The sequence below is a fragment of the Neopsephotus bourkii genome, unplaced genomic scaffold, assembly GCF_033783945.1.
Source record: "Neopsephotus bourkii isolate Nb327-2 ecotype Australia unplaced genomic scaffold, CSIRO-AGI_Nbou_v1 NB_941, whole genome shotgun sequence".
Classification (NCBI taxonomy): Eukaryota; Metazoa; Chordata; class Aves; order Psittaciformes; family Psittacidae; genus Neopsephotus; species Neopsephotus bourkii.
This window is the reverse complement of record NW_026901435.1, coordinates 3,789,634-3,933,812: the sequence shown is the minus strand read 5'-3', so window position 1 is coordinate 3,933,812 and position 144,179 is coordinate 3,789,634. Positions and strand designations below refer to the sequence as shown.

Here is a 144,179-nt window from a genome sequence, read left to right as displayed (position 1 = left end):
CTGGAGTAAGTTTCATTTTACTTATATCTCTTCTTTGTTTTATCTGCCGTGGCTCTTTCAAATGCCAGATTCTTTACATTTGCATTAAATTTTATGGTAATGCTAAGCATTTGTATGCACATCCATGTACTGAGTATCTTACAGACAGTAACTAGGTTTATTTGCAGGAATTAATGTAATGTTGCTTCCAGTTAAATTCAAAGTATTTATCTTCTTCTCCTGTAACATATTACATATGTTGAGAAAACAAGTTCTATAGTAAAAATTGTAAGTCTTATTAAAACCCACTGGCTTCCTAAATGTAATGTAAAATGTTTGGGCTTCTTTTTCTTCCAGGCACATTAAGTTTTTATGACTTCATTTTTGAAAGATTGTCCTGTGCTCCATCATTCATATTTGTTTCTGCTCTGACACATTATCAATTTACCAATAAATTTACTATAAGATGGAATTTGGAATCCTTGTATTTTGTGGGGGTTTGTTGGGGTTTTTTAAATTCTTTTCTGAGTTCATCTAGAAACTCAATGTCTCAGTCAAATACAAGCAGTTGTCTGGAAGACAACCTAAATATAAATGGTCAAGTGTTAGCAGAGTGTTTAACATTCCTTTGGTGCTCAAGAGGAGTACAGTAACAGCAGAGCTGTATCAAGACATCCATTTTTCTTTTATTTTATTTCATTTCATTTTCAAAAAATAATATTATGACTTCAACAAAAAAATTACTGTTTTCATCAGCCATTGTTTTTAGTAACAGAAACTAGGTGCTATTCAAACCCACACAAAATATTTTTAGATTTACATAGTCACTATTTTATGCACAAAAACATTTGCAAATACTAAACAATAGTTTCCATCGTATGAAGAAAACACCTTTTAATTTCTCTATAAAATAGAAGGCATCCTGCTTTTTAAGAGTGGTTAAAGGCAACTTCTATTAGAAACATTGGAATTTACCGCCACAACACCACAGCTGTAACCCTCAGTATGCTTTGATACGGTTGACCATGTGGCTACAGTTAGCCTCCAGATTCTAGAGTTAAGGCTGCTCTCAGAACAAAGAGGGTCAGAAGGCTTTGTTCTTAAAGACTAAAAAACAGTCATTGTGTGAGCTGATTCTAAAGAGAGTCTTGTTCCTGCATCTGCCACCTGCTCTTACTGAGACTCTGGGCAAGTCATGTTCCTCTTTTTTTTTTTTTTTCTGGATAATAATCCCCTTTTGTCTGCCTGTTTCCAGTGCATCCACTTTATAGCAGAGGCCATATTTTCCATGGTATAAGAATTGCACCCACTGAATAAAACAGAGCTTGCTGATCTCCAGTCAGGTTTGAATTTGATAGAGTAAATAAAACTTGCTCTTTCTTTCAGACCCATGTCAAATACAAGGTCTAAATTGTAAAACGTAAAAAAACTGTATCAATGGGTAAATTTAAGCCATATCAAATTAGATATTTCCCAGCTCCTGACCCTGAACCTTTTCTTAAAACTTGAACTCTGCAAACCAAATTATTTTTAGCATCAAATCCCTTGTCTAATTTATTTGCGTTTCGCTTCAGTTTTGTATGCCTTTGTGCTTCTGGTTTCTGGCAACATCTATGAGTAGGAATGCCAAAGACCTCTATTCAAATTGTATGTTTTGCCAAATCAAAAGGGGAAAACACTCAAAATCATGCAAGGCAGTCTTTTCTCATGAGTCTTCTGTTCTCATGAACTTTGTAGGCCAAGCTTGGAAATACAAAAGTTCATAATTTAAGAGACACCAGATAAGGAACCACACTTCTGGGATTCACCCATTTGTCACTAATTCCTCTTCCTTCTGGCAACAAAGAAAGACTGAAGAGGGGAGGAAAAAAAACAAAGACGGATGAAAAGTCCAGAGACTTTAAAAGATGGAATAAGAGGATCCTTGAATAGACTCAAAAGAATGTCCTGGAGAAAAAATATTAAAATACAACAGTAGAATGTAGAGCTGCCTTTAGAAGGTGAATTATAGAGAGGTAAAAGGGAGTGAATGACCAAGATGGGCATCTAAACAGACAGACATCTGTGCTTTGCTTTAGAAACCTAAGCTACCTTAGACCAAACATCACAGTTCAGAGAAATAAAGCTGAGGTGAATGTTACCTAAAATATTTATTTTCCTATCACCTTCTTTATGTTTTTTTTTTTACATCAGTGACTGTTTTGTTCAGCCATAATGGTAGCATTTAAGGGTCCTAAAGTTTATACACAAGTACCTGATTAAATATTTACAATAGGATTCTATAATTGTGATGCATGCCCATCAAATCTCTCTAAAAGCCACTCGTTGATAAAAAATTTCTGTTGAGTACTGTACTTCAACATGTGGGAACTTAATATAATTGCATAAAAATCCTATGTATGAAAAAGGTAAAAAAAATATTCAGGTTAGTTTATTTCACTTGCATTCACACATCTGTACATCTATCTATCCATGCACTGCAGTGTTCTGTGAACTCCCACCATGCTCTCTGTACTTCCCTAGGTATTTAAAGTCTCTTAGTAGAGAGAGCCTTATAAATTTCCATTGTTTGGAACTTGGAATTACGTACACTTCAATCACATGGTTCTCATGTCATCTGATCAAATGATCTTAATCTTCTGAATTTTCACATGATTGAATGTCTTTTAGCCGCATGACTTTCATCACATTTGGTGGTATCAGGAGGCTAAAACTTCCCACATCACTTTGAAAATTTACACCTTTAAAGTTCTATTGTTAATCATGTTCATGGGTGCCTTCTGGGATTCTTTGCAATGCTTTCTTATGCTCACAGCTGGTTTTGATTTCTGTGAATGATGCAAAACCCTGTTCTTCTCACCTACCACACACTAACCTTACTTTCTTTGCTGAAGTCACAAGTCCGCAAAATCTGTTGGTTTTTTTCACTAAAGAAACCCTTTTTATGACTAACCTGTTATTTTAATTAGTTTTTGGCAGAAATCCATTTAATTTTTATTCCTCAGCTCTAAAAGTAGCAGAACAATATTGATTAATGGAAGAAACCACTTAGCAATCTAATAAATACACTAAATATGCATCTGTATGATATAGATGTCTGTATAAAGACACACTTGCAAATGCTGTATATGGAAATAAGTAGGCAGAGGTATGAAATATATATTACTAAAATCTGATGAAAATTAAGCCTAATGTTCTCTTAGATTTGACTCGAGGCAACCACATAAAATGTATCTGCCTGGTTTGCAGCATTGATTGTGATCTTTAACATTTACATCAATTACTACATGAATGGCTGAGGCAATCACAGAGCAAAGTGTCCCACAATTACTGGACAAAAAATAAATGGCACTGCCACCTCCTACATCACCCTGTCTAGAAGCAGTGACTTCCAGCTTGAAACTCTCTCTCTCCCCTTCTTTCTTAAAAGACTGACCTCTCTTCCTGTGGCACAGTGGCCCCAAAGTAGCTTTTAACGTGAGATAGCAAGTTCTTCTTTCAGTATTATTGTAGTTGCTGTTTAACAAAGAGTAACAGAAAGCATTTTTTCCAAGACTCATTTATGGTGTTCTATGATGCCAGTCCATCTTTTTTAACTTTAGGCAGGATCTATATAGGAAATTCAGCCTCCCCTACCTGCAGAGAGGAGCCCAGGAGTCCTGCCGTCACATATAGAGCTCCACATGTTCACCTCCTTTCTCGTTTCTTAGCAATGATTTCCAAATGAGGGAAGAGAACTTTGTAACCACCATTTAATACCCAAATGATTCCCCTCCATTGTAAACAGCCTTCTGTCTGCTGTAAAAGAGAATATAGCACTCTGCTAGAATTCACCAAAATGTCCCTTTATTAGAGATACCTGATTCATGTTGCAGAAACACAGAATGCTGAATGAAAACCAGTGTCCTGGATCCAGTAATCCTAACCCCTAGAGGTTTTATCTTGTTGCACCAATGCAGTACAATTCACAATAATTAAAACCCTATCACCGACCTCCTTCTTTTTCAGCCTGCCATAAACTTGTGCACTTTAGGGAAGGCATTTTAATTTCTGCCTTCTGGGAGACAGACTCACATGCTCAGATGCTAGGAATTTAACTAACGACACACAAGGTGCTGGGATGGTCAGAGGGAGTGACAAGCCTGCCCTGCTCTGGTCCTCCAGCCAACCTCTCATGATACTGGCGAGGCCTTTCTAGAGAGAAGTTTCCACTAAACATACACTTTTTCAGTGAAATGTAGTTAGGAAAAGCTATTCCTTCCCTTAATCACTTCAGCTTTATGCCTAATGCTCAGTGGGACATATCCAGGCCTTGCTGACTCCGAACGGCTCACAACCCAGCCACTACTTTGAGGTGCATCTGTCTGCACTTACAGGGAGGGTGCCAAAAATAGCAAAGGTTTAGACCTCTACAGCCAAGATTTCTGAAAACACAGACCAAAAAGCAGTAATTTTCAACATCAGAATGAGTCAACTCTTAACAGATGTGACAGATTAAAACAAGAGGTTAGAAAACAAAACTGCCCTTTGGCATGCAGGTCCTTTTCACCAGTCTTGTCTCAGGCCAACAGCTTTGTCCTGGCACCCTGGGTTGCAACAAACACTAGGCAGCCTGCGTGGGGTCCACTGGGAAGGTCTTCTTCCCATCACCTCCAAGACGTGCATTTGTTCCCTAAGCCTCTCAGAAAATTCCCAGTGTCCAAATGCTGCAGAGTCCTGCCTGCTGACTCCCTCATGCTCTCACACTGACTGCCCCATCTGCTCCAGATGTGTAAGCCTAGATAATCCAATGAAATCTCCTCCCAGGAGCTCCATCTGATCCAGAGAGCAGCATCCAGGTCAAGGCAGGAAGGGGTGTCCCGCTTCCCAGCCATCCTTTCTAGCAGAAAACAACATGCAGTATATCTACAGCAAGTAGTAAGCATACCACATGAATGTGTTACCTACCACTGCCACTATTGCTTTACCTTTATGAAAGGCCACATTTTTTCTCACAGCAGAGGAATGTAAAACTTATGTCACCTATCTGCACAAGGACAATAAATTCTGTATGAAAATATTAATTCTCTTACCTTTTTTCTGTGTTTCCTCCCTCAATGTCTTGTATTTATCTTCAAAGATTACAACTCTGCTATCTCTCTCTCCAAACTTCACTTTTAAGTAGGGAGTGTGTTCTGTTTACTTGCCTTTGTAATGTATGCTCACAGATACTCCTCTGACTTTTCTAAGCTCAGTTGAAAATCTTGGAGTCTTTTTTACCACAGCCATATATTTCTTCTACAATTAGTCACTTACATATAATGGTTCTTTTTGTTTTATTGTCTCTTGGCATACACGTATCCTGACATACATCTGTCGTGGGTTAAACAAAGTCAGCCATAAAACACGCAGTCGCTCACTCCCTCCCCCCCCCCCCCCCCAACTTTTTGCCTCCCCCTGCTCCTGGAGGGATGGGAAGGAGAATAGAAAAGAATGCAACTCCCACGGGTTGAGATAAGAACAGTTCAGTAACTAAGGTATAACACAAATCACTACTGCTACCACCAATAATAATGATGGTAAAGGAAATAACAAGGGAAGAGAATACAACACCTCAGCACCCACCAACCAATAACTCGCCCCCCCCCCCCAGCCCGACCAAGCACTGACCGATACCTCCTCCAACCCTGCAGTCCCAGCCCTTCCGGGCAAATCTCAGTTACATCCTGGGCATGACATGCTGTGGTATGGAATACCTCTTTGGTCAGTTTGGGTCAGGTGTCCTGTCTCTGCTTCCTCCCCGCTTCTCCTCCTCCTTGGCAGAGCATGAGGCTCAGAAAGTTCTTGGCCAGACTAAAACATCTGAGCGTCAACTAAAACATCGGTGTTATCAGCACCGTTTCCAGGCCTAAAGTCAAAAATAAAGCACTGCACCAGCTACTAAGAAGGAGAAAAAATGTTAATGTTAAACCCAGGACAACATCTTAGTTTTTATCTTTGCTATTTCTGTTAACCAGCTGTTGATTCCCATACAATTATCTGTTTCAATTTACTTTAAATTTCTCATAGGCTGTCTCTGGTCAAAAATCTAAGCTCAGTGTGTGCTCACAAGATTGACCTGTTCATATCTGGGAATTCATCAGATTATTTTATTTTAAATTTCAGGAACAATTATATTTCAAATAAATATGCATACAGAACTGGCCAATGTCTCTTCAGCCCTATTCTCACAATCCCTCCCCATATTCGACATCATACTTCAGTTATTAGTGGTCAGTATTGTCTTTCTGCATTCTGTTCCATGGTTCTTAATCTCTGAAACTCACTTCAGTATTTGATTTTGGTTTTATGGTTATTAAGTGCAAATACAAAATTTCCATTCAGCTCACCCCTATCATGGAAATGTAAATATTATTCCTTATGCAAATTAAACTAAATTTTTATTTGTTCCATAATTTTAATAATATTACATAACATTAATATTCTGTATGACAATTCTGTTCTTTTTGTTACATGTTTAAAATTAAAAGAAGCAGACCTCACTGTCTTGTAGGTTCCCTTTCTGGTGAGTGTGAAGTCTTTTTCTGTCCCCTGGCTTAGAGGGAGCTCCAACAACAAGTATAGACCCATCTAGATGTTGATTCAACTGTGCACATATTGGTGTCAAGTGTCTTTTGAATGCTCAGGAGTTCTCATAATGTAGATGTGCCACAAGGCCTATGGAGTACTGATGTTCTCCTTAAGCAGTATCCAGAAGACAGGAAAGATTGCCTCCCAGATTGCCTAAACCTAGATGTTGTCATTGTAAAATGAATTCCACTTCTTGGTTTTGTTCAATTGTAGAAGTTCTAGTGCCCATGGCTAATTCTGGCATTGTTTGGCCTCTGGCTACCACATCCACAGAATGCCTTACCTGTCATATTTGCGAGTCTTATGCTGCAAAGAAATAGGTGCCCAATGTTATTTGCATCACTCTAAGGTATTTAAAACTTCCACACAAGGCTGACACGTGTAGCCCAATTTCCCTGAGATGCCCCATTATCAAAAATTCACCATCTTCATAGCCATTTCTCCCAAACAGGATTTCTTTAAAATCTTTTGAAAGGAAAAGGGGTTTCCAGTGGAAGCACCAACAGAACAAAGGAAGCTAAAGTAAAAGCTAGTAAGCTTTCTTCTACTTCTCTACCAGGGCCTGCAGATTCATTCCCCCCAAAAAGGAGCAAGAATACTTTCACAGTTGAATTAATGAACTTTTTTCCTCATTTGTGATTATTCAGATTACTGATTCATCAACATAATACCTCTCTAGCCTCAGTGTTCCCCATTCCTCCTAAAAGTGACCCAATAATAAATTAAAACAAAGTAATAATTTAGTAACACAAGTAAGATATGTCATTACTGCAAGGCTACCACAGAGAGTTCCTCTTCTTAGACATAATCAACAGTTTTTCCCTCTGGTTGTCTAATCCCGGCCAAGAATTGAAAGGAATTATGTACAACAGCACTTGTGCTTTGCAGTGAAATAACTCCTCATTAGGTATGGCACTTTGTATGTATTGCTTGTTGCTATAATTAGTCGTAAGCATTAATGAGGGGGTTAGCAAGTGACAGCTTCACATACTCTTTCTCTCTCTTCCCTGGAGATTCTGCCTATCTATTTTTGTATCATGCTGTTCTCCTGGTCTGATTATTTCCTTCTTTGACACAGACATGAACCTTGCCCTGATCTTATTTGAGGACCCATGTCCTTTATTTCTTGTGCAAAAACCAGTGTTTCACTTCCCACTGCTGTCCTAGGCTCTTCGCTTCTGAAGAAGTTTCCCTATGACCAACTCTGATTATGGGAAAATAGTTTAAATTCCCTGTAAGCATCATGTAGACATGTGACATTATTACTTGCTTAATCATAAGCCACTCACAGCTGAGAATGAACAGGGCAAACCACTGTAAATAATACAATCAGTTGTGCAACAAGAGCAGTGTAGTGCATGACTCTTGTAGTTGAACTGAAAGTCTGTGCCTTCATGCATACTGGTGCTCTTTTGCTGCCTATTTGCTCATAACAGTTTAAAAGAGTTCTCTGGCATGTTGCATACAATCAAATAAACTTCCAGTGTCCCTGGCATGTCTTTCTTAAAAACACCTCTCCTCTTCCTACGCCTTGGCTCTGTGAATGGGAGCTGTGTGAGCCATGGCACTATGCACTGACAGGTTCGAGAGTTTTTCTGTAGCTCACTCTGAAAGCTGCACTGCAGCACAGTGTATCCGGACTTCACTGATTATACAATCTATTCTGAATTCTTTAGTCCCCTGGAGTGATGATCATTCCTGCTATTGCAAACTGTATAACTAATGTGTCAATGAAACTTAAACAGACTTCAGTTTAGACTGCAATAGCATCATTTATCTTCAGTGTCTCAGGGGTCATTAACCATTTGCAGAGAAGCTCGTTTTTCATCTTGGTGGGATTTAATCTTTGGAAGGTCTCTCTGACCTAGTGATCAGAAAGACATTGAGGTAGGTGCTGAAGGGTGTCTAAACAAGAGCAGCAAAGCTGGTGAAGGGTCTAGAGAACAAGTCTTATGAGGAGTGGCTGAGGGAACTGGGGTTGTTTAGCCTGGAGAAAAGGAGGACCAGAGGGGATCTTACCACTCTCTAAAACTACCTGAAAGGAGGATAGAGCAAGGTGAGTGTCAGTCTCTTCTCCCATGTAACAGCTGATAGGACAAGAAGAAACGGCACAAAAACAACTGCATGAGAACAAGGGAAAAATGGTGCCTCAAAGGCTTTCAAAAGACATTGCCACAGAGCTTAAGCAAGAAGTTACGAAGCTGCTAGGTAAAGGCAGGTCAGAGCCTTGCAAATTGAAGACCTTAAGCATTGCAAAAGCTAAGAGACCATGCAACACCACTTATCTTGCACACTGGAGTGATTGTGGTGCTCTACTACTTTTTGAAAAATGAAAGCTGAATCTAACTTTGAAAGCTGATTTTGTAAAACTGCTGTCTAACCAAGGGAATGATAGTGCATAATAGCACAGCCACTTCTCTACAAGACCTTAACTGTGTCCTTTGTTTTTCTGGTGTTGAAGACATGATTTATGTAAAATGTATCTGTAATTAAAGGGACGGTCCACTTTGACCAGTCTTTGGGAGCCCCTCAGTCTAAAGATGTCAAAAGCACATCTGATGTTCCTCTGGTTGCCCTGAATATCCTGTAAGTACCTGAGGCACATATTTGAGAAATGTTGGATTCAGCATCAGCTCTTCAGGAAACAGCTGGAAGTTTTGGTAGTTCCTAAACTGAAAGGGTCAACTATGCTCTGTTGTTGAAGAAAATAAACCAAGTCCATTCAGATGGAGAAACAGGAACCTTATCTGCAAAAGACATAAGGAATAAATCCTTTTCATATGCTTAGGATGACAAGAGTTTAGCTGAAATATTTTGTCCAGTTTAAGGTGTTGCACTTTGAGAAACCTGTGGATCAATTAAGGAGAGTCCAGATGAGAACACTGAGGAAGTCTAGAAAAGCATAACCTGCAGGGAAAACAAGTTGTGCAGTGCACGAGAGACCAGATAGAAATAAGGCCCTTTCTTCGGAACAATTTCTATTCATCTGCTCTGTCCTACCTATAAAAATCCTAAAGTTGCCCAGGGCAGGCTGCCTCTTTTAAAGTGTTTCCACAATGGACTGGGTTACCAAAGACCTTAGAACAAATTATAGGATGTAAGGATTCAGCTTATTTTCTTACTTTATGCTCTCCCTAGTAAAATCTAGTAATCCCTAGTTACATCTGACTTTAAAAATTACAATATCCTTCAGCTTCTGCTCTGGATTAAAGGATGGTGACCTCAAGAATTAATCTTCCACCAATGCTCTGTTTCTTTGTAAATAGAATAATCTGCTAACTCCTACATTTACACTTGTTGACAAGCGAAGAAGATGTCACTGCTCAAATATGTTGCTGCTTATTGCTTGGCTTTTGATGGCTTTATCAATAGCCAGTGAACATACTAGTTTTTTCCAGTTATATTGTTCTCATCAAAGCAGTAATAAATAGCCGTAGTGCCAGGATGCTGAGCTTTTGGAAGCTGTAATAATGTATTTTTTTTTTTTTTTTAATCCTGGAATCTTATTTAGGGAGGATTTTGGATACTTTTCCAAGGTTAGTAGGTTTGTGTAAATCCAGAGGGAAGAAAGAGGCATTTCTAAAGAGGTTGGTTTCCAAAAATGCCTCCAAGTTAGTAGGTGCTCCAAAATCTCCAGACTGTTGCAAATATCAAAACGTTTATTCTAGGCTTTAAATACATTGTCAACCTGATCCCACATAATATATGGGCACTAATTACATAGATTTCAAATCAGGGGATTCATTTGATCATAGGCATTTCTAGGTGAGATAAACATCTTGCACGACTGAGACTCCATGTCTCAGATTGTTTTACATTGATTTCTTACTGGAGCAGGCACTATGTGCATGAATCCCACCTCACTGCATCTTTGAGAGGCTGTTACCCTGATTAATGAAGTGTTTAACTACATCGCATGTTCTCATCTCTAACACTATTCCCATGTATGCTATACAGTCTTTCTTCCATTTCCTAAATAAGTTTCAATTCTACCTGTATAAGAACAGGAGCTATAGATTTAGTTTGTATGAATGGTTTCTATTAGGTCCAGAATAATTATAAAGAAAAATCCTTCTGAGCAGCTATTCAGAACATACAGCAAATCTGAATATAAACCTAAAGGTATGTGAAGTTCAATTTTTGACTGAAATGTCAATGACAATTTATGGGCATGGGAAAAGGAGGGAAAAGCTAAATGCTGCAAAGTATGACAAACTGACTACAATTAAAAAGAAAAAACCTCTAGGATATTTCACTTCTCTTGTCATCTAAGCTGATGATAGAGAAGTTTGTAAGGACAATATCTTTTAACAATTCAGTTGCTAGGAAAAGTACAGTATCTTACTTGTCTGTAAGCCAAAAATTCAGAGTAGGTTTTACCCTAACCAAGGTATTAATGCAGTTCTGTCTTTGTAGAATTTTTATTTATCAGTGGGATAGCGAATAGTAGTAATTTTGGCAGTGTAAGCAGCTATTTGGGAAATGGTAAAAATTATCCTGAAAGTTAACCACTGAAAAATTTTTCAATAGTCATTCTGGTCTGATTACCTTTTTTTTTTATCTCTGAAGTCTGTATTCAGCTTTTCTAGTCTGTTAATCACTCCACTAGTATTTCTTGCTTTACACTCAGCCAAGCACACCCAAAAAAGTCTCATGTTAAAAGGGGATCAAACAAATTCAAGGGTAACAGATCCACGAACATGTATTTTTGGACTACAAATTGTACTCAAGAATAGGAAGTAGCTCTTTCTTTGCTCTTCTGTATGGTATTCAGCATTTTGTAGCTGATTAAAACACATTCAAATACAATTTTCCTTTAATTGCACAGTTAAATAACTTGCAGGCCTCCCTATAATTATATGAGTTCACTTCTATCTTACCTCAAGTCCCAGTCTTTCACACACCAGGTCTTGACAAAGCTTAAGAAAGGAGAAGCATTGACTCAATATACAGATGGAAAGCCAAAGCCCAGAGATATTACATGACTTGCTCAAAGTTACTCAGGAAGCAGCAGAGGGGCTAAATTAGTGCTAAATCTCTTGGGTCTGGAACCACAGCCACGTCATGGCCTTCCCTCATCCCACCATTTCTATTTAAGCCAAAGCTGCCTATATTAATCTTCTACAGTTACATTCCTGGGGAAATCCAAGGGAATCTATCTTTTTTGGGCCTTCCTTCTGTGTGTAGGCATGTGGGCAGACGGGTGGGCAGGCTGCAGATGCCGTACATCTGACTGGGTAAGACTGTGCGGTAGCCAGAGAGCAAGGCTGCCAAGCAGCTCCCTACAGACAAGGGTCAGAGACTGCATGTATCTAGTGAATGTCCAAATGAGGATGTTAGCAAACAAACTTCTGTAGCAAAAGGAATGTTTTGGCTTTCTTACGCTACCACGATGACTCGTCATGGTAAACCAAACTTGGAACAGGACAGAAACACTGGACACAAGTAAAAATAGAGTTTTATCCAAAAGAGTGTTTTCCAGATTTCCTATGAGGTCAATGCAATGTTTTCTTGCTTTGAACAATAATGCTCCTAACAATACAGGCATTATTTGAACAACACAGATGCAGACTGAACAATTGCTCTTAACAATGCAAACAATTAAGCTTGTCAGCCAGAGAGGTTAGCAGAGTGAATGAAAGTGGAAAACTCTGCCATCTCTAACTATTTACTTTGAAGTGAAATGAGGTGCCAAAAGAAGTATTCCCAACAGCATAATTTTCAACCAGTAATCCCAGAACCCTTCTGTATAGGAAAGAAGGGGCTGAGTAACCTGAGATGCAATGAATAGGTCACTGGAGAAAAATATCTCTTACCTTTGTAGAGATGACCATTTGGGGAAAGCAGCTTCACAACGATCTCAGAACTTCAGGCCTTTGTGAAGGAACTGCACAAACTTCAGAGGGACCCTGAGTCCACACAGAGAAAGGGTTAATTAACCACCCTTGCAGAGGATACAGGGAGCCATCTTTTTCTCTGACACAGGGACTTGAACATTTTTCCCTGCTCACACAGTGCTTTCAAGTCCACTATTTTTCCATGCCAGGGCACATTCTGTGAGATCTATTAGCTATTAACTAACTGTATGTCATATATTCTTTGTGCCTAATCCTAGATCATATAGCTAATTGCAAGTCCAGATAATGTGTCATTAGGTGCAAAACTAATACTCATAGTAAATGTAATAACTCCAATGTACCTTATGGGTTTGCCAAGAAACCTGGAAAATCTGAGCCAGGACAGGAAGACCCATTTATCCCTTCTTCTCTCGTGACTGCCTATCTATTGTGCTTATGGATCTTCATCAGGTAATTCTCAGAATCAGATTACGTTTTCAAACCTACGTTTTCGCTTAGGTTTCAGTTGTGACAGCTTACACAGCCTTAGTTACAGCATTTTAATAGTTACCACACAGTTACTAGCATCACCTGGGTTTGTTTTTTTTTCATTTCCAACTGCTGGACCTTTTGTTTTCTTTTTTAAGCTGTTTTGGTTTTGGTTTTGTTGTTTCTTTGTGTTTGTTTTTTTTTTAAGTAAATGAAAATTATCTGTCCATGGATAAGTCTGGGGAAGTATTTCAACAAGTGATAGGACATGAACTGTTAGTTTCTGAATGATACTGTGATCTGCTTCTAAGTTTCAACCTACATAATTATGTAAAACAGCAGTGCTGAGTAGTGATAACATGGCAGTTTATGTAGATTTATGTTGCTTTTGAGGTGAACATTAGTTCAGAAACTCAGGGAGAAAAAAATACTTTTTAAAAGTAGAATGTAAAGTACCATGCAGATATGCAGATGGAGAACCATAGCTCAGGACAGACAAACCTTATCTTTCACTGCTTTTTGAAAACCACATCCTGTAATAATATTGAACAATAACAGTGCTTTTACAAGCATTCCTTAGCTCATCAGCTCAAGCTTTTGTTATCTGTTGTTAGTCATAAGAGGTTATTTCAGTGTACGTATATGCACATACAGATTTGTATAAAAAAATAGTGTGCATGTGAGTGTATGTATATTTCTGTGTAGAGATAGAACATGATAGCTTTTTTAAGACAAAATACTGTAACTTTAATTTAAAAGATGTCTATCTAATTCTACAAACCCCCAAACATTTCAAGGAGCCTGTTTTATACCTGTTTTCATTAAACAGAAACACATCTCACCTGCTAGATTTACACATCACTTTTATCTCATCTTTCCCAAAGAACTTTCATTCTATCTGCCACATCCTGCTTAAAACAGGTGTTAAATCCATGTTAAATTCATCTCCCTTTCCCACAGAGATGATCACTTTTCTGTCCTTCATGGGGCCCAGGATGGGTTGCACACCTCATGCCCTGGCACTGGAGAACTGTCTTGGGCTCACAGAATAGGCCCAACTGTCACTATTGAGCTCTGCTGATTATTTGCTTTGCAGTGGTGCTTCTTGTGTGTTAGTCATGGTCCAGGACTGCACAATCACAAAATGGGAAATTGATCCAATTTGCTTAGAAGAGACAATAGTTTTACACAGAGGAACATTGCTTAATCTGATTGATGGGCAACTCTCTCAACATATCACCAATTAGTGTTGAGTCTCTTGCATACTATCAAAAAGACGTATGCTAAAATTTATTGCATTTATTTTTATGTATGAGGAGGTTACTCTCATTAGAAGAGCAACTTGGGAAAATGCATGAAGATGGTTCTCAGAAATTTGTAATAGGAGGACTTTGGTAACTTTTACTGTATTTTTTAGAACTGACTGGCAATAAATGGAATGGATGATAGAATGATTGTCGTGGTTTAAGCGCAGTTGGCAACCCAGAACCACGCAGTCTCTTTCTAACTACCTCCCTTCCTTCCCCCCCCCCGGCTCCTGGAGGGAAGGGGAGGAGAATCTAAAGAATGTAACTCCCACGGGTTGAGATAAGAACAGTCCAGTAACTAAGGTATAACACAAACCACTGCTGCTACCACCAATGATAATAATGATAAAGGAAGAGAATACAACCAACCACTCACCACCCGCCAACTGATACCCAGCCCAACCCAAGCAGTGATCTAACCCTTCCAGGTAACTGCCCCCCCAGTTTACATCCTGGGCATGACATGCTGTGGTATGGAGTACCTCTTTGGCTGGTTTGGGTCAGGTGCCTTGTCTCTGCTTCCTCCCAGCTTCCCCTCCTCCCTGGCAGAGCATGAGATTCAGAAAGTCCTTGGTCAGAGTAAACATTACTGAGCAACAACTTAAAACATCGGTGTTAGCAGGCTGAAAATCAAAACCACAGCACTGCACCCGCTAGTAAGAAGGAGAAAAATGACTGCTATTGCTGAACCCAGAAAAACGATACAACTGCATCTTAGTGCAATTGGAGAGGAAAAGGTAAATAACACTTGAAGAAGCATTCCTAACAAAAACCCAGGGTATTTGGTATGCCATTTTTAGGTCAGGTGCTAAAATACTGTAGTGTGCTTATATGAAGGCAAGCTGAAATCATACAGGAAGAAATCTAACCCTTTACTCCATGAACTATCCTGGGTAATGGCTCTGTATGTCTTAAATTTCTGTTCAGAAAAAGGCTTAGTCAGTGGATCCCTTCTTCCAACTTTCATGACTTCCCAGCTACACATTCTCCCCCTAAGGGCTGATAGGCTTTGCCTATGGGCAGTTTAGAGATGAGAGGTAGCAGAAGCTGAGAAGGAGCTTCTGCTGCATCTTTCTACCCAGAAGGACACCAGGACATTGCTTAGCTGCACCTGAGGGAGCAATTCCTCAAAAATGTTTACTCCATCTGAAGAGCTGGAGGATGTCTGTAGCAGACTGGGCTGCCAAAAATACAGTGGGGAAAACAGGGGAGTGAATGGAGCCCAGGCTGAGGGCTGAACCCTGGCTCACCCCCTGCAGAGGAGCAGCCTTGTTGCAAGCAAAGGAGGAACCTATGATGAGGTCTTACAAACCAGTGCAACAAACTTCAAAGTAGCCCCATGGAAGTCACAGTCTGCAGCAGTCAGCAGAATTAACCAGTCTTTAAAAAGTGCTAACGTGCTACCCAGAGCAGAATTTTGAATACACAAAAGTAAGCCTCAGGGTCCTTACTCAGTGCTCTCAATTAAGGCTTTTATTAAAAAATGGGGAGTAAAAAACCCAGAACCCTTCAATATGCTTTGTCTTGACTCTTAAAATCTAAAAGTAGCCATAAGGTTGTGTTTGATATGACCCAGATTTGCCAAGAATAGCAGCCCTATCTCTTCATTTTTAGGTAGCAAAAAAAGAGGCACCACAGGAAACTATCAAATAATAAGCACCTGTTCTGTATGCATTAGTGTTCTGGCATGTACGATAAAATGATACTGAAACAGAGGTGTGCTAACCTTAGAATTGCTGGTTTTGGTACACACAACCTACAACTCATTATGGCTGTGTGGTCCTGACAGTGCTTCCAGTTACTGGCAGGAACAAAGGGCAGTGGAAATCCTTAAATTGCCTACATGACAGATTAGACAGTCTGGTTTTGCAGTAGCATTGACAAATGTTCTTTGCTTGAGATCACAAGGCTGAGCAAGCAAGCAGGATTTTGCTTGCAACATATCATCATTAAATATATACTGTGGTATTGACAAAAGACAGACATTCAAAGATTGCCTCCATTTCCTTCAGACAATCCACTCCAGATGCTGTCAAGTGACTTCTAGCAGTGCCCTGCTCGGAAAGAAGGATTAGCTGGACGATCCCTGCAAGGGCCCCAACTCATTCCAACATAAAAAATGTCACAAGGACAATATACAATAATTATTTCCTTTTTAAACATATTTTAGGGTACATGATTTCAGGAATTAAGAAATGTAGCTGGGAAAGCCCTGGCAGTGATGACATGATTTAATCAGAACAATAATATGTTGTATAGCAGGAAGGAATTACTGAAAATCCTGCCATGCATAAAAACTTTTGTTTCTACTGATTAATTGCATCTTTCTTGTTGGTATATCTCCAGAAAGCTTCCAAATTATTCTGTTAGGTTTAAAAAATGTACACTTTGAATTATACTTCTGTAACTAAAAGGTTTTGGAAGTAGTATATCTAGAATAGGAAACTCAAAATCTGCCTATTGTTTAATAATCCTGTTTAGGACAGATTTTTGCAAGGAATTTATAGTCCAGATTTACTTAAATGTAGATTTAGGAGCCAAATGCCCTTTATTTCAAAATGCCATTGTGATTTTAGGAAATTCCAATTGCAAAAAAATGAACAATTACATGCCTGGTCATATAAAAGAAAAGCCTCCCCAAGGCTTGGGGGTGGTTTAAACTAATGCTCCAGACCTCCTTGTCTTCATTCTGTTCTGGTACCCCCACAATTAGTAGCTATGGGGCATGAATATATTAAGGATTGGATAATGTTGCACATAATAAGAAAAGTGGTTTTTTCCCCAAATAGACATCTATTTGTCTGTGACTTCTGCCTATGAAGAAGTGGAGGGGCAGCTCATATGGCAAGAGGAGGTGCTGGTACCTACAGAGAAACCAAATGAAGTGAGATAACTAATGGTAGGAATAAGTCAGTGTGTGCCTCTTTTCTGTCCCCTACCCAATGCCTCATGCACCAGCTGCACTATTCTCCTTTCTCCCCACACTCAACTCTGGCTAAAACAAACCCTTCTTTCACAAAAGCTAGAAAACAGGAGTGCAGTGATGAGACAAATTAGGAACTTCCTTCAGTGTTTAAAGCTGTGTAGAAATCCAGATTAGATCCACACGGAAAAGGGGGAGAGGCAATAGCCCCAACAAGAAAATCTGTTGTGGGAATGGAATCAAGCCAGGAGGTGTACAAGAAAGGTAAAATAGGACAGCCTTATCATGAAGCAGGTTTTTTTCTGTAGATCCAGTGGCAGGGCACACAGAGCACAGGGACAGGAAAACCATAGGGGGGGATATCAACAAGTCAGATATTTTCTCCCAGGAATGCGAACATGTGCCAGGCCTAGCTCCACCATCTGCTTAAACACAGTCACATATACAAGACTGCATCCTTAGCATCCATGTTACAAGGCTCCTCTGTCTCTACAGGTTTGATACCTGCCCTGGACAGTGGAAACAAAGCCCACTTTAATCTGGTGATTCTGTACAAAGGGAGTCACTCTCCATCAATAAACTCTTCTCAATGAGAAGGTAAAGGAACCCTGCTGAGGGACTGTAGTATGAGTCTGAGGGAAGACCATGACGGGCTGCAGAATGGGTTGGGTTAGAACCTAGCTGACCTCTGCATGGTGGTTTTGGCCCATCCCGACTCCCAGGAAAAGCTCTAAGTTGCACATACTGCTCTAGTTAGTCAGTGTCCAATGGAGATCTTCTATCTCTTTGTATGACACATGGGAAGAAAATCCTGACCCCAGGGGATTGCTTTGACTAGAAGTCAAAGTCCAAGGCTGAGAACACAAGACTGGATTTGACTCCAAAATATTGAAAACTGTTCCTGTTATGCAGGAAGACTCAAACTACTCCCATTTTTCCAAACATTAATTTGTACAGACTCCATCTACCTGGACTGTGCAGTTGTGCCATCTGGGCTGGAGTATACAGGCACAACCTGATCATGGGCAAAAGCCTTTCTGATTAAGGGAGAAAAGCAGTTTTTCTACTTCTATTCTCACAGGATTTATGGTGTCCTAGAGTGACTCTGAAAAGGGCACAAACTCCTGTTTCCTGCTCTTTGTTCATACTAAAAAGGTCTCCTACAGCTCAACCCAGTGAAACTGGGCTTGTTTTGAACTATGGCTGATTTAAGATTTATGTGGTTAGTGTTTTATGTGGGAAAAAAAAGCTGTTTCTCACACCCACATTCATTCTATGCTCACATACATTCCAAATCATCCATAAAAGGTCTGCAATATAATCATTACACTGGTCAAATATGAAAGGCAGTCTTGCAGAATTTTACTCAGCCACGCTGCCTATGTGAGTCACCTTTTATTTTAACCAGTAAGTAAAGCACTGTTTGCCTGTTGTTGTCACTACTTATGGAGGAAGGTTTGAATAGATTTTCTGTGACAAGAAGGCATGTTCTCCTTCAGTGCTACTTTTCTGATGGCATTTTTGCAAGTCTGAAGTCAAAGTGTTTCATTCTGATCTTATTTCATAGGATTTTGTCAAAATCAGGGTGCTTGCTAGACATGAAGAACACCCAGAGCAAATATGAAGCCTCATAATTTATCTGCAAGTCTGCTTTTCAGGATTTAATGAGATAGCTGGCTACCTTTCTGGGGAATTTTTCATTACTTCCCCAAATAATGAATAATTATCAAGTGATATTAATGAATAATTATCAAAGATTTTGTGGTGTGTCCAACTGCTGATACATGATGTCTAGCACATTCCTCAGCAGCAATGGACACACTGGTAACAATCTGAGCATAAAACTCTTCTGTCATGACATGGAAAGTGAAGTAAAGCTGAAGATTGTTTCTGTATTCCTGAAGCTAAGATTGATAAACCAGGTCAGATTATAGGACTCCCATTGCAGAAAGTAATTGTTAATCATTTTCAGGGCATTTATAAGCAAGGCACAACAGGTTTTGCATCTTCTCACTCCTGTTCATTATAGACATTACACTTCTTGGCACTAAGTTACAGATGCTGAATGCAGTTTACACTGTGCCATTGATTATGCTCACCTGGAGTTGCAAAGGAGTCCTCAGGACTACTCATAGATAACTATTTTCAAGTATAGCAAACAGCTATCCTCTAGACCATTTCCCAAGAAAAGATCGACAAATTCTTAATTCTTTTGGTTGGTTTTGTTTTCAGTGATTTCTGCAGGCTTTTTCTTTTTGTGCATGTAAAGTTTCCCTGCAAATGTTTTACCAGTAGTCTAGTTTGCTCCAGTGACTGGAATTCTTCAGTTTGTGTTTTTGTTTGCTTGCTTGGTTGGTTTGGTTTTGGGTTGGTTTTGTTCTGGATTTTTTCTTAAGGGGAAGATAGGGTAAGTCAAGTTCAAAGCATTCATTATCTCTCAAATATTGTACATACTATCATCATAGAATCACAGCATCATAGAATAGTTAGGGTTGGAAATGACCTTAAGATCATCTAGTTTGATCCCATGCTAACCTTTTAGTGTAGTATGACATTATGTTGGGTTCAAACTAATTGTTTCAATAGCTCACACGGTGTACGTAGAAATCTATCCTGTGTGGTTTTGCTGTTACCTCAGTACCTGCATACTTTGCAGTCTTCACTATATTTATCATAGTATATATATTCATTAAGCCTAATCCTTACAGTGGCAGACACTGTACCATGTAATCCCTTCCTAAATCACTCTTTGGCTACCAGCTTTGCCAGGATCTGAATGCTCCCATCAGTTTTTCCCTACCTACACTTACCTATCTTCACCTCAAAAGTCAATGCTTCTTTGGGTTTATTTATATCAGAGATCTGGTTCGGGAAGCCACTATATCCTTAGTTTGCAGCCCAACTATATTTATGACCATTTTCAGAATGACTCTTTCCCTTTGCTGAGATTTACCAGTTCGTGCCTAATGTACTTCTAACCAGCGAAGTTTTTGTTACTTTTTAATAGCTGAGGAGTTGTATTACAGAGAAACCCAGCAGTCTGGAGGAATGCAGCAGGTTGGGTAATGGCATCTTTATTTTTGTCTGTGTGACTTGGATTTGGAAAAGCTGAAGCTTTGAACTCTGGCCTGTTCTCTGCATTTCCTGGTAACTACAACAGACATGGACCATTTGTGAACAGCTCAGACCTTTGGACGCCACTTACATACACAAGACTTGATCCAAAATCCAGTGCACTGAATGGAAAGGCTTCTGGTTGACTTCCATTCTCTCTGGACCACAAATACTTCATGGGTCTAGAACATACATGCTGTCTTTTACTGCCTTTTCTCCACGTAGTAGCACATACATACTGTCTCTGCAAATCTTTTCCAATTAATGGTCCAAAATAAAGACCCAAGAGCTTTAGCACAAAGTTTCCTTCTTCATAGCAAACTTCCAAAGAAGCGTAGACAGCCACTGTGAGTCACCACACCCCAAACTACAAATGAGTAAGCAGCAAATGTTCAGTAAATATAACACAGTATCTGTGATGTGCAGGAAAACAAACAGAAAATCTTTGAAGCATGATTCCCACTATGAAGGTATTTGCATAAATGCTGAGACTTTTACGAAACTGCAGCAATCACAATAGCCAGGGAAATAATCATGACAATTATGTGGGACTTAAACCCCCAGGTTTTTTGGTTTTATATATATATGTATAAAATTACTTATGCCAATCTGTAGTGGAAGTCATTGATTGTTTTCACTGACAAAAATTCTTGTTAAATTGCCAAAATCACAAAATAATCATGGGATGTTTCATTAAATGTAATAATTGAACTGAGCTGCTATAAGAATGGGAAAACTTGGCAGACTGCAAACTTTTGGCTCTTTGCACAGCCTGTGAGCAAAAAGAGATTTTCCCTCAGAGTTGTTAGGAAAGGATCTTAATGTGTTTGAGAGCAAAGTTAGCACAGAAACTTCTGTGCCTGGAGGAGCTCAACTAGCACCTTTCGGAGAGTGGCAGTCCTGGGGCCTCTTGGCCACACATGGGCTAATTTGTATTAGTACAGTGTTAGTGCTGTGAACACATCAGTAGCACAAGCTAAAATTAGGGGGTTTAATAGTAATAGAACAGCTTGTCCAGACACAATGTCCACATAGCACTCCAGGACACCAGGAGCACAGGACATGAAACCCCTTCCTTACATGCCTATCCATGCGGACACTTGGTAGCCCTGGGAACTAGGCGCTGGACAGGCAGCTGCTTGTACCATTTCACCCCATTATTGCCCCCTGCTGAGAAAGACCTGGCTGTCACTGCAGGAATAAGGCATGAGGCTCAGGCTATGCCAGCAGTTACTCAGCCAGGATGAGTCTGTCAGTCAGCCTAGGTAAGACAAACTGAGCAGATCCTACTGTGAAACAACCATCTCTGTGTGTGCATGCTAGTTCTTTAAGTTTGTGATGTGCTGTTCCCACCAGCCTGTCATTGCTTTGGTTATGCTTGACTTGGTCAAGCTCTGGCTAACCTTACCATGCTTCACAAGCAGCTCATATCCCACATTTATTTCCACAGTGTTAATGTGTATGTCTTTCAGCAGCACAGGTAACAACACAGATGTGATTTATTATAGTGCCTTTGTGCAAATAAGGCCAAGGCGTTCTTCAAGCAGGCTCAGAGACACAAATCCACCTCACCTAACCAGGTTAGGGAAAAGATACAGTGAGGAGTAACAGCTGAGCTGCAAATCAATATCCACAAGTGTCAAAATCCTCCCTTGATAAGAATGGTCTAAGTCCTCCTTCAGCCCAAGGCGGTGCCATGAAAAAAAATCTATTCACTGCATCCTTGCCCTTATGAGGCTGCAGCTGGGTCTGAAGGTAGGGCAATGTCTTTCAGTTCATGAATTTCCAAAACCTGTGATCTGAAGTAACACCACAAAATAACATTTTTTAAGCAATACAAATTTGTGATCAAAGCATTCATCATAAATCTGAACACATCCAAAACAAAATTTCTGAGCTCTTCAAGGATGCAAAAATAAGAACAAGATAGGAAAATGTAAGAATCAACCTGGTTTCCAAGTTGCAGTTACACCATTGAGCAATCCAGGCCACTGACCAATCCAGAGCAATACTGGATTAGTGCCAAGGAGTACTATGATATCACAACAGAAAGGTTATGACAAATAAAAGATCAAAAGAGAAGATGTCTATAGATATAAAAGATAATGATTGTTTTTCTTTCAGAAGTATTTCTTGGGAACCAAACACTGCAAGAACAGACTGTACTGGGCAAACAAAAGCAATGAGAAAACCCAGTAAGTTCACTTTCAATCACATCAACAAACTTGTCTCTAGGCATGACATCACAGCCCATAAAAGCCTTCAGTGGTAGGCTTTCATTCTGCTTTAAGAGCATCATGAGCATTAATTTTAGACTTGGCATGTTGAATAACCCCAAGGCGAAAAATGAAAACAAGTGATCAAGACTTTCCTCTATTCATCAAAGGTCTGAAGGCGGTGTTTCCCACCAGCTGACACAACATATTTCAGCCTTGTTCCTGAAGAGCAGCGTAGCTAGAAAGAGCTATGGGGCACGGATAGTCCTTCTGGCAGTGATGGGAACTGCTAGCTTATCTTCTAAACAATCAGATGCTTTTTTTATTGACAGCACATTGAATGCAGCAGAACCAAGGGGGTCCATCTAGATGAAGACATGTAATTCATCCCTCTCTGAAGCTTTGTGGCTGTGTTTCTGATAAATCCTGGCAAGAAACCAAGCCCTGATTGAAAGGCCTGAATCTACTTCTCCAAAAAGAACAATTCAGACCTAATGTCAAAATAGTATGTTGCATCTGAACAATAATTGCTACAGCAACAAAACACTGAAAGATAGCTGTCCATGATCTTCCCTGGATCATTGCCATTAGGAGGATACTACTCTAACACCTCTTCTAATGGCTAAGAAGGTTCCTCCTTAGGTCAGTCACTAGTGTTCCAGTTAGTACTGGGGTCCATGCCCAAGGCTTTCACTGGGTGGCAGCTAATGATTAATTTAAAGGCAGAGCATTTCAGCCACAGAGGTGGTTGATCCTCCGTTGCTTTTAGTCCCTTATAATGAGGGAGGAGAACACAATGGGACAGAAAGAGCTGAATTCGTTATTGCCTCACTTTTTTAATCTAAAAAAGGAAGTCTTGCAAAAATCTTGTTCCCCATGCTGACTACAGTTTCTTATTTTGCAAGGTGCCATGAAAAGGTTAAGAGCAGGAACTGAATGAGCATAGTCAAAATCAGATGCTTTATGACCTCCCCATTCCATTGCCCTTCAGCTGTTCTAGGATGGCTCTTTCCCTAAAAGCTTTTCAGTAGGATTAATTGTCTTAATTTTCAATTCTATACATGAACCAAATGACTGTTCTGGTCCAAATTCAGGGCTGCCTAAAAGCAGCTCAAAACCAGTTTCTCAAACCATGGCAGAAGCTGTCCCCTGAGACAAAGCACAGAGTTCTGCTGTGTGTGGGATCAGAGCTATGAAGTGGCATATGACCTGGGATGGAGAATTATGCTGGCCCTGGAACACCACAATGTCACAGAGGACCCAGCGGAGATGCTTGGAAGCCACCTCTGCACACATCAGGTTCCCATCCTCTTCCAAAACTGCAGTCACTACTTAGTGCTTTGTCATTTGTTTACATTAAAATGTTGACTTCTCTAACGGTTCATTTCTGAAAATAAGCCTCTGTTTTAAATGCTTTGACAGTGACTGCATGAATTTACATGACTCATGTCACGGTACTTGGAAACTTGCTATGTTAATGATGGATACTCAACATTTCTTTGAGATAAGTTTGCAGTGGGAGCTGCGGGGGAAGGCTAGACTGGGAAGACCTCAAAATCTGAGGAGATCATAAAACACTGTTAAGAACATGTGCATGCTTTGTCTCAACAAATATTTTTACAGCATGAGAAATTGTGCCAGAAATTCAAATTACATTCATTTTATTATACTTGCCCAAGTGTTTTGCATGCAGGTATGATCCACTTTGCATTGCAGGAATTAGGAGCCAGTTGCTGAATCGCTGAATCACAGTATCACAGAACTGTTGAGGCTGGAAGACGACATCTGGAGATTATCTTGTTCAATCTCCCTGTTCAGTCAGGGCCACTTAGAGCTGGTTGCCCAAGCTTATATCCAGATAGTTTTTGACTGTATTTCCAAGGATGTATCTCCAAGGATGGAGACTGCACAGCCTCTCAGGACAACCTGTACCAGTGCTCAGTAACTCTCACGGTGAAAAAGGTTTTTTCTAATGCTCAGTCAAAGCCTCCCGTGTTTCAGTTTGTGCCCAGTGCCTCTGGTCCTGATACTGGATACCACTGAGAAGAATCTGGCTCTGTGATCTTTTCTCTCCCCATGAGGCATATATACACATTGATGATATCTGCCCTAAGCCTTCTCTTCCCCAGGCTAACAGTCCCAAATCTCTCAGCCTCCTCTCACAGGAGAGATGCTCCTGTAATATCTTAGTCACTTAGTGGCCCCCCACTGGACTTTCCCCAGTCTGTGCATACCTGTCTTATAGTGAAGAGCCAAGAACTGGACACAGTATTCCAAGTGCAGCCTCACCATTACTAAAGAGGATCACTTCCCTCAACCTAACTGACAACACTCTCTCCAATGCAGCTCAGGATACCATTAGCCTTTACTGCTGGCTCATATTCAACTTGATGTCCACCAGGATACCCAGCTCCTTCTGCAAAGCTTCTTTCTATTTGAGTGGCCCCAGCACGTACTGGTGCATGAGGTTGTTCCTCCCCAGGACTTCACACTTCTTGAACTTCAGAAGTTTCCTGTCAGCACATTTCTTCAGCCTCTTGCAGTCCCTGTGAATAGCAGCACAGCCCTCTGGTGTATCAGCCACTCCTCTCAGTTTTGCATCAGCAGCAAACTTACACAGAGTGGACAGCCCCATCGTCCAGATCGTTAATGAAGGTGTTGAACAGGATTGACCCACTATTGACCCTGGGGGTACAACACTGGTACCTCCAGCTAGACTTTGCATCACTCACTGATCACAACTCTTTGGGCTCAGACATTTAGCCATTTTTCAGTTCACCTCACTGTCTCCTTGTCTGTACATCATCAACTTCCCCATGTCAAAAGCCTTCCTGAAGTTCAGATAGAGAACTACTATCTTTTTCCCTTAACCTTAGCAAACACACTTGTTAACAGGTTTTTTCTCTGAGTTTTCTCTGACACTAACCTCTATATTCATGTTCGTTGAAGGAAGACAGTGAGTTCTTACATGCTAGGCATTCTTGAAAAGATAATCATTTCATTTGGATTAAGGCTACAGAATCACTTCAAGGCAGGCACACATAAACCGTCCCTGCATTTAAAAATGGGTTTTTACAAGAAACCTCCGACTTAGAACCTAAGTAGATATGCTAGTTTGGTTTTGAACGTTGGCAAAAATTGTATCCTTTCAGCAGACCTAGCTAGCCATGACTGCAAGGGCTAACCAGCCTACTTTAAAAAGCTGTTTAAAATCTGGCCCCACAGTATAACTAGACTCAGTGCCGAAACAGAAGCTGAATTTTCTGGGAAGAAGAACTAAACTTAATTCAGGGTACGGAGACCTATTGGAAATCATAGAATGGTTAGGGTTGGAAAGAACCTTAAGATCATCTAGTTCCAATTCCCCTGCCAGGGCAGGGACTCCTCACACTAGACCATGTTCTTACCCAAGGCTCTGTCCAACCCGGCCTTGAACACTGCCATAATTCATGAAATTCCATACTGATCCATTTCCAAAGAGTTTATTAAAGGCAAAACCCAATTGGTTTGGAAGGAACTAGTTCTTCCTCTAATGGAATTTCCACCAGACTGGGATGTGGCTTTTCCCACAGTACAATGCACAAAGCTGCTAATGTTACAGGGTAACCATAGTCTAATGTGATGTGCCAAAACCTACATACTAAGAAAGTGAGAAAAGTTGGTTATAAATTTCGACTGCCAAAGCTGAATTTAGACATATGTGTAATTTTGCAGCATTTTGTGTAGCTGGTGATCCCATGGAAAGAATAACAATAAAATCAGATGTAGCAGATAAAGCTGGGTGAACTTTAAACTGGACTAAAATGTCACACGCTGCTGGTATTTCAGTAAGAATTTCCCAGCTGTGGTATCTGGAGCCATTCTTGAAGCTGCAAAAGACTAAGTGTATGAAACATGTATCACATCAAATGGTGAAAGTGAATATACACCTTATGAATCACAAAAGACATTTTTCATCATGTATCTCGTATTCACTCTGTTTACATAGAATTCGAAAAGACAGAAAAGGGAAAAAGACACTCAACATGGGAAATACAAGCTATTTTGATTTTTGGGGGGTTCTGAAAGCACATTTGACCATATAGTATAGTATCTAAGTATCCCAGAAGCATTATTTCATGTTGAAAATTATTTTCATGTAATTTTTGCTGTAGTAAGCTACTGTAAAACCAATGTGGTATGTTCTCACTTACATACATTTGTGAGGCATTACAATACTTACAGGAAGGGTAATAAAGACTGTTAGCAGCTAATAAAAATTAGGGAGATCTGACTTTTCTGAGCACTTTGGGGTAAGATCTGCACCTTGATCTGAAATGAAACTGTTCCTGCACATGCCCATGCAGATATTTTTTCCTCTCTATTGTCTGATTTCAGATTGAAACCACATTTTATGAGACTATTTTAGAAGTACTTCTAAGAAGGGATACATCCTATGTTTTCCCTTGACAGATCATGAATTCCTTATTTACTCTAATAGGCAAGGTGGATCTATTAAAATGCACAATATTACCATGCAGAAAATAGGAAACATTGCTCTTTTGATATCTAGTCATGTATGGATGTAACATTGCCCATTCAGTTTTGAATAAGAGACAGAATGATTCATAATGTGAAAAGACAATTTTTAAGTTAAGGCAGGGATTTATAAGTTTAAGTACGAGTAATGCAGTTAGACTGAAGTTGAGACATGTTGCAAATGGACTGAGTCAGTCACACACCTGAATCAATTCTATCATGAAGGATTGTTGAATAAAATCTTTATTTGAGGAAATCTATAATATTGCTTCTGACATAACCAGTACTCGGCTGAAAAATTATTGCATATGTCTGCTTTTAATGTCTTTCCATCTAGAGCTAAATTCTGAGAAGAGCTGCCTAAAATATCTATTTATAAATAACTGGCTGTAGCTCTTATTCATTCTACATTTCTGGTTACAATTTCTATATACTGGTGCATAAAGCAGGATACAGCAATCATTATTCACATTTCTGAAAGTATGCATTTTTGAAGAAACACACCAATCACCTCCTGTTTCAAATTACTGTATTTTTAGAATATTTAGAAATTTTATCCGTGCATCTTCTGCCAGAAAGGGATGATGAGTATGTTTATTTAAAAGTGTAGGTCTCTTACTTTCCGGTTTTATATTCCTGTAGATCATCAGATACGATATTCATCACTTTTCCCCCAGTCAACCTCAATGAATCACAGTAAATAGCATTGCCTTAAAGATGACCATAAAGGTTTGTGCACAAAACTGTGGGTTTTCTTAAATTTTACATCTTTTCCAGTGTCTGTAGTCCCAGTATTATATACATAATATGCTAATGCATAACATCTTTATTTATTCCACTTCTCTGTTTTCAGCAGAGGCCTCGTTGTCTTTATTTAGTGACTACACTCACTTTATTCCATCCCTCCAGTAAGGCCATGCTGTATTGAGTCATCTTCCAGTGTTAACAGCCATTGCTCTTCACAGCACACCTCCAGCCTTAAGAGGAACAGCCCAAACATTCCTAGTAAGGGACACTTTTGTACAGTCTTACCATCCAGCCTGGTGAAGGGGTAGCCCTGGTGATAACCATTAAAACATTCTTTTCATCAAGAGCAGTGGTGATCCTCATGAAAACGAGCAAACTACCTCAATTTCTGGAATTGCTACAAGTAAGCGGAGTCTGAATGAGGACACCTAGGATGCAAGAGCTCCTTACAACATTTTTTACCAAAGGTAGAACAGCAAGTTGTACTTCTCCATTCTCTTTCCCTCATCAATAAAGAGTAAGCTATCTTCCATCCTTGAAAACTAGCTTTTCCTCCCAGCCTACTCTAGGAGAAAATGCAGCCACCAAACTACACCAGTTGGTGACTGCAACTGGGTGTTCCCCTGTGCACTCTCCCCTTTCTTCCATCACGTTTGATCTTCACTTTAGTTCCATATTCTGAACCTTTTGGGTTCACAAATGTGCCGATATAGCACAGTAAGAGAATAGTTAGGAATTTGTTGGACCAGGTGCTGAGAATCACAGCTTGATATCCTCTCCATTATATCATTTATCTGAGCAAAATGTTAGGAACTTTCTCTTACCTCAGCTGGAGGAAGAGGTTGTGTTTTGAAGGAATTAAATAAAGACAATGTCCAGGCAAAATGGATACACCCTTTACAGAATCTCTTTTTTGTTTGCCTTATCCTTGTGGCTTGCTGATAAAGCTCTCACTGCTCTTGTCATAGCTCAGGGTTTGAGCCCATGTTAATCTATTACATTAAAGAAACTGTTGGAAATCATAATGATGCTGTTTTCACCTTCCTGATTTTCTAATCACCTCTAATATCCCAGATTCAGGAAGAAATGCATGACCCTGTGGTAGTACATATTTCTTGTGCAAGATGGTGTCTCTACCCAATTATCTTGACCTATGGATGGGAACTTATATTGGGCCATCACCGTTCTGTATGTTGAAATACTTCAGTTCCACACTGTTGCCTAAAGTAAAGCTTTTCATCTCTACTTTACATTCAAAACTTTTTCTCTTCAAATTTCTAAAAGCTTCACCAATTTCACCAGCAAATTTCTTGTCTCATTTTTGAGGAAGTGGGTGCTGTAGAGGGAAAACATATCTTTGAGACATGTCTTTGAGCAATGGGACAGACAGCTTAAATGTTTGGCTCTGTTTTGACTTTTGTTGCTACTGAAAAGTTTTCTACTAGTGAGATTGAGAAATAGAACCTCAGGATACCACCTTGGAGGATGCACTCACTGGGATTTTACTGCCTACAGGAATTTTCTGTCAGATGTACTGTACACAAGGGCATTGCTAAATAACAGCAGAGAATGTTCATGGTATTCTGAAGAACTGCCAAAAAAAACAAGTCTGCAGATTACCCTTTATTTGATGTTATGCTGACATTTATCACACCAACAGAGATTTTAGAACTAAAAACTTAAAACATGTACAGAAAAGCACTTGTTTTGTTACTTGCAATTAGATAGAAGATAGATTTGAGTTACAAACATGTCTTGAACCATCTGCCTTGGTAATTGATACATGTAGCTACATACAAGAATCATAGAATTTAGGATGTTTTGTTTTGGAAGGGACCTTAAAATCATCTAATTCTAAACCCCTTGCCATGGCCAGGGATGCCTTCCATAAAACCAGATTGCTCAAAGCCTTGCCCAACCTGACCTTGATCACTTCCAGCGTGAAGGAAACAATAAAATCTATGTAAAAGTCTTCCTTCTTGTTAATCTATTGCAACAGTAGGATGAAAGCAGGAAGAGAGGTAACAGTTAAGAAAGATAGAGGGAGACTTGAAAAGACCAATACTTATACAAGTGTAAACAATAGGAATCCTAAAATTCTGTTTCTATACCACTACACCCAAAACTACAGTTTCAGATGCAAGACAGGCAGTAGCAAAATGCAAGTCACGTGGATTGTATGATCTAGGAATCCTGGGAACTTTATTAATCTTTAATTTGTATGTTGACATCAATATAAAAAGAAAACAAGCTTTTGGAATAGCAGGAGGGCAAAAGAAGTTGAAGACAGCAGAGAAACCCCTCCTTGTCAGACTTTTCTTTGCCAGGCTAAAGAACCCCGACTGTTGCAATTGCCAGGTGATCCAACCCCCAGATCACCTTGGTGTTCTTCAGTTGGACTTGCTTCAACATATCCTTGTTCTTATCGCCTGGGAGCCCAGAGCTGCACAGGCAGGAGGGCTGAATAGAGAGGAAGAGCGCATAAGCTTCAGGCAGGAAAGGGGGCATAGAAGAAGGCAAAGAAGATTGTGCAGGGCATGACACGATGGCATAACATAAAGAGAAAATTGTTACTGTACAGGGTACAGTAGTTTTCTTTTTTTTCTGTTCATTATCATGAACAGAGCCTGAAGCTGCAAACATTAAATAATGTGTTGCAATTTTCCAGTGGTGGTTGCTACGAAACATAAACAGCATGCCATTATAACTGATAAACATCTCACATTTGCTTCAGTTTGGCAGCTGTAAAACCAGTATTGCTCAAGGTATTTATCAGTTTTATATACTTCTGCTTACCCCAGAAAGGAATACCTTTTTCATGATCAATACTGGAGTTCTGGCAACTTTATTTTTCTCAGAGACCTATAATTCTGGTGAAGTTTATGACAGAAATCTCTGTATAGGTGCCCTCTAATGGAAAAAGGCACAGCTTTTGTTTTCTCCTTTCTGGTATTTCCTGAGTATCTGAAGCTTTTCTACTTTAATTATAGTTAAAGGAAGAAAATCCATCTCCTTCAATATTTCTAGCTGAAGAACTTTGCAGGGATAACATGCTATGAAAATGAGAGACAGAAATCATCTTATTTCTTCTTTTTTATTGTTTTGTTCAATATTTAATATTATACAAATAATCTTGGTAGTGACTTGAACAATAACTCGAGGCTGTCTACAGTGGTTGTTAGAGTCATACTGTGTTCTGAGACTAAGAGATCAATGGGTGTCTCAAAGTGAGCACCCAGAAATGTCGTGCAACCCAAAACTTGTAGCAGCTCTTGAAAATCCAGTGTTTAGCTTGCATCTCTCCAGTGAGGGATAAATATGGGTTGCACAAAGAAAAGGTACAGTGGTCATAAACTAAACATTCAAGACATCCTGACTGTTTATACAGGAATAAAAGACAGTGGAAGTCAGTCTGGACTTTAAACCATTCTGAAAGAACAGTTCAGAAACAAACTGGTTTTCAAGGATTAAGTAATTCAGAGCAATGCTGGCCCATAAATGAAACTGAGAGCAGCACCCAGGTGACAGCTTCAAATGGTTTTGCTGCATTTCCTCATCCAAAGCAAATATCTTATTGTTAAGGGCTTTCTACATCTTTAAGCTTACAGAACGGATTTGCCAAATGAAATCAACACTATAAATTGAGCCTTGCTAAATTCAGTGGCAAAACAGCTGATCCTACAAGAGGCAGGATTTTGGTTTGTAGTTCAGAATCACTCTCTGAGGTGCAATTTGTCACAATTAGTTCAATGATCTCATGCATGACAAAAGAACACAATTAGATGGAAACATTAAACAGCACAGAAAAATAACTCAGTGAAAATATAACTGAGCAGTTCTTTTCAGAGGCTAATAGTGTATCAGCACTAAAATCACTATTGGAGTCTATTCTTTTTAGCTGAATGTCATCTAAGAAATGTTCAGATGTGGAGAAGACTTTGAGAACATTTCCTTTCATTCACACCTCTTTTTCCAGAGCATGACAGTGATGGCTGTGCATCTTTTAACTAGCTGGTCAAAGCAAAAGTTTGAGGTCTTCTGAAAAATACTGAAAGAAGTAAAGCCTTTGTCAGAAGCTGTGTTTTCTTGAGGGGGGTCTGATCTTTTTGGTTTTGAAGACCAGAAATACTACCTTCATGTCAGTATCTTCAATGGGGCAGCTAAAGTAAAATCACACAAAAGGTATTCATTCTTATATCAAAAAGCTGACATGGAAATAATTAGTGTTTTCACAATGCAGTATCTTCCAAAAATGTTTCCCATTTGTAACTTTATCCTGAGTTGCAGTCAAAAATATCGACACGTTATTTCACTTCTTAAGGACAGTGGACAACCTCAAGGTCTATGCGACTCCTTTAATGTGTTTTGCAGGGTGGAATTTATTTTGGAAACTCATTATTATGAATTATTGCCTTCAAGATATATATGGATTGATCAAGTTACCACTAATACAACTTTTTTATTTTTCTTTTTATACGAAAAGGGACCTTCATGGGAACAAAGATCAACTGTTTATGCTGTTGGTTGAAACTCTTCATGTCTGGCAAAATCAGTCACTGTGCCTTTATCTTCTTTTACAAGTATCTCTGTGCAGTCAGTGCTATGGCATTGAAAAGATTGTTGCAAAAACATGACAGAAATAAAATTAAGGGCGATACTCTTTACGTGCTTTCTTCCACTCCATTTTTGCCTATTATTGCACAGAGATCTCAGCCATGATGCACTACCACAATATTTAGCATCCATAAACAGTAACGCTGTCTGGGTGTTTGTGCAGTTTTCCTATCCATACTAATAGGAATGCAAAGAACTTGTTCTCTGAGCAAATATTTGTGGGTCGCACAAAGACTGCCTTCACTAAGCTCCTCTCTGCAATGCTCCATCCTAATTTTAAACAAGCAGCAGCCGTTTCCCACCTGCTTGTTCATATCCACAGTTTTTGCCAAAAGGACAGAAAGCGTATACAATTATAACCAAGCTTTTAAACATTTTCCTTCTTTAAAACTGCCAAACTATGTAAACTGATCAGTTGTGCATGAGATACTCAGGAACCCAAACTTGTTTGAATTTGCATTTCTTCAGGATCTGCTCAGCTCAGCTTTGCAATAGCTTTCCCAGAAGTGTCATCAGCACCCACACCTCCTCAAGAGTCATTCCTCTGAGAATTCCTGGAAATGCGTTGTTCTTCCTTATTGGTGTCCATCAATAAATACTTGTTTATATGCTGTCCAAACATTTTAAGTATCTACTCAATATTTTGGATGAGCCAGTGAAACTCTTTTTTACTTCTAAATGCACTATCAGAAGAAGCCTCACTGTCAAACATTGCGGCACAGGTGAAGGGAGTGTTAACCAGGCTTTGGGATTATGGGAATACTTTTATGAAATACATTTGTCTCAAGTTCAGAGACGGTCACAACTCATACAGCATCATCTCTGTTAAGACTGGTACTAATAAAGAACATACAGAAGGTGAGGCATAGTTGGCAGGCATTGGGTGTATTTGGGGAAGAAATAGAAAAATAATTTGAAATATATGTTTTAAACAAAGTAAAAAGGGAAGCTTTTTTAAGAATATACGGGAATCTGATTAAGATTGCCTGGGGGACACAATTTCAGAAAAAAACAGGTGGGAGATCAATGCAAAACATCGTTTTTATATAGAATTCAGAGAAAAACCTCAATTCTCCAAATTTTTAGCAGCATCTTTTTTCTGCCAGGCACACACATTTCTTTATTGCACATGAAGCTGCAGGACCCATTTTTGATACTTAACTCTCTGCAATTAGAAGGAAACATAAAGAATAAACAGCTTTGATTCTCTCTTAAATGTTCCTCAGCTTAGAAATTATTCTCTTACAGTCTAAAAGGCATATGGCTATAAACGGAATCACTCTTTAAAATGCCATTTGTTTGGATTTCGTTTCACTGATAACCAGTTGTATAATTTCCATTTTTGGACACTAAAATGTGTCATATAGCTTCCAATTCAGGGAAAATTCAGTGATCAGGAAGCCAGTCTGCATGTCTAGCTTCCCTTCTGTGACAGATGTCTTGCATGATCTTAAGAAACAGCATTCCAGCTTTCACAATGAAGTCAAAAGGCTTTGCTCCAGCTTTTGTGGTGAAAGCCATTTCTACTTCTCTGACAGACCTTGGTTAAGATACCATGGGTAGGGCAGATCACCACCAGACCACCCTCTCCTCCTCAAGTAGAAGTCACTCTTCTGGCTCACCGCAGTTTCATCGTTCTTTCCAAACCATCCTCGCCACCCTCTCTAAGTAAGGTATATCACAGCCACCACTGAGATCAAATCTTGAGCAGACACAGATGACCTCCTGAGCAGACAGTAGCCAGATCACATATGGTCCCCAGCAGGATGGAGCTCAGCAAACACCAGACACCCACTTCCTCAAGCAAGCTTTTTGTTTATACTGGACTCACTGCTGCCATGGCTACAATGCTCACAGCACACAAGGAATTAAAAGCTTGTGTAGCTTTAGGTACCCACTGCAGGTCAATAGTTCCTCAGGTGGAAAGTCTATTTTTCTGCAGCATCCATCCATCCATCAGAAACAAAATAACAAGAAAGCAACTGCAGCTCAGAGCCTCTCTTATTTCCTTCACCAAATGACTTGCAGACTGAGTTTGCTGTCTTATTCATACCTCAGACGACAGAGGAAGCCTTTGCTGCTTTCAGGACACCAAGCTTAAGTACCTATTTTAAGACTATTCCCATTCTAATGGATTTTGCCACCTGACATTTCCAAGTGATTAAGTAATACTGAGAGAATACACACACATTGGTCTCACGTGCCTTTCAAAAAAATGAACAGACATATAAATTTTCAGTAGTTTTATTGAAAAATGCCTCTTTCATTTCAGAAATAAATAATATAAGGCAGTGAAATTCACAATTTGCAGTTAAAATATAAAAGCAGCAATTCTATATCCATAGTCTTGCAAACAATTTCCAACTGCTTTTGATAACTAAGAAACATTGTATTCTGAAAAAAAAAAATCCATACTAAATATACAACATAAACATGCAATTCCATCTCTGCAGGATTGACTGCAATTTGGCATAAATGTTACTGTGTCTACAAGGAGATTTCAGGCATTATTAAACTGTATCCAGTTGATAACAATGATTTCAGCTACTTAATGTTTGTGGTGTTTAAAGGAGATGTATAAGAGCAGTACATGCCCTGAAAAGTATAACTAAGCAAGAAGAAAATGGCAATGATATTGGAAGGAGAGAGAATTTTTTGTGTCTTTCTTTTTAACTAGATAATGCGGACCTGTGACCTGACTGAACTGCAAACATGCATTTGAAAAAGAAAAAAGAATGTAGAGCTAAAGCAGACAGTCCTTAGAAAATTTGCAGCAGCTCCGTGGTTATTTTTGTTTGGGTTTTTCTGTTTTCTTTTTTTTAATTTATTTGTTTTTACATTTGAATGAAAAGGCAGCACTGGGATAACTGAATGCACATATTAACCTGTAGGCAGCCACTATAAGCAGAAGTATTTTACAAGCATTTCCAGAGCCATATGAAGTCTCTAGGTACACACGTTGCTATCCCCACATAAGCAAGATACAAAACAGGGGTGTGTCTGATACGAAAGACCAGAAAGCTATACTGCAAAAGAAATTATGCACTCTCCCTGTGTGTACCTGCAAATGCAAGAATAGCAAAACCCAAAACCACCAACCAAAAAAACCAAAACAAGACACAGATCTTTTATGGGTTTGTTTGTGCTTTTCTTGACAGTGATCTTTTCCAGCGCATGTGTTCAGGGTATTCTGGTGAATGCATTTCAACTCCATAGTCCTCATACTCGTCCTCTCTCCTGTCTGACTCCATAGGTACTACAAAGGGTTCACCTTCAGGTTGATAGGGTCCACTTTCAGGCACGTATGGTTCTGGTTGAAAATAGTTGTCCGATTGAACATAATAGTTATCGCATGTTTTTGAATCCACAAATACAATGAAGGTTAGTTTGCCTACATAATGTTAGTCCAATCTTATTTCCATATAATAAATATATAAATTAATAGCTCACTGGGGTATTTTTCACTTTTGTTCATTAATAGTTTTTGGCAGTAAAAGGATAAAATTTTAAAAGGTTTTATATTTATCATACACAAAACATTGCAGAAAGAGTCTCAAATTATGCAAGGGACCAATTATTGTAGAACTATGAAAAAAAAAAACACAAAGCAAACCAAATTAAAATATTATTTTACAGCTACTTCAGTAAATACAAGCACTGGACTTTATTTTAAACTGTGTAATTAGTAGAAGACATGAAGCATGTAAATGAACAGGTGGGTTTGGCATATACTAATTTTCTCTGAGAATGGGAAAGTAAGTGTAGACATAACTATCACCAGCGGCAATATACAGTACATGTCATTTTCTCGTGCTGTTCCTCGTAACAAACCGAGTTACAGCTGGTGCTTCAGGAACACCAAAAACTACAGCAAAACAGAAGAAAAATAATTATAAAACTTTGGTATTTATAACTGCAGTTACAGAATCCAACAAGATTACATATGAAAAAAAGGCACATGCCCCGATTCTGACAACGGTAACAAGCAACAGACAGGTAGATTTCATAAGTTGTCAAAGATGTTATTCCAGCATATAGCAAGCAGCAGCAGGCTTTTATGCAAAAGCATCATGTAGAGTTGTTAACAGATTTTAGTGGATACAGTCCCATACAAATCATTTACAAGCCATAATTAGTTTACTATTTACATAAGTCATTTCTCATTTCCCAGGTTAAGTCTATCTCTCTTTTAATGGCATTACCTTTGCTGGTTAGTAGTTTTATAAGCCTCCTTCACCACTGAGGCTTTTGATGGTCAGGGTCTTTTTTTTAAAAAAAGAAAGACTGTCTATTTTACTATTGAAATGCAACAGGCTTAATGAATTGACATCACTGTCCTTTATCTCATTCACAAGTTGTGTTAGTAAAAAGTATCTCCCCATTTTATGAGGCCAACATGGTTCAAAAACCATATCCGTGGTGAAATATCCATACGGACTCATTTTCTAATAAGCACGTGCGCAAACATCTCAGAAACAGGATTTTCATGTATTCAAACTGTAAGCAGCACTGGCGACTTAGAAAATGTGTTAGCCGAAACCTGAAACAGGTCAAAGAAGATGTTAGTCTTTTAAAAAGTCCATCTGATGTGCAAAAACATACTTTCATCCAACTAAATACATAACAGTTAAGTCATAGGCATATATTTATATATGTATACATAGCTGTTTACTAGAAAACACTGATGAATCACAGGTAAGATTTTCTTTCTTTTTCATTTAAATAAGAATTTTGTGGGAGATCTGCGCAACCACCTGGCTCTTTAACCAGGAGCACTGAGTCTGCAAGTGTGTACATATATATATATATATATTTATTTTATTTTATTTTCATGGCTACATGCACAATATGCTACACCAAAACATATCCAATAGTAGTATCACATACACTAATTTTGAGATGTTGCAATGCATACATATTAATTTGTTAAAAATACGGTGGTCCTGTAGGATCCTCACGTTAAAATATAGTAGCATCTTTCCAGCCAGAAATTGACAGCCACTGTGACCCTTTATTTTGATTCTAGAAGCAGCCTACTGTTTTGAGCTACATCACAAAGGAGAAGGCTGATATTAGTCAGGGATAATCAGAGACTCCATGGTGCTTAACTTGGTTAAGAAATTGTAGGACAGTGGTGGTTTTCAGTTGTCTACGCTGTATAAATGAATGCATTTTATTTGTGGAAAATTTTTATTTCAGGTATTAATTTTGTATAAATAATCCTGACATTGCTCAAAAAGAGACACATGGAAATTGCCAACCACAGCATTCTTTTTATTTTTCAAGAGAACATGGAGAATTCAACCTTGTTCTGAAGACGATTGGAAGGGGTGGGGATGAAGGGGAGAAAAGAAGAAGAAAATGGTCACTTAAATCCTGTGAGCAACCTTATCAACTACTAACCATCTATGTTAAAAAAAAAACCAACAAAAAACAAACTAAAATATCTAGTTACCACTTCCTATTTAAAGCAAACCACACATAAAATCAAGTAAATCAAAGTCTAAATGACTGCTTATATACCTGCACATTACAATGAGGCAGGCCTGGTCACTGCAACCATTTCCTCCTGATTCAGTAAGTCCACACTACCAGGACTGTCGCATGTAAAGCAGCTCAATATGAACAGCCACATCTACGAAGGCTATTTAAGGCAAGTGAAGTTGTTCATAACTTACCTGGGAATCCTTGGCCATTGTAAGGGATGCTAGCACATTGGGATGAATCACAATACCCCGGTGGTCCTGGGGGACCTCGAATACCCGCATTTCCAGGACGACCTGGTGGCCCTGGTGGTCCTCGTGATCCTGTGGAGCCTGGTGGACCAGTTCTAGATTCTCCTTGTGGACCTAATTTTAGAATTGAAAGGTTGGGAGGTTGTTCTCTTTAAAAGCTAGCTTGACAAAACAGCTAACATTACTGCTGTCTAGACTACACAGACTAGGTTATGTCTTTGGTGAGAAAACACTTGTGCTTTGCTGTTATATGGGGGTCAAGAGAAAGAAAAACAAAAGAAAACTAGAAATATGACTCATCATTAGTTGCTTCCCTGTGTGTGGCTTATTTAAGGATTTATTCACAGAAACTGATTTAGTAAGGTTTGAGCCAAGTAAGAAACATCAATGAATGCTCTGGTTTATTTCCGCTCTGTGTAAGATACAGAGATCTCAAGGGAAACTACTAGATTAGACAAGCACACTGGATTTCAATTAAAATATAGGAGTACATTAATCCTGCTGCCCTGTGGCCCCCAGGATAGATGAGGTAATGTTTTTTTTGGAACCAATCTTATTATAGTTAGCAGAAAAAGTAAAGCTCCAAGTAACTGGGGCTACAATTTGCTGCAAGCACCTTATGGGTCCTGTAATGAAAAACCATTTTAGCCTAGTAAACTGCAAGCAGAAACAAATGATGGAGCTGATTTCTGCCAAGGAATCAGTGAGCAATACCTCATGATACAAAGACCAAAACCAGTGTTCAAATCATCTGAATCTGTCATCTTGTAACTCTGCATGTGGGAGAATTTTGTAGTCAGGGGCAATTTGTAGTTCTGTAATCACATATTAACCTATGAAAAATTGAACTAGAGACTTCAAAAGTATCATCTGATAACATTTATGAAAATATTCATCAAATATTTGGACAATGTACTTTCAGGAAATATATTTTCACACAAGGAAGCATGCCAGATGAATAAATTACATGATAAACACCTATTAGTCACATCCAAAAATCTTATTATTTTTTTTTTCCAGTAAACTCTAATACATGTGAAAAGCATGTATGTTCACCATATGTAGTCTGGTTCCCTATGAAGAAATTTTGCCTTTTTCTCCTACTTTTCTGTAATCTGACAAAACAAGAATATTTACCAGGTGGCCCCGGCAAACCTCGTGGTCCTTGAGATCCAGTCCCTCTTTCACCTTTCTCTCCAGGAATTCCTACAGAATAAAGAAAACCCAAAGACAAACAATTAAAAAAAACAATTAAAAAAAAAACCCAAAGGAAGGAAGCCACATCAACAACTACTTCTTGCTCTCTCATTGATATTAATATTTAGTTCCCATTACTTAATGCAACAAGACTGGTCAAACCTTATTTTGTACAGCTGTCCAAATGTGCATTTGGGAAAATAATTTGGATTTAAATACCTTAACCTAAAAATAAAGTAGGATGCAGATGTAATTTAGTGTGAACAAAGTTTCTCAGACCTAGAAAAGTCTTTGAGATACTTAAAAAAACACAGAACATTATTATTTTAAGCTACAAATAGGAAGGTGTTTTCAAGCTTGCATACTTTTACTACAAAGGATTCTTTATACTTTCTTAGAAACAGTTATGATGAGATAAGTTTAAGAAAGCAGAATTCAGAAATTCATTCTTCCTTGATTTTTTTTTCTAGTCTGTTTTAAAGACTATATTAAAATACATGTTAGATAACACAGCACTGAGTTCATGCTACAGTAGAGTAGCTGGAATAAGCAAAGGCCACAACATAGTACAGTCCAGACACTGCATGTCATTGCAGTGATCCAAGGTAGCCATAAAATAGGTTTACCCATATGCCAAAACTCAGTTCAGAGTTGCTTCCCTCCTTCAGAGTGCTGTAAAGAGCCAAGGATGTAGACCTAATTCTTTCAACTCCTACTTTTTCTTCTTTGTAATGACTCATTTTCTCTCTTTAATCAGAGTTCTGTTCTGCAAAGAGTTGTGTTACTCCAAACAGCCTTTCAAGATGTAGCTGGTTAGTGCCAGAAGAGTTCTGAGAACATTCACTTTCCTGGGATATGCTGTTGAAGCAGCCAAAATGCTATAGCACCTTGTGTTTTTATGAAACACGAGCAAGGGAGAGACAGAAGAAAGCACTGATGTAATTAACCTTGTCCTCCAGAACATCAGTGTACCCCATGCAATCCAGCTGACCTAACAGGCTACTGCTAAGTGTGGGCTTCCACATCTGATGGTAAATGGATGACACTGCTCCTCTGGCAGCCTCTGCGCTATGTCCACCGTGAAATATACAGCTGCCTTGGAATCTACCCACCTCTTTCACCGGGTGGTCCTTGGACCCCAGGAGGTCCTGGGAATCCTGGTCTTCCTCCAGGTCCAGGCTCTCCTCTAGTCCCAGCAGCTCCTGGGGGACCAGGTGGTCCTGGTGGCCCTGGCTGATTACGGTTTGAATAATAATCGTTCGGGATTTGATTCAGCATTTGATTGAACCTGCTCATTTGACCTTCAAAAGGAAAGCAAAATGGTTCAATAAGCTTTGTGAAATGAATGAAAGTATTTTATCGTAATGGGAAGAAGTAACAATTTATCTCTCTTCATTAAACTTTATCCTTGTCCCCATTCAATAAATTAGTGGTGAACTAGTAGAGATGAATTAGGTAGACATAATGTGAATGTCTGATAAGAAGTTATAACATAAATGGAGGATGGAGGGAAGAAAGGAAAGGGACTTTTGGAAGCCAGTAACATTAATAAAAAATACTTTTAAAGCAATTAAAGTAACTACATAAGCATTTGTTTACAATACTCTTGCTCCTAGAGTTCTAATTAAAGGTTCTTTTTACTCCAAAGAACAGAAAGGACTTGTTACACTTCTAAGAGTTAAGTATCACATTTCTATGTACTTTCAGAGCTCTGAAGCTACCACAAACACAGTATAAATTATCCAGGTAAGAGACAGCAGCATACAGTCCTTAAGGTTGCTTTCTTAAGCATGTAGGATGTATAGGTTTGTACCTATATACCTTATGCATATAGACAAATTTCATTTCCAAAGAAAGGTGTCTGAATAAAAGCAACAGCATCGTGAAATAATGCAGAAAGAAGCCCTTAATGGGTGGCCTTATCTACCCCATTAGTGTAATATGCCATTACACACTAGTATAACCCTGAAAAGATCAGCTGAATATGAAAAAAATAAATCTGGATGTTCAAAAAAGAGATGGTAAAAGATCTCATTCACATCCTTATTCATAAGTCTAAAACATTCATGAATGTATTTTTCTCCCTCTGTGCTGACATGTTTTAAATAGCAGCCGTGACAGACATATAAAAAGAACATACTGTCCTCCTCCCTGTGCACAAGCACTCTTAATGATGAAAAAGGTGTATCTGTTTACCTGACTCAGAACTTACCCTTATTATAGAAATAATATTAAGAAGAATTTATGGCCACATTTATCTCTGTCCTTTTTGGAAGATGTACTGATAGCAAAAGCACTACCTCAGGGGCAGAGAAAAACTGTAAACAATACTTCCATGGGCTGCAGAGCTGCACTGTGTGGCAGCAGAGGACTGGAAATCAATCTGGAGTGTTTATCCAAATAAATATAATTTTTACTTGCTTAGCACATCTGATACTGTGCACAGTATTTACCCAACACTCATCTGTCTTTTCCTGTTAGGAGTGAGTATCCTTTTTCTCTCCAATTCATTCCTTCTGAAGATAAGATGTGTAATGAGAAAATGTATGCTGATTTTATACAAAGATGAAGTAATTTTGGACCAGACTGACAAAAGGAAGGTCACCTTCCTTGTACAGAACATTAGACTTTCATGTATATTTCCAAAGATCACAGATTAGTTCAGGATCACACTAGACATCTCGATCTGGCAAAGATTTAGTGCTACATTTTTTTCCACCAAATCATTGGCATCGGACAGCTATCAGATCACTCAGGCTCTTGTTATGCTGTGGCCAGTATCCCTCACCTTACATTTAAAACATTGGTTTCTGTTTTTACAAAGTAGTAAATTACTAGATCGAGAAACAAAGCAAGCAGCACTGTTTACCATTTATCAGTTGTTCACAAACTTGTCTTGCAACTGCTCGCATCATGTTCTGAGAAGCAATGTCACCCTAAATAATCAAAACCAAAGCAAGTTTTTTATTAGTATGTATCTATGCTTCTAAAGATATAGTTTTTAATTAAAAAAAATCTGAAAAAATCTGACTTTAAAGAATACTTACTCTGTCACCTTTTTCTCCCTTCATTCCAGGTGCACCCTAAAATAAAGACAGTAAAAATGAAGCAACTGAAGGATTATATTATTCCACCCCACCTATAAATTTGAGACATCAAACTCTAGAACACATTTTGGTTTCTTCAGGAAAACAGACCTGGTCCTCCTTGAACTTTACATTTCAAAGATGCCAAAGCAGGTGTCAGAAAAGACTGGACAAGCAGTGATCTTTTGTGTATGAACAAATATATGTTTCTTGAACCCACAGTGATCTTTTGTGTATGAACAAAATATGTTTCTTGAGCCCACAAGAAACAAACCCTGTGTTAAGAGATGGCACATAAGATGGAGACACCATTAAGTACTTATTCTATTTATAACAACAACTTCCCTGCTAGTTTTCAACCATTTCTAGTCTTATAAAAGTCTCATGGAAGTCTTAGCTTAAGCTGCTTTATAATTATTGACAACTGCCAGCGCTAACTTTTGTCTAACAGCAATTCACATTTGCCTTTGAATGCTCTAGTGGTTTTGAGTTTTTCAGTTTTCAAGAATACTATCTAAGAAATTAAGCAGGACTGATTCTAATTTTTATATATTTATGCATTTATGGCTAGAAAAACATCAGGTATAATGTAGAGGTGTTTTTAAATGCTGGATAGCATGCACAATCTACTCTGCATACAAAATTACGTGTGTGCATCACTTGCACAATATTTTGAGGTTTTAGCCTTATGTCTGCATTACACTGCTAGCAAAATAAAACACCGAGAAAGAGGAAACCGTACTTTCCAAAGAAAATGTAATTACAATGCTTGTTATGATGGATTTTTAAAGTTTTTCAAAATAGCAGTGATCTCAGAGGGATGTTTATAACTTACTTCGGTCTATTTGACACAATTTTGGACACAGTAAAGTTGCTGATGCTCATATAAAATAAGCAGAAGATTAGAATCACAATCGTGATCCTTTGAAAAGTTTGAAAATCTGCGGTATTTTAAAGCTATTTTTAATTTTGACATCAAAATGCAAAAAAAAAAAAAAACCACCAAAAAACCCCAAAACAACAACAACAAAAAAACCACAGAAAACAAACAAACAAAAAACCAAGCAAAAATGAAACAACCAAACAAAACCAAAATCCTATATTTATTGCAAAACTTGCTTAGGAAGCCATCACAAATAGCACTTCCAATGCTCTTGAACACTCACTGTGACAAAAACCATGTGTGCTAAATTCCAGGACAGTACAAACAAAACTTTGGCCATAACTATGGCTCCTGAAGTGGCCAGTGTGAGTTTTACAGGTGACCAGTGAATGCAGAGTTAGGACACAGCTGAGTCCTAAAAATCTATTGTAAATTCACCTGCCAGAAATGTGTCTAAGGAGTACAGCATCTTTGCTATTTAACAAAAAGGGCCTAGCATGAGTTCAAATGGATTTTCACATGTATTTGAACTCTAAGGCATATTTCAGAGGTGAAAGATCAGTGTGGTCATCTGCTGTTCTGTATTGCTTTCCACATACTAACACATACATCATAAGTATTACTGCTTTTTTACATGGTGGTATTTCTTTAAGGAGGATTTCTGTTTATCACCATTAACAAAGCAAAGGCTAAGTGTGGGCTGCAGCTGTTTTTCATAACATTCCTACAGTACCCACAATTTATTTCAACAACACAAGACAACAAATCATTCCACTAAGGTCACAAAAGATATAATTTGAATGCAGTGGCACTGTTTTATAGACTTCTACAGAGGTCTGGAGCTAACAAATTCCTATGGAGTACTTTAGGGTGTGAACCTACGCTCTCTGAGCTTCTTTCCAGCACTGTTGCATACCCCATGACATGCTACAGAAAATATGAGGCAGCTCATCATCACTGAATTAAGTAGTTGGCATACAGTACATTTGCATCACATACAACAGGTCTTTCATGCAAAATTAATTGTACAGACTCAAATGAAAGATTTAGAATGATGATGCCGTAAGTGTGCCACTGAAATAAATTACACCACCAAACAATTACTAATATATACACAATATATCCATCAAAATTATAAATATTTTTTCCTTTCTGAGTACATATTTATAATACCTCCTCATTGTATTTTCATTTTTTCTAAGGCTTTCATAGTACAACCTCATGTTGTTTTGACAGGAAGCAAATCATACAGTATGTCTTCTTGTTTACACTAGGTAAGTGCCAGCATTAGAAATCAGATTTTTGGTCTACTATCCTGGCAATATTCTAACTTAAATTGCCATGTTCCAATGAATTCACCTGCTAGCACATCCACACAGCAGAACTACAGAGGAAAGAGAAAAAAATAAGCAAACTTAAAATGTTCAAATCCTATACAGTGTTTCTAGAAATGTTTTTGCTGACTAGCCAAGTTCTTCAGACTGTCTTCAGCCACAAGTGATGTTGGTAAGACAGGAAGGTGCTCTGGTAACAAAAGCACAACATTGCTCAAAAGTATTGCCAACAAAAGTCCCCAGAATACAAAAATACTAAGGCCATTCATTAATTATAATATGAAAATTGTAATAATAATAAAATATATGATGTATAGTCAATTTAACAATTAATTGAAATCAAATGAGCCTCATTCTTCAATTTATGACCTTGCAAAGATTTATTTTTATTAGTCATAAAGACTGTAAATCTATATGTTATTCCAATCTAATTTTAAAATTTGAAGAATAGAGCTGATTATTTTAACAAGTTAATTTTCCACCACCTGGGTATTTTAGAAATATGATTTGCAAAAAAAAATAATTATAACTGCAACTACTGAATTACTATTTGCATCTTCCTCCCACTTGGTTATAATTCTTACGTTTCAATTTATTTCCTTTTAATAGACAAAAAAGTGCAACTTAGCCAACTGCTTGCCAGCACTTTGAGAAGCAGCAGCTGCTGCTGACATTCTGTTTTGTTGATATCCTGCAATGAGGAAGTCACTTGAGGTCAGCATGAGGCAAAGCTGGTTTAGGCTGAATGTGGGATTTTTCTGAGCTGCGGGATGAGGGCTGGGGCTGCAGCAAAGTTCTATGGCTGAAGGAGGACAAAACAAAGGAAGTTTTGCTATTTTTACTTTAAAAGATAATGCACTCCGTTGTTTTCCCCAAAAGAATGTTTGCTCCCCACAAGAACCACCAGTTCGCTTCTTCCAAAGCAGTGTCTTTTTGAAACTTCATCTGGGATGTCTAGATGGATGGATGCAAGGTCAGTAAACACATGGTAGTAGAGAACGGAAAATGCTCAAAACCCGATTTAACTACCAACAAATATCTCCCTTATGTGCTCAGGATTACTCTTTAAGGGTTTTCATGTTGAATTTGGTCCTGGAGACATCAGTCTAATAGCACCTTATATAGAAAACATAAATGCCTTGCACTATGTCCTGGGGATTTTCCCAGTCAACCAGGTCAGACCCTGTTATCACAGAGTCTGTTTTAGAAACAAGACAGCTGTACCTTAAGATGACTTAGTCTGTCTGCTCATCCATTGCCATTTTCACTCTCACACCTATAAAACAGCAGTACTGGAACTTTTCATCTCCAATAGGTTTGTATTTCCTATTACATTCATTCACAGAAAACATATCCATTTCTTCTTGAGCCAATATCCTCTTCTAGCTTACTGACTTTTTCTTACCCTTGCTGGTTCTTACACTATGAAATGTGTACAGACTACTACCAAATTCTCACTCTCTGAACAGACAGACAGAGAACATATTTTAGCCTCCTCTAGAATAGCCAGTGCTCAATTCTCAATAGATTACTGACTCATTTGTATTCTTACTGTTCCTTTTCCAGGCATTTTGTTATTACACTTAAAAAAAATGACCTAGGTTTCTCTTGGAAGTACTTATAAGCAGATTTAAAAGTCGAATTTCCTATTTCTATGAAAATTCAGCTAGCAATTCAAGTATCAACTTGTTCTAGTCTAAGTAGCATTGAGGTAGAGGAATGTTTGCAGCCATATTTGTGGTTTGGTTTGCCTCAGCTTAGCACATTAGTGGTATTCAACACATTTGGAAAGAGCTGCAGTTGACTGCAATCAGTGGGAATGTTTTTACAACACCAAGGCTTGTCATAATTTGCATAACTGTTCATCTTTTGCCTTGCTTTGCAGGGGTCCTTTACCTGAAATGTTCTGCAATGTACCAGCAATACAGACTGTTCAGGTAGAGGAAAAAATGATAGGATCTGCTCAAAAATTATTTACTCCTTGTATTTATCAGAGGCAAGCAAAACCTTATTATCTTTCTCTGGAACAGGAAGTTACAGATTCGGGCAGGCCTGAACCATGACACTGCGAGTTGCACTTGGCTAGCAGGCTGCACCTTTGGCAATTCTAATGCTGGACACAAAGGAAAGCGTTGAAATTCCGTCCACCAGGAATCTGATAAAACATCTGTGCAAGGTGCAAGCCAGAATTCCTGCTGGGATCTGTTCTAGAAACATAAGAAATGGTAAGCATGATGCACAGTGTCCCATTACAAGAAAGTGCAACACCGGGGGGTGGGTAGTGTGGGTAGGGTGGGGAGAATGTATTTTTAACTGAAAGGAACTCTTAAGATTAGAGTGTGGGAGAACTTACAACTTACACATGGTGCTTGGGCAGGAGTTGACTGCTTTTGCTTTGCAAAAGCACTGAAACTGGACTTGTAGCCAAATTTCCTTCTATGCACATTATTTACCTACAGAAGACCTTCACTGCTGAACTGGGTCAGCTATCCAGTGTCCCAGGTGGAGGAAAACTTGGATATACCTGATAGTTGGAAGCTCACTTGTGAACAAATTGCAGCACCTTGTGCACCAGCTGTCTATCAAGAATCTGACCTGGCAGGAATATCACATTAGCAATGTATGTCTAAAGCCAGGAAAGCTTCAGTGCTTTTTAAGGCTCTGTGTCTTTCTTAAGACTACTGCAAAGAGAAATGGGATTTATAGGCTGGCAAATGCAGACTGAATTCAATGTGTGTATGAGAAAATGACCCAGCTTCCAGGTGCTCCTGGGAACTTCGACTTTGTAACCATCAAGCTGCACAGCCTACTACATATCCTTCCAAATTATCCAGCTGTTGTATACACAATGACATTGAAACAGGATGGAAAATTCTGACTGATTGCCAGACATTAAGTAGAAGTAATGAATGACTTCTTATTTCAATTGCTGTCTCCACTCCCGAGTCAAACATAATTTCTCAGAGATCCTATAAATGAATCAGTTAAAATTTCTCCTAAAATTATTGGTGGAAAGCAACATCTCCTGTTCTTTCTCCCTATTCAGGGTGTACTTTAAAAGTCTGAATTGATCTCACAGAAACCACCCCCAAATAATTTTGCAATTACATTGTAAAAGGCACAAAAAATTTGCAAACCAGAAATTATTATGTAATATTATCGAAGATCGTCCACCTTCAGCAGTGTACCCCTCTTTTACTACACATACACACGCACAAATATTAGACTTTCCAGTCATTTTGCTGACCTAGCTCTTCGTGCTCATGCAGCGTAGGAATATATGTCTTGGCACATAATAGTCTATGATCCTTGTAGTGGAAACCAGAGACCACAATTTCCAGCCCCAACTATTAAACTCAGCAAAATGGCATACTGTAAAAATAAAATTGTTTGAACAAAACAGGCTTGTGGTCTTATGTCAGCTCCACTGTATTAACCACTGTCGTAAGTGTAAGACAAGTATTTAAAGCAAGAAGAAGTCTCATATTCATCAAAAAAAATGTAATTTTAAATTTGATACTGTTAAGTGTATCATTATCTTACTGGTGTCCCACGATCTCCTGGTTTTCCTGGTTTTCCACTTGGGCCAGCAACTCCTGGAACTCCTGGGGCACCCTACAGTGGACAACATGTAAAATGAATTGTGTAAATCCACAACTGCCTAAGTGCTAATAAGAAATGTGTTACTGTATTAAGTGTATAGCAATACTGAAAATGGGTCCTATCAGTCTTGGGGTTTTTTTCTGCTAGGTACACATCAGGCTCGAAAACTTCCCTTCATAAAAAAAAATGGGTTTTTTTTAATGGAAATGTGTCCTTTTACATAACACCATAGATTAACAGGCGTTTCTGAATCTAAAGTTTTAGAGTTTCTACAGGTTTTTGGGATCACTCTTACTGACAGATTCCTAATGGAGTACAAGACAGTTTGGCCTTCTAATTTCATCTAGCAGATATTTGACCCATCTAAAAGTCCACATCAAGAAGTGTATAAAATTCATTTTAGTGATACTAGATAAATATGAACAAAAGAAAGACTAGTGTTAGGTTATGTGCTAAAAGTTTATCTGAACACCCACAAAGGAGCACAAGAAAGACAGTTCTGGGAGAGTGGGGGGAACACATATAATACCCTGTCCAAGAGACTCCTGTCTATAATTTATATACACACCAGTTATATTTAATACCTGGTATAAATGTGTGCTCTGTGCATTTGCTTACAAGGAACACATCTTCCACCTTGCTACTGGTTGGACCTGACAACATGGAGCTGCAGCAACTTGCCTATCTCAGGCTATCTTATCCAGCATGAGTTTTTCTCGTAACAACCAGCATGTTTTCTAACATGGTCCCACAAAATACAATGAAGTAGCTTTTTAAGCAAAAACTAATCCTCAAATATTCTTGTCAAGAAAAACTTGCATGGGCAGGGTTTGGTTGTGTTTTTCTCTGGAGAATACAAGTAATAAGCTGATTAGTTTTAGCAAATCTAGCTGTGCATTTAAAGATCACGGCTAAAGTACCAGGTTAACTGGTCCTTCCCTTACTTATACTGGAAGAAATCAGTTTCGAAACCACTCTTGCAAATGTTTGTGAATACATGCTTTGTGCAGCTGTTTGCTCACGTTTTACTAAGAGTTTCCCAGATCTATTTAGGATATTGAAAGAAGGATCCATTTCATATTTGACAGAAACTGAATGTTGAAGTGGTTCCCTCTCAGATCAGTTCTCTTATTGCATAGTATATCAAAGACAAAATTATATTTACCGCTGGTCCTGGTGGACCTCTGGGACCTGTAGGACCATCTTTTCCTGTGAAACCCTGTTCAAAACAAAACCATGGTTAGCGATTTATTTAAGACTGTAGCCCAATTAAAATGGCCTTTAAGATTATGTAACTGCAGCACTCCTGGTTACTACTAGCATGTATTTCCAAACCTATCCACAATGTAATTTATAAAAATAACAATCACAACTAAAGCTGTAGAAGGCTATGGAAGAGAGCTTCAGCCAACTCACAAGATGTTCAGCAGCTGTTGACTAACTGAATATAGAATGAGTTTCCCTCAGCATTTTAAGAAAAGGAATCATTGCTCTATCCAGAGAAGATCTTTCATTTTGCTGTTCTCAGATTAGCTGGAAAATCTGAGGTTTCTACTTAAATGAAGAACAACCTCCCTCTCAGATACTTCCCCAGCAAGAAGAGATGCTGAGAAATCCCATTTCAATAACATAACATAGCATACACATATTAACATTGGTGGTCCTTGGCCCACTAATGACCCACCAATTCAATGGTATGCTTTTTGGCAAGCAGCTACTACATGGTGGTCTGTTTTCATTCCCAGCTACCAACTGTCACGAGACGATAACTATAAATGTATATCATCTCGGCTACTAATTTTGACTGTAAAAGTAAGTCATCGCTTCGGTCATCTCAAAGGTGATATGCCACTGTGAAGACAAAAGAGATTTGCTTAGCTGACCCAAAATTAGAAAAAAGGGATTGCAACACCTCCACAGTTAAATATCTGTGTGCATGCCCTTCATTATGAAGGCATTTCAGAATTCCCCATTCAAAAGAAAGTTCTTAGCTCCAGATAGCCAAAAGTTAAGAAGCAAACTTCAATTTCACATTAAGAAGGCCATAGCCAGATTCTTCACAGATATATCTCCCAGACATTGAGAAAAGCAGAATTTCAAAGGGATCCTGTGCAGTAGCAACAGTATGTGGAAGACAGCAAGGCTAAGTACCTCAGCAGAGCTCCGCTCAGTGGACATAGTGCTCTGTGGGAGCAGGCATCTAAGAACCCACCCAGGAGAGTAAGCATTGCAATTCTTATAGTACGTATCTGGTTAGCCTATGGCTATCTGGGAAGGTTTTCACTCCTAGATTTTTCCAGTCCCTCCACTTTTACCTCTCTAACTAGATATTGATAAAAGGACTCGTTTTGAAAAAGCATCTGAAAATAGATATGACAAAGAAAGAGGGGTGGGGGAGGACAATGGACCAAAACAAAGGAAAGAAAAACAAAAACAAAACCACCAAAACCATTACTTGGTCTTTTCAGAGTTAAAATGAGGAAATCTTACCCTTTCTCCTGGAGGTCCCATTGGTCCAGGTGGACCAGGTAAACCCGGGGTTCCCTAGAGGGGAAAATGATAAACTGCATCCATGACAGAACAAACATCACTGCTATGATAATCATTCCATTATATATGCACACATTTAAATATTAACTGTCTTTAGTTAAATACTTTTTTGTGTTTACAAAAATAAAACAAACCTTTAGAAGAAACCATTTATTTCATATACATGATACAAGAGTCTTCACTCTCACTGTACTTTTTACTTCCATTTCTTTATTAGCCCATAATGCAACTTCAAAAACAATTTTCAGTACTGTTCACATAAAACAGGCATATCTGCTTTACTGCCTTTACAAGCATGACTTACAAATGTCATCTAATACTTTAACACTTGGTGCTAAAGCATAGCTGCAGTCACCAATCAGAATGTATCCAAAGAAACAAAAATTAGACTCTGTTTATTCTTCTTCCCTCTCCCCCCCTCTCCCATTGTCCAATTTTTTAACATTCTGCTGCTTTACTGTGCTTTTTATTCTAAATTCTCTGTTTCTCTTCCTTCTAGCTTCTGGGTAAAGAATAACCCCTAAAATTAAACAGTTAGGGTACATTCAAGAATACCTAGGGATAATTTCATTCAGTGATCTGTAGGATCAGTACCATTATTGTAGGAACTGGATATTGAACAGTCTTGTATCATGTTGTCATGTTCTTCCCCCTTTTCTATCTAATTTCACCATAGACTAAAATGCACTGCTTTCTACAGGACATTACTACTCAGGATTATAAGGACTAATAAAACAGGTAAAGAATATAAGGTCCTTGGTCCACAACTGACCTTATCTAATATATAAAACTAAATCCACAAGACCATGTAAGTATCTCCCATGTAGTATTTCTATCCCCAGTAAAATCAAGGATAATAAAGTAACCAAGGAATATTAGTTACGTCACCACATGTGCAGATCAATGACCTTAGATTACCCACATCTGACTGATTATAAAAAAAAAATCCTTATTATTTCTCCTTAAAAGATAATCCTAGTTTACAATATAGAAACCTGCAAGTAAGTGAAATTTAATATTGCTTTCTTCTTTCAGAAAGCATATGATTAATATCCAAAGACAATTTGACTTCCTAAAGTGGAAAGCAATTAGACAATATTGCTGAAGAGGGGTTCAGGAAAGGTTCTGCAACCTTTATATTAGGAAGACATTCAAATGCAGGTGATTAGAATTTGAAGGACCGTCCTGGGGAATTATCAGTGTACTTTTCCTAATCCAAAGGCTTGTTCCTGTACATTCACTACTGCCCAGGTGGATATTTGGCTTGATTCAGTACAGCTGTTCTTTCACTCTTGCTGTTTTGAATGGTTTATTATTTCCTACATTTCACATTCCTAAGTGTAAGATAATTGTGTTTCCAAAACTATTGCTTAGGAAGGTATGAGAAGAGTCCACGATTTCTAATGATGTCAAAGACAGCTGTCCAGCAGCCAATCTGCATCAGGAATACTGTGAAACGACATTATCATGTCTAAGCGTCTACTTACCGATCGCCCTGGTAGTCCAGGCTGGCCAGCATCACCTTTCATTCCTTGACGACCCTATAATTTTCATAAATTGTTGTTAGAGACTCTACAGTACATCAGCAGAATAATTAATTTGTGTAATGGACGCAAAATACTTAAATTAAGGAATCCATAAGCCAACTCTGTGTTATGGAATAAGTCAAGATACATATACCTCTTAAAAGAAGCAATACTGATCTTCACAGAAATATTTGCAAATGCATTTGGTAAGTGACATGTCTTCTCAGTAAGAGAAACTGATATCAGTCTTCACTGGCAGGAAAGCAGGGAAGCGATACGTTTTCTCTCAAACTCCTTTACCTTTCTCAACTGATGAATAGAGTTGTTTACACTCACCAAGGTTAAAGGCTTGGTATTTTTAAAGTATTGCTATTTTTCTCTAGCTCATGGTCTAAAAAGGCATTACACACTTCCAGGAGAGATGAAAGAGCATATAATGAAAGAGCTTATAATGGAGCAATGCATTACCTTTCTGAACTAGCTTGTGTTCCCTAAAGCCCTGTAGTATAAATGTATGGTCTGAAATCGCATGAGCTAAATTTGACAATACAATCTTTATTTTTTACAGTGGCTTGCATGATGATCCAGCATTAATAATTGCTGACGACACACCAATAATCAAATAATTTGTAAACACAGGCTGCCAATTACAATTGGCACGAAAAATGAAATTACATGACTCAAAAGTGGTGCTCTAACTTATTGTAAACTAATGAGAAGTTCCACCAATGTTGCTATTTTCATTCTTCAGAGATTTCAAACTGAACATGACAAATGCATGTATTTACTATTGTGTTCTGGCGTATGTTCTCAGTGTTGTTGTCAGGCTAAAGTCAAAAACAGCACTCCAGCTACTAAGAAGGAGAAAAGTGACTGCTACAGCTGAATCTAGGACAGTTGTGTTCTACATGTAAAAGGAATGTGATTGGCCTTTTTTGCTGTTTGGCACCTCTAGGCCATCTTGAAATTTCTCCTAACAGTATATAACAAAAAGATAAAAAGCATCTACACATGGTTAACAAAATCTGTCTACTTAGTCCTTACAAAACAGAAGGTGTACCTAATCTCTATCTTAAAGCACATTTTGTTTTCCATTTACCAAATTACTTTACATATTGAGAAGGTAACCTGGTTTCAAATGTAAAATGAGACAGCATGCAATCGGATACTAATTCTATTTTTTTTCCATAAACTGTATATTTTAATCGAAAACTTCATCGAAAAAGTTCCTGATTATATTAAATTCCAAGCTAAACAGGAAACATCAAATTTATATTCCTGCTTTTGGGATGATTACTTAGTAAAATGTGGCAAAAGCAGTCAATACATTAAGAATGCATACAAAGGGTTACCTATGCTATCTGCTGTAAAAAACAGAATCTGGGGAAACTTCATCAGTGTTAATAAAGTTGCTCTGGCTTTGAAGGCATGTACATGAAATCAGAAGTAGCCTCTCACTAAAACATGCATTCTGTTGCCAAGAAAGCCCCCTAGGAACAAAGGCCTGTTTTGTATGTCTAGATCTAGGCACTCATTGCCTCTCTGAACTTTCAGCTACTGATTTGAGCATCAAATAGAAAAGTTAGACATATAGACCTCTGAGAAAATCTTCACATTAATGCTGTGTGCTTAATTTTCCTGCACCACGGTTTTATAGTTTTGAATACTAGAATTTGAAGGACTAGCAACTCTACAGAAAAGTTGTGAGACTGAAAATGGAGTAGCACAATGTACGTTAGAACGCTTAAATTCTGTCCCTTCACGGGCATACCATAAGCGCATGTAACAATCAGGATAGAAAACACAACTGTATTGAAAGAGACCTGGTTCATAATACTACTGCATTGTAGGGAAAAATAAATGTTATGGCAAAGCTGCTACTCTCTTTCAAGACTGCCGTTCCCCATGGACAACTCTGACTCTACACACATTTCCAGCCACACTCAGAATGGCCACTCACCGGTTCACCTGGGATAGATAGCCCATTGGGGCCCTGCGGACCTGGGGGACCTTGAGGGCCAGGAGGACCTGTCTCACCACGAGGACCAGGCGGCCCCTGGAAGCAGAAAATTAAAGCAAGATTGTAAATGACAACCCCTGCTTGGATCTGTAACTGCAAAATCCTTTGGGTTAGACACTTAAGGTAAATCAGAAGCCTGGAGATACATTTAAAACTTCAGAACAACTGTGGAAACACTTATTCAAGTGGCATATCCTTTCATAAGCTATTCCCTGGTTCATGTTGGCAGTCTCAGGCCAAAACACACCTTCTGGCAGCATTTAATTAGAAGTATAGCTGTCCCCTCTGTACAGAAGAAAGGACAACAGTCCTGCAAGGTGTCTATTAACACCCTGATGCATGCACTGTATTTTCCTGATGTGCAGTCAGTGCTTTCAAGGCTGCATATATGCATAGACTGTGTATATATAGTCTCAACAGGTAGGCTGCACACAAAAAACATACAGACATATTTCCAAATAATTTTTTAATTTCCATTCTTAGCCCAACATAGAATTAAACATACAAAGTTTCATGCAGGTAAGCATGTAGCAATGTTATAGATGCATTCCAGAAAGATACTTACAGATGATCCAGTCAAGCCCCTTTCACCTCTGGGACCTTTAGCACCTGGGCCACCCTAAATTGAATATTTAGAAAGAAAAATTATTCCATTCTGGGAAAGCAAGGGTACATCATACCAGGGTGCATTTTGAATCTTCTTTACCAAACACTTACATGAAAGCTTAAAGTTTTGAAGTACATAGATCACACTACTAAAAGAGTACTAGGACAGAAAATGCATTACAAACTCAGTTAAACCACACCAGCTTCAACCTTGACAATTTAGCCCATGAAAAATTATTGTCATTTTTGTATCTGCAGATATAAACTTCTACAATTTATATTCATCAAAATCTCTGGACACCTCTCTCGCAGACTGGCAGACAACTTAACTGGACTTCAGATTCCCCATGCAGCATTTCTGACAGCTTCAAAGTAGAAGTAGTACTGGGCTGAGTATAATTCCTTTATACTGGTAGGAGTAAAAAAAAAAAAGAGTAACTAATTTATTTCCCTGACTGAGTAAAGAATCTTTCCTTGGAGTGAAATCCTGATTCTATGTTTTAGAAAAATATTTGCACAGTCCATTAAAAATATCTTGTACATAAAGTGAAAGACAGCTGAGATTGGGCCATATTCTTTCAACCTATCAAACAATGAGTAGCTATTCATGGGAAAAGGATTATTATACAAATAAGTAGAAGGCGTAAGAGATGCCCAACTGTGATTTAAACTAAGATTGAAAGGGGAACAGATTACCATGATGTTATGGATGCATTGATCTCTCTGACCGACCTTTGTTTCACAAAACAGCTTCCATAAATCTGAAAATGAAAAAATCTGTCCATTGCAAATAGTTACTTACAGCTGGTCCAGGGGGTCCTGGAGGTCCCACAGTGTCTTGAGTACAGGTACAAGCATTTGGAAGAGCTGGGCATTTTGCTTCATCTCTCTGAAAATATAATCACGACAGTTACTGTCATTTTAAAGAGAAGTACTAGATGGCAACATACTTTTCTAAAACAGCAACAACAAGATTTTCTATTGTGTTTTCAAGTAAAATACACAGCTAAACAGTGGTTTCCAAAAGTTTTTACAGGACCTTCCATATTTTTAGCCAATTTTCTTTGTGAGCTATACATTATACTAACAACATAGACACAGGTAAGATCTAACACATATGCAGTTTCCGTAGTTCTAATATTTATATCCATTAGACAATCATCTTGCAATGACAAAGAATAAATTAGTTACTTTTGAATGTTACTCTAAGAACAGATTAAATAAAAAAAATACAACTATTCCATTCATAATATCTAGGATCTTAAATATAATTGGAATACAAAATATAACTGACATTTTTTCCATCATTCCTAAGTGACTCAGTTCTAGCACATTATAACATTTCCCTCAGACACAAAACTTTGTAATCTGGTGGTGGTCACTGGCTGCTCCAACTGTGGTTTAGACCTGTTGTCTTTGTATGAGATATAATACCAGGGTAATATTAATATTGTTAAATTTGCTATTACTAATGATTTTCTGAATAGCTGCTGGTTCATTTATACTTACCATAGAAGGAAGATCACAACATCTGTCTCTGCTAGTCCAAACTGGACTACATACAATGTCAAAATTCTGGATTTCTAACTGTAAAAGAAAGTAGGACTCTTGAAAGATATTAAAGATGTTATTTATGAAATCTAGTGGCATTATCATTAAAAATTACTCCAAAACTAGTTTATTTTTATGTAGTTTACATTATTCAGACATTCACTTCTTTTTTTGACACTGCCAAAAAAAATTGTTTAAAATTAAATAATTTTATAGATACATACAAATTTATAAAATAAACTAAATGAAAAAAAAAAAAAAACAAAACCCAAGCTTACATAAGGTTACAATAACTTCAAGCACTGATTATTGTTCTTGTTCTGGGCTAAATAAGTGACTGAAGAAATATTTTGCAATACTGAATGAATATTATCGATGAATTTATGCATCATCTGAGTTCCTGTGCACTTCAAAATGAAATCTGGCTGAAAAAGTTTTGGACCAGCTCAAAGAACTGAAGTCCTTGGGTCATGTATTAACTCAGATTCATTTATGGAACTTTCCATTGAGATTACCAAAGAAAAATTCTGCAAAAAGGCTGAATTTAGGACCTAGGTAGAGTGTACAGTAAAAATGTTTGCCTTTCTTTTTTTACTCCAAGAGCTACAATCCTGTAGTTTGATACATGCAACCAAACATTTGATGATGAGCACCAAGAGTCTTCTGGTGTTCAGGTTTGCACATATGGGTCAGACTGCAGATTTAAATCTAATATGAAGCTCAGGTGATAGCATTGATAGTATAGTTAATCCATTAAGATAATTAATGTGCCCTTCATAGCAGCAGACACTTTTTCATTATAGGCTTATAGATCATAAAGCCAGTGTGGATTACTCTGGTCACTTAGAGTAAGACACACCACAGGTCTTGACAGAAATAAAACCTGTTCATTGAAGAATGTCTTTTAAGAAAACAAAACAATATTCATTTAAAACATTTCCAATGATAGAGAATCCACAGTAAATGGTTCCAATGTTTAAGTGTGGTCCATACCAGAAGAAAAACGTTTCTGCTCTTGCTTGAATTTACCTGACTGCAACTTTCAGCTATTAGATTTCTATTTTTGCAATTCTGCTAGAATGAGAAGGTATCAAACCCAAACTCCTCAGCTGAGTAGATTGGGTCTTCAAGTACAGACACTTAAAAGCTGTTAAGTACAATACCAGTTTCTTAGCAATCCTAAATCTTTAATAACTTTCCTCAGAAAATTTCAAAGATTTGCATTAATGAATGGATTAATATTTATTGCTCACTGTTGCTGATCTCCGGTCGCCCTTTAGAAGTTTCCCAAGTATTTCATAACCATCATTTGTGATGTTCCCAGCCTCCTTAATTGGTTTTTCCAGTATTTCACTGCAGTCAATATAAATCTTAACATTTGATGAAGTTACAACAATATGGACCTGAAAAGAATTTTAATGTCATGTTTAGAAAAGCCACATAGGCATATTTGCTTTAATACTTTAATATAATTTCACTGTTTAGGTAATAGTTTTAAATTTTCTTCCTAGCAATCCTGCTATACTTTCAAATGGTGGAAAAAATTGGACACAAGGAAAGACTTTGACATTAGTAACCTCTTTAAAATTTGTTGAAGGTCAATAAGATGTATATAGAAGTACAGCTAAGAAATACTATTTAATAGTTGAAATACAATGATGTATTTCATTGCTTTAAGATGGCATAAAAGTGAAAAATAAAAAGAATTTTTGAGAGGATATGAATATAAGCTCTTCTTGTCCTTTTCTGATGGCTAAGACCACACAAGAGGTTTATGAGTCTGTGACTGCCAGTGGGCTAATAGACTGTCTGTAGTTGAGAGGGTAGATTTAGATCCAAGGATCCAGTGTTCAGTTTCCACAGATGACTCAATCAGAGGCATTAGCTGCATTGAGATACAGAAAGTGAACAGAGAAGCCTGCTGAGACAAACTCATGGAAGAAGCAGGAGAGAAATTTCCATGAGAAAACTGGCTACAAAAACATATGCCAAAATAAGGAGAAACAGGGAAGAAGAGGAAGAAATTAATTATTGGAAAAAAGGGAAATTTAGAAGGGAGAAAAGAATGACTGTAGCAAAGTGAGAGTATGTTTACCAAGAGAATTAAGTGCTTGGGGAAAACACAGTAAACCTTAAACAGAAGAACAAACAAAACTGAAGAAAAGTTTACTATTACTAAAATTTATAGTACAGATGGTAAATGTCATGCAAGTGAATTTCCTACATTAATATGATAACAAAACACATTCAGGAGTCTCCAAGAAAAAAACAAGGATTGGACATTTTAAAAAATCTAATATGCAGTTGATGGAATAATATCTTAAGGCTAGAGAAAGATTTCAGTGGCTTTATATACCTTACATACTGCATATACTTTATGTACAATATTATAACATCTATTTAATTGTTAAAATATCAACACAGTAAGATAAGCAGTAAAGAATCCTTGAAGTATGTATTCATATTTTAAAGCTTCCATTATCGTACTACATAACCCTTCAGAAACATATTGCTATTTGATGACTGCTTAAAAAACTTGGCATGAAGTTAAAATAGAGATTCCCTTAAATGCCCTGAGTCAACAAGTGCCTCAACAATCTCCTGAGAATTTGTTCTTTTTTTCCATATTAAATATTTTCCCATGCAGAATTGTCTCCAAGGCATCAGCATAGTTTATCTAACACTCTTTAAACATTATGTGCTTTAGGTAACTGGAATTAAGACTTTTGAAACTGTCCTCACTTTTGTCATCAATTGGCATCACAGTTTAATTCTCAGTGCTGTGTATACAAGTGGGTTTTTAATTAGCATTCCCAACAGTGTTTCTAAACCAAATTAAAAAATAATGAAAATATAACTGTGTCCAAAGTATAGTTTGGTATTACTTACCAAACTTTCCACAAAATAAAATAAGTACCATGCCAGAACTTTAAATTCATTATCATTTATACATCATATACTCAGTCATTTGATTATATGATTAAATTTTATGGATTAACTAATGCATCAAGCAGTTTAAACTCATCACATCCGTAATTTACTAATTCTGCAAGGTATCTAACATGCAAGTCCTTCTATTGGACTGAACTTAAATAAAGTAAATGACATCTGCATAGCAAAGGTATTTTCATTTGCAGACATAACTTAGGAGACATGAGTCTACATCCAGTGCTGAATTAGAACACAATTTGAAAATGTTCAAACAGCAGTGACTGTCGAGCATTACATATCCATCCAAAGAAGAAGCAATCCCAGCAACCAAAACTAAGCAGAGCTTCTCTAAGTCACTGACTCCGCCAGCTAACTTCTGATTTAACAGCAGCTCTGAATTCCAGCTTGAATCTCATAGTCCAGCTACAAATCTAATAAAAGTAGGCATCTAGTTTGTACTGTAGATAAAACATCTCTGTATTCAATACTGCTACATTTTTGTTGAAAACAAAATCTTAACAGAAGCATTCTCTTCAATTCCGAACACACCAACATAAAGTATCAATTCTGACCATTTTCAGTGCCAGAAGGCATGGAGGTTTTAAGAAAGAAAACATGCTTTAATCTTTCTTGCTGGACCCCTTCTAAGATAAAGTTTTATGGTGTTCTGGTCTACTGCAAAATTAACTACATCAATAAGCTAAGCAAACTATTATCCCATATATACATCAGCAGAAAGACATACACTCATTATCAAATTTCCTGTAATTAACTACTCTAAGACTGCAATCTAAAAGGAAGTCTAGCATGGTAAGAATAAGAATGTATAAGTCGCCTGTCTCTCCAAAACATTCAGTTATAAATTTAATGACTGTCTCAGGCAGTCAGGATTTTTCCTAGGGGACTTGCCAGATTCAACAGCTTTCACCATAGCTATGCTACACAAAGTGTTCAAGTATGCCAAAGTAAATTTCCCTGCACAGTTAGGTGTAGTTAACTGTGCTTCACTGAATGAGCCAGTAAGTCATCAAATGAAAACCACAAAAATGTGTGATATTTTGGAAAACATATTCACACATTCTAAAGATTTGTCATTTCTTTGAAACTCGATGGTAGGAGAAATTGCAAAAGTACCTCTTGAAATGTGTTAATCTTACTTTCCTTCCTTCACCCAGCTGAACCTACTGCTATCCTTTATTTTAGGAGCTAATCAACATGGCTGATACATAGGGCTTTCCCAGTTGTGAGTTGTGGAATCCCATGGTGGTATCATTAACAATCTGACTCATACAGCACTCAGTAATCATTCCAGAGAGAATTCAGAGTCAGCTCAGTTACATGGTGAAAAATCCCAAATACAGCTTTTTGAATCAAGGCTACTCCTGTTATTTGAGATGCTACCATCACCTGAACTTTTGATTCCTTCCTGGGAAGAAAAATTAAAAAATAAAGAAGGGGAATGACACACTGCACTAAATAACACATATTTTTGCTTAGGAAATAGTCTCACAAGCAAAAATTCATAGTTCCACAGCTTTAAGATAATTTGCAATTGCCTGTTACTATTGTATAACTTTTGTCATTTTAGGATTGCTTTCTGTTCATATATATTTAACTACTAAAATAATATAATCTGGATTTTATTTCCCAGCTGTTTTCCAACAGTAAGTGTAATTAAACAGTTATACATAACTAGTAGTATTGCTGGGGTTGCAGGTTGTTCCCCATTTGCTTTGATAAATGAGCAGTGCTTCACTGTAAGCACTGTCAGACAATTGTGCTCAGCTCTATCACATTTAGAGGAACTACAAGAAAAAAAAAAACTCAATGTATATGAAATTAGCAGCAGATACTTAAAACAGACTGCTGGCAGTACAGCATATAGAAAGCTTCACACCAGTGACTTGAAGAAGGGAAGTCTCAACTCACACTGAAATCTAAAATGAGGCATGCTACATGCTGTTCTGTGTCTTCCTTCTTGGTGATGACTCAGCTTTTATACCAAAACTATATCTATGCTAGAGTTTACTGACAGTTTTTCTCATGTAAGTAGATTAATACATTTCCTTAAAATTCAGTTTTCCTACTCAGATATAAAAAAAAGGCGGGGGGGGAGCAAAAAGCCAAATGCCAAGGACAAAATAGAAGCTGCTTAAAGCAGGTACAAACCAAACCTACTCATAAGTATCAAAGTCAGTGACATAAATATTTCTTCATATATGCAAAAACAATTAGCCATTAAATAAATTACAAACAAGAATAATTGCATATAACAAAGTAATTTGGGAAATTATCCTCCGTCAAATTCTGAGGAAACCAATAGCTTTTATAGTACTGTGTGATTTTTGTAGTCATCTGTGTTTTTAACAGATGAAGTCACAATAGCTGGTACGAGCTATCTTTCTCTGCTTTCAGCCTAGCAGAGTCAGGTTGACAATGAGGCCTCTAGTTACAGGAAGTTGACAGAGACAACCTCTTATCAGTATCCTCGAAGGAATGCTCGTAGTGACCAGTCATGAAGGAGAGAGTATCATAAAGAAAACAAATGTTATACTCTAACCATATATAGTCATCAGAAGAAAACTAAACTAAACAAAAGGGAGATAAATGAAAAGAATGTGCATAAATGAGAATGTGTATTTCAGCTGACCAAAAATGTTGCAACTGCAACTCACTTTATCTTAAATATACATACTTAACACAGCAAGAAAATCTTTTTTAAATTGTGTTTTAAATATATATGTAGCCTGAGTCAAACACTTCCTGATAACTAAAGGTAAGGAAGCCTGGCAGGATCAAATTTTTATAATTAGGTGCACAAAATGAGAAAAGCAAACACAAAACTATCACAATTGAAGGCAGATGCAGTAACGTCAGGATTTTACTAGCCATTTTGACAATTCAAAAAACATGAGCTTCATTCTAAATCACAAAGAGATTACACAATCTTTTATGGGCTCTTTCCCATGATGGTTATTTCCTCAGTTAATGTTACTTTGTAATATTTTAGGCCCAGTGAATTTAAGCCAGAAATATATCAATACACGTTCATACATACAAAACATCCATATACATGTAACATGTTTTTTAAACATACAAATCTTTTTTAATGTTCTGTTCATCTCCAAAAATTGGTTCCCTGCCTTTATAAGTCAACAGCTATGTACTTTCTGTGGCTGTATTTTCCTCTTCTCTTAATGATTTCAAACTACTACACTACCCTCCAATCTTTTCTCATCACAGCTTCCTTTCCTATTCTTTCTAGTTTATCTTTTATTCTTCCTCTTTCATGTCTCAGAAATTGGGCTATAATGTCTTGTTCTGGTATATCCCCCCACTTTCACAATCTTGACAAACCTCTTACTTGGTTCAAAGAAGAGCTGTAACTTCAGAGATCTTGTTTTACACAATCTGTAAGTATGTCAATTTACAGTACTGTATAAAGACCGGTCACTGACAGTGCCTTCTGCTTGCTTGTCTTTTGTTTCAAAGAACAGCACTTTAGAAAGCAAAATTCATTATTTCAATCCTTTACCTTATGGAAACTTCCATAAAAGATTTTCTTTACTTCATCATTATCAAAAGTTACAGTTTGAACCTCTCCACTTGTATCTTTGTTAAAGAATGACAGGACTTTGCTGGCAGCTGCAATGAATGAAAATTAAATAAATTTCATTTCATATGTACTACTGAAACCATCATCCTAAAATACACTTATAAATAAAATGTAGCGTACCATTCAAATGGGTAAACAAGGGTTACAGATGGTCTTAATGACCCATAAGAACATAGACCTATTTTCTTAGGTTTTAGAGTTAATACCAAAGTTGAAAGGTAGCTTAGGTGAATTATTCTTAGTCAAAATTAAAAAAAAAGTAGTTGATGTAGAAAGTAAAACCAAAAATCTCTTAAAAATAAAAAAATAAAAATCCTTTTACCATGTAAGACTGCTTTGGGTTTCGAAATATTTTAGAAGAATGCATGCAAAGTAATATGAACTATTAATTCTATATGCAATAAACATAATCATCCTTACGATCGAGCACAACTCCAACTTGTGGTTTGTAATCTCTATCTGTAATCTGCCAAATTGCAAAAGGCTCATTAGGGGATTCAGGCAGAAGGCGGAATAATAGGATGATAGTGTATGCCGGTGGCAATCCCTCTGGGTGAATCTCCCTGTTAAGACAACATGAAGATATTTTGTCACATGGAAACATAAGGAAAAGAAGATCTTCATAATTTTCTCTTTTTCAAATCAAAGACATGAGAGTAACAGGGAAACCACAGTGTTTAACGGAACTGATCATTTTAACTACTCTCTCAAAAGAGAGAGTACTTTGTGATAAAAACCATCACATTATTTCTTAAAATGAACTCACAGGCTGTCTTTAGTTGGTCCAGGCACCATTAACTGTGGTGAAGGAAGTCAGAATATGACCAAGAACTCTTGGAGGTGTATTCCTGTGGCAAGATTCTGTATAAACTACACATATTTAAAATTCCTTGATGAGAAGTAAAGAAAAACCTACTGCCGCATTGCTCTGGCCTGTTTTTGACAGGCAACAGAAAACAGCACATAACTACTCCTGCCCTTCAGGCACAGATGCAGTGAAGGAGTTATTTATTGTATTCTCTGCAATTGGTGATGTATTTGGATTCTGCATCAGTGGCAGACCTTTAGATTTGTGATGTTCAGACTGTTAGACATTAAAAAAGCAGAAAGCCAAAAGTAAATAGAAACATGCATTAAATGGCCTCCAGCATTTTCTGAACGGGAGGGGAGGGAATGAAGAAAGAGGACTTCAAGAAAGGAGGGAGCTTATGCTTCTCCTTAACTATTATAATGGAACTAAGAAGGTGATTTGGCCTCATGAACATAAACACAGAAACCTCAAAATGGAGAAAGGAGCTCCTCTGTATTTTAGGCAAAGCTTATATACCCATACAATTATGGACACTGCAGTAATAACCACATCAGTAAGTCAACAACATCACACAGCACACTGCAAGAATTAAAATATTGAAGTAGATATAACAACAGTATTTGCAAGTTGTATACCAAGTTATTTCAGATATGGAAACAACTATGCCATCAGGATCAAGATGCTTTTCTTACTTTTCTGACTCAGTCTAACGTAAGTTTTATTTTCTAGCATCTGATGAAAAATAAGTGCCCAGAATACTCTGGTAAGCCTACTCCATGTCTTACAGCAGACAACAGACTATGTATCACAACATTCTAAAAAAAAAAATATTAATAAATAAATAGGAAGTCTGTCTCTTTATTGTCATTTTATCATCTTTCTTACCCTGCTAAATGCAACGTTTATCTTAATGTAAGAGAGTTGTAAAAATGGGATTATCTTTATTTCTCTAGGTCATAAAAATCCAGGGTGTCAGGGACCTATCACTCCCACAGCTATAACGGCATGTCAGTGAACTCAGAAAGTCCACAGGTCCTCCACCTTTAAAGCTGTGAGCTGAGAAGGCTGGCAAAAAGAGGTTATTTCTTCATATACTTCAGCTCCCTTGTCTGTGATCTGATCTTTACCCAGTCTTGCAGAATTGCAGATTTCAAAAGCTTGTACGAAAAGAAGATTAAATTTTCTCAAATGTTATAGGAATAATGGGCTATCTTTAGGCATCTCCTCTGACTCAGACTGACTTTTTTTGAAACTTACTCAAATAGATGGGAGAGGAACAAATGTAAAAAGAAAAGAAGAGAGGTACTGCTCCCCTCTTAATAAAACTGTGCTTTTGGGGTTTTGTGAAAAAATGTTGGCAAGAATGACCATATATTGATTACATCTCCATAATCAAGGTTTAAGACTGCGGGCTCTTGAAAACTCCACTTCCTTAGCCAAATATGGCAACTCAAGTAGAGGAGAAACTACCCAAATGGCATCAATGTGCTACCTACTGCAGCACGGTGGTGCTTCTGCAAAAAGTGGTGCATATCCCTCCATACTGAAACCATTTCCCACCAGGAGCACTAAGCTCTTTCTTTGTATGATGGAGGCTGGTGTTCAACTGCCTAAGAACAAACCATGGATTATATGCAACTCAAATGGTTGAGAAGCATAATATCAAAACAGAACAACACACAACTGGATTAATAGTGAACAGAACACAACGGAAGAAATAGGTTTGCATTTAATGAGAACAACAATAGGTGTTCTTCAGAGTGTTTTTCTTGGAGCCCACTAAAAAGAACATCAAATAAATGCAACTTTCATAACATCATACTAACACTGTCACCTATAAACTCTGTTAATCCTTCCTCGACTGATTGCCTTAAATTTGAGTCTTTCAAGTTTACCTACCGTATTGGCTGGCTGATAAAGGCATTTTTGTGGAGTCTATATGCTACATAGCTTGGGAAAGAGCCCGATTCCAGTGATACACCTTGTACAGAAGCAAAATGCTTCTCTGTTAGATTATATGATTCCAGCATCTTGAAACCTTTAAATCCAGAGAGAAAATGAAAAATATAAATACTGTAGAGCTCAAAAAGACACAAATGAACCTACACCAAAATATTAGGCAGTTACTTACCAGGTGAAGTGTATCCCTCCAAGTAAATGAGAGGACAAGCTAAAAGATATGAAAAAATGTATAATTAAAGACTATAAAACCTAACAGGATATGAACATATATATACTTCATAAAGCTTTATTACCAAAAGGTCTGTGCTATTATGCATTATCAGCCAACTTATTTTTATATTTTTGTACTGTGTTCTGCTCTATGTACTCTTAAAATCTTTACTCGTTACTTTTAATATGATATTTCTACTGTAACAAATTCTATGGAATAAATATTTTAAGATGTAATTCATAAGAAGAAGCACAATGACACAGTCTTTCCATGAATATTTAAAGCATGAGTCAGGCTGTATAATAGATGTCAGATTTACAAGGAAAAATTTCAGATTTATATGGCTCTTCAGGAACCAGCACTTGAGGCAGTTACACAGTTGCACATGACAGGCCTGAAATTTCTCTTTTTTGACATAGAAGGATTTGACTTGAGTAAACAACTGAACTTTATTTAGATAATTTTAAAACAGCATCACACACTATAGCTGCACCTCTTTAGCACCCATAGGCTGTGTGTGGGACCCACACTGGTGCATTCAGTTCCTGAAGGACTGCATCCTGTGGAAGGGACCCACACTGTAGCTGTTCATGAAGAACTGCAGCCAGTGAGAAGAACTCACATTGGAGAAGTTCATGGAGAACTGTCTCCCATGAGAGGGACCTCACACTGGAGCAGATAAAGGGTGTGAGGAGTTTTCCCCTGAAGAGGGAGAAGGGACAGAAACATGTGATAAACTGACTACAACCCCAGCTCCCCCCCCCCATGTGCTGCTCATGGGGAGGAGGAAGGCAAATTAGGAGCAAAGATAAGCCCAGGAAAAAAGGGAGAGGTGGGGGAAGTTGTTTTTAAGATTTGATTTTATTTCTCACTACCCTACTATGATTTGATTAGGAATAAATGAAAAACTGAATTCCCCAAGTCAAGTCTGTTTTGCCTATAACAGTAACTGGTGAAAAAATTCTCCCTGTCATTATCTCTACACATGAGCTTTTCATTTTGTTTTTCTCCCCTGTCTAATTGAAAGGGGTAGTAATAGGGCGGCTTTGGTGGGCATCTGGCACCCAGCCAGGGTAAGCTCACTGCACAACTGTAGCAGTATATAAGGCTAATAGCAGTGTATTAATTTGGGAAAAGAGAAAATAGTGTCTTCTACTCACTTGAGGTAGCTGTCTCGCACACAAAGGTGACAAGGTTATCTTGAATCTTTTCAAAGGCATCAAAGTCATCAACAATAAATACATGACGTTCACTGGGTTTGCTGGCAATCTTGGCCAGCTCATTGTAATCTACGTCGGCCACACCAACCACAAAGATACTGAAGCCTGTAAAAATAACACTTGTTACTTGAAATGTAGTAAATATACATTGTCATTTTTTAGGTCAGTATTTCACAGACCATCTCTGTCATTGATTACTCTACCTACTCTTTTATCTGGCTTTCATTATGAGCATACATTCTGAAGATCCTTTCACCCTATCTAAACCCAGGAGAGATTAAACTGATTTTTGAATCTTTCTTTCAAAATTTTCTCCTCCTTCTTTCACTGATTTTTATTGGACATTAACCAATCTCACACAGCCTTGGCTACATAGTCCCCTCACTCTTTCATACAAAATGTACAGTCTTCTCAATTTTACAGTTTCTTAAATCTGTCCTGTGTGCAAAATCTCTGTGCAGCCTATTAGTTATACAGTTGTTGATCTGTTGCCATCTCCTGCATGCTTCTCAGTTTCTCTTTCACTTTTTTTAGGGTGGTATTTATCTCACAATTTTTTACTTTCCAAGTTAACAATAAGTCTAAGCTGGTTGTCTAGTTTTCCTCTACAATCAACAGACAGACATGGGCAAATTCAGAATGTAATTCATGCCACCTCCCTAAGACAGTAACTTCAAGGTAGAAGAAGCCATGGTCTGCAGATGCCTATCTGTTGGTCTCTTCACTAGCCACAAAAAGACTCTACGTTATGACCTTAGATTAGACATTTAGTTATTAGATGGCTTAAGTCAAATGATAAGAACCCAGGCCCTACAATTTAGTCATATCATTAGGTGTACAAGCATAATCTCCTTTGTCAGGGTGGTTTTCCTTAAATTAGCATCTTCTTGCCTTCTGCATCAAGTTTTTGTTTCCTGCTAGTTTGTAGCTTTCACAGGATTCTGTCTCTGACTCATTTCTTCCTCTCCCTTCTCTCACTTAAGCCTCCATGTAATAATTTGACCTTGCTGCCAAACCAGAAAGCAAGGAAGAGAAAAAACCAACCTTCATTGAACAATTCAGCACTATATAGAACAAAGTCTCCTACAAAATTTCACTGACATTGCACAGACATTGGAAATGCTACTTCAAGGCTGAAAGCAGAATTCGCATTTATTGCAAATTAGAAAGCTATCTTTATTTCAATTTTTAATCTTTCAGAAATATCATAATTATTCCTCTGTAGCCAATTCTGGTAAAGCTTTGGCTGAAATACTCTGCCCAGCCTTTGCATTTAAGATGCAAAGAAACCAAAGCAAGTAGAGAGGAGAGCAAAAATGATAACAGGTTGAGAAAACATGATCAACAGCAGGTTGAAGAAAATGGATTTGTTCAGTCTAGAAAAGAGAAGACAGAAAGTGGAAATTACAACAGGCTTCAAATATATAGGCCCATTATAGTGGAAAGTGATCAGTTGCTTTCCTGGTTAACCAGGTAAATTAAAAGAAGACAACAGTTTCATTAGCCTGAAGAAACACTTAAGTGAAACGAGGCAAAGCTTTCCAACTATTAGGCTAGTTAAGTACTGAGGCAGATTATTCAGGGAGACTGTAGAGACTTTTATGAATAGGGTAGCCAAACATCTTTAGAAAACCTCTAGATGGAGCTGATTCTTTCAGATCATAGGGGCAGAGATGATGACTACTGATGGTTTACATGCCTGTAATTTCTGTAAGGAAGTACATAATTTCCTTACTCAGGGAACAGAACTCCAGGTGGATAGGCACTGATATGCAGAACTGATGGGTGCAGGAACAGGAATAGATTATTAGACTCACTTAAGCCACATTCAGCAAATCTGAAGAGGAAGTGCAACGTTTCTCAGTTCAAAAGTCAATGAAGGAGTCAGTTCAGACCCAGCTCCACCAAAAACACATACTTTGAATGGAGATTCACTGGTTTATATCAGGTAAAACATAAAGCTCAAAAAGCCAGGCCCATTACATCAAAGCAGTAAAATGGAGCACAGTTCACGATGATCCTGGGGATCCACACAGCAAGGAGAGAACAAAATAACCAAAATTCACATATATGAAACAATATGCATAAGGAATTACCTGAAAGCTTTGGGAAGCCACATCCTTCCCCGGAAAGAAGGCTAGAGAAAGAAAAAGTAAGCCTGGCCCAGAGATTCTAAATCCTTTACGTAGTTTTGCATTTTTCCCAAATACTCAGAATATGTTTTTGAGTCCATAAATTATGAGTAAAGGATTCCCAGATAACTGAAGCACCACTTCTAATTTCATTCCTAAACACAGAAGGAACTGAAACAGTGAGGTAGTGTGAATTGCTTACCAGAGTGCTGTATGACCGTTGCTGCTTTCCTCACCTCATCCTGAGACCGACCATCTGTGACAACAACAAGTACCTTGGGAACACCTCTCCTCATGCCACTCTCCCAAGTCAAAACCTTTTCTTTGATAAATGTTAGGGCTTTGCCTGCAAAGTACACAATGAACAAGAAAGAATTATTCAGAAAAGGCAAGAGCCACGCAGCAAAACCAGAACATAAAAACCTGATTGTTCAGCCATGCAATATTAGGATAATGAAGCAGTTTCTGAAAATATTTTATGTTAAAGAAATATGATTACCACTCAGAATTACCTGTCCTTGTGTTTCCTCCTCTGTACTGAACATTTTGAAGAGCTCCCAGGGCCTGGGCCTTGTCATCAAATGTATTCAGTTTAAATTCAGATTTTGCTTCATCACTGTACTGCACAAATGAAACCTGAAATGGAACATACCACAGTGCTGTCTCATACCTCCATGTTCAGACCAACAGACTCAATTTAAATATTTATTGTGGTATATTAGTAAGCATTAAATAATTGATTTTTTTTAATATATGTATGATTATGCATACACAGACATATCTACATACACTGATATCATCCCAGCAATATGCACACAACTCTTCTTTCTTTCTCTTTGAGTGTATGAAATGTGATGCAATCTTAAATACATATAATTGAATTATTCCTATTATTGTGATGCAGTATATTATTATGATGCCTATTCTCTGCTTCTGAGCAGACATACAATATCTAAAACTCTCTTCCAGGTTTATTTAGGAGAGAAAAAAATAATTCACAATAGAATCTCAATAAAGTTGGATATATACTAAATTGTGTATTCTCTTTCTTTAAATACTGAAATACAATCACTGAATGTTTATTCTGAAATTATCTGCTTAGTGGACCCATGTTATCTATCTTTAGGATGGGATGAAGAGACTTCTGCAAATGCCTTTCCTGAATGGCTTCTGCCTACTTAGTGGGGTTCTAGGCAGCTCTGTAAGACAAGGCTTATGGCATGCCAGCTGGACTCTATACATACAAGACTTCTTTCTTGCACTGAGAAATTAAAATGTAATCCTCACTCAACAGTCAGACTGACCTCAAAACAGATTTCTGATACGAAACAGAAAACCTAGTGTATAACAGCTAGACAGTGTTCTAGTTGTTGATGCCCTATCAAAAAAAATAATATATATATATATAGAAAATTAACCATATGTGGGCCATACATCAACCCAGTTTCTCTGCTTGGAGGATTCACACACACTACAACTTTTGTCTTTCAGAATAGTAACCTCTCAGGATAGACTGGATACCCTTTGCATTTTCAAAATGACCAATACATTTCAGAAATAATTATACATTCATACACATACACATGTCGTACAACAATCTAATACAAAGAAAAAATGATAGCATTCTGAAAGAAAGGAAAATCCCATGCAACTTTAGTAATTCAGCTCCATCTTCATTTTCTCTCCAAAATTTTCCCAATGAAAAAAACAAACCTACCTGGATTCCAGCAGGATTAATCAAGTCAAATGCTCCTACTGTATTAAAAACAAATTTCACTACTTTGTTGAAGTTATCGTCACCAATACTCCAGGAAGCATCAGTCAAGAACACTATGTCTGCTTTGGCACCTCTGCATACTGAAAAACCAAGAAAAGGAACACTTAAAACACATCAACCATATCACTGTGAAATAAAGAACATCGCTTCAAAATCTGAAAATTCAAGAATGCTAAATATTCAGCAAACTTCTCTTACCATGCAGCCAACATGGCAGATGGCTAATGCTCAATACAAAAACAGTTATTAAAATTTTTCAAAGAAAAGTTCAAGAAGTGAGAAAGAGCTCAAGAATCAAATTTCAATGTTTTAAATTACGTTTTTTTTTTTCTTTCCTGAGCAGCTAACATAAAACATAAATTGTCTTCTGAGGGCAGATAGACTCACAGACTTGCTGCAGAGCTACAGGTTATCGTGTATTTTTTCCCTAAATGTATGCACTTTGGTGTTCTAAACCAGAAAATGTTGAAGTCTAGTAAAGCTCAAGGGCAAACAGATGGCATTAGGAAATTGCTGTCCGACTTCATTTTCCTAAAATGCTGTGCTAGTTTTAAATCTATTTAAATTTATGAAAAATAAAATTAAACTATTAAGCAGTGGAGCAACTACATAAAAATAATGAGTAATTCTGCAAACAAACATACCATCCCGAGCTGGAGGAATTGTAGGAGGTGGAGGAGGTGTAGGTGGTGGAGTTGGTGCCTCTGTAGGTTTGAGGACTGAAATGAAACATTTTTTTAATTTCACCTAAATTATTCATTTCAAGGAATATATTGCAATACAGAAAGATTCTAATCTTTTCTCACTAATCTAGCCAATGTATCATTGGCAAAAAAAATCTTTTGTATTACAAGAATAATGAGAGTATTGCTATTATCAAAACAGAGGTACATTGTAACAGGAACACTTTTACGTAAGCTGAGTAACACTGTACTATGACAATGCACCTCCATTTTTCATCCAAGTGATAGGAAACACTTGGTTTGAAGAAGAGCATAGGATTTTTCTTTCACCCATAAAGTCCAGTTGACATCCCATTGACAGAAACAGGAAAGATAACTTTAAAAAAAAAGGTATTGAAAGCCATTTAGGAGCAAGACAAATTCTACAGTCAAAACTGAAGGTTCACAGCGTATCTACCCGTATGCTCTCTCATAGAGACTGGAGGTCCCTCGAGGTTAGGGGTCTGAACAAAGATGGTAGCATTGTATTCTGTGTCTGGCAAGAGGCCAGTAAAACAATAGCTCGTTTCTGATCCACGTACTGTGATTTCCTGTCCTCTTGAACCTGTCAAAAAAGCCCAATGGAAAGGAAGTTAGAAACCACTATTTCCCTTTTAACATGTGCATAAATAAGTGTAAAAATCAGAGACCTTGTTAGAGGAGGTCAGAATGGGTGAGACAAGTCTTATTCTTGTCCTGTAATAGCCTTTCTAGACCAACATTGCAGTGTACTTGCGAAACCCAGGTAACTAGCAGATGCCCAGTAATGAAAGATAACTTGACAATAAGCAGCACTCCCTCTTTGCAGAGCTTTCACCACTCTAGAAAAACAGGTTATGTTCAGAGATTTAAAGCTCAGCCAGATGTATCATGGCTTCTGGTGGGTGCTTGCCACCATCTCAAGTAAGTGGTGTTGTCACTGAAATAAGACAATTATGTTTCCATAAAATGCAAAAAATTAAATGCACGTACCATCAGCTGGGTTTAACTTCAGTCTGTAGGAAGTTGCTGACCGATGTGGTGACCATCGGATACAAAAAGTATCCCAACCCACTTTGTAACTTGTTAGATCACTGACGTTCAAATACACTGTGAACAGACAAACAGATAAATTGTTTTCTGGAAAACAGTATGTAGTGGATGAAGTACATAGAAATGAAAACTATATTGGCAGTCCTGGTCCAGAACTTGATTTTTTTTTAAATACAGAAGGAAAGAGCAGTTCTAGCCAAATCTCTTCATTTTCTGTTATGCCCCAGAGATCACAGCCTTGCTATTTACAAACGCCTCAAGTCTGATACCTTTCCCATATTGGGTAACAACCCATTTTATGAGTTTTCATGTGAAGTAAGTTGAGTTCTTTATATAATAAGAAACTTCTAAAAATGAGAGTCTGACACATACATATGGCAGTATGAAAAGAATGTATCAAGTCAACAAAACTCAGGATGCTTAATTCATCTTAACTGGAGAATTTTTTAGAAGTTTCTTAGCTGAGGCTATCAACAAAATCATCTCCTTCTAAAAAGCTGAAGTTTCAATCACTGGACATTCCTGTGAGATAAAAGCAGAGTGGCAGAAAGCCTAGACCTGCTTAGCATGGTTAGATTTTGTAGCTCCCTGGAGACAGTTAAAGATTGACTTCAGCTATAGCTGAATACAATTTTAGAAGGCAAACTAGAAAATTTTATACCATCGAGTCATTACTTAAGATTTTATTTCCATTGCTGTTCCCATATCTACATCATAGACAAATGACGTATTCTCCATGAGAATATTCAGGCTCTCTAACAACCAACCTTAAAAATCCTCTCTTAACCAACATTATCTAAGAGCAATATATGTATCTAGCATGACGACAACAAAATTATTTTTACTTACATGTAGTGCCTTGATCTGTCAAAGGTATACTCATTCCAGAATCATACTGGGCATAAACATTCACATCATAAGTAGTACTGGGAGACAGATTATGCAAGGTGTAGGAAGTCACTTCTCCCACAAAAACTTCCATAGGCTCATTTGAACCTTGAATTGAAAGGATGCATTAAGGAAGTCCAGAGATAGAGAAAGATTCATGATTAGGTGAACTACAGAAATATCTGCTGTCTTTTACATGTCATTAACTCCTAATCTCATTTTTTTTTCTGGAACAAAACATACTAATTTCTTAAATCATAGCACATTAGACTGTTGCAAACAGAACATACACATAGCTTTACAGGCTATTGTGCATTGTTTGTGTTTGATTTAACTTATGGAAAGGTACGCATATTGTTGTACTGTCACATAAAAAAGATTCTGAAGGACTTCAGTACCTAAATTCATAAATGTCCAATGCTCACCTCACATACAACAGTTCATACACTCAGAAGGATAGGAGATATTAAAGAGGTAAAAAACCAAGTCTGGTCCAGAACTTTATCTAGTCACTGCATTATATGTTAAGCATACAATTTAATCTCTGCAATTGAATTCATGAAACACTGTTTGAGAGATTGTGCTTCGTATAAAATACTGATAATAAGACTTAAGCTTCCATCAAAATCAGTAAGCAGAGAAAAGAAAGAAGTCCTTTAACACAGTCATTTCATGATATGTATGATTTCGATTCAGATCACCCATTAGACAGTCACTATTCTGAAAGTTATATGTTTGGAATGAACAGGCTTTCTTACCCACAGGTTTGTATACAATTTTATAGCCAAGAACAGGGGATGGTGAAGGATCCCAGGAAACTCTGAATCGTGTATACCATTCATCAGTTATATACATATTTTGAGGAGGAAGCAGGCCAACTAAAAAGAAAGAAAACCACTCTAATTAGACTTGTGACTGCTCTTCAACCTCTACAAGCTTACATTGTAACTCTATCAGGTAATACGTCAAAGACATAGTTAATATAATGAAACCTTAACAATGCTGAAGTGCTAAATATGTGTCTTAAATTAGAAAAAAATACGTAATATTAAAGCTAATTACCAGTTCTGCCATTTCCAGTCAGTTGTCCCCCATCTCCATCTTCATACACAGCCACAACAGTAATTTTATATGGTGTATCTGATTGTAGTGGTTGCAGTATCACATTATTTCTTATCCCAGGAACTGTTGTCTAGAACACAAAAGAAACAGAGGTAAGCAAACTCACAGTTCTGTAACTGATCAATAATGACAGCAACTAGAACCAAAAATTTGTTTTGACCCTTGGTGCACTTTTTTTTGTCTACTGTAGATAAAGTCATTCAGGATATTTCAAGGGTTATAGCCTATAAACAATTATGTATATTACTTTAAATTATAAAACACTGTGATTAGCAAAAAAGAGAAATCAAATTGACTCTTAAGGCCCTGCCCTCACATCAGACTGAGGTGCTGCAATTTGACACCAAGATTTCAGTATGTTCCCTCATAGAAAAGAAAAAGTCACTATAATGTGCTTGGAGGTAGAAAAGACAGAAAAAAATCCTAAAATGAGGATGGCAGTCAAAACTCTCCCATCATGCTATTCATGAGCTTCATTTCTACCTTTTCATTACCCTCATCTTAGGATATAATTTTCTTGGCAGACGCAAGTTAGTCTGAGAAGGAAGCTGTAAATATTTGTATATGTAAAAACACACCTATTTATGCTTCCTTCAATCTCCCCAGCTTCTTGGTGCATTCATGCACTAGTGCTCTCTTCTAATAAAAACACAGGCATAATACGAAAAGAGATACTGCTCTGTGAACTGGCCATAAGGCACTGAAACTATGGAAAGTAACTTGAGAGATCTATCTGAAAAGCATGTCCCAGTCAACATTTTCCATTATTACTTGATAAAAATTGTTGAGACTTGCTGTTTTTATGAAGTGTTGAACATTTTCTGGAAAAAAAAGATGTGTGTGTTGAAGAATATGTGTATCCTGATTAACAGATCCAGCAGGGAGTTTTCAAATTATGATTTTTTAGCATGGCTTATGTAATAATATATAAGCAGTAATAGCATTTTAATAGCACTCCATACACATTACATTTTGGCTGGTGGCAGTCAGCAAGAATTCTTCTATTGACCTCTATAGGTTCTGAGTTTGGCTTTGCTATAAACACTCAGAGAATTTTATAAGCTTCAGATTTATTTATGCTATCATTAAGCTGCAGGAAATTAAACACACAATTCATACTGAACCTGACAAAAGCAAGTTAGATGCCGAATCAACATTGCCATTGCTTTCTTACTAAGCTCCACCACTCCCTTCAGTTTTTAAAATGCAGGCTTCTGTTTATTCTGTATCTTAGCACACTGACTTCATAATCAATAGCGTATGAATAAATGGCTATTCACTGTAGCACAATATTTGAACTAAATGTCAGAAAGTAAGTTCTGCTCAGAACCTACTGATTAATGTGACTCTCATTTCACATTATTTTATACACAAGTTGGTTCATTAAAACATACATATTCTGCAACTTTGTGAAAAAACAAATAAACAACACCCCCCCCCCCAAAACTGATGAATAAACCAACCAGTGTTTCATGCAAATAGCTTCTCAGCATTGACAACAGTGACCAAATAACCTACAGAGCACACAAAGTGTACCACATGTAGAACAGGTAACATTGTTTTTCTGTAGCCTAAAGAATCAACAGAGAACCGCTTGGTGCTCACTAAAGAATTACAGAACTTACGTATTCATCGATAGGGTCTCCCACAGTGGGTGAATAAATGATTCTGTACTGCTGGACTGGCCCATCAGCATGGTCCCATTGAACAGAAAGGCTGTTTGTGGTCGCATCAAACACTCTCACGTTCCTTGGACCACTGCGAGGCACTAAAGAAATAAAACATGGAAGGCTGTATGAAGTATGATTCTTCCAGTTCCATGTCACCCTCAGTGATTCAAATGCTGCCTTGAAAACAAAGCTAAGGGCCCTCCCTGAAACCCCAAATAAACACATACAGGTAAATTTAGTCAATGATAATACAGAAGTACCTGAGGTTTTGAACAGAAATAGGACCTTAACTGGAAGTACTGGAGCAGTATGGAAGGGAGACAACATCTGAGGGATGCACAAACTAAGCATCTACATCATCTACATACATTCTGCTTCTCAGACTCATGCAAACACATATAACTATAGGTGAATGTGGGGATTTAACAGAAAAAGCACAGAAGTAGCAAGAGAGGTGACCTATTATTGCCACAGGCAGCTCATTTATATGTTATTTCTAGAATGAATTTTAAAGATGCCAACCATAAGAAAACTAAGATCCCACAAGTTAAATTGTAAAAAGAAAGTTTTGGTGTTTAGGCAACTCCAGCAAAAAAAAAAAAACATCTGGGGAGGCTGACATACACAATTATCATGTAAGAGACAGAAAATGAAGCACATTCTTTTCTGTTGACAGCAAATTCGACCCATCTTAATATGCTTTTTTTTTTTTTTAAAGACAAACTGCTATTTGCCTGTAATCACATTTCATGTAACAGATTTTATACTCTTAAACATTCAAATTAAGCTTTTTTCACAAGTGAAAATTACATTGACAATTATGCAGGTACAATATCGGCCAGACAACATAGCAGAAGATTGATTCCATGGAGGCTTACAATTGCTTCAGCCATAACTCAAATGCACTGATCTCAGAGTTGAACTGAACAGCTCACACTGTTTGTGATTTTAACCAATTTTATAAATTCTTCACCCACACATTTCAACATATATTTCACAAAGCAACTACTGACTGCCTCTTACATGTTCGACCCTGTGCTTGGCTTGGATTTCCTTCTCCATCTGCATACAGAGCTATAACATTTATTGAGTAAGCAGTGTCAGGAGTCAAGCGCTCCAGCATCACATCGCGAGTGTTGCCTGGTACCACAATCTAAAACAGAAACAAAAAGCATCTATATAAAATAAGTAAGTTGCAGTTTATACAATGTCTTGTTAGAATTAGCAGTTAGAATGAAATACAGAAAAATTGGGAACATGACCATGCTGCACATTTTCCAAGAAAAACAATACAGGCTTAAAATAACCAAATAATATTGATAAAAATTCAAGAGCAGGAGCAAGAAAAAAACCCCAATAAACCCAAAAAGCCACGAATCCATAAGGAACTCTCATTCTGCAAACGGAGTTTTTATTTTTTTACATTTTACATTAAAATGGTTCAGAAAAAAAAAACAACATTCAGGAGCAGAAAGCAAAAAAGTAAATTCTGTCATGCTTTACTGACATAAAAATGACGTTTTCTAACAGGTACTAATAGACAGGTTCCCACTTATATGTGAAGCAATATGCAGTTTCACTTTACAGATGCAAATGATTCATTAAAAATTCTTAGACTTCCTTACATAAAAACATATACACCCATCTGTACATGTACAATATAGGTGTACATGTGGTGTGACTACATTCACAAACTTAGCTCCAAAACTCCACCTACTTCTACACAAATCCAAGATCTCTTACTTCACATCTGGAAGCCAAATTTTTACCTATATCCACTGCTCACCAAGATCTACTTAAACACTAATGATTTGAGCTAAATAGATGGTTTAGTTGTAAAATCACATAAAATTGATATCTGAAGTCATAATAAACATTTTCTAATAAATATTTGTTGTTTTCTTCTCTCTTCTTAAGGTAAAAAAGAAAAAAAAAGTTTTATTTTAACTCATCTTTAGCTGGTAGTCTTATTTCTTATTTCTTTTATTTCACCAAATTAAACATCTATTTACAATGGACTAACTTCCTGTAGAGAAAGCGTTTTCAGCAGGTACACTCCTGGGCACACAGTTGGCCTGAGCTTATTACTCTTATTCTACACTCATTGAAGGAAGCAATATCCTCTGCACACTTTTAAGGAATAACATAAAAAACAAATTACTCACAGATTCTGATGGCCTTGGGCCAGACAATGGAGTGTAATTAATTCTGTACTGCTGTACTGGACCTGGAGCAGGTTCCCATCGGACATTCATGCTGTTTGGTGTGGGATTGTAAACTTGAATGTTTCTTGGTGTTCCTCTCTCCACTAGATCAAGGATGATTTAAATAAAGTTTTAGAGATTTACTTTCTTTAGTTCTAGTTCCACTTGAATTTACAACAGTGCTCAAAGGAGTAAAAAAAGGGCAACAGCCCAAGATAAACATATTACTTTTGTTACCCCAAAATCTACAGATCTTAGAGTCTTGGTGATTAGTCTTTACAAACACTCCTGCCAGCCAGTAAAGTATGTATGTTTACACTGCAAATTGAAGGTATGATCATAACACTTTGTAACCCTATTGCTGATCAGGCAGCTATGAAAAGTAGCCATAAACTACACATTTTATGTCATGCTGACTTTAGGAGCAGAAGCTCCCTGAAAAATTTTAAGCACATGGTATGGACGAGCTCTTGGGTGATATGGTTTAGAGCGAGGTGTCCCTGCCCATGGCAAGGGGGTTGGAACCTAATGATCTTAAGGTCCTTTCCAACCCTAACTATTCTATGATTCTATGATTCTGTGGACATTACTATGGATTACAATCACTATTTTCCATTTGTTCACAAGTATTGCTACGAGCACTACAATTAAAATTTTACTATTTCACTAAAACCGTAAGTTTGCTGCACAACATAAGAGCTGATCTTGCCCAAGATAAACAGACCGAAAGCCTCCACCCAAATAAAAGCACAGAAAGCGGAGTAAGCTACAGAGCTGCAACCATACCCAAGCAGGTAAACAGTTTCTTGAATTTATGTTTTAGCTTTGAGAAAAGAGAATTGATTCAAAACCAATTTCTAATTCTCTGAGCTACTCACACAAAAAATCCTTACATTTTCTGGAAAACTATGATTTTACTTACAAGTTCTTCCAGTGTCAGAGACACGTCCACCATCCCCCTCTGGGAAAACTGGAACCACAGTTACAGTGTAAGGTGTGTTGGGTTCAAGAGTCCTCAGAATTACATAGTTTGTGTTTCCTGGTACTGTGGTCTACAAATTTAAAAAGAAAGGTAGAGTCATGACATTACATAAATACGCAAAATTTTTAGGCTTTTTTGTACCTCACTCCTCCACCACATCTCATTTCTAGACTGGATGTGTTAAAAAATTCACAAACCCTGAAACATAAAGTGATATGGTTCATGGTATCTGCTGGAATTACCTTTCAAGAAAGCTCTGTCTTGGACTTAACAAAAATGATTGTTAAATTCTATGCTCTCCCGTACAATCCCTGAAGAGCTATCTTCACTTTTGAGTCCTGATCCTGTTCGACTAATAACAGAATCAGCAGTGATCTCTTTAATGAATACTATGTAGCAGCTTAGAAGCATTAAAAGGTCACTTTCTAAATAAAAAATAAACATTACATAAACACTAAAACTAATGACGAGAAGTAATGAGCAGCTCATGTTACAAAGTAAAACACAGCATTTAAGAATATTTATCATTGGTAGCTCTCTAGATGTTATTGAAAGACTGGTAATTCATGTACTCCTCTTTTCACAGGCACATGCAATTGCACAGACATGGAAAAGAAACACATGGTTTCACATGTTCAAGATTGTTTTAGCTCCCTAGCAATTAGATCATTTTAGGAGGTTGGAATAGAATACCTATGTGGATTTTTCTGTTTCCACATGTATCATCCAGGCTGACTGCCTACAGTCACATGTCATCTGAGCAGTGAAAATAAGTATAAATGAGGTCTGCTAACTTTAAAGCCTTTTGTACACTCTGAAGTCAGCTTTACATTCACATGCACTGCCCTAAGAATAAACAAACAAAAAAATTTGTGTGGCATTAAATCCCTGTGCTAAGAACTAATCACTGAAGGCCTACTATAAAATCAAACATCTGTAATACATATGGGAGTAACTGACTTTCATGAAGGTGCTCTCCCTTTTGTCTGAGCTAGCTATGAACAGAAAAAAAGCCAGTGCCTAATCAACAAGACTCACTTCGCCCGGCAGCATTTTTCCACTAACACCATGAGCTGCAAATTATCTGAGACAGTGAAATCTACATGAAGTCTTTACCATTTCCTCTGCGCCTCCAGCTGTAGGTCCATAAAACACCTTATACTGGCGAGGACTTCCTTCTGCATGATCCCACCGAATGTTCAGAGTACTAGTGGTTGGGTCATAAATTAGCAAGTTCTTCACAGTAGTGAGAGGTTCTGAAATAGATTAATGAGCTGTCAGAAATGTCGAACCACATGCTTAATAGTTCATGTTAAATATTATTCGTCTTCATTAATCAGAACAAACCACGACACTCATTCAACAACATAAGGAATGCTAAATATAATAAGAAAAAAATCTTTTTGAACACTATTTTAGAATTTCAAAAGAAGTTCATTAGGAATGTTTGGTTCCTTCCTCACCAAACACATTGCTATGTCTGACTTTGTATTGCAGGCTCAAAAGTAAACCAAGTACAAATGAACTAATAAATTTAGAGTTAAATAATTAATTAATTAAAAATAGTGAATTGGTTTTATACCTGAAGTGCCTCTGGCAGCAAATCACTCAGTGCTTTCTATAGCATGATCAAAACAACACTATCAATGTAAAATGGTGGAATCTCAAAGTGCATACTGTAAAGCTTCTGAACTGGAAGTGCTGACAGGAAAATAGTATTAGCAACACACATATGAGAGTTACCTGCCTTCAGATGCTTTAAAGATGCTTACTAAATTGTGGCATAAAACAAACAGATTAAGATGAGGAATAAGTTCCATAGTAGCAGTAGGGTTTCTCTCAGCCCTAAAAGCTTGGTGTCCAGTCTAAAGTGGTTGCCCAGGGTTTCTCTACAGCCAGCAGATTTACAGATCTTCTTACTTTAGATACTTGAAACCCACCAAAGGACAAATCACAGCTACATATGGGATGAATTTCACCACAGTATTTTTTGTCAGCCAACTTGAAAAGTAATAAATCAATATTGTTTCATACCTAATAAGAAAATTCACAGAAGTTACTTACTGGTTCTGCCTCGTCCTGTCATTCGTCCCCCTTCCCCATCTGCATACATTGATGACACAGTAATAGCATACTGTGTGTCAGGCTGCAGCTTCTGTATCACCACACTGTTCTGCCGCCCTCCAACCACAGTCTGCAGCAAAACAAAATAAAAGAATTATAATCCCTTTTATTCTGCCCCTGTTATGCTTAATGTTATAGTGAAGAATGCAAACAATTGATGTGGAGAGGAAAACCCTATGATATATCATATGCTGCATGCTCTTGTGACTGACACTGACAGTAGACATTGAACAATAATAATATTTAGTACTTATTCCTCTTAGCAAGTTTAGACAGCCCAATGACACAAAGCCAGTATTCTTTAAGACCTCCAACCCTGCATACAACCACAATTATATATCAACTGCTAGATCTGTGCCAATAAAAAACTTTTCTAAATTCCACCTTAAATACTTCAGTGGGGACATTGCTACTGCCTTCCTAGCAACTGCAGTTTAATCATATATCACAGTAACAAAAAAAGCAGACATGGAATTATTCTCATATGACCAATAATTATTTGCAGACTGATATTAAAATGTCATGAACAGAGCACGAGTGTTCTGTGTGCTCTCCTTAAAAAGAGGTGTCTTCACAACTTCCACTTCTGGACTCTATCTCATTGTGAATAAAATCTATTAATTCTATTCTTTGCACAAAGTTCAACAGAATTATCATAATTCTTTTTTTACTTCAGTACCAGTAATTCATTACAGATACTAGTTAATCTTACTGCAGTTCCTCATTCTTCTAGTGATTTCTCACTAAACTTACGTTTAACTATTCAATTCATTCAACAGTTCAACAACCTCAACTGAAATGCATGTTGCTCAGAAGAGAGTAAAAATGGATGTTAAACTGATTCTAAAGTAAACATTCCTAGATACACTTCTGAACACGTGTGATCTCCAATTACTGGAACAAGCTAAATGAGTGTGGCTCTCATCTGAGACTGCATCTCTGAGTCATTTGGCAGTAACCATAACAGCCTCCCACTGCAGAACAAGGCATTTTTAAGTAGCACACATTTCAGATAAACAGGCTGACTGAATTACTGTTCCCAGGCTGTGTTATGTAGGCCACCAGTAGTCAACACAGCTCTTGCTGACGACACAAGGAAAGCTGGCTGGTCATAAAGCACTGGCTCTCCCTATCACCACAGCTGCTCAATCAAAAGACACTAAAAATATCACAAACACTTCCCTAACTTATGTTTTGCATGGATTCATTTTTGCAACTGCTGCTTCTGGGTGGTTATTCTGTCCCTAGTGTGGTCCACAGTATGTTCCACAGCAAAATCCCTCTGATAGCACATGAACCACACTATGAAAACAGAAAATTCTGGATTATAGAAGTGGTCACGGTAGTCCATATTGTTGTGATAACTATATATCTATGACTTCTAGCATCATGTGCTGTTTGACTTTTTGCTCAACACATTTTAACTTTATTCTAGTTATATCTATAGATCCTATGATTTTCAGGAAAATAGTTGTATCCAAAGTTATTATTCCTCCATAAAAAGCATTCTATATTGGATTTGAAAATGGAGAAAGAAAAAGATGGGAATATATACCTATTCACTATAAATTTTAATCTTCATCTAAAAGATGATTAATATATACACCATTGTACTTTGAAAACAAGTTAATTCTAATGGGTTACTTTGCAGAACTATCTTTTCAGGTTGAGTAACTGCAGCTCTCCAAAATTAGTTACCGACTGTTCAGGGCCATCCCCACTGATAGGCTGGTAAAGGATCCTGTATCTCTGCACTCGACCGCTAGCAGGATCCCACTTCACAGTCAAACTGTGTGAAGTTGCATTATACACCTGCAGGTTTCGTGGGCCACTCTTTGGGGCTGAGAAACACAATAAAGAAAACAAATACGTAATTCAAGCAAAAAGCAGGGATAAACACTTCATTCATACTTTTAAGACTGTGTGAATGTCTCAGCTAGAGTGAAATGTATAAAGTACAAGACAACATCAACTGTAATGTTTATCAAGTAATAAACATGTTGTAACCTAGTGTTTAGTATTTGTCCAAAACCACAATAACATTTATTAAATGATCTCAGCTTTTCAATGTCAACATCCATCACAGTTTAGAGAAAGGTAGTAAAACCATACCTGGAAATTCAGATTCTTACCTTGTGTGGTGATAGGTACCAAAGGTACTAGAAAAAAAATGGAAAGTGTTTTCAGAATTCTTGTATGTGTATGCCTTCTGATTTAATAACTATGAATAACAATACGCAGAAACACTTAATTTACTTACATGTTCGTTCACTGCCAATGAGGTCATCACTTTCTGATTCATCAGGATAAATGGCAGTAACTGAGATATCATACAACGTATCTGGATTCAGATTTTCAAAGACCAAACTGTTGTCGTCTCCATTTAAAATAGTCTTGTGGAGAAATATAAATAAATAAATAAATAAATAGAACCCGAACAAACCAAGACACAAAAACAGAGGGTGGGATATAACTGAGTAATTTCTTTACACAGTAACATCACTACACGTCTGTAGCTATGTATTCTACACTTCCTCACTCAATTTCCATTGAGTTCAACAGGAGGACTTGCAAGTCATAGGCTATTTATTAAATACATTTCCAATTTTAAAAATATACCCTTTGAGAGACTGTCCACAAAATCTCACAATGACTGATTATTCTTACCTCATGTTTTTCCGATCTTCCATAGGGTCCCCAGGTTATTCTATATAGAGAGACATCTGGAGCTCCATGATCCCAAGTTCCTCTGAAACTATTTGTGGTTATATCTGTGATTCTGAGATTGACAGGTGCTGGCACAGGCTCTATTATGAGAAAAGGAAAAGTATTTCAGAAAATGTAACTACAAAATAAATACAGTTGAACCACAGAAATACTCAGACAAAGAATTTAGAAGATTATGCAGAAGATTTATCTCTCAGTTACTAAACTTCTAATGACTACAACAAAATCCTGTAGTATAACTCACCCCATCTACAATAAGTAAATTGTCCTTCATAAATTCATATCACTAGGTCACCACATGATAAAACAGATGTAGCTCTAGTAACCTCAGTAGAGGATAAATGTCTCACACCTAGTCACAACTGCAGTCCTAGCTCTTACATTTTGGAATCAGGAGTGATTATAAACCCACACACACAGAGGTCAAGCTCCTACATGAGTTTTTTCCAGATCTTAAAATTCTTTAAGCCAACTGAGTCACGATTGAATTACATCCCTTATTTAGAAAGAATTCATAGGGGTTAACTGCAGGTTAAGGAAGCTAAATTTTATAGTCAACAGGAAGAAATGAGTAAACAGGTTTAATCAGAGAATTAAAACAAAAATTTATTTCTTTTTCCTTACACACACGTTCACACAAACTCACAGCCATAAAAGAAAGGCTAGCATAAAGGCAAACAAATAAACCCTCACAAATGTTTTTTAACACACCAGGCTACAAAATTAAAAACTGGATAAAAGGAAAAAAAAAAAAAGAAGAAAAAAAAGAGAAAAAGAGAGAGTATCTGCATGTTTTTTTCTTTTTTTCCATACCAGAGTGAGAGGCACTGATAAGGTAACATTGCCCATTTCTCCTCTAGCTCTTCTAAGTTAGCTGTCTTCCTAAATCATACCCCTAGATCAGGATGAGGACTTTCCTGATAACAGCTTTCTCCCTTCAGTCTGTCACTTCCCTTGTAGGGAGATTGGTTCTTGCCATTTATGCAACACCATTTTTTTGCCTGTATTTGTTGAGATTACTCAAATGCTGTCTTTATCATTCTATAAAAGTACAGACTGGTTTAGCACTCCATGGTACAAATAAATCCTTTCAATCACAAGCAAGATCATTTCTGTCTAATCCTCTAGCATATGCTCCATCTTCCTACTCACTTTCCAAGATTCCTGCATAGACTTGCTAAACCTTTCCTCTGCCTTCATATTTTCTTATTAATTCTACCCCTACACTCCTCCTTCAGCCTCTAAACAGAAGTAATTTTGCTTCAGTTGCTGGTCTGTCACCTCTCTGCAGACTGCAAACTCAGTGTTTACTGCATTAAGATACTGAACTCATCTAAGATTCTCCAGGACTGATATATTGCAAATAATGCTACAGATGCAAGTAAACTATTTGTCAGACAGATTAAATTATAGTTCCACCTAAACTCAGTAATATATTACAAACACACACAACTTAAATAGAACATAAGGCAAAAATAACCACAAGAAAAATTAATAGGAAAACTTACGAGTGACAGCTTCTGCATTTATCGGTAGCGATTCCCCTTCATCATACACAGCAACAACTTTTATATTATACAGTGTTTGGGAGGAAAGGTCAGAGAGAGTAGTGCTGGTTTTCAGTCTGTCAATTTCCACCTAAGAATAAAAACAGCAACTTAAGAATTGTAAATTGCTCTATTTCTTACTCTGCATTTGTCAGAAATTCCTGTACTGAAAAAGAGAGAAGTATTCTACACTAATTTTTTGGCATTAACCCCTAAATTTACACCTGAATAATGAGTGCTACCAACCTACTCCCTTGCAAAGTGTATCGTCTCAAATACTAGTACAACTTGCTGATCTTTCACTGCTTCATTCTTTTGGAAATGAGGATGCAGACTGCATCTCTAGAAAATTCCCATTCCCTTACAAAAGCACATTTGGTCTTCCAAGAGCTAGCAGTGCAATTATGGAAAGCTTGCAGATACTCAAATACATCTCTAACAATGCTCACACATATTCAGACAGTGGGTGAAAGGGGCTAATATACCTTTATTCCATAATCCTGTCTCCCCACTTGTAAGCTGTTCTTAGAGTTTGGCAAGATAACACCTAAGGTTTAAGCAAGTGTTAAGCTCTTGCCAAAGAGTAGCAATACCTATTTATCAAAGCACAGAAAAATTCTCTAGTTTGAGGACTTTTCCTCTCTGAAGGAAGGAAAAGAGAGGAGTATCAAACAAAATCTCTCTCGTACTTATTCAGTTACCAATTTACCCTTTACCTGACTGCAGTCATCATGAACTGATATTCTTTGCTCTCGGTGGTAGCTTATAATACTAATTTTTCTATTATCTTAGTAACCTAGCCCCTCAAAATAAAATCATCTTCTAGTACTTTCAAAAACATTCCTGGCATTTACCTCCTTCACATCAGCTTCATCAGCTATTTTGTATCTTAGGATGTACTTTCGAACTTTCCCTGGGGCAGGATCCCAAAGGATATTCATACTGCTGTGAGTAACATCCTGAATTGTTAAGCCTCTGGGTCCAGGTAAAGGTACTGTAAAAATAATTAGTAAGTGAAAATGTTATTCAAGGCAGAGGTATAGGTCTCTCACAGAAGGAAATACATTCTTTTTATGCATTTCATTGAAATGGAGGCAATAACTTTCTGGGAAGTTCAATGCTCTGGTCACTATATGAGCCCACTGTCCCAGCAATAAGCATAATAGCTATAAACTACGGTAGCTTCACCTTTGTAAATTTTATGCACAATACTTTGAGAAGTATCAGCGATTAAGATCATAACTTTTGGTGACAACAGCCACTTTTTATGTATGGTTGAGTGCTCAACATTTTTTAAGAACATACAAATAAACAGACTGCATCCATCTAGCTCAGAACTATGCCTCATACAGTAGAAAATGTGTAAGGAAAAGTATAAAAATAAGCCATGTTTAAATCAATTTTGTTTTGATATGACATGTTTTCTTAGAAATGTCTGAATTTGGGAATAAAGCTTTAAATTAATGCAAGCAAAATTGAGACCTTTAAAAACACTATAACCTCAAGATTTGAAAGCCAAATTCCTTCAATATTCAAGGAGACAACTCTCTTGTTCCTCTTTTAATAGTTGGTCTCTTTTCATTGAAATTAAGAACTTTTGGAAATGTATGAGTATTAGAAAAATGCATGAAACATGGAAATGATGATCTTCTAAACAGAATATATAAAAACTGTTGTATGAAATAAAATCAAAAGTAAATGCTGCTGAAGCATTAACAAAGCAAAAATCAAGATGCCCATACATGTCACTTCCTGGGTGGTGAGCGGGTCACTGGTCATATCACCAAACAATACATAAGCTGTTAAAGTGTACTCAGTATTGGGGATGAGATCTACCAGCTGCACCTCATTGACTGATGGCCCAACACGCATCTGCACATGAAAAATAACACACCATGTTTAAAAACTGAAGAAAGTAATGGCAGAAATGCAAGCAATGATTTAACTGCACAGAAATTTTGTTTGTGAGATTCACAGTATATTTACAGCTTCCTGAATGATGTCACTGTATACAATATCCCAGTAAGTTCACAGTGCTTCAAGAAGTACGTGCCAGTCTCTCTTGACTACAATGGTAGATCAAGAAAACCTTCATTTTTTCTTAGTTTGTTTTTGGTAGAGTACAGGAAGTAATGACAAATTCTTTCACCTCTTTTTCTGTGGTTGGGACTGTGGCATTCGCAGGTTCATATGTTAACAAATAACCAGTAGCCCCATTGAGAGGTTCCCATCTCACTCGCATGGAAGTTGATCCAATATCATAAACATTCAAGTTTCTAACTGAAGAGATTGGCACTGTCAAATAAAACACATACATTAATTTATTTCCTTCAGCTTTTTCACTTTTCATATTTCACATCAAAGATAGCACCACTGAGAATGTTGCACATGGGTATTAGGGTACTTTGTGGGTAATAGAAAGTGATCTGCAAGTAGTGGTATTTTAAGTGTTGCTTAGTTTAAGAATGAGGTAACGGTCATCATATTTTGAATGTGACACAGGTTTGCTATACACACAGTTAAAACTGTCTTACAACACTATACTGGAACACTTGAATATTCTAAAAAAACAATATCAACTCATATGAATGCATTAATATGAAACAACATGTCTGTTTTGGGATCTGTACTTCTAAAAGGGTTTTTGTACTTTTTTCTTGTTTTCTGTATTTCTCAAATTATTACACGTAAAAATGCCACAGAATTCATAAAAATCATGTACATACTTTAAGGGTTTATGACAAGCCTAGTACAAAACAATCAAAAAAGTGAAATGAACACCTAACACTCAATATTCTTAGAGGCAGAAAAGTCACCCTATGTTGCATTCAGCATAAATATACCTAAATTCAATCATGTAGACAGCTAATAGAAACATGACTAAGGTCTGTCTTGTAGAAAAGATAAAACTCTGTTGAACTGCCTTTTTGTTAATTTTATAAAAGTAGAATTGATTTTTATAGTATTTTGGCTCCTAGTAGCAGGAATTAATTGTTTAGCATAAAAATTAAGGAGTACACATTTCTATATGGTCAGATTTCGTGTCTGCTGCTCTAATCATGTATGGTAGTGCTTTATGAGTCTGGAAAGAATGTGGGACAAATGTGTTTTACTGCACTGAAGTTTCACTTTGCTAAAGTTTTCCAGCCAAGTTCTGAACAACCAGTGTAACACAACACAATTTGGTCATTCAAGTTAGAAATTTTGTTTCCTCTATGAAGAAAGCTCTCAGTTCTACTGGACAGGTCCCCCACTAAACTGGCTGTTAACATGTTATATAAGTTATATTTCTAACTTACAAGTTGTTTCACTGCCGATTAGAGGTTCACTGCTTTCATCTTCTACCACAGAAAACACGTTAACAACATATTCTGTTTCAGGTTTCAGATCTTTCAGAACTGTTGTGGTTTCCATCCTACTTACATAAAACTACATCAAAGAGAAGCAATGTTAACCACTGTACAACAAATGAACTTGTAATCTTATCTCTAATATAAAACAAAAAAAAATATTTGTCAAACTCTTCAGAAATCATTGGTATGGAACTAAAAATAAGTATGGTATTAATCTTCTATGTATTTTGGCAGACAAACATTTGTTCTCAACAGAGTTGGATATAGCTAGCAGCACTCACTGTGCATCCTGCTTTTACACATGGTTCACACTTTTATATTACTCAGCAACATAAATAAAGTGCCAGGGGTACATGTTACATCTTTGGAAAGAAGCTTTAAAACTCCAGGACAATCTAGATGGTTACAGCACACGGCATTAGCAACACTTTACAGAACATAAAAGCCAGCAAACAGGCTGTAAAGTCATTGTGCAGTGGAATGGCTGTTCTAACCTTAATCAAACCCCAAATCCTGAGGTCATAATTTACTGAGATTAAATTCTCCCTGTGTCAAATCTGAGTTAAGATTTAAAAGCCACATTCAGAGACTGTAAATTCAGAGTTAGGTACACAGAGGCACCTAACTTCAGTCTTCTTAACATTGTTCTGGCTGGTTAAAGTGAGTGATGAGCAGTTCAGATTCCCTGAACCAGGGCTGCTGATTACTGGCTTTCTGTATAGAGAAGCAATGACCACAGGATGAGTTTGACCCTGTGCATTAAGCAGTTTGGAGGATATGCTTAGGCACAGATTCCAAGTGCCATCATATGATATTAATCAAAGCACTAGCTTACTGTATCACTCACTGGTTTTGGGGTTGTTTTTTTTTTACTAACAGAAAATGTACTAAAAGGATAGTAAGCCTACACATGAGTATGCTCAGAAAATTTCTGCTACAGGCTTATTTAAACCAGTATATGACAGTGGAATACGAACAGAAAGGAATTGCTAGAAATAGCAGTCAACTATTTTTACAGAATACAGCTTTCTCCTGAATTCACAATTTTAAGACAATCGAAGTAATCTTTATGCTCCTACTTTTTGTAAGTTTGAGTATCATTTATGAGTCTTGATATTCTTGACCTTGGGAGCCTTCTTTCATTTACTGTTATACCATACACAGCACAAACTTCAGAATGACATTACTGTATTGCAATGGTCCGAGTTTATCATGGGCAATGTCAGAGATGAACGTATAGTACTAACCCGCTGAGGGCTACCTCCAGAAGTAGGGTAATATTCAACTCTGTATCTATCAACACTCTCAGGAGGTGGACTCCATCTCAGTCTGAAAGAACGAGGTGTCACTTCTGAAATAACTAGGTTTGAGGGAGGTGGCAAATCACCTACAAGTGGAAGTAAATTTCAAAATTATTAATTTATCTTATATCATCAGGAATAAAAACACTAGACAAAAAAATGCTTACGGAAAAAAACTCTTTAGGTACTTGCTTATGTTTCTGTTTCCTCAGGAATTCTTAAAACAACTGTGTGAAGATAGCTCACATTACACTCATGACCAAATAAGCTCCCTATCATTTCTACTCCATCTTCAACGCCAGTGTTTCACTGGACAACCATCAGCTAGCATTACACTTTTTCTATGCTCAGATTTTATTTTGGGCTGTCAGACACTAATACTGGAAAAGAGCAGGGCTGCTGAAATTTCCTTACTGGAGAAGTATCATCAAAAAATCTGCAACAAGGAGTAAAAAAGTGACACACTGAGCAACATACTTCCTGACTGTGGGAGAAAAGAAGGCACATCAATCCATGTCATGCTGTGTTAGGTATAATACAGTCATTGAAAAGAAAGAAAGAACCCCTGCAGGGTAGTCCAGGTGGTCTGCCTAACTTCCTCACACCAGCAGCTGAAAAAACAGCCTAAGGCTACACAGTGTTCCCAGTAAGTAGTAAAAAGGAATTTGCAGCGCAAGCACATAAATGGAAAAAGGATGAATTAGACTGAAAAAGTGATGTACCTGGACCTTTCACACTATTACACAGATTCGTGGTTACATCATCAACAATGGTAGCCAGGAAGGAGAAATCTGCAACATTGTAAGCATGGGTGTCATCCGGATCCGTTGCAATCTGCTTCAATTCATTTTCATCTGCATTTTTAATACCTTACAGAGAAGACATGAAAACAAAACTTGTTATAAATTGTGGCCATGATGCATAACGCTATGGATGTAAGACCCTAAACACATTCTTTGAATATCTTATTAAGTGCTTATGTATGTAGCTACTTCTCTATGCATTTAGCAGATGGGCAGGAGGGAGCTGATGCACACCACCTCCTCACTTACCAATTGCATAAAGTTCCACCCCTTCATCTCTGAGTCTTCTTGAAGGGGTAACTACATCATCTTGTGATTTGCCATCAGTGATGAGAACACCAATTTTGCGAGCTCTGGGCCTTAAGCCTGCATCTTGTTTGAAGTTGTTTTTTAAGATGAAATCCAAGGCCATTCCTAGCATGATACAAAGAAGGTAACCATCACTATAAATTATTTCCATATGCTACCCATAGTAAAGGAGAGTATTTCATCCTGGTGATTTCACTCCAGCATCATAATTCCACAATTTACTTCCTTCTAGGAGCACTTGGAATCTAATTGCAATCTATCATCTAGACTTATCAGCAACTGATACTATTTCAGCCATGTCAGTGTCTCTAATCTCTGACTTTTTATGTATCATCCTCCTATCTGATCTACTCTAGCCTTCCTTCTAGGTCCTCCCCTTGTCTTCATCCCAACCCTGACACAGAACTTCCTTTTCTTGTTCTCATAAGCAGAGAGATAATTGGACATCACCCAAGCTGTCCTCCATCACATTTCTCTAGACTTTCACTGAGTTTATATGTCTATGCTATGCCTGTTCTTTTCCAAACATACTGAACTGTAAGGCCATTTCATCATAGACAAATTCTAACTCACTGAACAATACTGGGGTCATCTATTAGAATTATTTTTATTGGAGCTTAAGGAAAACCCTGGCAGTATGACATACCTGTTAGAGTATTGCCTCCTTTGTATGGTAAGTTGGCTACAGCCTCTAACAAAGCCTGTTTGGTTCGGTAAGCATTGAGATTCCATTCTGTTCTGGGATCTCCACTGTACTGTGCAAGACCTGGTAAAAAGGCCATTATCACTCAGTTATTATGTGGCTGTGCAGCAGTTACACATCATTTTCCCTCCAACATATGAGGACTTACCAATCTGTACTTTGTCAGGACCAATATCAAAAACTTCAACAATACGAGCAATGAAGTTCCTGATAGTTTTAAAATTTGGCCGCCCAATACTCCATGAGCCATCCACCAGCAGCACAATATCAGCTTCTGCTCTGGTTCTACATTCTAAACCTGCCATGTCAACCAGAAAAATATAACCTTAGTATGATAGCTTTCAACCAGAAAAATATATCCTTAGCAAGATAACTTTCTTCATCCTTTTATATGACATGTCATGAGTTAGCTTCCAAAGTAGCTCGTTTTATTCACTGGCACTCTGTCAAGTATGACCTATTTGTGAACATTATTCACACTAGTCACTGGTTCCATGGCAAAAGCTGTATAAATTTCTTCATGTATGTTTCCTTTTATAAATAAGCCTTTGCAAATGCTAAGGCCAGTCTTCTTTTCTTTTGTCCTGTCATTATCTGTTTTGGCCTTTAAAGATGGTTGATAACTTGATTTAAGAAGTTTTGCAAAAGATTACTAAAGTGACTACTGCTATGGCAGTGGCCATTAACAAATTATCAAATTTACAGTATTTTAGTCTGTCATGGATAGCTAAACTTTCAACTATATAATACAGGATTTAATAGCATATATTACAACCACTTTCAAATAAATAACATTTCCGAATTTTCAGGGGAAAAAGACATGGCAATACAAGTGGTATAGACGTTTGCACATACCGGAAAGAAAGAACACAATTTAGGCAAGATACACAAATATAAACACAGGTCAAGAAATAAAGAGGGGAAAGAACAAACATTTATATAAAGCTGCAATGTTCTGAAAAGGTAGGAAGTTGTTCCAGATACCTTCAGTTTACAACTTACAGAATAAAATACACATCATATTGTTTTCATCACAAGGAAAATCACAAAAAAATTATACAAAACAGAAAGACACAGCAATTTTATCCACAGCCATTTGCAAAAATAAAAAATAAATCCTTGCTCTCTCTCTTTTCCTGTAGATTGTGTTACCAGCTGCAAATTTTCTGGATTCCTGCCATCAGAGCTTCTGGTCTTTATATGGAAGAAATCCCATTGAGAAAAATCAGCCACACTCATCACAGTTGAAAGATATTGTGATTTCATATATGTTCCACATAATTGATCCAACACTGTAGACTCATGAATATAACTACTCCATGTACCTGGGGGTTAAAAATATGATCCTCTTCTGCATAGAAAATATAGATCTAGTCTTTAGTCAGGACAATAAAATCAGTTGGGAGTACGGTTTAAGTCAAATCATGTTAGTACAAAAACTTGCATGCATAACTTTAATATTGCAGTTACAGTTAGCTTCATGTACAATATAAAAGTTAAACTATTTTGACTTTTATTTTTCTTCCAACTACCATAGTTCCCCACATGGAAAATTCTAGCAAAGGCACCAGACCTAGGGTGATTTTTTTCCTCTATCATTAAAAAATGTGCTATTACATTTACAGGCTCAGATATAAAATTAATTTTCCACATTAAACATGACTCAAATCCATGCATTAGTAAACCTAATTAGCTTAAAGACTATATCAGTGAAGACAGATACAACAGCTGTCATAATAAAAACTAACAAAACACTCTAGGTATAATTATTTTTCTGCCAGACTTGCTAGAACTTTAATGTCACTGATGGCCTGTTACATAGTTTTTCTCAATTTTACCCTCTTGCTTTAGACAGAAAGAGATAGTAATTAAACAAAAAGTTTCTAAAAATTTTGTGGATAATATTACATGAGGTATTTTTTACATGAGGTATTTTTTACACAGTGGAAAAAAGGCGTCAGAGAGGTTAAGCGAAAAGAATAGAGGAAACTGTCAGAAACTTTTTTTGTTTACTTAACTCTGAAAGGCCTTTATAGTTAGGTTATTTCTCCTCACCAAATTCCCTCTGATGGTTATGCAAACCTTGAAAGGGCAGAAAAGTCTTTATTTCTGCATGTATACTTGGCTATTAAAAAGCAAAGATCTGATTCTTTATGCTTTTCGCGAAGGACAACTGAACCCTGAAATTCTCCTTATCCAGTATCAACTGAGAGTATGGTGAACACAACTATTATTATGCAGAGGTCCATTAACCACTCCAAGAGAGCTGCTATCAAAACTATAACTGGAAGGTTTAGCTATGCAGGGAGAAGCTCCCAAAGAGATAGAGGAGAACATTCAGCAATTGCATTTCTGACCTAAATCTCCTCCTGCTATAATAATAAAAAAAAAACAACAAAAAAAAAATTACAAACAAATTACTCACTGACATTTATGTTGAATATAAACTTAAATAATACACAATAATACTGGGACATTCCCAACTATCACAGATCTTTGTTCATGACACCTTAGTCTTAAAAGGAAGAGTCACCATATAAGGACAAGCAAACACTAAAGATCTGCTTAAAATTCCTCCTTCTACTCTTCTGAAAACCCTGTAGGTGAGCCATGCTCTCTGTTCAGGAATTTGACCTTATGTGATTTAACACAGATGTGTATGGCTTGAAAATGCAATGCAGATGGGCTTTGAGTAATCAGCAAAGCATTGGATGTCTGAGTTATCATCTATGTAAGATCATCCAAAGGGCGCGAAGGACTAGAATCATGAACTGAGACATACTTAATGGTCATTTTAGACCAGGGGTTATGTCAGCAGGGTAGGGAGTACACTGAATCCTGTAAATAAATGTTTATGTACATTAGAAATATGATAAGAAAATGCTGGTTTTTCTTTATTCAAAAGACAAGACTGTGCTTTCTTCAATCGTGTTTACCTCTAGATAAAAATGGCTCCGAAGTAGCATCTGAAAGGGTGGTCATCTCTTGTCCAACCAGGGGGCTGCTCTCTCCTCCTTCAAACATTCCAAAAACATTTACCTTATAGGTAGTTCCTGCCCTGCAACAGTTAAACAAATGTACTGTAACTAAAATGACTTGGCTAGCTAAACACTGACACTTCACTTCTGAAATTCTCACAGAAAAAAATCCCCCATGGAAAAGGTGTTAAAATGTGAAGCCCAAAGACTACCTTTTCCAGAGAACGATGAAGTTTTGACAATATAAAAGCTGATTCTAGATTCTACACTCAAATTTATAGCCTTCTTCTTTCAAGTAATTTAAAACTTAAAGCTCAGGAGCAATGCATCCCAACGTAGGAAAAACCACCTGGAGCATGGATAAGCAAGGAGCTCCTGGACAAACTCAAATACAAAAAGGATGCCTAAAGAGGGTGAAAAGGGTAGCCTGGGAGGAATACAGAGAAATTTTCTGAGCAGCCAAGGATCAGGTTAGGAAAGCTGACGTCTGCCCAGAGACATCAAAGGCAACAACACAAGCTTCTACAGAAGACAAAAAAGCTAGGGAAAATACACGTGGTCTCCAGAAGGAAATGGGAGATCTAGTTACCCGGGATATGGAGAAGGCTGAGGTACTCAACAAAATTTTTGTATCAGTCTTCACCAGCAAGTGCTCCAGCAACACTGCCCAAGTAACAGAAGGCAAAGGCAAGGACTGGGAGAATAAAGAACCACCTGCTGTAGGAGAAAATCAGGTTTGAGACCATTTAAGGAACTTAAAGGTGGACAAGTCCATGGGACCTGATAAGATATATCTGCAAGTCCTGATGGAATAAGCAGATGAAGTGGCCAAGCCACTGTTTATCACATTTGAGAAGTTATAGCAGGCCAGTAAATTTTCCATTGATTGATAAAGGGGAAAAATAACCCCCATTTTAAAAAAAGTAAGACACAGAGAACTACCAGCCAGTTAGTCTCATCTCAGTGCTCAGCAAGATCACAGATCAGATTCTCCCGCAAACAGTGCTCAGGCACATGGAAAATAACAGGGTGAATGGTTACAGCCAGCATGGTTTCACTAAGGGCAAATCATGCCTGACAAATATGGTGACCTTCTACAAGCAGGTTACAGCACTGATGGACAACAGAAAAGCAACTGCCTCATCTACCTGGACTTGCACAAAGCCTCTGACACTGTCCATGCAACATCCTTGTCTCTAAACTGGAGAGGAACGGATTTAATGGATAGACCACTCAGTGGATAAGAAATTAGCTGGAAGGTTTCATGCAGAGAGTTGAAGTAAATGGCTCAATATCCAAGTGTAAACCGGTGATGAGTGGTGTTTCTCAAAAGGTCAGTATGTGGACTGCCACTGTTTAATGTCTTTGTCAGCAACATGAACAGTGGGATTGAGTGTACCCACAGTAAGTTTTCTGACAACACCAAGCTGCATGATGCAATTGATACACTGGGGAAAAAGGATGACATCCTGCAGGACCTCGACAGGCCTGAGAGGTATGCCTGTGTAAGCCTCGTGAAGTTCAACCAGGCCAAGTGCAAGGACCTGCGTCTGGGTCATGGTAATCCCAAGAACAGATACAGGCTGGGCAGAGACTGGGCTGCTAGCAGCCCTGAAGAGAAAGACTTGGTAATGTTGGCTGATCGGTTCAATATGAGCTGGTAGTGTGTGCTCGCAGCCCAGAAAGCTGACTGTTCTGGGCTGCGTCAAAGAAACATGACCATCAGGTCAAAGAAGGTGATTCTTCCCCTCTACTCTGTTCTCATGAGACCCCACCGGGAGTACTGCTTTCAGCTGTGGGGCTCCTAGTGCAAGGAGGACATGGACTTGTAGCAAGTCCATAGGAGGCACACAAAGATAATCAAAGAGCTGGAGCACCTCTCTTTTGAAGACAGGCTTAAAGAGTTGGTGTTGCTCAGCCTGGAGAAGTCTCTAAGGAGACCTTATGGCAGCCTTCCAGTAGATAAATGGGGTTATAAGAAAGCTGGAGAAGGAGTTTTTACAAGGGCATGTAGTGACAGGACAAGGGGGAATCACTTTAAACTGAAAGAGGGTAGATTTAGATTAGGTGTAAGGAAGAAATTATTTCCTGTGAGGGTGATGAGGCACTAGCACAGGTTGCCCAGAAAAGCTTCGGCTGCTCCATCCCTGGCAGTGCTCAGGGCCAGGCTGGATGGTGCTTTGAGCAGCCTGGTCTAGTGGAAGGCATCCCTGCCTATGGCATCTCTGCCTATGGCAGAGAGCTTGGAACTAGGATGACCTTTAAGGTCCCTTCTAACCCAAACCATCCTATAATACTAAGACTTTTAATGATCCAATTTCTAATATATTTAGTATATTTGCATAACGGATTTTGTCATGGTCTGAAGCATACTTTATAAATCCAGGCCTGATTTATCTGAGAAAATGGATCAAGAACTAAACTAAGGTGTGTTTTTTTTTTAACAGACATGAGGTAAGGAACTTTTGGGAGGAAACTTTAGAAATCCCAACTTTTTCCAGTATTTCATTAGCTTTCTCATATGCAAAATGCAGAATACAGGTTCTGCCCCTTCAGTTCCTGTCCGAACACCACAATTGATGTGAATGAATAATCTCAGAAAGAGCCCTGCCAGGTGCTTTTCAGAAACTGCGTAACAAGATCCTCATAGTTTATTGACAAAATTACTTTCTTTCTCACTTTTGCCAGGTGTTTCAATACCAGAGCATGATAAAACAAAACTCTAAGATAAAGTTTTGAATGAAAAAAGAAAGACAGTGATTATTATCCATACCTAAGCTCCTCCAATACAACTGTACTGTCATACGGCCCCACTATTAATTCTCCAAGACTCCCATTGTCTTCTGTAGGGTGGAAAGTTACTTTGTAACCCTTCACTCGTCCAGGAGCTGGCTCCCATGTTACTCGGAAGCTTGACATAGTTGAATCAGAAGTTCTCAGATTTCGAGGTGGCTTAAAGGGTGAGGCTGCAAGGATGGGGAAAAAAGGTTTAAATAAGGTCTGCTTATGGAAAAAAAAATAAAAAATCAACAAGTATGCTTTTATGTAAAAATCCATATGAAAATCCAGTATTGACAGCAGTCCTAAACTCTTTGTACTTTTTCTTTGACATAAAGTCAAGCATCAAGAGGTAAAAGGTAAGATTTACTTCACTTAATTTTATCTATCTAACCAATAGGTATGTAAGCTAGGTTTGTTTTTAAGGCTCCTTCCACAATCAGCAGACTAAGGGATAGATAGCAATTCATCTCGCTCACCTTAAATATCCATCTGACCTTCAGTAAGTGTTGAGAACAGGTGGACTAACCACTGTCAGTCCTTCTCTTAATTATGAAGCAACTAGATGAGCAGCTTAAGTTAGCCCTCTCTCTTTTATATGGCAGCAAATAGATGAGGCATATAGACCAAAAGAGAAATGGAAGCAGCTTCCCCTCAAACTAGCACTGGAAAAATGAGAATTCACTGCAGGCAAAAATCACACCCAACAGTATTCAGTTGCCAATATCACCTTTCACCAGAGTGACAGACACCCAGAGGTCAGAGTATGGAGAGAGTGGAAGCAAGGACCCTTTCATCGAAAAAGTCCTGCCAACAGTCCGCTCCCTTTACAGGCTCAGAGCCTGGCACCTCAAGCAACTTCACCAACCACAGGTATGGCAGTATGTCAAAAAATAATTCTTCAGAGAAGTGCAGCCAAGCAGCTTGAGTTTTTTAGGTCAAGAGCAACTTCCTCTGAAGACTAACAGCAACCCAGCACAGGTCAGTCCTCATAGACAAAGTGGTTAATAAGCCTGCTGTGAGCTTCTGCATCACTTTTGCTTTGTATAAATCTAAAGTGCAGTTGTAGAAAATGCTGCAGCAGTATAATCTTTATAAGTTGCAAAAATGGGAATTAAACAGAAAGTCACCACTACCACTTCAGAGTGAAAAGGTGGAGGGAAAAGCAAAAAACAGGTTTTTTGTCCCCTTTTGCCAGTGTAATTCTCTAGCTATAGCTGAAAGATCATACATGTCCACAGACTGTGAATCCCCCTGAGAAACCATAGATACAACCCCACTCACAAGGAAAAGTACAGCCTCTCTGTCTCACCTCCCACGATACTCCTCCCTGAATTATCATGACAGTTTGAACTAACAAGATCACTCAGGCTCCACTTTCTTCCAAAGTGTGATTACCACAACTATTTACACTGAAAGCACAGAGGCATATCCCGTATCAAGATGAACAAAAAATCAAAAGCAGCTGGATGATCTGAGATTTATCTGGTTGATTTGATCTGGATACCAAGAGAACATTTCTTTACAAAAATAAAGACCAGCATTAGACACATACTAAAGACAGAGCAGAAAATTAGTTTTGCTTTTACTACAAAAATTTCCTCACCAGGACTTAATAAATATTTTAGAGTTTCAGCTTCTGATAGAAAAGAGCTTGTCCAGTAAACCATAGTCTCTGACGTCAAGCTTATAATTATGACTCTTCGAAATCACCTACTCCCCCTTTTTATTAATTCAGCTTTTCTACAAAAACTAAGGTGACCAAAGGAGACAAATCTAAGTAATAAGATGCTGGGTAGCTATTTAACCAATGCCCACAACCAAAAGGCAAGTTGTGAAGCAACTGACAACAGTTCATTTAGTCTATATAAGGTCTTCCTCTCAAAACACCTTGTTTTGACTTCTGATGACAGTTTTTCAAAACAAGTCCAGTATTTTCAATGAGATTTTACACCATATTTACATTCCCAATATCAACAGCAAGAACCTGTGCTCAGGCTATGACACAGTGGAGCTCTGAACAAATTAAACTGTCTTCTGATTTTTTTTTAATTTGCCCATTCATTCATGATCTTGGCAGACTCCACCATACATTTCTAAGTATCATGATAATCAATTTTAGGCACAAAATTTTACTTATAAAATCCTGTACACACTTGTGATACATACCTGTTGTTCCTTCTGCTTTTCTTGATTTTCCTTGTCCAAAATCATAAATTGGGACAACACTGAGGTCATACGTAGTCCTTGGCTTAAGTCGCTTTAACACTATGCTTGTAGCAGGAGCATTTACTCTTCCAAACATTTGTCTTCCTCCACTGCGTGGTCGGTAGTACACACGATATGACAAGACTTTCCCAGGTGAAGGCTGCCATCTAACTCTCATTGTGTTTTCTGTTTCGTTGTCTACTATCACAGTCCTGGCATTTTGTGACACTTTTCAGTGTAAAAATATGGATAAGTGTTTACTTTGTCACATAAAGATGTATTTAAATGCATGCATACAACATTCATTCTGCTGTATTACAAAAAATAAAATTGCCCCTTTCAAAATTACAGTATTTGATTGTGGGGAATCTCACGGGCCACTGTCATTTTTTTCAATTGTAATAGACACAGCGTAATTGGAAGTTTTATTTAGTCACACTCTTCAATAATCTATTAAATAATGGATTCAGCACTCTCAAATGAAAGTGATAAAGCCACTGTTTTTTTATAAACACACTGTCCTGTAGAGTTAAGATTGTCTAACTTTCATGTTTACAGATCTTATAAGGCATCGGTAAATACCTAAACTGCTAGATGTTGGGCTCCATAAAAACTATCCTCCAAACAGTGGTGAGTGACTTTCCAAACACTTGGAAAATCACTCACCACTATGCACATGGACTAATAAAGCACTTTCTCTACAAATTGCAGCATTCAGCTTCTAAGAGATATTTTCCAGACTGTACAAATGCTACAAATGCTGAAACGAACTGACAGGTATGTAATGCTGGCTGTCAGACAGAATAAGCCATCTAGGTTTTGGAAAAACAGAACCTTCTTGGCATGCCAGAATCAGTCAATATTTCATCATGTGGTAAGGAAGACTTTGCAGGCTACAGTATCGTCTCCCAGTCAGAAAGTGACAGTTTCTGTGTTTATACCAGAAAGATGCGATGCTAGTCTCAGGTCTGGGTCCATTTATATGCCTGACAGCAGGTTCCCTGGACACTGAGAGACGTACCAAATGATCTGGCTAAGCTGCCTGCTTAACCAGGAGAAGGCAGGACAGCTAATGCTGCTGTTCATGACGAAAGGAAGATGTGGGACAGCAGTCTGCTTTGACTCTGGGGAGTCAGCTCTTACCAATGGCAGCAAACACTACTCTTGTGAGAACTTAAGAACAACTGGGCCAGGGACAAAGGTTAAAGTAGTTCAGCAGTCTGTATCCAACAGTAGTCAAAACAGATGCTTAAGAAAGAGTACAAGAACATGTAAACACACAATGCTTCCCAAGAGCACTTCCACAGGCTTTATATTCATATGGCCCCTTTAGACAAACAACAGAAACATGAAGGCTGATCCAGGGCATCCCTTCATTCGTTCTGGCTTCTCTGCTTGCCATTTCTTACTATAAAGCAACAAGCTATGCCTGGCCTCTCAGTGTTTTTTCCTCTGCCTACACTGCAGGAGAGGGTTGAGCCTGCTTTGACCAACACTACATGAAGTTTAGCAAATAAGAAAAATGATCTCAGGACAGGTAAATAACAAATATTAAAATCACCCAGTAAGTGATCACTCAGTTTAAGGACTGTGAAAGTTGGAAAGGGCAATAATTTTGAATGGAAATTCACTGATTCTGTGGGATTTACCCATCTTTTCTTTCTCGATCCGTAACATTTCTTCCACCTGACTTCCAGCAGTTATACAAAACCTGCAAAAGTCTGGCTTTAGAGTAATTTGCAGACAAAATCATATCTTAAGGTGGAAGTAAGTCTTGCTAAATCCAAATCTACATGACATAGGAGAGATTTTATTTAATGGTCAAAGAAAAAAGCCAGAATTGACTGATCTGATGTGGCATTTTGGTTTGTGGGGAAATTTCAGGAAAAAAAAAAGGTGACGAAAAATGAGTTCTATTTGCTTTAAAATATCATAATTTCATCAAAAACAGAATATTACAATAGTGGCAATGGTGCACTACACTCACCATCAGTAAAAGCCTCTCCTTCTACTGGGTCTCCTTCTCCACTGCTGTAGGTTGCATATACTGAAATTCTGTATTTAGTCTCTGGCTCCAAGCCTTCTAGCACGGCATCCACTGTATTTCCAGGCACTTTCTTCTCTCCCATTGTATCATCATAAAGCGATTTCCACACTATCCTATAATCATTAACTGCTCCTGGAGCTGGTGTCCACGATAACCCAACTGTAGTGTCAGTTATGTCTGTGGTAACCAAATTACGTGGTGAACCACGCTCTACAAGAAAGAAAACAGCAAATTGTCTCTAAAATACAAACAGCAAAAGTTAGCAAAGTACAAATGGAAAAGTAAAAATCATCATGACAGTAAAAGCAAACATTTTCCATCAATATTAGTTTCAACCAAATTTGTAGTTCCAAGAGAAAACCGATAGCTTTTCCAACAAAATGCTTAAAGCTAACTTTAAACTATGAATGATCCTGTCTCTTACCATGCAAGATACTTGGCAGTCATGCTTTAGCATATGCAAAATAAAAATGGCATTAATCAAATACTTAGAATTAAACAAGTGCTTAGATGTGCTGTGGCTTATTTAGGTAGGTTTTGACTCTTAAGTAAAAAAAAATTATTTCATCCATTCCTCTTCATCTTCATGTGTGACTTTTTTTCAGGGTGGGAAGTTGGTAAATATAGGAGACTTCTACCTGAGTCAAACAGTCTTTTCTCTGATGACTTTCTTATTTAATAGTATTAGTCTTATCTTCCAGACTATCACCAGATCTATCAGCTATTTGATTTTATGTTTATAACTTATTTGTAGTGTGTTTACTTCATACTGCACTTACAGTACTGTCCTGTGTTCAGCAATAGAAGTCCTTTTTCTCCTTACTAGTAGCTGGTGCAGTGCTGTGTTTTTGACTTTCAGCCTGGGAACAACACTGATAACACCAATGTTTTAAGTTGTTGCTCAGTAATGTTTACCAAGGACTTTCTGAGTCTCATGCTCTGCCAGGGAGGAGGGGAAGCTGGGAGGAAGCAAAGACAGGACACCTGACCCAAACTAGCCAAAGAGGTATTCCATACCACAGCACATCATGCCCAGTATATAAACTAGGGGCAGTTGTTACCCAGAACGGATAGATCACTGCTCGGGTCGGGCTGGGTATCATTCAGCGGGTGGTGAGCGGTTGTATTCTCTTCCCTTGTTATTTCCCTTATCATTATTGTTATTAGTGGTAGCAGCAGTGGTTTGTGTTATACCTTAGTTACTGGACTGTTCTTATCTCAGCCCATGGGAGTTACATTCTTTCGATTCTCCTCCCCATCCCTCCAGGAGCCGGGGGGAGGAAGGGGGGAGTGAACAAGCGGCTGCGTGGTTCTGGGTTGCCAGCTGGGTTTAAACCCCACGACAAGTACAAAACACTCTCCATCTTTCCACTCATAAGACTTGTACCTCTTTCCTCCCTGTAGTTTGTTCCAGCCAGCTTGGAACAAAGGAGACAACTCATTAGTCCGTGAAATCCAGCTGACAACTGTATGCATGAGTCTCACCTAACACATTAGAGTAATGCCACTGCTTAAAAATGGATATCACTGGTCTGAAGAGGCACAGTGAAATGAGTGCTTCTGTTTAATGTTTAACATACATTTATAACATATGTTCAATTTTCCTATTGCGGTGGCTGGCTTTGATGGCAGGGAAGGAGCGCTGACTGGTGGGTTTATTGTAATGGCCTCACTGCAGCAAAATCTGCAAAAGAGATCTATGAAACCACATCCACATATACACAGAACTACTTGATTCCTTGGTGTTTATTCTCGGTGGTCTTTCTCCCTGTACAGACATTCTTTAGAGACTGCTTAGCATGAGGTCTTAAACACCCGAGGTGGCCTCATGGCATCACAATTAAGCTTCAGTGCACTGATAAAAATGTCCTATAACCCTGTATTATACCACAGAAGCCATGGGACCAGATTCAAAATCTCTGAACACAGAGAAATTCACTACCTATCCAATTTCCACTGCTTAGACTCATTGCAAGAACAGACCTCACTGTTTTGAGAAGGCTGAAGCAGTTTCAGTCCAAGACTGAACAGGTTGCTCTTAGTCATATACTGTGTTGTCACTTTTCATATTCATTTGTCTTTCACTTCCACTGCAAATATGCAACATTTCCAAACGTAATCCCACTGCAGCAAACAGGACTACCTGTAGAAAGCTTGATTTTGCAATTATTTCATTGCCAGCACAATTTCATTAAAACTGAGCCAATGAATCCCACTTGGTTTAATGGCAAATGGGAATTAATATCAACCTATCTGAAAACAGTGCTTACCATATAATAAAAATTCAATACCTATAGAGATTACAGAATCAGAAGGCACCTCTCCAATCAGAAAGCTGATTCTTAAATATAGCTAATAGGGCATGTAATATAATTCCTTTGAGCATGTAATATAATTCCTTTGTGTTGTGGGGTTTTTCCAATTTTATTTCACAGTCTTGTGACATCCCACCATGATTTTCTGCAGACAATTCTTTTTTCATCCTAACTCCGCATCAGTTCTTACAATTTTACTCTTCAAACCAGTTTTTAGCTTCACAATATAAATCACCACAAATTATGTCATCCTCTCTTCAAAAAAAGTTTAAGATACAGAGGTTTTGGTAAAGTTTACTTGATTTTCATTTCACAACAGTCATTGCATATAGTGAAAAAGTTATAGTAAAAAAAGCTTGATTCAACTCATTCTTCATGAAGCCTCACTGAATTCAGTGACTGTACTAAATGAAAGTCAAGGCAGAATCTAAACTCCAAAGAGTGATTTTCCTGGAAGCCTGAAAAAAAGATTTGCCTTCAGAAATAAATTACATCAATTTTTCTGTCTGCTCTTAAGCTGCTACTCCAAAACCTTGGCTTTTTCATACAATTTAAAAAAAAAAAAAAAAAAATAAGAAAAGGCAATCCAAATGGAAAAAATATGGAAAACCTAGCTTGATAGAATGCACAGATGTCTCACAATAAAAACCTTTCTTTCCATATTTTAATGTAATATAAATATACAAGTCACTTTATTTTGGCTACTTTAAAACATGGCTCTGCCACAACATGATTTCAGCATTAAAGTATCTGCTACCACAGCACAATTTTTGCAAGTCTACTTTTGGACATTACAGCTAATGATATATGTTGGAAAGACTGCAAAAATAATGGCACATTTAAAACCATTATTGATTAAGTCATTATTGAGGTCATTAAATAACAGAGGAAAATAATTTGTTTGGAATGGACTGTAATGAATAGCATTTACTGTTGGTTCTGAAAGAAATAATCCTTGGAACTAAATGTCTTTTTTATAAGGCAAGGTAAGAGAGGGAAAAGGGACTGGGATTCCTACCAAACCACTAGAACTAAATGGAAAATTTTTACTTCAAATATAGTTGGAAACTGCTGACAAGACAACTTACCTACTAAGGGAAATCAGAGTTTTTATATGGTACGCTGCAACTGAGAACATTTCTTTAACATAACACACTAACTTGATTTGCACCTCGTATGTGAGGTGGAAGTTCACTGACAGCTTTTTTCTGCTTCACTGAATCTCCCACAACTGCTTTGGTATTTTGGTATTAAACACTTGTGTTTAAGGTGCAGTCCAACTGTAAGTCTTAATTTCTTAGGATTCCATTAAATATTATCTAAGTTGCTACATTCCCAGTCAAGGAATGTATTTGTGCTCTCTAGCAAACATACAATTAGACCTATATTTTCCCTTGGATTAAAAACAAAATACCTAGTTACCTTGCTTACATTTCACACAAAAAAAAAAAGAAAAGAAAAAAAAAAAAGAAAAAATCCACAACTGTGACCCCTAAGCAGTCATTCTGTTCTTTGGTTCATGTGTTCAGAAATGCTTGTTGTACATCTGCTTTTTTGCCTACTTGCTTAAACAGAATGAATAAGGAGCATAGAAGGACAATGCACACTGTAAGAAAGAAAAGTGCTGGCTGGCTGGCTCACAAGTGGTTATCAAAAGACTCCTGTATTTGCTGACTTGGAAGCTAAAGTACACTCATTATTTCAAACTGCCCCCAAGCCATCAGCAAGTAAGGAAGCAGTTGTTTTTTGAAAATTATCCCCTAACAGGCATTAGGTCCTATGGTGCTCTGGAGCACCAAACCAGCCGGTGTAAACACAGCTGTAAGCCATGATGAGTACATACACAGTAAAACAAAGTGGACAGGTCAAACCCTTGCCTAGACAAGCATGCCAGCCACCAGTTTCAAGCTATCAGATTCCCTAAGCAGTCTTTAGCTCACTGCTGGTCTGCCCACAGTCCCCTGAGCGTCTACTATCACTCAGTGCAGATGCACTCTCAAAAATTAACTTGGTAACTTTTAGTCAGGTGATTTTACACCCAGTTCTGGACTTCTGCAATGCCCAGTTTCCATGTTAGGTTTTGTCACTATAGTATGCCAGAGACACAATATAATATTAGAACAATTTCCCTGTGTCCACTTGGCTTACTTCCCATGGCTCTCCAGCAATCACTGTTGTTACTGAACACAAGACTGTGAATCAGCTAAAATTAAAATGTTAACATTCATAAAAATGAAATGGAGTTATTCAAATGGCCTTTCCCCTCAGAAACATTTACACAACTCCAGATGATTTCACTGGGAGTTGTACATGCCTTTTGGACCCAAAGTTTAAACAGTTTCCTGTATGTGCTCTTAAAACCAGCTTTCAAAAATAACCTGAAGCAGTAAATTTCACACAGAGCCATGTTTCATTTCAGTTAAACATTGGATTGATATAAGCCAGCATCTGAAAAGGTCAGAATCAACTATATAAGTGAGCCTTCTCTTGCAGAGGCATATACTTGATTCCAGCCTTGTTTACATCAGGAATATCCCATTAAGTAGGCAGGCTAGGCCACTGCAGCCAACGATCCAAGTGTGTCCACCAGATGAGATGGTCGCAGGATCACTTTACGGTTTTACTCTAATGACCAAACTCTCCTCAGCATTGCAGAAGGCAGTCACTTTGGTCAGCTGATACCCTTCCCTCCCAACCACAAAGCAGACAGTTATTCCTGGAGTACCAGCCCTCGGGCACATTGAGAGGGACGGTGCAGGGCAGAGTCAAGGTCTTGCTACACAGAGGGAATGCTCACTTGTTTTAGAAAAAGTTTCTTGCTCTTCTGCTACTGGGAATGCAGAAAGGTGAGAAGACACACACCAGGGAAGTTCTGAGCCAAAACAAAGGTACTTTGGACAGAGCACTTCTGAGTCCCTGCTCTAGGATAAAGCCAACAGGAATTCATACCTTTCATCCTTTCAATATTTTATATACCTTTTCCAACAGTTAATCAGGTAACACTAATCTCAGCTGTCTAGAAATATCTTTTTATTATTCATTCAAACTTCCCCTGTGTTTATTGGGTTGTTTGGGTTTTTTTTTCCTGATATATATTTCATTTCCTGTATAAAAGTAAGAAAATTTTCCACAGATTAACAGAAGACAATTTCAAATGTCAGACTCAAAGATCTTGGAATGCATAATATTAGAAATGCATGAAACAGCTTTAAATCTCCTGAAGGCACACTAAGTCCTTGTTTCTGTCAGGAGGGAAGCAGGACTGTGTAGTCTGAACATTACGTAAAGTCCCTGTGATATACTAAAAACATCATTGTAACAAAATGTCACTTGAATTTGTACTATGTTGTCTGTAGGAGGTCATTCATTTCTAAAGCATTCTTATGGTACCATAGAAACAGCAAAACAAAATAATTTCTTTTCCGAATAACTGCTATTTTCTGACAAAAAGGAGGGGCTCTCCCAAATATAAGCTCTAAGAAATGTATGCAACAGAAAATAACTTGAAATTGAAAAATGACCTAGTTATGACAAGTTTTTGTACTATATTGATTTAGTGCAGCCCAATTCTCACAGCACAAACAGGTACCTATCAAACAGGATGGAAGTAGTAGGCCCTATATCACTAAATATAGATTCTCTTTCTAAAGGGAAAGCTACTATGATGAAACTAGGTCTCAAACTTATCTCCTGAACTTAATACACCACATCTCTTGTTGCTTATTCCAAAGCTTACAAAGATAAGAATAAAATGGGTTGATGCATTTGATAATCTAGACTAGCAGTCTCATTTATTTCAAAAGAACTACATCCATTTACACCATTTCTAGCTTAGGAACTTCACTGATGTAAGTGGAAATGCTTTGAAATTTCTCAGTGAAAGCAAGACATGAATCTGAACACAATTATTTCCATAAAAAAAAAAAATACTTTTTTTTCTAAATTCCTATGAAACTTGTATTACAAATGTAATGACTCCCCTGCTTAGAGTCAGTAACTGAAATATTCTGTTCTGAGAAATATGTAACTGCCAGGAAAAGGACACTCATAAAATAGATCTGCAGATCCGCAGCTTTTAAACTTTTCAAACATTCGTTAGGATTAAACGTTTGTGTAGATTGCTTAATCTAGCAATGATTTTTTTTTTTTTGTAAAACAACTGCAGATTATGAAAGTTAATCTATTTAGCAGCTAATGTACAGTATGTTCTTTTCATCTGACAGCATGCCTTTGGGCAGAAAACCAAATTCTTGCCAGATTTAAAACCACCTCTCTTATTAAAAAATAGATTAATAAAACAGTAGCTCTCACAAACCACTTGTCTGTTACATTTACATTCACTGCCCTTACCATGTTTGTCATTGTTAGTTCTGGTGTATGACAACTTGGGTAAAATCATATGATCCCCCCCCCCCCCAAAATAAAAGCAAAATGGGGGGTTTGGGATGTTTGGGAATAAGAGGAGGACTTTTTCCTAAGGCATTCTTGTGGATATTTCTTGCTTATTCTTCAATTTGTATTATTACGTATCATCAAATCTGTATTTATTATGTATCATCAAATAAAACTCAGTGCTAATTTGTTTAGTTCCCCCAGCTGTCACAAGCCTTGATGCACCACATGGCAAATGGCAGCCTGCACTGACTTAGCTTAGCAGTTTCAGTGACACCGAGTGAGCTGAGGGGAGTCACAGCCAACAAAATGTGTCTGAGGAAAATTTTTCCATGGCACTTTTATAGAAGGGCTCCAACCAAAGCTGCCTGGTGATGGATCACCATGCACTCTTGAAAGTGAGAGGATAAAGTGGAGAGTTTTCTACAGCACATATTTTGTATGTGCAGTTGTGTTTAATGCACTATGAAATATAAAGCTCCAGAACTTTCACCTTCGGTTGGTACTTCATAACTGCAGATAAAATCAGCCAGTGACTGAAAAGGGTTGTATAAAAGATCAGAGCACTATAAATTTCCTAAAGTATTGATTAGTGAAAAAGGAAAGCATACTCCTGCATCGAAGGGGCAAAAGCATTGTTTCCCTTTTTCTGCTTCAAAAGCACAGAAAAGAAATAACCCATTCTCTCGGAATAACAATTACCAGTATGGTATGGAAAAATTCTGATTACTCATTTGCTAAACTCTCTATACTGTGCTGTCTGCGAACAGTTCCTAAAATTCTGATCCTCTGGCATGTGTTTTATCTCTGAGCTGGGCCAGACAGCTTGTAGAAGAGATTATGGAGTCACTTGGGGGAATGTTTGCTCTCTCTGTTTTATGCAGTGAATCAATAAGGGCTTGCATATACTTAGCAAAAGAAAAACAAATGAAGAAGCAGAGATTAGCCAGCTGGTAAATGATACCAGGTACGCAGAATGACTGCTGGTTGGGTTTGTGTGAATTAATCTTCCCGAGTATCCTGAAACAAGCAAGCCACTTCAAAACACTGAAAAAAATGCCTTGCAGAGCAAAGCAGAGGAAGAGAAGGAACTTCCAAGAGAAATTTGTAGCTACTAAAAATACTTTGGAGATAACATACATAACTGAAGGACCTTCAATCCATGCCTGGGCAGACATCTTCTTGCAAATCATATTTGAGCAGTCTAAAAAATTATCAGTTTTTCTCTCTCTGCTGAAGGCTACCCTTGCAACTGAATACACTACCAGCCCATATGAGTTCTCCTACTACATGTACAGCAAAATAAATCATTACTGAAGGCAATAAGAATGTTTGTCTACACCCTCAGTCTCAGGGAACCATTTAGTGATTCAGTAAAATTCCATTAACATCTGAGACCTTGAATTTTTCATTTCCTGCCACTTTTAACTATACAATAGCTGGAGAAGCTACTGTATCCAGTTCCTCTTTTCTCACTTTCCTACTGGTGCTGAAATGTTCACTGCACCCAAACTGACTTTCCTTAGATGATGTTATCAATACCATAAACCAACAACTGTCACAGTTTGAAAGGCAATCTCAAGCCTAGCTCTTGATAATGATGATGAACTGGAGTGGCCAGCAACTATGGCATCACTGACTAAGTAGGTTTGGTGAGAAATCATATGGTGAAGACATCAAGTAAGCCCCACTGGGATTCCTGATAGAGGAAAATACTTAAGTGCTCAGTACTTCAGTGCTGTTGGCAATGAAAAACACACACTGAACTATTTTGTTTCTCAGACACCATGGCTCATGGAAAAACTAACTGAAATACTTAACACTTCTTTATGCTTCCTTTTGCAGCTTTTTTGTCATTACTGTTGATAAGTTTATTTCTCCAGGAGTTAAGATCTGTCCCATTCCCAGCCTCAGTCAGACAAGTTATGTCAGTCAAGCATTCACTTCATTGACCTGTGTAAATTTTCAGGCAAGACCAACTGTATTTATTTTACCTTCACAGGCAGCATGACTTCTCTTTTCAAGTAAACTCTATACTAATCTTTGAAGTTTGAATGCTGCCTTTCGGTTCCAAAATTGCAACACTTTTACTCTAAATTGTCTGGTTTTCCTCAAAGGTTTTGTCTTTTTATCCTTCAATGTAAGAGAGTACCATACAGTGAAATGTCTTATACATACTTTAAACAGATATTCTGAGAACCCTTCATACCATTAGTCAGAGAGTCTTTTAAAATATGCATGGACTGTGTTCAAAGAGTTTTAGTTTAATTTAAGTATTTTTATTACCCCATGAAACAGCTATATGCTGATTACTAAAATACACAGTGGATGTTCCATGAGAAAACATCGTGATTTATATCCCTGCTGTCATGCAAACAGAACTTTGTATTCTAGTCTTTACCTTTGATCACCCAGTAATGACTGACATCTGTATATACCCTTACTAACATTTTATCTAACCAAGAAAAATTTAATAGACAGCTTCAATACAAAGAGTAATGTTTTCTGGAGTGTACCCTGACGGGATTTTCAAATCCAGCCGAATCTTCAAAGTGTATGCATTTGAGTCAAAAAGCTGTACCTGCCAAAATGGTAAAAGTAATTTTTAATTTGATTTTCTCCCAACTCAGGAACTGTATAAAAAGTAATTCAGTTAGTGACAGGATGTTTATTTATTCATATTGATCCCAAGACAAAATCTGTCACAGAAGTTTTTACATAAGGTTTTAATTCAGTTGCTTAGAGTAAAATCTCCTACGGGAATGTTTCTGTGTCCTTTTAAGTGCAACACCCATTTTAAACTCCATCTGGTTGCATATAAACCAATTCCTGAGCTATAGTCAACTATCCTTTTAAATTCTTTGACTCTTAAACCAATTTTCCACACCAGAAAGACCAAATCAGAATCAGAGCCCTCTTAGGGAGGGGGAGGTGGAGTATGGAAAGGACAAGACAGTCTCTATCTGACACTGAATTCTGGTTTTCTGATGACTCTGTATTCTCGATTCTGCTGTATTTCATTCACTGCTCTCTCCATTTAGAACGTGTATTAACTGAAGCTCCAGGCAACACCTTAGAAGACTTTTCTATTGCTCAAGTTTTATGATAGGCTAAAAAGCTAAGCTTATTTTATGAATTTGCAACACACTTGATCACTCCAGAGCTCCATATTAGTAAAGGTTCTCTCAGGTTTACTACAAAGATACTCAGTGAAAACCTTTCCACCAAATGTAAACAGTTAACTTAGTCAACCCTTCAGTAAAATATGAGGCATCTCCCTAAGGAAGTGGACAACTCAGTCTGTTGAACAGAGAGACAGACACCTTTCAAGATTTGCAAAGGAAGACCAAGGCATTTGTCTCTCCACTGACAGAGAAAAAAAGAGGGGTGTCAGGCTCCTCTGTCTACTTGGCATCTATTCTGTTCTTGTCTGAGAGTGAAATTTGTATTTCTGGATGTACAGGTTAACTCAGTTAGAATACCATACAAAAGGAAGTGGCAGCACTCCCACCAACAGGGAAGTTCATTAAGTCATGATTACCTCTGGCCTTTCTAGAGGATATGGGGAGAATTCAGCTATTTGTTCTCCTTTACCTGGATTTCAGTAGTGTTATGGGCAGGTGACAGGTTCTCTACAAAAGAGGCACTTTGGATCTTGCATGGGTAGTGAAAGTGAGGGAGTTAGGGACCTTTCAACATAAATCACAAGGTGCCTGATTCTCTGATGGCTACACCTTGTCTCAGTGCAAGTCCGTAAACTGGATAGAGATCTGAAACTTGGGTAGTGGACCAGGCAGGAGGTTGGTGCCTAGGTCTCAGGTGGTCCTTCTATAGTCAGTGAACAGAGAAATGTTCCTTTGAAGGAAAAATGAGACCTCAGGTGGAGTACCTGCCTTCCAGAAGTATCTGTCTTCCTTCATCAATCACTGAAGAACCCTAGAGAGTCCATGCTGCAAACTGCAGTGTTCAAAAAAGTGCCTAAATTTTAGTGGGATGAATTCAGCATATTGGTGAATCATCAGAACTAATTGTTTGCTTGTTTTTCCAGGTTCCTATTTAAAATAGATTTTCTGGTTTGTTTTCTAACCTATGTCATAAACAAAAAGTTAAACTGATGGAGAAACTGAGGGCCAAGCATACCCTTACTTTAACTCCATTAGCATCAATGAAGATTTAATTCCATGTAATTAATCTGAAAGATGTTTTCAAGTGCCTTGCCCACACAGCTGCAGTGCCAGAATTTAGCAATATGTACCTGGCCAGCACAGACCACAGTCACACTTCCTTTCAAGGCCTAGAAGGCAGCTTTCTCTATCCTCTGACATGTAACAGAGGACACTGAGAAGGCTCACAGAGAAGTCTAGGAAATTCTCTGCTTGAAGGCAAAGGGAGAGCAGCCTCCCCTCTTTATAAGAGTCTTTGGCTCCAACTTACACTTTTGCTAGCATTCTGTTAATGCTCACCTCCAGGTTATTACTCCTATTAATTAAAAGCAGGATATGATTTATTATTCCTATGACTAGACTAGATGTTGCTTCTCTAACAAAAATATGGTTCCTGAACACTGTCCAGTTTCAGTTCAGTACAAACCCTGCAAATTTTCAAATGGATGAGATACTTTAACTCCACTAATTAATCCTGTTACATTAAGAACAATCTGCCACTAAAATTGAGTAAGGTTGAGAGGTATAAGACAAAGATATTTCAGTAAGGCTGGTATGGAAGTACAGTCAGCTTTTTGGTATTTCTGACAATACCTTTATCAAGACACCCAGAGTCCCCTCCACAACCAGTGATTTGTCCCCACTGTTTTCCCTGATGGACAGTAAGTTTGGAAAATCCCTGTAAAGTAGAAGAACATCTGTATGCCTATTTTTCATTCACATATTTACTTCTACAGAAAACTCAGGAAGACAGTACCCTTTAAGGGACCTTAAACATTAGTCAAATAAATGAATAACTGTACAGAAATAATAAATAATTACCTTCAAGTGTTTCTCCTTCTCCAGAAAGAGCCTCTCCTGCTCCAGATGCATACAAGGCAGACACAGTCAATGCATACCTAGTGGCTTCATCTAAGCCTTTCAGCACTTTAGAGGTAGTGTCGCCTTTCACAGTCACTTCCTTAGTTTCACCTCCTGAGGCTGGAGTGTATGTTATAAAGTACTGCTGCACTTTGCCAGGAGCAGCACCCCAAGACAGCTTCATTGTTGATGTTGTAGCATCAGAAACTCTCAAATTTCTTGGATTTCCTCGGACTGCACATGTCAAAAGATGTTGAAAACAAGTTGAAGCAAGCTTTACTTAGTGGTTTATTTTTCAGGTTAACATAAGACTTACTGCTGAAAAAAATTGTTCCTGAATAGCCTGCACTAACACTGCTACCATAATCAGGATTTTATAATTCGATAATTCTACCCTCACAATCCTCAGGCAAAAATGCTCAATAAAGTCTTTTTTCTCCTATATTTTTCTGTTAAAACAGGCTCAGTTCTGGAACACTTATACATACTAGCACCTGAATATATATTCAACTTCAGCACACCAAGATTCATGCTGAAGTCACTGTCTGCACAATCAAGTCACAGATCACCAGTGAAATGTGAAATTAACACATTAAAGTTTCCTACAGAGTTCTTTTTGATGATAGTTTTTCTGTTTTCTAATATTTAAAAACTTATTGAAGTTTCACCAGTGATCAGGACATTTCTACTGTTTCTGTACTTTTCATATTTTGTTTAATAAAGCATAATACCTGTTAAAGGATCATATGTTTTCATACAAGTTAAGGCCACAATGATAACTTTATTACAGTAAATGAATCATTTATTCCTTGTTAGCCATTCAGAACAAAGTGCTAACAAGGTGTTTTGCTGAAAAAAATGCAATTTATATAATTGACAATACGAAGAATCACAAGGACAATTAATTAAACATACAGGTAGATTCTTCACCCGTTACCTTCCTGCCCTGCTAGGTGCTGCAGGTTCAATACACTATATTTTAAAATTAAATATTGCAATTTTGGTAAATTATATTGTCTTAAATTACATCTCAGTTAGGCTTGAGTAATTTTATAATTCCCTGTTCATATGGGATAATACATATGGCCAATGTGGGTTATTCTCTTCTCAGTATGAATATGTCAACATGCAGAGAGTTCTTCTCAAGCTTACTACATTCACAGCATTGATTATGTACCTTCATCAGTTTTTGCATATCCATTCAGGGAATTCCCAGGCCCAGACTGATATTCAGGAATAACAGATACTTCATATCTTGTATCCTGGATCAAGTTCTGCAGAATAGTTGATCGTTCATTTGCTGAGACTGTCACTTGTTTCCTTTCTCCTCCCGTAAGTGGTCTATACACAAGCCTGTACCGTAGGACATTTCCTGGCGCTGGAGTCCAGCCAACTACAAAGCTATCAGTAGTTTCATCTGTTATCCTTAAGTTTCGAGGAGCACCTTTAACTACAAAAAATATAAACATAATTTGTAAATATTTGCTTTTAATCAAGTAGTATCTGAAATGAAATCATTCCAATCATTCTGTTAGCTTATCCACTCTATCAAAACAACAGTTTATATTGCCGTCCCATTGTTTTAGTCATTTCTGAAAATTTATGGGCCAGAGTTACAATGAGCAGTGTAACAAAGCTGTCCCCAAAAATACATTAATCTCAGTTTATACAGGCACTTCTGAAACTTAAGATAGTCTGGCTGTGTTTAGTGGTAAAAGTCGAACTGAACTGTGTGGGACACTTGGCAATAACTAGTAGGGAAATATATTAACACAACAAAATATACAGGTTTCTCTGCTGTGGCCATTTGCTTCTGCATGACCTTCGTATGCAGATAGCTGACTACACACAGACAGCTCTCTGATTTTAAAGAAATGACCAAGGGAAATGCAACAGGGAAAAAAAAAAAAAATCCAAACACAAAAGCAATTCTATTGCTTTAAATTAAAATTTCACAATAAAAAATATATTCATTGCAATATAAATTGCATCTAGTGTTTTAAAAAGGCTCTGATTTTAATTACAAACTCAAAGACAAAAAATAGCTTGTTATCTGAGAAATTAAGGAAAAATTTAATCTAGTCTGCTCTTTGACAAAAGATACAGCAGCTCAGGTCATTTCATATGAACTCAGTGGGCACACCAAAGAATAACTTGACCCTTCCAACGTCCATTAAGATCTAATGCACTGCAAGTTGCCTATCAGTATGTTGCATTTTCATTTAGGTTTTGGGGCTTTGTTGTTTCCTATCTAAATTATAATTCAATTAGGACATTATACCAAAAGGATTGTTCTCCTATGTTAAATTACATGCCTGTTAAGAAAGGAGTAAGTAATAATCATAGTTTTAAATAATCAAACTTGTTTCCTACTAATGAGAAACACAATACCCAATTTCAAATTCTTTAAAAACTTGAAACCAAAATTAGTTACAAAGAAAACTGTCTGGCCCAAATTGTTAGCTAGATCTGCACAGATCGCTGCTGATGTTTACATGACTGCAAAATAACTCTTCTCAGACATACTGGAACATCATCAGATCAAGATGCTGACAATTATTTAAGGCATAATCAGTTTCAACATAGGAACACTGATTATTTTTATTAAAGCTATTCCTTCTCTTGTCCTTTACACTCAAAAGCTACATTTGCTATCAGCCAAGATTTTGTTTTCCTAAGGGAAAGTTATGTGTGGCCAAAACATTCTGACTAGCACAGTCATGGAAACATGCACAATGACAGTGAAATTTGTACCTTCCAAATTTAACATCCAAACTAAGCTATTTTATGTACTTCTATCAGTCCTAAAATTAAAGAGCAATTAACAAATTTCCCTGCTGTTTCTTTTGCTCCCTTGGAACCACTTACATTACCAAAGGTCACAAATGACAGCATGGAATAATGAAAAAGAGTGGATCAATATTTTAAAAAGCATGATTTAGACTACACTGAGTATATAACTACTGGAATAGAAAATCAGATTTATTGTCATTGTTCTTCTTTAAATGAATAGAAATGCATCATGACAACTCTACCAAGAAAAGGTACTGCTACCATTAAATTTACAGCCTGCCACTTATATTTACAGCCATTAATCACATAAACTCTCAGTGACATCAATGGAAGTCTTGAATCAGTAAGAGTTATTGGATCAGACCCATGAAGTTCTGATGAGAAACAGCTGACCAAAAACTCAGCCCCCTTTAATCCTATGGTATGTAAAACAGAATTTCTATTAATATAAGTTAGATACAGACACGGCAAATTTCATAGGTACATGCTTGACTTTAAATGTATTAAAGTCAGAGTACATTCCTGCACCAGAATCATAATTATTAAATGGAATAGAATAAAGTTGGAAAGGACCTACAATCATCTAGTCCAATTTAAGTGTATATTAAGATTGATACATGTCAATGAATATATTATTGACAACATACCATTTGAAAATAGGCTACTACAGAGAAACACAGGATCCATCCAATTTTCAGGGAAAATAAAATCTAACCTTAAAAAATTAAAGTGGGCCTATTATTGGAATTTTATATCTTTACTAAATGCATTGAGAGACAATTATGTTTATTCTCATCCCACATACCAGTACAGCTCCTCAGGCTTAGCTGGCTGCTCGACATACACCCATTCTCTCAATTAAGCAAATTCTCATTTGAACATATGACTCTTTCATGTCTGAGAATAATGGGAAGCCTACCTTCTAAGGTGGTTTCCTCTCCATCCAAGGGAGGGCCGTCACCATCTTCATATTCAGAAATCACACTGACTGCATAAGTAGTTTCAGGTAGCAAGTTTGTGAGAACTGAGCTAGTACTTGAAGCTGGTACTGAAACAATAAATTCTTCTCCACCAACTGCTACTTTATATTTAATGAGATAAGACAAAACCTCAGATCCAGCTGGAGACCAACTCACTTTGAAACTGTCAGATGTTACATCAGAAAAGACCATATTCTTTGCAGGTACATAAGCTGTATGGAAATAAAAATGCACAGATGAGGCACCCTTGCTAGAATACTTTTAACACAAAATCTGTAAAATAAATTTAAAATGTCCTTCAACAATATGATTTATTCTAATTGAACAAATAATTTGTTGCACATGCAACTGCATTTGTTTTCTACACTTGCTTATATCCATCAAATGTTATTATGATCCTTTTTAGGTTGTCTCACACCACACAACAATGACTAAAGGCACCAACTCAGTGATTTCTTGATAAAATGAGAACAGTTCATCTAAAAAAATATACTTATGAAAACTTAAGTTAGAATCTGATGATCAAGTCAGGTTCCCTATGTCCCATGAACAGCAGTAACATTATACCCTCAACAGGAACTGAGAAACCTTGTGTTTTTTCAGATCTAGATTAGAAATAGGACAAAATAAATCCCGGTATTTTTTTCAGGAATGGAGTCAAAGGGGAAACAAGGAACTTGACAGGAGGCACAAACACAAACCTGACATCCTGGGCTTGTTTTGCTTGGCCTAGTCAGACTAACAGTGGGGATGTTAAGACTGCTTGAGCTCTCTAAAACAAAGGCTGCTTTGCTGGTTTGTTCCTCAAAGCTATCCTGAAACAAAAGGCTTATTTTTAAAGAGAGTGGGGTTTATCAATACTGGGGACTATTCAGTGTTAGTGTTCTACTAAACATAAGTAGGGACACCGAGGGTGCAAGTAATCATAAGTAACTTTAGCTGACCAAAAGCGGTCATTTACAAATCTCGTAAATATTAAACACTACACAAACTTGTCAAATTTGGATGCATGTGAAGACCTTCATTTCAGTCTTTACAGTTAGATTGAGATTAAGATCACCTAGCATCTGCTGTCTCAAATTGTCTTGTCTACACCCATTTCAGAGGACTTACCCAAAGCTTTATCAAATCACCTCTGGTGGTGTTGGCACTGTTCCATTGCCTTTGAAATTCTAAAAGACAAGCTTATATAGCTTATACTAGCTACCTCATTTTGGACAGCTTATGAAGAGTGGCCCTGGTTAGTAACTGTTTTACTCAAGACCCTGGATGTAAAAGCATAGCACATCCACTAAGGTCATTCCAGATAGACGCACACTTTAATAGTCTTCTAAGTACCCAGGAAGAGAGGTGGAAAAAAGGTATTTCTCCAATGCTTTCTTCATCTCTAGTTTTCAATTCATTTCCTCCATTGTTTTTAATATATTGAAAAGGAGAACCAAATCCCCAGTTATTAAAATTATCATTTATATATGGAAAATTTAATCAATGGCAACTCTTTAGGTAACTAGAAGCACAAAACACTGGTTCAGATCTTTTTTCACTGCATTTTCTACATTTCTCTAATAGTAGTTACTTACATTTTTTCCTTATAGCAGCCAGTTCCTGCTCAATCCGTAGGCAAACAGACTGTGTAAGTTCAAATGATATTCTTTGAAAAGCATCAAAATCTTCCACCGTGTAAACATGGGTTTCAGCAGGAGGCGATGCAATTGCTTCTAACTCTGTACGTACTGCATCCTTTACACCAACTGCAAATATTTCTACATCTGCATCCCTCAGCTTTATTGCAGGTTCTTTAAAAGCGTCTGACGATTTTCCATCAGTAATAAGAATCATGACTCTTGGCACATTTGGTCTTGATCCTTTGCTGGTAACAAATACTTTCTCCCTCACATATGTCATCGCTTTGCCTGTGTTCGTAGATCCACCTCTGTAGGGGAAGTTGTTAATAGCCTGAATTATGTCTTCCACTCTGTTGTATCTGTTCAAAGAAAACTCCATATGGGGATCTCTGCTGTACTGGACAAGACTTATCTGTACTTTTCGAGGTGATATCTCAAAGCTTTTAACTAACACTTCCAAAAAGGCTCTTACTTTAACAAAATTGGCGATACCAATGCTGTAGGAACCATCCACTAAAAACACAACATCAGCTTTTACATCCACACCACGTGAGCATTCTGCAAGAAAAAGAATCACCGCTATAAACACATATTCAATAGCCACAGCATTACATACCTGGCTGCTTATAAAGAAAATAAACCATGCTAAATAAAGATGGTTTTCATAAATAATAAAGGTATGACATTAAAACAAGCATCAGAGGTACAAAAACCAAAAAGTTACTGTGTGAAAATAACTTAATAGCTCCTTACTTACCCACTTGAACTTTTACTTGCTGTGTTTTTTCCATTATCGTTATTGGCTCACTGGGGGTCAGTCCTTTCATTGCATAAACATTAATTTGATATTCTGTGTCTGGAGAGAGATCTTTAACATTCAGAGCAGTAGTCTGAGGACCCACACTCAGTACATGTTGTTTTCCACCAGATATCATTGGAATGAACTGCAGCCGATAGCCAGTTATTTGGCTTGTCGATGGATCCCACGTGATCCTAACAGATTTTGAGGAGATCTGAGTGGCAACCAGATTTGAAGGAGGCTCCACCACTGAAAGCAATCAAAATCAAACCCAAAATATTAATTGCAATTATAAAAGTATTTTCTTCCACATTTTTAGTTCTGGAATAAATGTAGTTATTTTTGCTTAATCTTTACTAAAAATCCCTTTCTTTTCTGTTTATATTTTTAATCATAACTAAACACTAGTGAATTGCAGGGAAGTCCAAATAAAAGATTTTTCCCCTTTAGTACGTTTTTTCATAGAAGTGATGCCTGTGTTCAAATGGGCTGCATGAGCCTTCTGATAACTGTATATCATTGTGTTGCCCTTGAAACTATGGAATAATGGAGTTATTCCAAATCTATTACATCATATTCTTCTCTCCTGTATTTAAATGCACAAAGCTGAGACCTGTTTTCCACACTTGCTAAATGAGGCAACAGATCAAATTCCAGAAATAAAGCAAAGGAAGTAGAGATAGGCCTTTAAATGTGCATTAGAATAAACTGAGATTAATAAATACACTTGTATAAAATATCTCACCTTCTTCTCCACTAACCAGTTCACCTAGTTGCTCATCAACACCAGAGCACACTTGCAAGATAATTTCATTCTGTATATCCACAATTCCATCAAAATTAGCCACATTGAACACATGCTTCAGCGAAGGCTGAGATGCAATTAGCTTGAGTTCCTTTGCATCTGCTGCTTTGATTCCTAGAAGTTGCAATAGAGAGGACCATGTTAAGTGGCCATAAAATACAGACACCTGTGAATGTATTCATAAAGTATCAGAACATGATGGGGTAAAGCTGAGTTCAGTTGTCTTCTGTCATTATCAATAATCAAACTACAAAATAATGATCAATGCAATGAGATGACATAATCTGCTTTTAATCTGAGAAAATAAAGTGGTATCTTCAATACGCCAAGGTTGAAACTACGCTTGTCAGTCATCTTAGCTCCATATAGGAGATACAGAATTACTATAAAATTAACTATTATTGTGCATGCCTTGAGGGCACGAACCACCCATTTCAAGGCATACACGTGGAAAGACTGGCAGAGTGAACTTCTTGAAACAAAGAATCTGTAAAACATGTAACTTATTCTTCAGAATTGTTAATCTCTCAATCAGATCTCAGTCAGGAATGATAATTTCTCAATAGGAAAACTCAACATACCCAAAGAAAAAATTTCAACTCCTATGTTGCGAAGCTCTCTTGCAGGAATTTCAACTTCATCTTGAGCTTTTCCATCTGTAATGACAATTGCTACTTTGGGAAAGCCTTTTCTTGCTCCAGCTGACTCGGTGAAGGTGTTTTGAACCAGGTAATCGATAGCCTCACCTAAAAACACCACCATAGGTTGTGTTTTACTAGGCTTGAATGAAGCAGGATTTAAAGCAAATTTGGATTATAAAATGAAATGCTGAATAAATACGCATGTGGGAAATCTGTACCTGTCATTGTGTTGCCACCTTTGTAAGGTATCCTTTTAATTGCATCAATAAGATCACTTCTTCTGAAATACTGATTTAAATTGAACTCTGTTCTTGTATCTGAACTGTACTGAACAACTCCAACTCTCGTCTTTTCTTCCCCAATGTCAAAAGCTGATACAAGGGCAACCATGAAGTCCAGAATATATCCGAAGTTATTTCTCCCTACACTCCATGAACCATCTACCAGGAAAACTAAATCTGTCATTGCACTTATGGAGCATTCTGGAACACAAAAAAAATAAAAAATAAAAAAAATAAATAAATAAACGAATAAAAAATTTCTTAGCAAATTAGCAATTGCATTCTTACAAATCACTGAGAAATGTCTGATAGAAACTTAGTAGGTAAAAGACAAACCAAACAGATTAATAGACTGACATTCTTATCTGGAATATTTTACTTGGGGAAGCATTAGTAATATAAATTAACACCCATACAAGCCTTCTGCCTGCCATCACCAAAAGGGAACTGTCACCTAGATATTCAGTTTTGAGACACTTCTCAGGCAATTTCACAAGATCTGTTATTCCATGACAGATGAAAACTCACAAAAATTTCTTCAACACTTTGATGTTACAGAAACATTTCCTTTTGTACCACTTCTGGTTTGTATCTTTTTCTCCCCATAAAAGCTGCACAGGTTCCTCTGCAATGCCTTTTATCCACAACACAATGTCTTTTGTTAGTAGGACTGAGACATTCATAGACTTCCTCAGGCTAGTTGCATAAAATTCCTAGTTTCAGTATCAACTGCACCTTAGGCAGCTATAAATCCCTTCCACCACAGTCCCTTCCCAAGTTTTCTCAGCTCTGGACAATTTACATGTTAATTTCATTACTGGGTAACAGAGGAACACAGTTTATAGTACCCTAGAGCTAGATCTTGTCTCTAAAGCGTTAGGTAAGTTGAAAGACAAAACACCTTACTTTGTAATTGAGCCTCAACCTTCTTTTCCTCTGGTAGCCCTGGACCACCTGTTTGAACTGCACAAAGCACAACATAAAGAGAATTAATGGAAGAAATCAGGTTATACTTGTAAACATCAAAGAAAAGCATGTAGGGAAATAGAGACAAAAATCTGACAAGCCTCAGAACATGAAAATATAAATGCAAGTCATGTATACATCACCTGTACTTACAGGTTTGACAACACAGCATTCAGGTCAACAAAAAATACAGAAAATGCAAAAACAATCCTCTGAATTTGTACATCTTGTACAGTAATTTCCTGAAAACTAACTGCAACATCCCTGGATGAAACACCAGTATTAACTCTCTCTAACACATAGAGGAACTCATCATAAGTAGTTCTCCCATGGTTGTTTGGGAAGCCTGGTGTATGTGACAAAATATGTCACAGATGATAGCCTGATGTGCTTAACATTTGTTATTTAACTGGATTTATTTTATGCTTTATTTATTAAATATAAATTATAAAAAATTGAGTTCCATATTTTACCACCATATAAATCTACTGAGTCACATTTTATTGTTTGATGAAAGTAGTTAGCCTTTTTTTTTTTTCTCACACACAGGAAGCCAGTTGGATACATTTGTTACTGAGGTCAATAAGAACCTTCCCCTTGACTTCAGCATATGCAGTTTATAGGAAGTAGGTTTAGCTCAAGAGAGCCAGTGGCCTCCTGCAAAGAATTCTGTCAGATGGTCAAACATGATATACCCATGTTAGTCTCCTCTTATCACTTGCAAATTACCTCTGCTTCTACTGGGAATTATTCTTAAATGAAAAAGGCTGTTCAGACGGATACATCTGATCAGAGTTTAGGTATGTGGCAATTTTGTTGAGGAACTCAAACAAAGCCATATTTTGTTCATGACCACTCCTTTATATTGCTTGGTATTACATGTACTTACTTGTCAGTTGGCCAAAAACAGGTAGACTCTCCTCTCTTTCATCATATGAAGCTATTGATACAACATATTCTATATCAGGTATAAGATCTGATAAGACAGTTTGGGTAGTGCTAGGTGAAAGAGTAAATTCTTTAGTAGGCCCATCTGCAATAGATATATAAAACAGTTAATGCAGCCTTTAAATCTAGTAATATCAATGATCATTAGGAAAAAAAAATGCAACAGAGAATAATCTCTCTAAAATCCAATGATAATTTCAGAATTACACGCTTTCTTTTGTCCTGAATTATGAATTTTGAAACATGAAACTTCAAACTAATCTATTCTCAATAGTGATCAAAATTACTGAAGTGTTTAATAAATTACAGGAAATGTGAATCTTAAAAAGCACATACAAAATGTACTATTATCTAACAAGTCATGGTCCAGGTCTGATTCAATATCACATTTACACTGATTATTTCTCAAAGAGAAATAGAATAATTCATTCTATGCAATAATGCTTCAAATAGAATAAAATACACAGAATTATAAGGAATCTATATGACATCACTGCATCGTTACATGACACATGCAATAGTTACCCCAGGAGAAGTATTTGAATGAAGTACAATAAAATTCCCTAGCTAAGGTAAAAGCATAGAAGAGTAGCAGAATGATAACTCTACCTTCTTTTTGCTCCTCACAAAGGAAAGACATCCAAAACTTACTACCTGCAGTCTCAAAGGGTAAACGCTATGATAAGAAAAACTCTAACTTGGAACAATCACTGATTCTTCCTGTACGCCCTTTGCTGTTACCCAGTCCTGATCAGAAACTTCACGATGACATTAATAGCCACTAAGTTAACTATAAGTGAAAATAAGCCCAAGTTTTCAAAAAATGTAATGACATAATGAAATTTTACAGAACTCACCATTTGTTGGAACCACAGTTATCCTGTAACCCACTATTGCATCTGGTGGCCTTTTCCATGACATTTGAACATTATGTTCATCTATAATTGTAAAATTCAAGTCTGATGGTGGATTAACTGCAAAAGATTTATACCAGGTGGATGTTTAACAGTTTGAACAAGCTTTGGCAAATGAATAAATAAAATAATTTTAGCAAAGCTTACTAAAATTGTCTTTGCATAAATTTGTTTCCAACAAATATAAAGATATGTTGTTGGAAAAAGAGTAAAATTAAAAGCTGACAAGGTATGACAAAACATCAAAGAGTATACGCATTACAGAGGACAGCACAGAACTTATGTTTCTTGAGTTGCCAAGACATTCAAGAATGGCCAGCAAAATCAAGCACAATAGAAAACACATTTGGATACATGTACAATGAGTTCACAGATAATCACCACATATGCAAACATTTCACATAACAATTAAAGGAATTTTTTTACATGCTGGGTGCAATCCATACAAGCATGCCAAATCATAACCTGCTTACAATATCATGAGATCATTTAGGACATTGAGAACAAAGTACTCTTCTTAATGAGACATCAAAGAATTGATCAGCTTTTTAATAGACTCTCTGCATAGTTGTATTTCTTATCAATTTCACTGAATCTAGGAACTTGGCAGAGAAAAAAGTATTTTTAAGAATACAGGAAAATATTACACATTTAATATTCAGTAAAACAATTTCTCTTAGGGTCTAGATCGAATACACATCTAAAATGTATATCAGTAATAATGATATACTGATGTGTCATTTTATTCCAAATATGGAGAGCTCCACCCCTGTGTTCCTAGAAGCCATGATACTTTGCATATGGCTGCAAAGGATTCAGGAACTAAGGGGATAATAAATGGGACTTCTATTGGTCACAATTTGCTGAAATATTTGAGCTGATGCAAAAGTTCACAAAAATAAGATTCTACCTGTTTACACCAGATTGATGTACAATTTCAAAGGTGTAAACTGTTGTTTTCATGTTCCCTTTGCAGCAGGTGTACCCATACTAGTAGTGGCATTTTAACATAAAATGCCAGTATGGTTCTAAACAACACAATGGTTAATTATGAAAAGACAACATCAAAGTATATTTATGGACATTTATTTTACAGAATTTATAGAAAACAGCAAAGAGGGCACCAATGATCTGAACAAATGACTGCAAATAAAACTTGAAGGAGCTGATGACAGAAGTAACTGAACAGTAACAGAAAGAAACAGTTTTCATACGCAATTTTGCAGCACCATGCATATGTAAATGAAATGTTGATTATTATTTTTTCAGCTTCCCACGATGGACAAAAGCCTCCATGTACAAGGTTCATTACACAAAGACGTTTCATAAATATTTTATAATGATATTCTATTTATAAATTTGGCATGCTTATTCATGCAGTATTTTACTGACTCACTGTCAGTGCATGGCAGGTGTACTACATATTATTGTTTAAATAGGTCTACAAAGTAAGATTAGATTCAGCCATACTTTCCTTAACTACTTGTGAGACCTTTTTGCAGGCATTTTTAATAGACAGATCTTCTCTGTTTCATGGAAGACCTCCATCATGTGCCAGATTTTGTTTCAGTTTTGAATATAAAGAGCAGATAAAGAAATAAATGCTAGAATGTATACTTAGGAAAAGACACTGTCCAATTGCGATAAGTAATACTGAGCTCAAAAAACCTGGCAACCAATTGTGTAGGAATCTTTTTTCCTTTTAATTTCCTGCCATTTCCAACCATAGGATAATATGGCTTTGTAATACTGATACTATAGATAAGCTAGTACTGAAGTAAATGTTATTTTTCCTATTGTCCATACACAGGCAGTGAGATTAGACCATTAACCTGCATGCATAGTTTATTTATCAGTCTGTTTATGAGTATCACAATGCTAGAGACAGCAGGGTAGTTACTTAGTATGAAAATCATGCAACACATGTTAATAGTAAAATACACTTAGGTGATAAGAATATCATTATAAAATATTGTTTCAGTAGCAATGGCTCAGGACAAATTTAATGCAAAGGCAGAGACAACTGACCTGAGCATGCTTTTAAAAAAAATTCAGTACATGGAAAAAATAGCGCCACCAACCTTGCAAGTAAATTGGCATGTTGCAGCAGAGACTTTAGGCTTTAACTGCTGAAGAACAGCAGCAGCCCAACTTGTTGATATCCAAATGACCGGATTCCAGATAAACTGAAAAAATTGACTGTGAGGAAAAATCTTTAACATTTGATAGGAATTTAATCCATTTTATGAAAATTCAGATGTGGATCTTGGAAGGTAACAGGAGTAGTACATTGATACAGAAGCGATGTATCCATTCATCCAGGTGCTCATGGCCTTTTAGAACAATGGCATTGCAGGGGACCTCAGAAAGTCCCCTTATCCATCCCACAGCCGAGATATGATCAGCCACCTCATGTCACCACTGACATGTTTGCTCAGATCATTCTTAAAGAAATTACTCCACAGAAATTACTCCAGTGCCTCACTGTCTTTCTCATCATAAAGTTATTCCCAACACCTAACCCCGGTCTTCTTTGCTGCAGTTTAAATGTCTTCATTCTCAACCTGTGGCTGACTTATAAAACTCAGTCATTGAACACTTCTTCCTTTGAAATCCAGAAAGGAACTTTGCCTGAGTTAAAAAAAAAGTTTGGATCCAATGTCGTCAAAATGTCTTCCAGATGGCCTGTGAGGTTTTGATACTCAAACAACCTCCAGAACAACACATGGGTCAGATTTCACCCATATGAAACCAGCTGCGGGGTGAAGCCCAAACCAGGGTCATATGATTGAAAGCAGTAAGTCGATCTGAAGTACAGCAAAACATTTAGATGATAAAAAACTTCTTGCAATAATCAAACAGAGCAACTGTTACTTCAGTGTGTTAAAATTCTTCTTCCAGAATGGAATTCACCAGTGGAAAAATAATAAATCTGTAATACAGAATCAGACCAGACTTCTAGGAAGAAAATGCCCCTGGTTGTGGTGGGAGTTTGTCCCATTACAGGGGCAAACCTTAAAACTGCACCCTAAAAAGGCTTATGTGTGAGCACAGCTTTACTCAAGCAAGCAGTCTTGATGTCAGGCTATTTGCATAAGTGAAGTTGCACCTGTGCTTACACTGTATTGACACTGATGATCAACCTGATCCTGTGTCAATAAAAATCCATGCCATATCTCTCACTGACTTGTCAAGGTAGAGGACCATGATCATAACATGTAATGGTGTTATAATACTGCCTTCATACAGTGATTCCACTGCTGATGCAGAGAAATGTAGGGCTCCCCTACAGGTTTTTAGCATATTAAAAAAGTATCTTGCTGTTATGACAGTAATGTTTACACAGTGTCAATTTCCAACACTCTTAGAACGATGATAACTTTCTCAATTGGATATCCTATCTTATACACCACAACAGTAAACAAAACAAACAAACAAAGAATATCAAACATAATATACTTAATTCATTGCTGCTCCTGGTATTATATACATGTATAATAACTATCTTTTCTCAAATAGAAAACAGAGCAAGGCATCTTCCTCATCTTATGTATGTCTTATACTAGCTTGTATGCAATGCAAACCTAATCTACAGATTTTTACAGATAGTACAATGTGACTGCCAGAGGATCCTAATTAATATCTTCATAAGAGAAGGTAAAACATAATCAGAAGATCAAGCAATTTAAATATATAAGTCTATAAACAGACTTTAAAGTGGTGTAACTTGGAAGCAGCTACCATCAACAATCCCTATGTGAAAAAAAAAAAAAAAGTCTGTAATTCCATCACTGGAAAAGACTCCCTATAACTAGCATGTGAAATAATTTTTTAGCCCATGTTAACATAACATACAAGCGACGGAAGCTACACAATAATCTCAGCCTTGCTCTCACTAAGATAAGCCCTGCTGAGGCTGGAAGAGGCCAAAAGTCCTTATATATTATTTTCTTAATAAATAGCATGGATTTGACACAAGTAACTAGATCAAATCCCCATCAAGCTCCTTTAAAGCCAATGCTGCCAATCTGAATGGGAAAAAGAATGAGCTATTGCGTAGGTACTTAGTCAAGAACACACTCTCAGCCTTGTTAGATATTCATTGCAATCACAACACAGCAGCATTGTCACCTGTATGTTTGCATTTTTTAATTTTATACATGTATATGAAATTTCCTCATACAGCTCATAAGTGTATTTTGAAAAAATCATTTAAATATATGTATTTATAACTATATTTACGTAACTAAACATAACTGCATACATACACACAAACTGCATGCATAAATATATACCAAATTTTATGCACATTTGTGCATATATATGTATGTGCATGTGTGTCTAAACATACACACGTGTAAACTTTGCTTCTAACTAGCAGTAGGAAAAACAAGGACTTACAGCCACCCTCATGTATATACAGATTTCAATTTAACTCATCAATCTATGCGATTCTCTCCTTGGGAACTTGGAAATCAACAACTACTTTCTCAAAAGATAGAAATCAGACATCAAAAGGTAACAAAATAATGGTCCCACCAGCCAGTCCCAAAGCAAACAGGTAGTTAACTTCAAAAGTTTCAGCTATCCTTGATCATCTCTAAACCATTCAGTCAATGAAAATTAATGTACTCAACACAAGCTTTGTTACATGAGAAACTTTTTCTCATTTAACAACGAGAAGCTTTGTTACATTGAAAAGTCAGCACATTCACAGTCTCAGTGGGGTCACACAGAACCAACGATTTCCTCATTCCTTTCCTGTGCCTTTTAAAATCCCATTAATGGGAAATGCAAGGTACTACACAAGCCACGACATCATCACAGCATTACCTTAAGATTATAACGAACAGGCTATTCACATACTAATCTACCTGGCTTAACTATGACTAAATAATGAAAAGAAATCTTATCTAGCAAAAGGACATAGATTTTCCCCTGGCTTTTGTGAACACAAATGGAAAAAATAATGAGACAGAAAGAAAACTTGGCGTGAGGACACACAGGGAATGCACTGGAGTATTATGGTGGAGGACTAAAAAGGCAAAAAACACTTTAAACACAGCATAAAATATAGCATCATACACAATAAGTTTAAGCTGAGAGATGTCAGAAGGATTGCGAACAAAACAAGAAGAATTTCACTGTAAAAGAGCAGAAATGCTGAGCATGAAAACAGATTTGCTTCCCTGTGGGCAGGGTAAACAAAGAGCTTCCCCAGTGAAATGCCATGAATGCATTTAGGCTGTATGTTGTTTTTACACCCTCTACTGCTACAGTGATTGTCCAGCTAGAAACCCCTGTGTTGCTGGGTCTGTGTAAAAAGCTCTGACACCATTACTGTAGCTCATTGCCTGGCCAACAGCAAGAGAGCACAATTCTCAGAAGTACTCACAGAGCAGCTGTGATGCTGATGAAGAAACAGTTTCATCCTGGAAGATTTAGGAATCTATGAACAGCATTATCAGATAAACACCAGACCTACTCCCAAGGTAGACTGAAAACTGAAAGCTGAAGGAAGACAGAAAAATAGAACTAACATTTTCGTTCCCTCTGCTTTCACTCCTTCTTCCCACCTTATATCAACAATCTTTACCACATCAAAAGGCCCTCTGCCTTATCTCCTCTCACTTTTTCATCCTACCAAATGTCTGCCCACACCTTAGGGAAAGAAAATTCAAACTGCATCTCTTGTGAACACCATAGGGAAAGTTAAAGGAACAAAACAAAATGAGAGAAAGAAGTGGAGGGGACAGCAAGACGGAGAGGGGGAAAGGGACAGAAAACTGACTGGTGGGATAGAGATTTGCTGTAATGTAATCTGAACATTAGAAAACTAGACTAAAGGACAAATGTCCACAGAAGAATGTCAATTCAGCAGACAGCATTTAAGCTGTAATGATACCAGAACTAAACTAAATAAGATACAACATGCAGTTTACAAGGTGATGTAAAATTGAAGTACAAAATTAAAACTGTGCAGGAGAATGACCAGTATAATGCAAACAAAAAAACATACTGCAAAAAAAGCTTTACAAAAGCAATTTCCACCAAAGTCTTAAGGTACTCCTAGCTTTGAATCTCCATTTTCAGCACCACTATTTCTCACTGCACTTCCTGATCAAGACATTTCTGTTCTTACCTCAAGACTCTGAAGCTGGAAGAAGTTTCTCATAAAAAAAAAAAAAAATCACGGTGAACTAGATATTTTACTTAATACACAGTTCCGAATGCAGAGTAATGCAGGCCCTATCCAGGAGCACTCTACAACTCACAAGATCAGTTTTGTTTACTAATGGCACATCCTTCAACCTGAGAGCTAAAGCTTGGCCATCTTGTCTGGCAATGCATCTATTTTTGCCATTATTAAATAACAGTGTGCCTCTCCAAATACGTGTTTGTAGCTTCATTAACAGTACTCAAGCTATGACTGGTTTAGTCAACACTACAGCTAAATAAAACACCTTCACTTACATTTTGAAATAACCTACTCCACACACATAATCCCTGGTGCAGAACAACAGCAGCATTACTCCAGTTCAGAGTGAGCTCCCTCCTAACATGGGGAAATACATGCAAATACATCCACTCCCTTCCTCCATCAAAACTGTCCATTGCTTTCTTTGCTTTCTCTGGCATGGCGGTCCTGCAAATGCAACTCTGAGATGACTTCAAATGACCTTTTTTGGCTCCTCAGCCAACAATAATGCAGCTCAAGAGGGAGGCAGCAAGCTGATTCTCTCCTAGAGTGACCAGATGTTGCACTGCTGGCAGAAATGTCATTATTTCCAGAAAGCCAGTATACTTTACATCTGCATGCCCCAAGCAAGTACCACTGTTGGGGGAGCAAATGCCCCAGAGACATCTCTGACACAGCATGCTTTTAGAAGCCATCAGCCAAAGTGACCAAGTCCAGACACAGAAGCTTAACACAGGCCACGATCAGAGAATTTGTTCTGGTTCAATACAGAAAGAGAAGGAAGGGGTTAAAAAATTATCAGTTGGCTGGCTTCTGGTTTTTCTTCCAGTAAATCCCAGGGAGTTCACAGCCAGTGATTCTGTTCACCCTACGATGGTCACATCCTGAAGGTCAAGCAAGTCATTTCAGCACAGGATGTTCAGCATCCCTATTTCTCCTGGCAGCTACTGCTGGCAGAAACACTATTACTATGACCAAAGCCAGGCAGCTCCCACAAATGGTGATTGGGGCGGTTGTCAGCACACATGCCGTTAATCCACTGGGAAGGCAAACACACCAGGGCCAGGCCATTTTGAGCCACACTGTAGTGAGTATAGTGTCCATGATGGGTCTCCCCAGACCCATGATGGGTCTCTGCAGCCAGAGACAGGACACTGTCATGGGCTGACAAAGACCTCAACATCCAGAGACTGAAAAGAGGAGGAGGAGAAAAAGGAGAAGAAGAAAGGCCTCGCTGTGGGTGACGGCGCCACATACATGCCAAAGCCTTCAGGCCCTGACTGCTACAGCAAGGCCTGGCCCAGGCACAGCCACCCTGCAGTGGTGCCCAGGCCATATGCCATGGTGGTGGCAGTCCCCCTAATAAAACCAACACAGAGACCAAACCACCCCAAGGGAGGGTCCAGCTACCCCAGGGCTCAGCAGGGGGTCGCCCTACTAAGCTGGGGATGCTGGTGAGCCAGCAGGCCAGCAGGGCAGGGGTTCCAGCCAGGACAAAACACACAGGCGCAGAGAGCCAGACTCTGTTGGAGTATTTTATTTCAAAGCTGTGGGCTGCTGGGTGGTGAGTTTTCCGTTTCCTCTCTCAACACAACTAAATGAGACTACAGCACAGAGCCTGGCCATTCTCTATCCATCATAGGGGCAGCACCGCAGGCCCCGGCTGTGCCAGGCTGTCCACTGGCAGTGGGCTCCTCGGGCACTGCACCGAGGTGGCCCATGTCCTGTCTGTGAGGTGGTGTGGACAGCACACCAGAGAGACAGAGAGGGAGCTACCATCCGGCTGACTAGCCGGGAGAAACAGAGCACAGAAGGAGCTGGGCAAGGAAGAAGAGGCATTTCTCTGAAGGAGAGAAAGAGAGAATGCGAGGTAGTTACACTTAAAAACAGAGAGAGAGCCCATAGCTCAAAGTCTGGGTGGGAGGTTTGCTGGTCAGGAGGGCACTGGGGGCAAGGGGGCAGGAGGGGAGGTTACCTTCAGCCTCGATGGAGGAGAGGAGGGCGGCTGCACACAGAGCAGCGACTGCTGAGCAGAGCGCTGTCTTCATTTCTGCCCTTTCAGATCACAACAACATGAATGAATCTGCAGTGATGGGGGGAGAAAGGAGAAGGAAATGATATGCATGGATTAGAGGATTGTGTGGGTGTATTCATGAGACATAAAAAAGACAAACCGTGGATTTTGCTTTGTTCCCTTATCCCCAGCCCCACCCACAGGACCAGGTTGAAACCTCTAGACTTGAAAGCTGTCCAAGACGATGACAGATCTGCATGACTAACTGGAGAGTCTCGTCTCACAATAATGTGACTTTTGTTGCTGAACCCTTTCCAATCTCAGTGAGCACACACGGCTTTAACCTAATTTGATCAGGGAAGCGCAATGAAGATCCATGCCTCTGCACAGGCAGGAGCCAGGAGGGAGCTCCATGACTTCATCGCTGAGTGAGATGATAGCTAATTCAGAGGTCATTCCTGCCTTGGATCAACTAAATGTCTCTTTCAGCTGGAGATTTTATTCGGCTCCTTTTTCATAACTGTTGAAGCACTTACTTAGCTGTGTTTTAGTGGTCTCAAGGCAGTAATAAAATTTTTTTGAGGGGTTCTGCTCACAAATATGCTATTCATTTCTTGGTCTGAAATAGATTATACAGAAGTGTGTGCAACACACAGCTAAAACCTGACACATCTGTCTAGCCACGATGTTTCAACATCTGATAATTCATTTACATGTCCTGAGAGAAAATAGATTTAAAATACACTATGGAAAGCAGGCAGATGAAAGAGTCTTGCCATCACTACTGGTTGTCTAGCAAAATAGATGGGATTAGGCCAAATTAGTGGTTCCCAGTTGTAAGCATCTCTACCTTCATAACTATACGCTCTAGGTCACCTCAAATTACTCCCATATTACCCCAGTAAAACTTCCAGATTATTTCCTTGTCTAAGTAAAGGTTAATACGAACAGTCCTCATCACATATGCATATAAGTGTTCATGAAGTTTGGGGTTTTCTATTGTGGAAAGTAGGGGAGGGGTAATTTATCTGAATAAAGTCCATAAATGCATCACATATCATAATTAGGCTGGAGGAAAGAGAATTCCAAAAGCAATTAGGCAACAGATTTTATCAGGAAGGTGCCAAGAGCGAAACAAGAGAAACATGCATAAATCATTAGTCCACAGAAACAGCTGAAGGGGGAAATAATATGCTTCTGCCATCTAGAGAACTAACCAGCAAGACACATTTAGTGAGGAGATGCTATGGAGACCTAAGAATTTCTCAGTTACTGACACTGAACTTAACAGGTTTCTGCCAGGCAGCTGTATGTACTTGCCTGAGTCAAATGCCTGTGCTGCAGATAAAAATACCAAGAGCCTGAAGAAAAACTAAGCAATGGTTTCAGTCCAGTGATACTTCCAGTGGCTAAACAGAAGAGCAATATTAATGTTAACAACTCCCTGCCACTAACACAAGAAATAGCATGGTTAGCATTAAATTATTCCAAAAGCTCCAAAGTCATATCACTCTCCTGTGTGGGAAACAGGCGTCCCTGAGCACACCTACAGTGCTCTGCAGCTAGTTTAAGGATTGCCTAAAAACGTAAACTGACTTTTGTCATGGAAATGTCGTGTGGGCTTCGAGTGCCATCTTTTGATCCTTTCGAAGAGCAACAGAAATTAATCAGCTCATAAAGGCATCTAAAAGTTGACTGCTGCTGCAGGTCTGCCATTTCTGATACGTATTTTTCTGTTAAAATATAAAACATCTCAGCCACAGCATTCATTTGCCCACCTAGAAACATCTCGCAAACTTAGGAGTGCGGAAGCCTGGACGCGGCGGAGGGAAGGTCCTCTTTCTGGCTCATCAGACACATAAGCAGACTGTGTCAGGACTAAAGGTTTTCTCAATGATCTTTAGAAACCACTTCCAAACAAAAAATAATCATAACAAAAAAAAAAAAAAAAGAACCCAAACACGGTCTTTCACCAATGCGAGACCAACCTCACACTAATTCGACCTAGAAAAGCTTAGCCAAAGCATTTCCAAACCACACAGCGCACAACGCTTACCTCTTTCAAGAAGAAAAAGTAACATAAACGAAAACGACACCGGAAAAACAAACAAAAAATACAACAATCAAAAAACACTACCTATCAAAGGCATTAAAAAAACCACCTTGGAAAGAGGAGAAAGCATCACCGGCAGCTGTACACACGAGGGACGGAAGCGAGAGCTCCTGCCAAAGCCGCAGCAGTAGCGTGCCTGCAGGCTCGCCGGGCGCTGACACCAGGCTCCGCCTGGAGCTTCCTACCGGAGGGAGCCAGCGCGGCCCGGACACCGCCACCGCAGGGCTCCCCGGTGCCCTGCCGGGGCCTTGATAGGCAGCAGCCCCTCGGGGCGCTCCGCTCTGCGCCTCTCCTCCACCTCGCCGGCCACACGCCCGCAAGCCGGCGCTGGCATGCCCAGCGCGCACACGCAGAGACACACAGACGCTCTTTCCACCTTTCTGTGCCAGCCTTCAGCCCGCACTGCCAACCTCAGCCATAAAGCTTAAAGAAGGAGCTGTGTGCGTGGTGGGTACGTGCAGGAGGAGGGGGGCGGCCGAGGGGAGGGCAGGGGGTCCCCGCTCCTGCGCGGGCACAGACCTTCTGGGGCGGCTGCAGGGGGCCGGAGCCGGTGGCAGGGCAGCTCCTCTGGCGGTGCCTGCAGCAGCAGCAGCCGTCGAGCCTGGATAAAGGGAGAAGAAAGGATGAAGCTCCAGAGGCACCTTGTGGAGGGAGCAGCAAGTAGCAGCGACGGCGAAGGAGGAGGAGAAGCAGCGGCAATAGCTGAGCACAGAGGAGGCGCCTGGATTACTGTAGCTCCCGATGCGAGGGGTCTGTCTGGGAAGACTTGCCTTCTCCAAGTGGGAAGAACCTCTTCTCAATCTGCTACTTAATAGAGGGCTGTTCCCAACTCTCAATTTACCCTCGTAAGCGGTTACGAAACTGAAGGGAAGGTGGACTGCTGCCACCGGGTGATATATGCGCTGCTCTGCTCCAGCAAGGAAGGGGATCCACTTCTGGAAACTGGCGCATACCTCCGCGCATTCCTGCGGCATGAGGCGGGCGGCCGCCGCGGCAGCGCGCCCGGAGGCAGGGGCCCGGCCCGCCGCCCCCTCCCTTCTTCTCCCCCGCCTCGGCTTCCCAAAGGCGGAGGACACGGGAGGGCAGTGGAAAAACTGAGTCTCTGGGGACGGCTTCGAGGGACGGCGGCGAGGAAGGTGTCCCCGAGCGGGGGTTTCCACGCAGTCCCCGTGTTTCCCCCCTCGCTGACTCCCTCCCCGGGGCCGTTCCCCGGGACAGCCGTGCAGCTAAACGCGGGTAGCGCCGGTGCCGCGGCCGGCAGCCTTAGGGGCAAAAAGAGCATAGTCATTTTGACACGGTTCAGGTGTGTCTGGCCTTCATCCTGTGCCTCCTACCTAAGTAAAACCACCCCCTTCAGCATATAGGTGTGTCGCTTCGAGCGCCGCCGGTAGCGGGGCAGTTGTGGCTCCCCGGGACAGAGGAGACGGGGTGTAAGCCCCCCACAGCCTTCTCCTTTGCACCCTGCGGACAAACCCGCGCCCGTGGCCCCTGACTGAAACTGTATGCTTCCAAATGAAACTACACCCTCCAAAACAGGGCAGCCTGTTTGGCGAGAGGCTCTCCGAGGGTTTCCCCTCTCTTGTTCCCGGGAGCCTGCCCGCGGCGTGCGGCGCGGTCTGGCATCTGCAGCGCGCCGTGCCCGACGATGACACGGCAGGACACACGGTCCCCTGACGGTCGCTCCGCCGGAGCCAGACAGGGCTTCCAGGGGCTACGAGCCCTAAGGGTCTGCTCCCGCATCCGTGAGGAACGACGTCCCTCGTAACGCTCTCAGAACAGGCTCCTCCGGGACCCCTTCGGGCTAAAGCACGGAGTGTCGCCGTCCCCGCGGAGCGGGTCGGCACAGTCGAGATGCGGAGAGTTGGTCTGGGAGCGGGATGCAGGGGGAGCCGCTGCGGTACCTCACGGCTCCGCCGCCGGCCCATTCGCGATGCAGGGGCGCCCCCCGGCGGCAACGGAGGGCACTAGCTACCGCCCGCCCTTCTGCCGAGGTTTCCCCGGCCACTGGAGTTAGAAAGCAGTTTAGGAGGGGAAGGGGCTGCAAGGAAAACAAAACCGGGAAGGGGGCAACACCCGACAAACTCCCAGCCCCTGTTTGGAGAGGTCGGTAAGATTTCAGGGTCGTGTTGGTCCCTTGTCAGCTTCGAGCACAGACGTGAGTTGCAGAGCAATTAGGGCAAGTTTCAGCCTGGGTGGAAGGGCTAGATAGGGGGGATTGATAGTTTACCGGGGCATTTTCTCACAGGATCAGGAGATTAAGGACATGTCAAGGGGAAGACTTGTCTCTCCTAACCTGAATAAGGTTGTCTTCTTTTCTGTACCAAGCCAATCATCTGCATGAGAACCCAAACGCTGGAAAGAAAGTATCCACCAGAAGCCATGTACTGGCATTTCCAGACACTTTGGAAGTGAGTCAGCTACTCTCGGGGACATGCCACAGCTTCAGCTGTCTGGTATTGATAAAATGCACTTTCCAGGAGCAACATCTCATTCGCTGATAAACTTTCAAATACTCTTGACCTATTAACATCCTTGCCCAGCTGTTGAGTTGGATTTTCTCTTTTGGCATTTCGGCATGAGGAATTTAATTTCTTCCTATCCAGATTTTATACATAAAAGCATTATTTCTAAGAAGTAATACTATTTTAATTTTCAATTTAATTTCCTGAATGAAATCACCAAGAACACCAGTATAAATGTGGTGTGAACAATAGTTTCCGAAGAATGGACATAAGGGGTTACAATGAAATATCCTTCCATAGGAACTTAATTAATGAAAGTTAGGTATTTTTGTCACTTACGCACTGCAAAGGTGTTTGGTTTTTTTTTTGCAATGTACTATGGAGTTTTTCATCAGAAGATAACTGAGATTCTATGTCAATAGTTAAAATCAATGCAAATAACAAGGGTAAAAAAAATATGTATTATTGTATTTAAAAGATAAACCACTCAGAACAATTATTTTAAAATCTTTAAATAATTTGCTACAAATCTACAACTGTATTTATATGAGCAGAGACTTTGAAATCAATGGGTCTGTCAAGGGTGTGATAATCTCACACAGCCTCCCTCACAGACTGAGAGCTGCTGAGCGGACCATTTCCCATTCCTCTCAGCTGACCAGCTATGCTTAATTTCCCTGTGTTAATTAAGACTTAGAGCTGGCAAAAGCAAATAATGCATTGGCTCCAAGGGCAGCAGGATTTCATCCTTGTCTTTAACTCTTTGTTCTAACTATTCTAACTATATTTATCCTAAGGTCTTTTCCATGTAAAATACACCAGTGAATTGCATTTAGAGTGTGTCCTTCCATACGTCAACATAATTAAATGGGTTGTTTTCAATCAGCTCTGTTGCTATGTACATTCATAGTCTCAGTACATAGTATGTGATGCAGAAGGCATTTCTGAAATGCATAAACATTTACTAACACTCTCCTGTCTGCTTGTTTCTTAGACAAGTGTTAAACACATTAAGACCATGCACTCCAACTCTGCAATTTTCTTTGCTATCTAAGCTGAATAAATTGAAACAGTGACAAATTTAAGTACAAAAATCAAGATTTGAATTAATACTTATGCTTGTAATAATATTGGCCATTTCTGGTGTAGGTATGTGATATTACTATTGCAGATAACCTGGAATGTCTTAGAAATTTTTAGCTGGTTTGGGGTCTAGAGTAATTCAAGCTACTTTGTGTTTCTGGCATCTTTTTTTGTTTCCTCAGGCTGCATTGCCAGGACAGAATAAAATAGGACATTCTGCATTTCAGGACGGTAAACCTTGAATATCATTTCCATTATCTTAGCACAGTCATTTTAGGAGGCCCATCCGTGCCTTACAACACAAAGGACAATTTTCCAGTGTATTTTATATATTCCCTATTAAATCTGTCATAAAGTTAATGTTGCACAGCATTGTATCTGCATCCATAAAATGGAGGACAAAATACAGCAAATGGCTTCCTCCAGGCCCTGCCCTTCTTTAAGAGGTTTCCAGTCAATGGCATGAGAGGAACTCAGTCTGGTGTTTGTTTGTTTGGATAATTTCATTTCAGAGCTGGTATTCAGAGAGCAGTACTAGTCTGACCTCTCATAATGAAGAATGGCTTCTTATATTAGCAGTGTTCAGAGAGGACTAGTCCTATCTGAAATATACTCATTTAGTGGAACAACTACGGAAGCAGCATCCCTGGAGAGTATTACAGCCATGAAATAATTATCTGCCTCACCAGGTATGTTTTCCTTAGCAACTATTTATTTCTTTAATGTCTGTAACTGATTTTTACCATCATGTAATGCTTTGAAAGTAAGAAATTATTGTGGCTCCGAATAAATAGAACTAGAAAAGCGAATAGATCATTAAAAAGCAGAGGTATAAATAGAAAGGAACTGGCCCTTTGATATGATTTGGTCTTACAAAAGCCAGTTAATTTGTAGGCCTTAATTTTTTTAAAGATATTACATCTTTAATACCAAAATTGGAAAAAAAGAGAGATGCAATGATTTTATAGTCCTTTTCATATATACACACAAACATGGTTTATATCAAAACATTCTGAAGCTGGTTCTTTATTTCACAACAGAATCTTGATCTATTTAGTAAGCATTCCCTAATGAAGCCAGTACAGATCTTGCTTGATTAAAGAGGGCAAGAAAATAAATTAACTGAGGACAGTGACCCTGGATATTTATCAGGTATCACATTATGTCTTAACACAACTGTTCCCATCAGAGCAATGGACTAGCCACAGAGGCTTGCAGATGCTGGTCTAAGCATTCTTCTTCTCCATGTGGCTGAGGGGTCCCCAGTGAAAGAACATACACTGAGGAAACACATCATTTTAAAAAATCAAAACACTTTTAAAAGTCACTATCTGCTACTTGCAGAACTTTATAACGCCATGTTCTCTGAGTACTTATTTGGATTCCGCATATGATGAAAGATTAATAGCCATGGGTTCCCCTACAGTTGGTAACCCTTCAACTATTTCAATGTAATTATTCCCTACAAAGTAGCACACAATATTAATCAGCAGCAAAGTCTGAAATGGTGGAGTGCCAAGCTCTGAAAAGGAACTTTTTGCTAACTTTTCTTGGTACTTCTGTGTCATAAAATATAAGTATATATTCTGACAGCAGGGTCTGTTTAGGTGGTAGGTAGGCTTATGGCAAAGATAAGTTTGTGCTTGAATCCAAAGGTGTTAAAGGTTCAAGTTGTGTTAGCTAATGAGTGACCTGGTCCCATTGTTACAGACAGTGGAATAATAAATGATAATGGGAGAATCTTAATCAGGCCAGCCCCTGATGCTGTCCTTCTCTCCCCCACTGGCACAAAAGGCACTGAGTATAGAGCATGCTGTGATTTCCTGAGAGAGGAGCAGGTCAGAGGGAAGCTATGAAGGGTGAATAATCAGCTGCTGCTTCACTTTCTCTTCATGTACATCTTTCCAAGAAGGCTTAGCAGACGTAAAGGTCACCCCCAAACTTCCTGTCAGTTCAGCAAGACAAACATTCAAAAGCTTAAACACTCTGACAAGCGAATCCAGTACAAACGCACAGAACCATCGTAAATGAGAATGGAAGAGATCCTGAGAGGCCATTTAATTCATCCCCCATTATTTAAAGAACACCAGGGCTTCAAAGAGAAACCCTCAATATCATACTGAAGTATTAACAGCACTCTGGGGAGCTGTTTCCTAGTGCCTGACAACAGATAATAACTTGTTCTAGGTGAGTTGCATGTTGTCCATAGCTGGACTATGAGCGCAGCTGTCAGGAATAAGTTAGATTGACAGAGTAAAAGTCTATTCTGAAATGAAAGAAAAAAATATTTAGGAAGAAAAACCTACACCAGAGAAGCCTGTATGTTTGGATAATTCCACAAAAACAGTCCCAGTTTAGCAAAGAAAATTAACTGTCTGCTTTACTGGCATCTCTGCAAACTTTCTCCCTGGGAACAAAGAACCAGGACTGGGAGATTCCTTCCTAATGTGACTTCCAGACATACAGCCCCCACCAGTCTTGCTAAACACATACTGCTGTTACAGTATGTCTGCACTTGACAGTCATGTAATTCTTTGACCATTTTTAAACTTCAGGAGAGACGGACTCCATGCTCATCATCATTCCTGCTCCCCTCTTCCCCCCACCCTCCCAATCTCAGTGCCTTGATACCCAGACTGGGAGGCTGTGGCATTAACCACAGCTCTTACCTCTCCAAAAGAAAGGACACAAGAGGCAAACTTTGAGCCAGGACATGGCCAGCAAATACACAGGACCCAAGCAGACACTTCCATGCATGTCATCTATCACAGGTATTGATGGACACATGGAAAGTTTGAGGTCTTGTGAAAAAAAAAGAGTCAGGCAAGAGTTTAGTTTGCGGGCATTAAGAGCACTGCCTAGGGATTACCTGTCAGGACACTTATGAACTCCACATGAGCTAACTTTATAAAAAAAAAAATGTTTCTTTTGCACAAGTCATGATTGGATAGTGACTGAAGAGGAAAACACACAGAACAAAACAATGCAGATTAAAACAGCATTTCTTAATGAAGCCTTGTGGCTGCTGCTTTCCAGTATGTTGAATGCTGATAGTTCAAATACCAGAACATAAGATTTATTTGGATTATAAATAGATGTCGCCCTGTGCGTCAGTATCAGAAGCACTCTGTTGTGTAAACAGAAAACTGTTGGGGGCTTTTTCTACTCTTAAAAATTACTTGAAAGCTCCTGGCCACTCTTTGCTGACAGCCTTTTTCACCTGTTGGAGTTCCGTGTCTCTCTTGTGTATCATCACCTCTACAGCCTACAACAAGAAGCTGTTAAAATGTCTTTTTTCATATGCCCTTTTCTCTGCTCTCTTGGTTGATTTCCAGCTGGCTACACTACTCTGTTAGTTTTTAGCCACCCAGTTTATTGAACTTGTCTTGGTTTTGGCATTGTCCTGATTTCCATTATAATATATTTGCCTCTGGGGAAACACGGTTGCTACTAACTCCAGTGCCTCTTATTTGTTTTGGAAAAAAAAACAAAAAAAAAAAAAAAAAAAAACACCAAAAAAACCCTCTCTATATATATATAAAAACTGCCTAGAACTTTTAAACAAAATTACACTCTCAGACCCCACCGAGGTTCTTTCTATCCTTTGTTATTCCATTTTCTAGGGTGCAAATGTTCAGCTGGTAAGTCTGACCTGCTGATCCTTTACTCTCTGCCCACTGCTCTTTGAAGTGTATTTAGGTGATAACAAGCTGCTAAAGGCACATCACAACATGGGGCTTTACTACACCATGATTATAGAATCATAGAATAGTTAGGGTTGGAAAGGACCTTAAGGTCATCAAGTTCCAACCCCCCTGCCATGGGCAGGGACACCTCGCTCTAAACCATATCACCCAAGGCCTCCTCCAACCTGGCCTTGAACACTGCCAGGGATGAAGCATTCACAACCTCCCTGGACAACCTATTCCAGTGCCTCACCACCCTAACAGGAAAGAATTTCTTCCTTATATCCAATCTAAACTTTCCCTGTTTAAGTTTTAACCTGCTACCCCTTGTCCTGTCACTACAGTCCCTAATGAAGAGTCCCTCCCCAGCATCCCTATATGCCCCCTTCAGATACTGGAAGGCTGCTATGAGGTCTCCACGTAGCCTTCTCTTCTCCAGGCTGAACAGCCCCAACTTTCTCAGCCGATCTTCATACAGGAGGTGCTCCAGTCCCCTGATATCCTCACAGCCCTCCTCTGGACTTGTCCCAACAGTTCCATGTCCTTTTTATGCTGAGGACACCAGAACTGCACACAATACTCCAAGTGAGGTCTCACGAGAGCAGAGTAAAGGGGCAGGATCACCTCCTTCGACCTGTTGGTCACACTCCTTTTGATGCAGCCCAGGATACGGTTGGCTTTCTGGGCTGGAAGCGCACACTGCCGGCTCATGTTCATTTTCTCATCGACCAGCACCCCCAAGTCCTTCTCCACAGGGCTGCTCTGAATCTCTTCTCTGCCCAGCCTGTAGCTGTGTCTGGGATTGCTAGGCAGTAGCAACCTTTTTTCCCAATCTTCTTTCCCAATTAAAACCAGCAGCAGCTGCAAGATGAGGCCCCTTTCTTTATGCTAGGAGTAGTTGTTAGGACCTTATTTGCTAATAAAAACTACAGAATCTGCTTCTCTAACCTCCAGAGAAGGCAAGAAGTCAGGCAGGGGTTGTGCTTCTTGACACATGCTCTACCTTCACAGCGTTACTGCTTGAGCTCATCAGCTGCACCCATTACTCTGTCCTGCATGGTCACCTCAGGTGGCATTTGGCTCTGGGTTAAGATACATTTAGGTGCCTGCATGTGAGCCCAGCATCTAAACTTCTGCATTGGCTGATGAAGATCTAGTTAATGAACTCATCAGTGCCTGAACAGTTTAGCTACCCACCATCCACAGGGCTTGGCTCAGCTGCTTTCACACTGACCTCTAGAGCCGTTTAAGCACCTTGTAGAACTTGAGACCTCTTGCGATGCTGCCAGCTACCACTGAGGACACACATACATCTTGAACTGTACTAGACCACTTAGGAAGCAGAAGTGGACTCAAAAGGACCCACTTAGGACCCAAAGCCCAGTACTGTTTTGAGTGCCACGGGCTCCCAGGTACTATTACACAAGTGTGCAAGTCTCCTGAGCTCCTCGGTTGTATTTGCCAGCCCCAAGCAAGTGCCTCAAATGTAGCCTGAGATGGTGTTAGACACCTAAGTTTAGGCAACTGGATTGAGCAC

The 144,179-nt window shown here is 38.2% G+C and overlaps 1 protein-coding gene and 1 long non-coding RNA gene across 13 annotated transcripts; one reads left to right on the top strand and one right to left on the bottom strand.

The window, feature by feature from the left end:
- Positions 1–34,581: 34,581 nt before the first annotated feature.
- COL12A1 (collagen type XII alpha 1 chain) lies at positions 34,582–136,723 on the bottom strand. Of its 12 annotated transcripts, none has more exons than XM_061358420.1 (67): positions 136,708–136,723; positions 135,931–136,012; positions 133,260–133,367; positions 125,029–125,145; positions 124,113–124,256; positions 123,164–123,220; positions 122,195–122,458; positions 121,917–122,081; positions 121,276–121,449; positions 120,489–120,779; positions 119,687–120,289; positions 118,046–118,318; positions 115,511–115,783; positions 114,295–114,567; positions 102,543–102,812; positions 100,517–100,783; positions 98,343–98,535; positions 95,528–95,649; positions 92,740–92,889; positions 92,535–92,654; positions 91,829–91,993; positions 91,499–91,645; positions 90,723–90,862; positions 89,422–89,551; positions 88,272–88,417; positions 87,865–87,994; positions 86,977–87,116; positions 86,084–86,213; positions 84,516–84,655; positions 84,109–84,241; positions 83,981–84,007; positions 83,547–83,689; positions 81,789–81,918; positions 80,841–80,980; positions 79,665–79,794; positions 78,704–78,846; positions 77,562–77,691; positions 76,494–76,636; positions 74,809–74,938; positions 74,505–74,624; positions 73,708–73,854; positions 72,799–72,915; positions 72,245–72,391; positions 71,749–71,823; positions 71,045–71,184; positions 69,840–69,963; positions 69,530–69,673; positions 67,136–67,300; positions 65,934–65,972; positions 65,702–65,840; positions 63,412–63,554; positions 62,911–63,020; positions 57,698–57,847; positions 56,403–56,480; positions 55,696–55,782; positions 54,853–54,906; positions 54,228–54,323; positions 52,229–52,282; positions 50,682–50,735; positions 49,357–49,410; positions 48,132–48,203; positions 42,333–42,368; positions 42,155–42,221; positions 40,398–40,586; positions 39,226–39,294; positions 38,032–38,202; positions 34,582–36,893 (listed from the first exon to the last, which is right to left on the bottom strand). In XM_061358420.1, the coding sequence occupies exons 3-67, from the start codon at positions 133,330–133,332 to the stop codon at positions 36,883–36,885; spliced, it is 9,198 nt and encodes a 3,065-aa protein (XP_061214404.1). In that variant the 5' UTR covers positions 133,333–133,367; positions 135,931–136,012; positions 136,708–136,723; the 3' UTR covers positions 34,582–36,882. The 12 variants fall into 12 exon arrangements, with proteins under 12 accessions (XP_061214404.1, XP_061214401.1, XP_061214402.1 ...); XM_061358417.1 differs by lacking the exon at positions 136,708–136,723 and adding an exon at positions 136,365–136,633; XM_061358418.1 differs by lacking the exon at positions 136,708–136,723 and adding an exon at positions 136,142–136,358.
- On the top strand, positions 133,030–142,438 carry LOC133214945 (uncharacterized). Its single transcript, XR_009726275.1, has 5 exons — positions 133,030–133,154; positions 133,490–133,621; positions 139,139–139,187; positions 139,469–139,645; positions 141,144–142,438. It is a non-coding gene; the product is annotated as an uncharacterized LOC133214945 (long non-coding RNA).
- Positions 142,439–144,179: the final 1,741 nt, after the last annotated feature.

Bases quoted from the DNA above. Each gene is read 5' to 3' on its own strand.
- COL12A1 (XM_061358420.1), bottom strand. From the start codon at position 133,332: ATGAAGACAGCGCTCTGCTCAGCAGTCGCTGCTCTGTGTGCAGCCGCC. The intron at 71,824-72,244 runs GTAGATACGCTG...GTTTCATTTCAG, and splicing joins CTCTATGAGAGAGCATACGG to TCCTCAAACCTACAGAGGCA. The intron at 42,222-42,332 runs GTAAGTATTCTT...TTGATTATTTAG, and splicing joins AGGGAGAAAAAGGTGACAGA to GGTGACATTGCTTCTCAGAA.